Source organism: Martes martes (genome assembly GCF_963455335.1).
Source record: "Martes martes genome assembly, chromosome: 13".
NCBI lineage: Eukaryota > Metazoa > Chordata > Mammalia > Carnivora > Mustelidae > Martes > Martes martes.
Genome location: NC_137901.1, coordinates 92577651 through 92717681, shown reverse-complemented (window position 1 = coordinate 92717681; position 140031 = coordinate 92577651). Strand labels below are relative to the sequence as shown.

The 140031-nt window shown below is 60.7% G+C and overlaps 1 protein-coding gene across 1 annotated transcript; it reads left to right on the top strand.

Annotated features, from left to right (window-relative positions):
- Nucleotides 1-35473: 35473 nt before the first annotated feature.
- Nucleotides 35474-107081, top strand: GALNT9 (polypeptide N-acetylgalactosaminyltransferase 9; the record flags this gene model as incomplete). Its single annotated transcript, XM_080821244.1, has 11 exons — nt 35474-35714; nt 57929-58109; nt 72048-72214; nt 73489-73663; nt 77365-77562; nt 83181-83298; nt 98594-98779; nt 101584-101721; nt 102808-102903; nt 104911-105078; nt 106935-107081. The coding sequence occupies 11 exons, from the start codon at nt 35474-35476 to the stop codon at nt 107079-107081; spliced, it is 1815 nt and encodes a 604-aa protein (XP_080677370.1).
- Between the last annotated feature and the right edge of the window lie 32950 nt (nt 107082-140031).

Sequence of the window (140031 nt, the reverse complement as noted above, 5' to 3'; positions counted from 1 at the left end):
TGCCTCCACCTCCATCCTGGGGGTGGGGGAGCACGTGTCCCAGCGGGGAGCTGCTGGGGGTCCCACCCCCTCCGCCCGGCCTCCCCCTTACCCTCCCTGCACCCACGCGCTAACCTTTGATGGCATCTGGTGAGGCCAGTCTTGCAGATGATTTCTTCTGTGCTCCCTAAAGCCATCCTCTCTAGACGCTCTTGGTGTTAGAGGGTTAACTAAGATGGCTCACAGAGTTGGGTATTTCTTTTTTTTTCTTTTTTAAGATTTTTATTTATTTATTTATTTGACAGAGAGAGAGAGAGAGATCACAAGTAGGCAGAGAGGCAGGCAGAGAGAGAGGGGGCAGCAGGCTCCCTGCTGAGCAGAGAGCCCGAGGCGGGGCTCGATCCCAGGACCCTGAGATCATGACCCGAGCCGAAGGCAGAGGCTTTAACCCACTGAGCCACCCAGGTGCCCCGAGTTGGGTATTTCTTATCAGAGTTTCCTGGGAAACAGCCCCATCGTTAGATCTGCCAGCCCGATGCGGTTGATTGTCACTATTTCAGGGAAATTTCTCGAGTTCTACTGTTGAAGGCATTACGTGTCTCGGTCGCGGAGCCGGGGCCCTCGGGGAGATCGGGGTTCCTCGTGCTGGACTGTCCCGCGCGTCTCCCACGTTGATCAGTTTCTCTCTTGTCTTGTTCATCTGTGCTTTGCTTTGTTTCTTCCTTCAGTGGCAAAAACTTGACATGCAGTGGCATACATACGGAAACGAGAGAATTAGACAAACACAATTTAGCGCACGCTCACGAAGTTACGGTTCCAGGCCAGGACTAGAAAGTGCTGTTGAGACAGTTCAGAGAATGGTGGACGAGGAGCCACGGGTTCGTCACATCCCTTGATGAGGCCACAAAGATACCCTTGTGGGTGTGACCTTGAAGACACAAGGCCAGCGGAGAGATCAGATGGTCACTGCCTGAATCCAGGGCACTCCCTGGGACCCCCGCACATACAGTGTCCATCACGTGAGCCCCTCAGACTCCCCCCTGAGCACGTGAGGCCTCTGGCGTGCCTCCCAGACATGCAGGGGCGGCGGGTGACCACACACAACCTGCTGGGCCCCTTGTGGTCACGATGGTCGGACGGGGACCCTGCCTGGTCCGAGGACCCTCGAGGGACTTCACCCCTGATGCACCCGGGCCCTGGATATGGTTTCAACGGGCGGCAGCACGGGGCGACTCCAGGGCGGTTCAGGAAACGTGGACATGGTCTGGGGATGAAATGCGGCCAAAGGCAATGAAACGGGAAGATGAAAACCACCGACGGATGCAGGCAGGTAGTGGACGAAAACGTACAGTACGGTCTCGCTTTGTGCAGAAATGTGTGTACATACGCACACACACCGATCTGCATGAGGAAGGATCTGGAAAGATGTGCCGCCTGCGTAGGTGGCCAAGACCCCTGGGTGGTGGGAACTCGAAGGCGTGTTTTTAATTTTGTCTGTCTCCGGACACTCTGCAGGGCACCCCCGTCAGTCCTGTAAGGACGGCAGGGCTGGTTACGAATAGGTAGGGCACGGAGTCAGAAAATGTCCCTCTTCAGGGCGTCCCTGCCTTCCTTCTGCGCTGCGTGGTTTCTCAGACCCGTCCCCGCGCGAGTCTCTCCCATCTGCCCTCCCGCCCCTTGGATCACTTAGCAATTTCATCGTCTTGCCTTGCGCGTTTCTTGTTGAATTCATACCACGATCGTTTTACCGTGAAAAGTTATTAGAGCTTCCTTCAGTCCTAGAGGTCGCTTCTCCCCGGGCCGTGTCTGCTGCAGAGTCGCGCCGTCTCTTGGGGTCTCCCTGGGTGGGTGTTGGGGGGACCCTGGCCGGGACGGATTGGGCGTGTTTGTGGGCACTTGCTTGTCTCTGCTGTGATGTGAGGGATTCCTTACTCCGCCCCGGGGACCAGGGACAGACTTGCTGGCCCCTCCCCCTGGGGTCACCCTGGGACTCACACTTTTGAGGGGGGCTGTGCTCCAGGACGATGGGTGTGTATTTCAGATGCTGCCACTTCTTACAAAACCTGGGCTCTGTTCTGCACAGCGATGAGCACAGCTAAAGGCAATGGCCGTGATTCACAGGGTCGCCCGTGCTGCTGGCCTGGGGAGCCCAGTCTGAGCCCCACTCCAGGCCCGGCATCCCTCAGTCGGGCTTGCAGCCTCTCAGGGTCTCCTGAGAGTTTCCCTGGGAAGCCTGGAGCCTCCTTCCTTCCCACCCTCCCGCCTCTCCATGGGGCCACCAGCCTCGTCCCGAGGCATCCGCTGGAAGGAGGGAAAAATACAAAGACCCCCAGGTTCGCTCCCCTGGAGATGAGATGTTTAAGAGCACGTGTTGGACTTTGCTAACTCACCAGTCTTTCTCGGTAAAATCATTTATTTATTTATTTATTATTATTTTTAAAGATTTTATTTATTTATTTCATAGACAGAGATCACAAGTAGGCAGAGAGGCAGGCAGAGAGAGAGAGGAGGAAGCAGGCTCCCTGCTGAGCAGAGAGCCTGATGTGGGGCTTGATCCCAGGACCCTGAGATCATGACCTGAGCCGAAGGCAGAGGCTTTAACCCACTGAGCCACCCAGGAGCTCCTAAAATCATTTATTTTAGTATCAAAATGGCAATAATCACCTGGAGGGTGTTGCTCCTGACCTATTACAGCCAATAACTACCGTCCGCTTGTCTCTTGGAGCACATATAATTTGCCCACATCATTCGGCACCCAGCCCCCGGGCACAGGGGTCTCGGGCACAGCCCGCGGCGTCTGGAAGAAGCAGCGGCCGCTCTCAGACGGGACCAGGATGCCTGTCTCTGCTTTGCACAAATTCACAACCAGAGCTGGGGTAGGGGTAGAGGCCGGGAACTAGGAGATGGGGCTGGGACAGGGAGGAGGCTGGGGGAAGACTACAGGTCACCCCTAACTGCCCCTCCCCAGGGAAGGAGGAGGGAAGGGGCACTGGTGGCCCTGGACCCCTTTGCTGAGGATTAAACCCAAGACAGCGGACCCCTGATTTGTCACTCTGACCCGAGCGAGGCACGGGGCTCTGAGCTCTGATCATTCCGCCGGCCAGCGTCAGTGCTGCTGGCGGACAACTTGTGAGCTGGGGGACACTTGCTGACAACCGCTGAGTTTTGGGGTAACTTGTAACAAAGTATGTTTGGCAGAAGATGGCTGAGTCCCTGAGGCGGATGAAAAGGAGCCAAAGCCTGGAGGCCACCCCGTGAGGCCCATGGCAGGGGGGTCACGGAGAGGATTGGGAACACGGAGGCGTCTGGCTGCAGATGTGGTCCGTGCGCTTTGCCCTCTGCAGATAGCCATGGAGAGCCCCCATCCCCCGCCACACGGGAGGGCTCCGGGGACCCTGCTCCATGGGGAGTGGTCGGCGTGTGCACGCACGGGGAGCTCAGGGAGGCCAGGATCTTCGGGAGGGAACTCAGGGGCTTGGGTCACGGCACTAGCCAGCGGGAGGTGCCTCTGGGCGTGTCCTGCACGGGCTGTGGACCCAGCGCCGGGCTCCGGAGGAAAGGCCCCTCCATCGCTCGGCCTCCCGCAGGATGGGGTCGGCCACTCGGGCCTGCCCTCTCCCAGACTGAGAGATGATCTCGGGTTTTATCGTGGCAAAGACTCATTTGATTTCAGTGATTTTCAGCCTGGAAGTTAGTGGATTTTAGGAGGCTCTTAAATGCATTGCCTGGAAAGAGAGATGAGCTTCATCTGTCCTGACCGCAGCCCTCGCTGAGCGGGGCCGAAGCGAGCGTGCGCACCGGGGGCTGTTGGGGGCAGGGCGTGGGAAGGGGGGCTCAGTGAAGGCACGTGTGGGAGGTGCCCCCCTCGTGACATGTCTATTATTCTCTGTGTTTGGAGGTGTGTACAAGTGGGGCATCCTTTGTCCTGATCGTGTTGGGAGATTGCGTTTAAGGGAGAAACGCTGGGAGGCGGGGGCGTGCACGAGCGCGGCCCCCAGGCTGCTGCCCAGCGGAGTTCCCCGCTGTTGGGCTTCTGGAACAACCGTGCTCCTCGAGTCTGCCACGTGCAACGTGTCCCACACGTCGTATTTCTCTCCCTGATGGTAGTGACCTGAGAGTGTTCCCTCATGGAAATGGGTGCTCCATTGTCTCACTGTCGCACGTTTCCCCGTCCCAGAGGCTTTGGCGCACGGGTCACCAAGGCCAGGCGTCCCCACACAGAGCTGCCCCCCACGTCAGTGGCTTCCAACAAGGTCGGGTTATTCCAACGCGGGTCCTTTCTGGCTTTCCCTCCTGGACACAGGCCGAGCAGCGAGTCCTGACCGGGCCACCGGGGTCCGCGCAGGGACGGGAATGGGCTCTGCCACTCCCAGGCTCCGGAAGCTTCCGCTCACACCTTTGTCCCAAGTGGGACCCTGGCTGTGGCCGCCAGCACAGGGCCTCGCCTGCAGAGCCAGCAAATCCCTGTGATGTAAAACCATCTCCCGCATTAGTGATAACACCATGGTGAGCATCCTGGAAAGATACAATCCGACCACTTGCTGGTCTGGGCTGCGGGGGCTGCGGTGACAAGGCCCACGGAGCCGGGGGCTTAACCCACAGGCACACACGGACCTACAGTTCCAGAGCCCAGAGCCTGAAGTCCGGGTGTCCCCTCGTGGCCGCACGCCGGGGGAAGGTCCTTCCTGCTCCCTCGGCACCTGCTGGTGGCCAGCCGTCCGTGGCACCCCTCACGGTCACACGGCCTTCTCCCTGTGTCTCTGTGTCCCAATGTCCCCCTTGATAAGGACACAGTCAGATTGGGTCCCCCCCCTCCAGCATGACCTCATCGGAACTAACCGCAGCTGCAGGGACCCTCTGAGGGGCCGGGGGCTAGGACGGCAACCGGTCAGTTTTGAAGGGACACAGTCCGGCCCACGATGGACCACAGATGGAAAAGGAAAGTCTTGTCCCCCAGACTGTGAAGTGGGGGTCACAAGCCACTGTGCTCCGGGGCCCCTCTGACCAAGGAGCTATTTTCACCGAGGGTGGCGAACACGAGGGTAACGGGCACCCCGACCGGCAGCCGGCTCCGTGGGCCGTTACTCCCTCACACGGGTTTAGGGCTGGGACTTCAGGAGAGGCCTGGCAGGGGCCCCGGCCTGGGGTCTCCTGGGGTTGCCACGCGGCTGCTGGTGGGCCTGGAAAGCTGGACGGGGCCGGACCCGCCGCTCCCTGGGGCGGTCGGGGAGATGGGAGATTCCTTAGGCCCCGCACAGCTGGAGCTGTCACCCCCCCCCCAGGGAGGGGTCGCGCAGGATGTGGGAGATGGGGGAGGACACCACACACGGCTGGTCCCACAGGTCAGCCCCCCCCAGGGTGTGGGGCCACACGGCGAGTTGGGCTTCACCCCTACAGAGAACCAGGGGCCCAGGGCCCCAGCCGTGACACGGAAAACTGTCGGAGGAGCAGGCGGCCGTGGGCTCGCGGGTCCCACCCCTGCCGCTGGGTGTCGGCCCCGGAGCGAGGTCGGTGCTGGGGACGCCGGCTGACACCCCGGGCGCCCGCCTCCTGCGGTGACGCCCCGTTTCCTCACAGCGCCGCGCGTTCTCTTCTCCTGCCCAGATGGCCTGCTCCGTCGGGGCCGCGTCCTTCCCTCTTGTCCTGCCCTCCCGCCTCTCTCCCTGCACAGCCTCCCGCACTCTCCCCCTCCCTCCTCCACCTTCATCCTTCATTCTCTTCCCCTCCTCCCCCCCTCCCCTCCCTCACTCCCTCCCTTTCCCTGCTCCCCCTCCCTCCTCCTCCAGGCAGCAGCCGGAGCAGGCACTGGGGAAGTCAGAGTCTCCCCACAGCAAAGCCGCCAACAGCCTCTGGTGCTCCCGGCACACACCGCACGCCTCGCCCACGGTTGGGCCCACCGGTGCGTTTGCCGGGGTCCCCCGGAGGAACAGGACCAGGGGACAAGCTGCGAAGGTGCCAATCCTAGATCTGCAGGGAAGGAGGCAGGACGGAGACCTGGGGGAGAGACCTGCTGTGTCTTGAGTCTGTAGGCACAATCCCCGCCCCGCTGGGGACCGCAGTCCTTCCCCCAGCCCGGCAGCCTTCAACTGATCAGGCGAGGCTCACCCACATTCTGGAGGCCACTCTGCTTTACTCGCAGTCCACTGAGTGAAATGTTAGTCTTTTCCCTCCGAAAACAGAAAACTCTCTTCTACAATTCCTATGGAACCCCCGTGGGTCCTGAATGGGCGGAAAAACTCTTGATAAAGAAGAACAAAGCTGGGGTGTCTCACACTGATTTCAGAACTTTCTGCAAAGCTACAGTAATCCAGATGGTGCCTAAAGACCAACACAGAGGCCAGTGGAACAGAATAGAGAGCCCAGAAACAAATCCTCAGTTCGAGGTCAGAATGTGTCTGCCAAGGGTGCCGATCCCATTCCACGGGGACAGACGGTCTTTTCCACAAGGTGTGCCGGGCAGCTGGGTCTCCCCACGCAAAGGAGAGAAGTGGGGCCTGTGCCAGGCATCATGTACAAAACTTAGCCCTGAATAGATCAAAGACTTAAATGTAAGACTTAAAACTATAAAATCCTGAGAAGAAAACACAAGGGGAAAGCTTTGTGACATTGGATTTGCCAGGACACCAAACAGCAGAAAAGAGCACACAAATTGGACTTCACGAAGACAAAACCCCTCTGGGCGTCAGAGGACACCTTTGAGAGAGTGAAGAGGGAGCCCCCAGGGTGGGAGAGAATATTTGCCCATCACTCATCTGGTAAGGGTTTGACATCGGAGGATAGAAAGAATTCCTAAAACCCAACAACGGCAACATAAACCCCCCAACAATTTTGATTCAAAAATGGACATAGGACTTGACTAGACATTTCTCCGAAGAAGACATACAGTGAACGGTAAGGACTTGAGAAGATGCTCAGTGGCTTCTATTTGCACCCCCGTGACAGACGGAGGATGAACAGAATGTGGGGCGTACACGCAGCGGGCTGCCGCTCAGCCTCAGAAGGAAGCGACTTCGGACCCCGGCCTCAGGGTGGACGAAGCTCCGGGACTCGACGCTGAGGGCAATGAGCCGGTCATCATCAGATGCTGCGTGATCCCACCTACCCGGGGGCCCCAGAGCCCTCAGGCTCCTAGACACGGAGCGGATGGTGGGCGCCAGGGCCCGGGCGGGGTCCGTGTTTAGTGGGGACAGAGCGTCAGTTTGGGAAGATGAGAAAGTTCTGGAGGTGGACGCTGGCGGCGGCTGACAACGGTGTGAATGTGCTTAGTACCCCCGACTGTCCACTTAGATTGTAAGCTAAGATGCCGGTTTTCAGGTTATGTTTATTTTACCATGATTTAAAAAGGGTTCCTCGCATCTGGAAAGTACCCTGCAGCAACATTTACGCTGGTTTTGAGGCAACGCTGGGCACCATGGCCTCGCCAGGTCGAGACATAAGATGAACAACACAGAGATAGAGGCTGGGGGAGGCTGGGGTCCCGGGGGGAACGCGGGGGGGGGCTGCATCTGCAGAGGCCGCAGGGAGATGCCCGTGTGCGTGTGGCCCCAGCCTCCCGGACGGCGCTCATCCTGCTGTCTCCCAGGCGGGGGCTGGTGGCTCTGGGCACACGGCCCTGCACTGGTCCATCTGTGTGCTCAGAGGCTCACTCTGGCCGGGGGTGCCCTCCTGTCCCTGCACCCCCACAAAGCCCTAGGGGAGCCCGGGGGCCAGTGAAAGGGGCAGTGGGCAGTGGGGCAAAAGCACACCGGCTTGCCAGCCAGCCACCCCAGCCCTCCCGCCCCACAGAGGTGTGTCCTCATGGCCAGTGGCCACGAGTCTGCAGCCACAGAACGTGGTCCTGACTTCCTACTAGGGGTGATGCTCTAGGGGCGTCCTCAAGGCCAGCTCTGTGTTCCTGTGGCCAATGGGATGGCGTTGAAAGCCCAGAGGCCACCCATCGGCTCCTCCCCGACTCTCCCCCAACCTCACCTGAGCCCGGAAACGTGTCCTGACCTCTGCCGTACTGTGGGCCTGCCACGGGTCCGGCCCCTGGGGCCACGTGCCCGCGTGCTGGGCCTGACAGCCACGACTTCCCATCCTCTGAGATTTCTCCCCAAGGGGCTGGCCCCCGAGGACCTTGTCCTTCCCTGCGGCTCCATCGCACAGCCTCTAGGCCGACCGCCTCAGGGGTCCTGCTAAGAATGATCGCTTCTCTTTTATTTGAACGTGGAAACGCGTTCCGTCCAGCGGCACTGTTCTTGTTTGGGGTTGAATTTCAAGTAAAATAAGAATTAAAATTCTCGGCGCTGGCTCATCTGCAATCACGAATCTCATCTCTGTGTGCCACACGGCGAGTCACGCGTTCGAGAACAGTCATGCTAATGGATTCAGAAATGTAATTATACTGATAATTGGGAACATAAATTAGCTTCTTCTTCTGTGAGTCTGGATCTAAATGTTAGTGGCACGTGAGCACGCACGCGCGCATGTGTGATGTGTATGTGCATGTGTGTATACACGTACATGTGGTGTACCCGTGCACATGTGTAAGTGTGGGGGTGCATGTGTGTATGAGTGTGCGTGTGCGTGAGTGTGTGTGTTTGGCGTGTGTAATGTACGTGTGCATGTGTGTATGGGCTCGTGTGTATGATGTACGTGCATGTGTGTGTACGAGTTTGCATTTGGTGTGTGTACATGTGCATGCCTATGCACACACGTGTATGTGTGAGTGTGATGTACACATGCATCTGCACACATGCGTATGTGTGCATGTGCGTATGGGCGCGCATTTGGTGCGTTGATGTACATGTGCACGTGTGCATGGGCATGCATGTTTGGTGTTTGTGCACATGTGATGTGTGTGTGTGTGCATGTGGGCATGAGTGTGCATGTTTGGTGTGTGTGCGCATGTGTGGTGTACATATGCGCGTGTGTGCATGTTTGGTGTGCATGTATGTGTGTGTGCACCCGCCAGCCGGTATTTACTGAGGGAAACTTCTCTCACCGCACCCTGACGTAACCTAGGCAGATCAGAGTAAACAAGCAAGACTCCCTCCCTTGCTGGACGGGGCCCGGGGCCCAGCTTCATTCTTCTCGGCGGCAGAGAGTGGGACTCGGGAGGACCCACGCGCAGGGAAGACAGGAGCCCCCCCCAGGGATCCGATCGGGGAGCTTGTGCAGATTCTGCTGTTTGGGACAGAGTGACGAGTGATGGCCCCAGGCTGCATGAGCTTGGCCCTGGGCACCCAGGAGGGCGATCTCGGGAGTGGCCACCAGCTCTCCCAATGCAGCCCCTGGGGCGTCCTGGACTTGCCCGGGGCCCTGCCCTCCTACCCTGGCACCTCTGAGGCCGCGTCCGGCCGGGAGGACGGCAGTGAGCGAGAAGGTGGCTGGCGCTCTTGGTTGCCAGGCAACATTCTCCAGGGCGATCCAAACCCCAAGTCTGTTCAGGCGGCAGCACTGCGCTCAGGGAGGAAGGCCCTCCTCAGCCCCCAGCCGATTCTCAGTCCCGGGCAGCCGATCCTGCAATGCAGTCAGCTGTGCCGATGACCGGGGACCCCTGACCCCGGGGGTCAGCCGACCGGGGGTCAGCCGACCGGGGGTCAGCCATCAGTCATCACCCAGCCTGGCTGATGGGGCTCAGGCAGAGACCGCCAGGGGCTGCTGGGAGACTGTGCTCTCCAGAAGGGGCAGGAGGAAAGGAGGGGCTCCCCGAGGCTTTCTGACGGTGACACCCCTGGATGGCTGCAGGTCCCTGGAGAAATGCTCCCCAGCCTCCCCTCAGCCCACCCCCAGGCAGCTGCCTGCACAGGTATGGATGAGAGACCTTTAACTCCTCATCCTTCTAGCTGCTTTTCCGTTGGGTTCTGTTTTGGAGCGCGTTCGGATGGGTCCAGGCGCGGAGAGCGTTACCTCCAGAGTTAGGGCTTATCACCTGGAAAGCTACGTGGTTTTGTCATCTTGTCCATGTCACCATTGAGATGGCGCTGGCCTGGTCAGGTGGGCTGGGGAGATCTCCCTCCTCGTTTTCCGGGAAAGGCTCATGGATGGGAATTCCCTTCCTGACAGCCTCTCCACACAGCCAGGGGTGGGCCAGGAGCATTCAGCTGCCGCTTGCTCAGAACCTCGGGAAGCACTCCTCCCATCCCTGCTGCACGAGGGACGTGGGACGTCTACACCCTTCCTGCTGGCAGCACCTTCCGAGTCTAGTTCAAGGATGGCTTCTTGAAGTCGTTTCTGCAGAGCTCAAAGCCTCAAGGTCAGGCCCTCCACGAGCTGCTCTGAAAGAAGACATTTCTTCTGAGAAAGAGAGAGGGGGCTGTGCCCACGATGTTGCTGGGCGTCTGGGCCCGGCAGGGGGTCTTGGAGGCACAAATGTTCCCAGAAGATGCAAAACTTCCTTTTTGTTGAAATTAAGCTAATTAAGAAGTGGGTCTGTGTGTCTATCTGCTGGCACAGCCACACAGACCTGGTGTCACAGAAGGCTCTCTCTCATTTCTGTATCCCGTCCCGGTGCATCTACATGTCTCTCGGGCAGAGACCCACTCGCCAGCTCTGTCTTGGGCCTTCCTGGATGACCTAGAGGTGCTTGGCCAAGCATCTCCAGGCTGAGCGGGGGGCTTTCCAGGTCCAGCTGGAACGAGTGGCTCCCTCCCTTCCTGTATGGACTAACACCCGTCCCGAGGACCTGCTCGGGTAACTCCCTCACACCCCAGCTCCGTGGAGAACTCCCGCTGCAGAGAATCTTTTTCTTTTGTCCAGTCTTGATTACTCAGCAACCCCACTGCTTGGTTGAAAGCCCAAGTCATGGGGGTTCCTCGGCACTGACCTGGCTGCTGATCAGAGGCTGGGGCACTGAGGCCAAGGCACGGGCACAAGGGCATCTGGCTGTGTACCAGGCCGTGTAGACCCGAGGGGGCCAGCCCCAAAGGCAGTACACATTACTTGGGGTTATGTTCAACTGCATCTAACAAAAAGCTGACTATAGCAGGTTAAGCCAAGGAGGGCAAATGGGTAGCACAAGGTTCAAACAACTGCTTGAGGATGTCCCTGAGACCTCAGACTCACTTCCTGCCCCACCATCTTTAATGTATGTCTTTGTGACTTCACGGGCACAAAATGGCTGCTGTACCTCCGTGCATTACATCTATATTCCAAACAGGAAGAAGAGGCAACACTTAAGTTAGAGAAAAACAAAAAACAAAACAAGCAAAACAGCCTTCCCAGATATCCCCAGGAGATGTCCCCTTTGGCTTCACTGGCCCATATACACTGGGGAGAAACCAGGATGGGGCAGAGCATGGAACCAAGCTACCCACTAAAAGGGGCCAGGTGGGCAGGGGCCATGAGACAAAGTGGGGAGACCAGTGTGGGAGGAACTGCACTGAGTAAATGAAATTCACGTTTTTGGATTTATTTTAAAAATTAATAGATTTGGGATTTTTTTAGAGCAGTTTTAGGGTGACAGAAAATGGAGCAGAAGGTGCAGAGTTCCCCTATGCACCCCCCAACAGGTTCTCCTACAGTTAACGTCTCCCGTCGGCGCGGCATCTTTGCTGCAGCCGGTGGAACCGCATTAACACGTTGTGACCAGCGACCAGCTCTGCTCTGCTGTGCGCAGGCCGTGGGTCCGGACAAAGGGATGACTCTGCCAGGACGGCGGAGGAGCTCCGCTGCCTTACACATGGCCCATGCCCGTACCAACTCCGTGTTTACAAAGCCCCATGAGGAAGGGGGTGTTACGGAACCCACTTCACCAAAGAGGAAACTGGCACACAGAGGTGTGAACCAGGTCACCCCAGGGACACGCGGCCCCCAGGAGCAGAGACAGCATCGAGTCTGTGTCTGCCGGCTGGGGGCACAGCCTCTGCCCTGTGCTGCCTGGAGTCACAGCGGGGGGTCCCCTCCCTCCTGCACAGTGTCCCCCCACCCCCAGGCACCCGTCCTGCAGCACCCCGCCAGGAAGCCGCCCAGCCCTCCCTGATAGAGAGAAGGTGTCACAGCCCGATCTCTCTCCTGCAGAGGCGGGGCACAGAAATATTTCGGGTGCAATCTTATTGTTCTCTTCTGCGGCTCCAGCCGGCCTCCTCCTCCTCGGAGGCAGGGCGGGCTTTGCTGAGTAAACATTGTCCCTGACAGTTGCACCCACAGCGCTTCGTCTGTAATTATTACGCTTAGTCCAGGTGTAATTACCCATAATTCGAGGAGGGGAGGAATCCTGTATTTGCCTTGCAATTTGCAGAAGCATCCTAAACGGATGCACCAGCTCTTACCGCAGGGAGCCTCCGCAGGGAGCGTGGGGGAGCGAGTGCAGAATGGGGGGTGCGTGGGGGGCAGCGTTTCCCGGCTGCATCCTGCGGGGCACTCTCAGGGGGTGTCCGCAGTCTAGACTTGGGGGTTCTGCTGGAGCCGTCCCCAGGGCGATCTGGCCAAATGTCCTGCCCTCCCTGTCACAGCGGCTGCCTCCACCCGCGTGTTGTGCGACAGGACGTCTGCCTGAGGGGACTGTCCCACTTGCAATAAGAGACGCTTTCTGTGCAGTTGGACAGAACAGGCCAGCTCGGGGTAGGCCACCTCCGCGTAGGAGGCCCTGCTCCTGGCCTCTGGTTGTGAAGGGAGTAAACTTGCGGGCTCCCGAGGCCCGGCGGCGGGGGGCGGTAGGAGAGGATGGCCTCCAGGCAGTGTGCCCTCAAGGCACCTCCTTGGGAGGATGTGGCCGTGTGTGTGTGCGGAACCTGGGCCCTCCAGGATGGAGCCCTGGGTGGGGGGACGAGTGGGAGCTGTTCTGGGAGAACAGTCACCTCTGGGCCCATTTATCAGACGTGGAAGCTTTAGCAATTCGCACAGACAACCCGCCTTCAGAGCCTGGAATGAGAAGATGTGGGGAGAGCAGGGAGGGGGAGGCACCCCTGCCGTGGCCCGTCACCAGGCCTGGCACACTGGGAGGCTGAGGGCGTCTCCTAGTCGTCCTCCCGAAGGACAGTCTGGGGCCACTGGCTGGGCATGGGTGTCAGGGGGCCGTGCAGGGCCCACGTGCTACGGCGTCACCTCCGCCCTCCACCCGCTTCTGGAGCTGGGTCTGCCCTGTGAACGGACCTCTCTGCCCGCTGCGCTTTTGGGGGGCGGGAAAAGCCTCAGGCACCGTGAACCCTGTTTCTATCCTGAGAGCAGCTCAGCTCATACTGGGTCCCCAAAAGGGCTCAGGCCCCCGACACGTCTGACAGTCCGAGCTTCAGGCTCTGCGTTCTCCAGGCGTGGAGCCGTGCCGTCGGGGGGCTTCTCTCTGCCGCTCTCAGCCGGGCCCTCTCCTGGGCTGGCTCCCTCCACAGGCCTGGAAGCCTCCAAGCGTCTCTCTCCATAGAGGCTACAGAGACCATGATCACACCTGACCTCGCCTGGCCGGGTCCTGTCCCCTGTCCTGGTCGTCGCTCCACTCTGGGAGCAGAGAAGGGGACACTGAGGACGGGAGCCACCTCACAGAGGAAAGCTGTCTGCTGTCACGACAGGGACACTCACTGGGTTCTCATTGCCAAAAGGAGCAGGAGTCTGTTACACAAGGGACAAGGTCAGGCACATGAGTGAGGAGGTCAGGCGCCGGAAACAAGGGGAGGATGAGATTCCCGAGCTGAGAGACGGTCACTGCTGTGACCTGGGTCTGGCAGCTGCAGCCAGCCTCCACTCGCTGGACACCAGGGTCGGGGGGGAGCCTGCCCCGCCTCTCTGTTCTACTCCTTCCAGATGGTTCTACTCCTTCCCGATGCCCCCTGATGACAGTGTCCCTGGGGCAGCCCCAGGGGCTCCCTTCGCCTTCGTCCCTCTGCCAGCCAAGGACAGCAGAGGTCAGGAGCGGCAGGGAGATGGTGATTCTCCTTCCCGGCCACCGCGGCCACCCTGGCCGCCGGGGCTCCCTGGCTAAGCCAGGCCCGAGAGCGTATTCATTAAGACCAGGCAAGCCTCCTGGTCGCTTAATTATGGGCTTCATTAAATGGAAAGATCAATAGCCAGGATAATAAAAGCCCACAGATAATGGAAACCATTAAACCGCTTTGTCCTAGGTGACACGAGAGATGTCCTGTCTGATGAATCCTTCCTTGAAGCCGAGCTTCCTGGCTCCTCCATATGGGCAACTTGGGTTGAATTAAAAATGACTGTGTACCTGGTATAGAGTCAAGACCACCGACAGAAACTTCGCTCAGCTCCGACGGTGGCTCCGATCTGGGGGCGAATCCCTTGCTTTGGGACCACTCCCCGCGGGGGGGACCACAGAGAGCCAGTCTGCTTCGCCAGCATCTGAGTGGGCTGTCTGCCCGCACACCCCTCCTTCATTCATTCAACAAACACCGGTATCTGGAGATGTGGTGGTGGGTGGGGTGTACAGCTGGGTTTTCGTGGGCCTTCCAGTCCAGCAGGAAGGAAAGACACTCATTAAGTGGTCATAGGGTTACATTTCTTTTTTTTAAATTTAAAGGTTTTATTTATTTATTTGACGGAGAGAGAGAGATCACAAGTAGGCGGAGAGGCAGGCAGAGAGAGAGAGAAGCAGGCTCCACTGAGCAGGGAGCCCGATGCAGGGCTCGATCCCCGGACCCTGGGATCATGACCTGAGCCGAAGGCAGAGGCTTTAACCCACGGAGCCACCCAGGCGCCCCACTCAAGGTTACATTTCTACAGACTTTGTAAGAGACGCAGACCTAGGGAGACGGACGCGGAGGGAACTCTTTTCTGACTCATCTGTGTCCGGCTGGGACATTTCTCAGGTCAGCTGTGGCCTGAGCAAGATCTCTGATGGGGAGAGGTCTGCCCCACAACGTCCAGCTTCCTTTCTTGGCTGTGTTTTCTCCCTCTGCACCTGTGTGGTCCTAAGGATGGCTTCCCACCTGGGAAGGGAGAACATCGGACTGGCCATCTGGGAATCAACCTCACCACAGCTGATTGGCCAGGATGTGTCACATGGTTACACCTTGCTGCAAGGCAGTCTGGGGAATGTAGTCTTCATCTGGCAGCCATGGACCCTTGGGTTCTGTTGCCGGGTGAGGGACTGAGAGGGCCAGTCTAGAGCAGCACGGCCACAGAGACCAAGCCTTACGGAGTGTCGGTCTGGAAGCTTGGCATGGAGGAAGCCAGGGAGACAGGAAAGTCAAGGTGTGAGTTGGAGAGGGGGCTTGGCGAGACCCAACCAGAGGCTCACCTGCCATTTCACAACGTCAGATTTCGTGGGTTAATATTATGGCTTCTAAGAACTGAGTTCTAACTGGGTCACCACCACTTACCACCAAGAGCCTGGACAGATGTGGGCCCAGGGGGTCAGTGTGATGCTGAGACCCCACTGTCCCCTCTCATGACTCCCAGGGACTCGCCCTCGGCCGCCCCTCCCTCAGCCCCACATCTCAGAGCAGCACAGGCGGATCCGCGTGGGCTTCCTGCTGGCCGGGGCCTGCTGACCCCGTACAAATGTGACGTTGTCCCCTCTGGACGGTGCTCGCACATGATCGCACCAACCATGCCCCTGAAAAGCTCGCCTGCCGGCAGCCGTCTCCACCTTTCAGAACAGTTTCCGTTCTTCCAGAATCCCCAGGGTCTCTCCTCTAGGAGGAAAGCACTTGGCAAAGGCGCCTCTTTCCTTCTTTCCTTCTTTTTTTGGTTTGTGTTTTTTAAAAGACTGAAGGCAAGCTGTCATGTGTCACAGCAACATATGAAAGGAAGCACATATTTTCCACACACAGTTGCTCCCCATCTCAGGCCCCAGGAATGCAAAGTTTTAGAAAGTAAACACCAACGGATCGGAGTCAGAACATTCCAGATGGCTGGGCTGCACCGGCTCCCTCGGAAGCTGGAAACTGCTGTGCCAAACAGAGGCTGCGTGAAGGGCCGGAAACACGAGTCATCCGCATTTTTGTCTCCTTGTGGGCATGAAGTAGCGGTGCGGGCTGGTGCTCGTGCCTGGTGTCCTCACCCCTGCTCGAAGGGGGTGAAGGCGTGAGTGGGCCACGTAGGTCCCTAAGCGTTGGGCAGTGGTGGCTCTGGGTGGCCCAGAGGGGAGGGCGGGGGCTCCATCTGCGTTTGGGTAAGAGGGGAGACCAGATCACAGCATGCGGCTCTATTTTCACATAGTGACTGTGCGTCCGAGACCCCGAAAGCAGCCACCATTTCCAAAGCTCCGTTTCTATGCAATGGAGGAAATTCACGTGAGACTGGCAGCGCGTCCGCTGTTCGCGGCCGGAGAGTTGCCAGCGATATTTCTGATTGGGGGTAGGTTCGGAGCGCGTTGGGGAGGAAGGGGGGCTCCTGGGCAGGATCTCGAGGCCAAACTTCAGGGACTCCTTCAGGACAGGCCTGGTCCCATGCGCCCTTGAGGGGGTCTGTTCCCCAGCACGGGTCTGTGTCATGTAGGGTCACAACTTAATGAGATAAATCTGAAATCTGATCACAGCAGAGAAGGAAAAACGCTGTCTGTGGAACTAGCCTGTAGCGTTCACGGTCCATTGGCCTCGAGTGCAGGAAAAGCCACGCACCGGCAGGCAGAGGGGGGCTGTGCTGGAAGTGTCCAGGACAGGGGGGTCCTCCGGCCCCGGGGTCTGGGGTCTCAGCACTTAGCTTCCTCCTGCAGTGGGCCCTCCCACGGACATGCTCCCAGTGCCTGTCACTGGCCCGCCTTGCTCTCGTCCCCCGTCCCCTGTGCAGAACAGAAATCTCAGGGCAGATGCAGGCCACACGGGGTCGGCTGGTGGGGATGATCGTGGACGTGGAGGCCGCCGGCGTTTCCCAAAAGCATAGGGGTCCAGAGGAGGAGGGTCGTGTTCTGTGCCCACACCCCACAAGCCGTTCTTGCACAGTCCCTCCCACTGTGTCTGTGCCCTCTGGTCCCCGGGAACCAGCAGCAGCGTCCCCATGACTGTCCAGAGACTGGCCTTCAGCTGTTCCTCTGCGCCTCCCCGCCCCGTGACCCTGCACTGAGGGGGCGGTGCGCCTCAGCTGGGACAGCGGGAGCACGTGTCCCCCTGGATGTGCCACCCCTCCAGACACAAGGGGAACCCTGGGGATGGCCCCCGCTGGACGTGGCCAGGCGCCCCCGTGGCCCCCGTGGACAGGAGCTTCGCTGAGTCGGAGCCAGCCTGGAGGGCTACACCGAGACAGACACTTGCTCCCTGGGCTGCTTTGGAGCCCTGATCAAGCCGTGCCTGGACCCAGCCTGCCCCCCAATTCCCAGTTACAGGAGCTAACAGACCCTGTTTATTCTGCTCAAGCCCCTTTATGCTGGGTTTTCTGTTATTTGCCACAGATAAAGTCCTGACCAACCAGCAGATATTGACTTAGGGCACTATATTAACAAATGCAAAAGAGGCCCACTGTGCGGATAGCCACAACTATGAAATCTCCGGGGCTTAATACAGAAAATGTTTACTTTCAGCATTAAAATCTCATGCTGCTGTCCGGTGTAGGTCATCAGGGGCTGGTTGGCAGGAGCAGGGTGGACCTGTGCCTCTGTCCCTCCTCTCAGCCCCGAGAGCCTCTCCACGCAGCCGGGGCTGGGGACGGAGCTGGGACAGAGTGGGGATCAGGTCTGATCCTGGAAGGGAAACTCATCATTTTTGGTCAGAACTCGGTCACATGGCTACGCCCTGCCGCTGGGGAGTCTGGGAAACGTAGTTCAGCTGTGTGTCCAGGTGGAAGAGGGGAGAAGGTGGGCTCTGCCTAGCTCTGCAGTTCACCTGCACACATTGTGGGTTTGCCTCTTACCAGAGGCTGGGCTGATGCTCAGAGCTGGACCACAAGCCCTGGCCCCTTCTCCACCCTGGACGTGGGCTGGCTGGGCCCCAGGCTCGTCTCCGCACAGCCCTGATCATGCAGCATTGCACACCTGGGAGGCTTATCAGTTTCATAGGAGCAAGCGGCAGGTTCTGGGAACACCTGGGCAGGCTTTTAAGGAGACATTTAAGACGTGGCAAAGGGGAGCCGTGCCACCGGTGAGCTGATAGGTCCCCTATTTCCAAGTGCGGTGTTGGAGCAGCGTGTGGGCGCCGTCCGGGACCTTCGCGGCTGTCTGGAGAGGGGAGGCGAGCTTAGAAACTGAGCCTGGGCTGCTCCCTGGCCCCATTCAGGATCACCATCGGATCACCATCTAATCACCGTCTGTCAGCAGGGCCACAGACCCAGAGGAAGACCATCTCTCTCGGGGGAAGCCGGATTTCACGCTGTTTGCCGCAATCCTTCCTCCGTCTCCGGGGGAAGACAGTGTGGAAGGAGAACACAGGCTCCGAAGCCCCAAACCTGCTTTAGACTCACATTCTTCTCCCGTTTATTTTTTTTTTTCTCTTCCTGCCTCACCTCCTTCTTCCCTCCTGCCCTGGGGGGGGGAGGCCAGGAAGGAAGCGTTTGGACCCCTGGCATGGGAAATGCTGCGCCCCAAATACTGGCGGGGAGAGAGGATGTTTGCCTTCACCCACTTGACAAACGGTTTGGGAAGGAACGTGCGGCACTTGTTCAGTCAATGCCCCTCATCCCCTCCGGCGTTTCTCTTGCCGGGAGACTGAGTGGAGTGCTGGGGCCCCGGGGAGAAGCACGGGCAAGGGAGGAAGGGAAGAGGGAGCGGTCGTGCAGGGGTCCCTGTGGGATCTGTGGAAGGCCGGGGGCCCGCGGTTCTTGGCGTGGGCTTGGGGACTCAGACACGGCAGGCAGCTCAGGGCCGGGGGGTCTGGGTCACCGTGCGGCAGGAGGAGCCACGCGCAGAGGCAGAACATCCGGGCTCTCTTCCCTCCGGTTTCTAATTATCTGCAGGGTCTGCGATCGGGTCGGTCTTCGGGAATCAGTTTTATCTGCGAAATCCCTGCCCTCTCGGCCTTGCTCGCCACGGGGGCGATCTAGACCCGAAAGAGACCCGTGTGGGGGCCCTGGTCCTGCACACGTGTGTGTCCGCGCGCTCGTTGTGGCCCGTGTGTGGGGACTGTGCGAAGCAGGGCAAATTCTCTCTCCCTCTCTCAGATTTTCAGGCCCCTGTTGCAGATGCGAAAATCTGATGCTTGTCCAAGACCACCCGCTGGTGCGTGAGGACCTGATTCTTGTCCAAGACCACCCGCTGGTGCGTGAGGACCTGGGACCGGCACTTCTGAAGCAACAGGAAAGGCCGAAGCCGCCTGGAGAGGGTCTCCTGGTCGCTTGAGCTGAGGGGAGAGAGTGGTCAGGCTCCCTGGGAGAAGGGGCAGGAGGTGGAATGGGGCACAGACGTCTCGCCAAGCCCAGGCCCTCGGGAGTCGGCAGGAGCCTGGGGGACTCGCTCACCCACGGCTGTGGGGGTCTTTGCGTGACTCCCGGGACAGAGGGGCCGGGATGGTTCCTTGGGCGCTCCTGTCGCACCTGCCTCTAGGGCTGGGTCAGGAGGTCCGGCCTTAACTCTCAGGGAACGGGTACGCTTTGCAGTCTGTCCCCAGAGGGCATGGTTGTGCTTGGATGGGTGAGATGGACACTGGGGTGGGGAGAACGTGCTCGTCGTGGTGCCCAGGAACCCCAAGCAGAGGCCCCGGCATAGAGCTGGGAGGCTGGGCGGACGGCAGAACCGCACCCTGGGTGTCCACTGCCCGCAGGCACTGAGGAGGCCGCTGGTGGACAGTGTTTCCTCACGGACGTAGGTGCACTTACCTGACGTTTCTTGGAGAAGGACATTGAAGCTGAGAGGATTCAGTGACCTCTGAGCCCTGCAGAGGCCAGGCAGGGCTGGGACACGTCCAGAAACATCGTCCAGGAAAGGAAGTGAATATGAATGCGCCAAGACTGTTCTGGTTATAAGTGACAGAAACTCGGATGAGAGTGGCAGACAGAGCAGGTTCATGAAGGTTCAAGCAGGTCTTGAAGCTGGGTTCGGGCACAGCTGGGTTCAGGGGTTCACGTGCTTCCTGGGGTCCCTCTCTCTGCTGAGCTCTTTATTCTCTGCTGGGCCTTGGCGGCCAGGGCAGGTGAATCCCACGGGCTCCTTACCCGTGTCCCACAGGGGTGCGAGCATCGTGGGGAAAAACACCATTTGCCAGTCTTCCACAAAACAAAATTCTAAGAACTGAGTTTCGTTGTTGTGTGTTGGGCGATGCGTCCAACTCCAAACCAGTCCTTGGACTGGAGGCCTGGGAATATGCTGACTGGCCAGATGAATCATGGGCTATTTCTGAATCTGGGAGTGGGGGCTCCCCCACATCAATCAAGAGACTTAGAATAGGCGACTCCTCAAGGAAGCTTGGGGAACAGTTGTGTGAGGAGGAGAAATGGATGCGGGCCCAGCCAAGTAACAGACAGCTGTCACAGAAACAAACGGCGTGAGCATCCTTGCACAGCTAGCCATGAGCCCGGGTCACACCGCGTGAGCTCCTTTCACCAACACATCTTCTTCAGCTCTGTGCAAGGTGGACGTTCTTAACACAGGCTCCAACCTCACCACCACCCATGCCACGTTTAGCAGCTCTGACCCAGCTGCATGTACTTGTACCTGTAGAGGTAGTTAAAGAAGTGAATTAGGTTAAATGAATTGAATTAAATGAATTGAGTTAAAGAAATGAATCCGAAGAAAGAGAGAGAGAAAAATCTCTATGTGTGTATTTTACATATGTGTTGGGTGAAGTGACGGAGGTGGTGATGATGATGATGGTGGTGCTGGTGCTGGTGATGATGGTGATGATGATGGTGATGGTGGTGATGATGATGATGATGGTGGTGGTGGTGATGGTGATCATGGTGATGGTGGTGATGATCATGATAGTGATGGTGATAGCGATGGTGGTGCTGGTGATGGTGATGGTGGTGATCATGGTGGTAATGATGATGATGGTGGTGCTGGTGTTGGTGGTCTTGGTGATGATGATGGTGATGGTGATCATGGTGATGATGATGATAATGATGATGGTGATGATGGTGATGATGATGGTGATGGTGATGATGGTGGTGGTGATGGGGATGATGATGATGGTGATGGTGATGATGGTGATGATGATGGTGATGGTGATGATGGTGGTGGTGATGGGGATGATGGTGATGGTGATGGTGATGATGGTGGTGGTGATGGGGATGATGGTGATGGTGATGGTAATGATGGTGGTGATGGTGGTTGCACTTTGTTCCTGGCACAGAATACTTGAAGAGGAGTCAGGGGTCTAAAACAGTGATTCTAAACTTAAACGCACAGAGGCCAGGGAGGTAAAATAAATGCCTGATGTGGGCCAGACAGCGAATGTGGCAGACCGCATTGTGCACATCCTCCCGAAGGGAGCCTTTCTTGCCCAGGACCCTCCCCTTTCCATGAGGAAACAGTCTGGGGCCATATTTCTCTACACTTCTAGAGACATCACAGATCCTTTTAGATGTGAAATAATCTGGGGCACCTGGGTGGCTCCGTTGGTTGCGCACCCAACTCTTGGTCTCAGGGTAGCGAGCTTGGGCCCCACCTTGAGCTCTGCGCTGGGCAGGGATCCTCCTTAAAAAAAAAAAAAAATCTGACTTGTAAAACAGACAAATAACTCAGATTTTGGAAGAGAGTGTTGGTGGGCTAAAGAAAACAGATCTGCTGGAAATACTTGAAGCTCCTTTGCAGCGAAGTTGCAGTGGAGAATGGAAACAAAATCCGAGGGGGGGAGCAAGACGCATGGCCTCTGCCCCCGTCCAGGAAGGTGGGTCAAGGTCCCCACCAGGGCTCCTCCTCTCTCCCAGTCTGTCTGTCCTCCATCTCCAAGGCCTGGGCTTCCGGGGCCCGGGGGTCCGAGGGCACCCGGCTCTCCCTGTCTGGGGGGCGGGGGAGCACAGAGACCTGCCATGCAAAGTGTTGGATATTCAGAGGAAAATGGGGCTTGTTTGGGAAAGCTCAGCTCCACGGGACCTTGTGATTTCACCGTGGAGACATTCACGCTTACGGAGAATGAACGAAGACTTTCAGGAGAAATCTTGGAAATTCCACCGCGAGGTGTTCTGAGAGCCCCCGGGCCCTTGAAGGGATCATGAGGAGACAGAGCCCCGGAAAGGCAGGTGCTCTTCCCCCGTGGGCCTGGCCGGGAGTGATGCCACCTCCCCTGGCCTTGGCCACCAGGTGACCGGAGGGACAGGGGAGGGAGGTAGAGCCCAGACGTGCTGGGGTTTATCTGCAGGTGCTGGGAGCCGCGAGGCTGGTCCTCGAACCGACTGGAGACCGTGATGGCCAGCGGGCCCTGAGTTCCTCTGCCGGGCCCTACTGTTCTCCTTTAGGGGGGTTTATTCCCGAACCCCCCCCCGCCTCCGCTGGAACACTGGCGATGTTCCTCAGAGAAGGAGGGGGCCCCGGAGAGCTTACGTGATCTGCCCGACGCTCTCTTAGCTGGCTGTTACGGGTCCCGTTGAATCGTATGCTGATCCCAATCCCCCGCGACCTCAGAATGTGACCTCACTGTGAGTCCTCGCTGACGTAATCAGTCAAGTTAAAATGGGAGTGGGCCCAAATTCACAGGACTGTGTCCTTACGAAAAGGGGAGATTTGATCACAGACACACATGTAGGGAGAAGGCTGCATAAAGACAGGGCAGAAATTAGGGAGGCCTCTCCTTTGCGTCTAAAAGCCAGGAAGCCCGGGGGATTGCCAGCCGGCAGCTGCTGGAGGGGAGGAGGGCGCGGACTCTGCCCCCAACCTCAGACGTCCAGCGTTCAGCACGCATCGGTGTGCCCGCCGTCCGTGCGCGGCGCTGGCGAGGGCAGCCAGGCAGACGTGTGCCGTGGTGGTTCTAGCTGTCCCCGCCCCCCAGAATGGGGCTATGGGGTCTCCCAGGCAGGCACCTGCAGGCACAGCTGGGGGCTGGGCAGGAGGCACCTGATGGGGCTTCTCTCCCCTCCACGAAAACAACAGCCTTCTCTGCGTGCTGGAGGGACCCCGACGGTGTGCTCACCTGCGAACACATATGCACGAGACACAGACAATGAGGGGGTCTGGGCGGCTGGCGCCCACGGCTTCACATGGGGCTTTGTCGTTTGTGCGATGATACCCATTCCTCTGCTCCTGGGAACTGCACCCGTCCTCTCTGTCTCTGTGTCTGTCTGTCTCTAGCTCTGTCTCTCTGTCTCTGTCTCTGTTTGTGTCCCTCTCGGTCTCTCTCTTTCTCTCTGACTCTGTCTCTCTGTGTCTGTCTCTCTTTTCAATGACGTATCACTGATGTGCAATGCTACACCCTCTTCTCTTCTGGGGTCATCGCTTCCCAGGGTGTGAGGTCTTGGAGGGGCCGGTCGACACTGTTTCCTGCCCTCCACAGAGAAGCTGATCAGCCTCTTTCTTCTTAGGATCTGGCTCCTGTGCAGAGTACTTGGAGCCTGAAAAAGGTGATGCTTCTTCAACCGGAGGGGACAGCCTGAAGCCACTGTCCCTCCATCCCCGTTGTCTCCCCAACTCAGAGCGCAGATGCTCCTGGCTCTTGTCCAAGCTTGGTTCCTTACGCCCCCATCTACCTTGCTCAGGTCTTCCCAGTAACCCCCGTCCCCGCTCACGTCCTTCTGGATCGGTCTGCCGCCTGCCAGGGAACCTCGTGTGGATTGGTGGCCCCGGGGACGGAGGCATGGTCCCCGCACTCTAGGCCGTGGCCTGGCACATTGCGATTCCCCCCTCGGATGCAGGACCCCGGCGGCTGGGGCAGGAGCCACCTCGGTGCCAACAGAACTGGGAGCCCCGCGTGCGTCTCCGCACCTCCCTCGCTGTCCGCGAGCACCCTCAGGACACGCACCCGCTGCCGGGGAGCCGAGGCCGCAGACACGAGGGAGCAGCACCGACGACTGACCGCAGCCGACCGCAGCCTCGCCGGGAGCTCAGCCGAGGCCAGAACTGACCGGCCACCGGTGAGCACGTGGAAATAATTCCTGGGGGTCTGGGGTTCCGCCTAGCCTGGGAGATAGCCGGCAGATCCGTCATTCCACCAACCAGATCCCCACGCAATCGGGTGACCGACCCATCCCAGCACGTGACACCGAGAACGACCCAGGGGGACCACTGAGTGAGACCCACCGGAGGCTGCCTCCGCCCTGGGGGGTCACGACCTCTGCCCCGGGCCGTGAGTGCTGAGGACGGCCTGTTCCAGAAACCCGTGGGCCTCCGGGGAGATGGCGGTTTCCACAAGGCACCCGGCAAACCCCAGTGAGCAATTTCCTTCGGTAAAGTCGTTAAGAAAATTATATGTCGTGCTGAAATTATATAACTGTTAGTGCAGCTTGTTTAAAAATTATTCGGATTTAATTGATCAATTAGATTAAATTATACAGTCGTGAGGGCTGGCAAAGGCCCAGGCCAGAGCTCGCAGGATTTGAATAGCCCACGCTCTGGGCCCCAGAAGGCCTTGACGCCGGCACGGATTTATTTTTGAAAACGAGGTTGTTGCAGGTTATTCCAGTTGGTTTGTTTAAAACGGCGTGCAGGTGGCGTCCCTACACCCCAAGGCCTCACCGCCGTCCGGGGGCGGTGCACCGAGGAGGCGTGTGGTGTGTGTGATCGGCGAAGGCTCTCCCGGGCCCCGGCCCCCGTTTCCCCACCTCCTCGGGACCCCCTGTCTGCAGACAAGCCTAGAGACGCGGAGTGGCTCAGGGCAGCCCGAAGCCTCCTGCCTTCCTCTTTATTTACTGCTGAGAGCCTGTTCGCGGTTGGCCCGGAGGCACCCGGCTCTGTGCGAGACACACCGTGGCGCCAGTCCCCTTCGGAGCCTGGGACACGGGACCCGCGTTGGCAGGTCCAGGAACGGTCGCCTGAGGCTCCCCGGTGCCCCAGCAGGTGTGCCGGCTGTGGGGCGGGGACCAGGGGAGGCTGCTTTGGCCAAAACACATCCCATGGGGGAGGGGAGGGAAGAGCAGCAGAAATGTCTTCTTTGCCCGCACAGAAGAGCAGTGAGTCCCCCGAAAAACGAACTCGTGGAGGTGGGACAGCGCAGGAGGCCCGGTGTTCCCCGGAGCTCGGAGCCTGGCCGCTGCCCCCCCCGCCCGCACCCCCCGTCCGCCCCGCCGTCCTCCCCGGCGTGCCCTTCTCTGCCAACCCGGCCCCATCTGAGGCTTATTAGAGCCAGCGGGGCTCGCCTCGTCCCTCGGGAGCGCGCCCGGCCAGCGCCAGCCCCTGCTTTCTGGGTCTGCAGACACCCCGAACTCCGGCCGGGAAGGAGCCACTTCCCAGAGGTAAGCGTCCACCCTCGAAGTCCGCAGCGGCTGCGGGGACCTTGCTGGGGTCCGGTCTCTGCCGTCTGCACTCGGCGCAGGGGGTGCGCAGCCTCGCCCACCGGCTCCTCCGTGGAAGACGGCGCAGCTCCCCCGCCCTCCGGGCCCTGGAAACGCGAGGCACGTGTTTGTGTCACTTCCCCCAAGTGCAGGCGCCGTCCCCGCCCGGGAGGCCGTGTCAGAACTGAGGCAGGGCACCAGAGCCGAAACCCAGGAGCCCCACGGCGCCTGCTCTTGGGCGACGAGGACCGTCACGGGCTGGGCGTGGGGGGCCTCGGTCCGGCGTGTGCGCCCTGGGGGATGATGACATCAGAGCTGGGACGTGCGCAGTGGGGAGTGAGTTGTGTAAGAACCCGGCAGCGGTCCCTCGGATCTGAGACACCCCAGCAGGCAGGGGTGCGGATGGGGGTGCCCACTGGGTTTTGTTCCAGACATTCAGGTGTAAACGCTTCCCTCGTCGGGCAGAGATGGGTAGTGGGAGCTCGGTCCCGAGGAGCCCAGAGGCTGCACCTTTCCTTTCCTCCGTCTGCACACCCCTGGGGCCCACAGCGGGTTCTGGGATGCACCCCAGAGCAGGCGTGGAGCCCCGTGCTCTGCTCTGCACAGGGTCTCCCCATCCTGGTTCCCGGAGCCGCCCGTACCGGGAGGCACTCCACAAGGTCTGATTTACGAGGGATGTGTAAATGTGGTTCGGGAACAGCTTGCTCCTTCGTACTAAATAAAATGGGAAGGCAGTGGTGGGGCGCCTTGCCTGCAGGTACACTCGTGTGTACTGATGGCCGTCATAAATCTGTCCGCGTGGTGGCTTTGCTTCGTGACCTGTCTGGGGAGTTCAACGAGAAAGCCGGGGTGGGGGAGAGGAACGTCCGCTGTAGGTGTGGGGGTTGCCTGCACCCCGAGCCCCACTCCTGCTGCTCACTGCTCCCCAGCCTCCCCGACAGTGCTGAGCTTCCCTGCTGCCAGCTTGGAAAGAGTCCTTGGGAAGTCAACGTCCTTTTGTGACATCCACGGGGACCACAGCTTAGAATAAAAAAGCCACTTGCTGGGAGCACAGCCAATGGGGTTTTGGGCCATTAAGGGAGATTCTGTTAGCAAGCAGCAGAGACCCAGCCCACACAAGCTTAACCCAAACAGGAAGCATGTTGATTTCTGTAGTGGAGCTTGTGTGACGGATGCAGCCTCAGGCATAGCTGGATCCAGGGGCTTATGTGATGTCCTCGCAATCTGCCACTGTGTGTGTGTGTGTGGGGGGGTTAGTATCTTTATCCTCAGTAGCGATACTCTAAAGTCACTGCAAGTACTTATTCAGTGGATACTAAATTGTTGCTCCTAGGGGAAAAGCAGGATTAGATTCCTATTAGCTTTTGGTCACATCAATTTCCATCAATTTAATGGACACATAATTTTGTTTAATGTGTGTTTGTTTCAAGACACGTTTTTAAGCTACACTGTTGGTTCAGTAACACTGACCTCACAGCCGACAGCTCCACGGTCACAACTCAGCCCCTGAATCCCTCTGTCCTGTCACTCAAACGAAAATGATGGGTTAGCTCTGACCAGACCCCATAGCTCGGCCAGGGTCATGTGTAAGTGAATCGTAGCCGCCAGGGTAATGCTAATCTGATGGGCCGCCCGGTGCCAGCTGGAGCCTGGACCCTGGGGTGAGGCTGAATGAGGGGTGGTTCCCACAAACAGACACCCACTGTCCCCCTGCCCCACAGGCCTGCGTGAGCCATCAGACACATGTCCTTCACGATGAGTTTCTGTGTGTTCCTATGGAGTGGAAAAAACAAAACCGCATCACAAAGAACGTGTGTGGGGCGGACAGGGTACAGCATTGTTCGACTTTAACAAAGGAAGAAATGCTGTCCTCTGCCACCGCACGGGTCCACCGCGAGACGGGATGCTCGGTGGAATACGCCCGACCCAGACAGACCAGCCTGCAGGATGTGCCGTCCGAAAGGCCGAGCTCCCAGAAGCACGGAGGTGGGGCCGGGAGTTGGGGCTGGGGGCTGGGCGGGGCATGTTTCCCCAGAGATGTTCTGGGGACTTGAATTATTCTCACCACACGCACAAAACCGTAACCAGGGAGAAGCACGGCAACTTCAGTGACAGGGTCAAGAAGTGTCAAATCGTCACATCATGCGTCCTAAGTATCTACAATTTTTATTTGTCAGTTATGCCCCATAAAGCTGAAAAACACAGGTCTTATTGTGCGGATGTCCTGCGGCCGGTTGTCTCGGCAGAAACCACGCACCAGCGCGGGGCCAGAGCTACGGGCTGGTCCCCGGGAGAAGGAACCCGCCCAGTGCTCAGGCGTCGTCCGTCTGCTGGTGAAGGTACAGGCCGGGCGGTCTGTGGTGCGGGGACACCATCCGTGCGCTCCCCCGGGCCTGTTCTGTCCCGGGGACCGTGGTTGGCTGGCGGCCCGACGCCTGGAGCTCACGGGCGGCAGGGCTGCCCCAAGCGCTGTTTGCCCCCCGAAGGCGCGGGGTCTCGGTGAGCTGGACAGGACCTCACGGAGCCTGAGCAGTGAACCCGCGGGAACCACTGCCCCGGACCATGGTGGACCTTCAGGGCTGCTGGGACGCAGATGAGGGAGGCCAAGCCAGAGTCGGTGGGAATGAAAGCATTTTGATGACTATTTTTTCCTCTGACAGAGGGAAGAGCATCCAGTAGCCGCCTTTTTCCGGCCGAAATGTTCTCTGTGAGCTTTGAGCTAATTCTCCCTCTAGCAGAGAGGGAGATCAAAGATGTCTCTGCCGAGGTCGGTGATTTCAGGTCCCTGATGTGCTGCTTCCCCCTCAGAGGTGCCGGTGCTCTTTGATAACGCCCGGACCCAAGGTCATGTCCCTGCCCGGGTTGCCAGCCGCGGGGACCCTGCACAGAGACCTTCTGTTCCCCACCCCCACCCCGCCGGGCCTGAGACACGGGCAGGCCCCCACCGTCCTCACCCCTCCCCCAGCCATCAGCCACCTAGATGCACGCCCCCCAGGAGAGGTGAAGGTGGCAGCCTGGTCCCCCACAATGGAGGTCCCACGCTGGGGAGGCCCATGTTTGCTTCCTTCCCCTGGATGCAGGGGCGTGGCCCAGGGCCTTGCTGCCGGCATTGGGTCCTGGCCACACAGCCCGCCCGCCCTGCTCCTGGTCACTTATGGCTCTGAGGCACACACCCGCCCACCCACATACATACACATGCACACATGCATACACACACCCTCACACATGTAAGCACCCCCACAGCCACATGCACACATACGCACCTCCCACACACACCTCTCACACACTTACACACACACAACTGCACACAAACACGCACACATGCACACACACAAGCACCCCTTACACGCATGTGTGCATACACACCCCTCTCACATGCACACCCCACACATGCACACACACACACACCCCCACATGCACCCCTCACACACATGCACACGTACACATACACCCTCACACACATGCACACATGCACCACACACATGTAGATGCATGTGCACATGCACACGTCTCTTCACACACATGCACACAGGCAACGCACCCCTTCCACACCCCTCTCACACACGCACACAGGCACACACACCTCTCACACATGCACACGTGCACACTCACCCTCTGCCCCTCTCCCACGAGCACATTCTCATCCTGGCACTACCTCTTCTTTCCTTGACTCACTGGAACCTTCCTGGGGAGGGCAGCTGGTGGCTTGGCCTGCAGACTTGGACTCTCCTGACCCCCAACCCCCGATCTTCAGCGCACTGCGAACCCGCAACACCTGCAGGGATAATGGGCTGTGGGCCCAGCAGCTGTCACAGGGGGGCGTCGGTGAGGGGCGTCCTTGGCTAATGAATGGATTTCTGCGGCGCCACGAGAGGTCAGATTGGTGGCCCAAGTCGGGCGGGGGGATAGGATCGAAGCTGGGGTTCTGGGTATCGTCAGCACCCTAATTTGTCTTCAGAATGGGTCCAAGCCGCCAGTGGGTTTCCGGAGGCCAGTTATGGAGTGAGAATGTGGCCGGCACAGCCCCTGGCCGTGCCTCATGAGGCCTCCAAGAGGAAGCCTGCAGGAGGAGAAATGGTCGCCACGTAGGCGCTCGGCTTCACGCTCCTGGCTCAGGAACACGAAGCAGAGGCCTGAGACACAGCCTCGTCGCTGACTGGGTCAATCACAGATGACAGGGCACGCTATGTGGAAAACCCCAAAGACTCCACCCCAAAGCTTCTAGAACTCATCCAGGAATTCAGGAGAGTGTCAGGATATAAAATCAATGCACAGAAATCAGTTGCATTTCTATACACCAACAGCAAGACAGAAGAAAGAGAAATTAAGGAATCGGTCCCATTTACAATTGCACCAAAACCCATAAGATACCTAGGAATAAACCTAACCAAAGAGGAAAAGGATTTGTATCCTAAAAACTGTAGAATACTCATGAAAGAAACCGAGGAAGACACAAAGAAATGGAAAAACATTCCATGCTCATGGATTGGAAGAACAAATATTGTGAAAATGTCTGTGCTACCTACAGCAATCTACATGTTCAATGCAATCCCTATCAAAATCCCATCAACCTTTTTCACAGAACTGGAACAGATAATTCCAAAATTTGTATGGAAGCAGGAAAGACCCCAAATAGCCAGAGGAGTGTTGAAAAAGAAAACCAAAGTCAACGGCATCACAATTCCAGACTTCAAGCTCTATTACAAAGCTGTCATCGTCAAGAAGCATGGTACTGGCACAAAAACAGACACATAGATCCGTGGAACAGAATAGAGAGCCCAGAAATGAACCCTCAGCTCTATGGTCAACTAATCTTCAACAAAGCAGGAAAGACTGTCCAATGGAAAAAAGACAGTCTCTTCAATAAATGGTGCTGGGAAAATATGGACAGAAGAATGAAACTCGTCCATTCTCTTACACCACACACAAAGATAAACTCTAAATGGATGAAAGACCTCCATGTGAGACAGGAATCCATCAAAATACTAGAGTAGAACACAGGCAGCAACCTCTGTGACCTCGGCTTCAGGAAGTTCTTGCTAGACACATGTCCAAAGACAAGGCAAAAATGAATTATTAGGGTTTCACCAATATAAAAAGCTTTTGCACAGCAAAGGAAACAGTCAACAAAACCAAAAGACAACCGACAGAATGGGAGAGGATATTTGCAAATGACATATCAGAGAAAGGGCTAGTATCCAAAATCTATATGTAACTTATCAAACTCAACACCCCAAACCAAATAAGCTAGTTAAGAAATGGGCAGAAGACATGAACAGATATTTCTCCAAAGAAGATATATACAAATGGCCAACAGACACATGAAACAATGTTCAACGTCATTAGTCATCAGGGTATTTCAAATGAAAACCACAGTGAGATCCCACCTCACGCCAGTCAGCATGGCTAAAATTAATAAGTCAGGAAACGACAGATGTTGGCGAGGATGCGGAGAAAGGGGAGCCTCCTCCACTGTTGGTGGGAACGCAAGCTGGTGCAGCCACTCTGGAAACCAGTGTGGAGGTTCCTCAAAAAGTTGAAAATAGAGCTACCCTATGACCCAGCAACGCACTACTGGGTATTTACCCTAAAGATACAGATGTAATGATGTGAAGGGGCACGTGCACCTGAATGTTTATAGCAGCAATGTCCACAACAGCCAAACTATGGGAAGGACCTAGATGTCCATCAACAGATGAATGGATAAAGATGTTTTACACACACACACACACACACACACACACACTGGAATGCTATGCAGCTATCAAAAGTTGAAATCTTGCCATTTGCAACAATGTGGATGGAACTAGAGGGTATTATGCTGAGTGAAATAAATCAGAAAATTATCATATGATCTCACTGATATGAGGAATTTAAGAATCAAAACAGAGGATCATAAGGGAAGGGAGAGAAAAATAAGAAAAAAATCAGAGAGGGAGACAAACCATAAGACACTCCTAACTCTAGGAAACAAACTGAGGGTTGCTGGAGGGGAGGTGGCTGTGGGGACGGGGTAACTGGGTGCTGGGCATTAAGGAGGGCACGTGATATAATGATCACTGGGTGTTATACAAGACTGATGAATCACTGACCTCTACCTCTGAAACTAATAATACACTATATGTTAATTGAATTTAAATTAAAAGAGGAAATCAAAAAAATAAATTTGTAACAAAGCATAAAAAAATGACTATGTCTACATCAAGATTCATTGCAGTCATTGCTTGCTTTAGGGTTCCCTGCTGCGTGATGGTTGCATTAAGTTTTGATTCAACAATGATCCTGTATTGCTACTCTGGGTAGCCTGGTATCTGGGAGTTGGGGTGAATTTGGAGTAAAATCCTGACCATCTGGAGGGATGCTATGTGGTCATGAGTGCTTGTCTCCAAAGTACATGGTAGAATTTCACTTCCTACCCCTACTGTTGGTGTTGTGGAGGCTCACGTGACATCGTTCTGGGCTATAAGTCATGAGTGGAAATAGGTATCACTTCTAGGCTGGGCACTTAATGGCCAGTACGAGGCCTTCCTAGGCTCTCCTCCCTCTTTGGCAGAGCCTTGGAGATGCTGGTGCTACTCTCTGAAGGTTTGTCCCAGAGCGACTAGAAGGGGATATGGGGCAGGGGTGAGAAGTGGCCTCACACTGTTCAAGGGTCTGAGACTTGAGGATCGCTTGTCGCTGCCGCAGAACCTGACCTATCCTGACCGATGTGCTAGACAGTGAGCATGACGAGCCTCACTCATGGGCTGAACTGGGAAAAGGAAATGCCTGCTTTCCATGAGGTGGGAGGGAACTACTTTAGGTCCTGCCAAATTTCAGCTTATGGTCCAGTTTGGGGCCCAATTTGTGGCCCGGCTCAGAGGAAATTCTGTTCAGACCTGCGTGTGGTCTCAAGGCCAGACTCCCAGGGGAGTGTGATCTCTTTAACATCAGAGACCCTGGCATTTCTCTGAACTGGTGTCTCTTTACATTCCACTACCCCATCTTCCCGTCACCTGCACCAACACAGCGACTCCCCCAGGACCCATCGATGCCTTCACACGGGACGCTGGCAATACGAGGAGACCTTGTCCTACACCCACAGAGCAGCACTCTGGACCTCGGACATGCTTGGGGCTTCTGAAGGGCTGGCTGTCTACCCGAGGTCCCTGAGAGGCAGGGCTTTATGGTGGTGGAAGGGGTGCGTGTGCCCCGAGCAGGTGCGTGTTCTCAAACACTGGTGCCCCCCGGTGGGTCTGCCTCTCCTTCCATGGACATTGCCTCCTCCCACAGGATTGTGGCACACCTCATGGCAAGCATCAGTGTGGTTGAAAATCAAACCACTACCGGCTGGCTGTACTATAAGATTCATTCCCTCTTCACAGGGTCCCCCACATTATCTCTTTTTTAAAGATTTTATTTATTTATTTGACAGACAGAGATCACAAGTAGGCAGAGAGGCAGGCAGAGAGAGGAGGAAGCAGGCTCCCCTCTGAGCAGAGAGCCTGATGTGGGGCTCGATCCCAGGACCCGGGGATCATGACCCGAGCCAAAGGCAGAGGCTTTAACCCACTGAGCCACCCAGGCGCCCAAGGTCCCCCACATTTTCAAAGTGCTTGTATCTGGAATGAAATATTTAGCCGAACATCGATGCAGAGTTTGGATGTATTGTTTCCTGCTAAATTTCAGGATGCAGTACAATGTATTTACATGAGCGAAATAACGTTTTCTCCTGCAAAACCACTTTAAAATCACTTTCAATAAACATATAATGAAAAGTGCTTGATTTTTTTCTTGAGCGACAGTAGCTAATAAATTGGATTCTGGAGCCAAATTGTCTGGGCTGGAATCCCAGATCCATGCTCTGCCATCAGTGTGACCTTGGGCATGGCATTGGCCCCCTTGGTGACTCAGTTTCCACTTTTGTAGAATTAGAGGACATCAGGTTACATGGGAATGTGACTGCTGTCAGTCTCAGTCTGTTAACCGCCATGAAGGACCCAGAACGGCGCCTGGTACATCTTACCACTGTGTGAGTGTTAGCTTTTTGTATTATTATTCTCAAAGCTATCCTTGTAAAACTGGGAAGCATCTTACAACCTGGCACTTTATAAACAGAAAAAAAATATGGCATTTCCTGAGAAGGGACATGGGATTGGCTCTTTTTCAAAAACAGACCAGTGTTTATGAAACTAGCTGCATCGTAAGACTCTCCTGATAATTAGAAACAGAATTCCCAGGCTCCTCTCAGCACAAGTGCTTTACACGGTAAACGCTCTGGAGACAGCTGGCCCCGAGGCCCAGCAGCTGGTTCCCTCCTGCTGGTGGTCCTCCGACTTTCTTGAGACAAATGTCCTGAGAAAGAAGAGAAAGTGTTGATGAGGAGAAATGGGTGTTGCCGCTCTCACCAGAATCCACCAGGAGGCACAAATGTCCAAGCTGGGCAGGCCGGCCTGCCTGAGGTCACGAATGTGTGTTAGAGAAGACAGGAGGGGTCAAGAGTCAGAAGACCTGGGCGCCTGGGGGGCTCAGCGGGTTGAGCCTCTGCCTTCAGCTCAGGTCATGATCCGGGGATCCTGGGATCGAGTCCCGCATCGGGCTCTCTGCTCTGCGGGGAGCCTGCTTCCTCCTCTCTCTCTGCCTGCCTCTCTGCCTACTTGTGATCTCTCTCTCTGTCAAAAAAAAAAAAAAACCAAAAAAGGGTCAGAAGACCCTAACATCCCCTGACGCACAGATACAAGACAAACACCCGTACAAATGCATACACGGACACACAGACACAGGCACACACGCGTACATAGCCAGAGCTCCCTGAAGCCCGAGGTCCTTGTGGTACACATCCCTGTACACTGGGGACCCAGTACAAAGTTAGCTCTTAATAAATGCTCTATCATTTATTCATTCCACAAATCTTTGCCAAGCACCCACGAAGTGTCAGGTGTCAGCACCGGAATGCAGCCAGAAGCAGACAGACAGGAAGCCCTGCCTGGGGGTGCTCACCGCGCCCACTCTGTGGGATTTGTGCAGGTCTTTCCCCCCTCATGACCCAGCTGCCTCATCTGTAAAAGCCTGCAAGGGGCTAGATCCCCCCTCCCCCACCCAGGGAAGGGCGGTGGCTGGTGGGGGCAGCCAGGTTTGCTCTCCCCTGAGGTCTGAGCACGGGAGAACCTGACGCCCAGTGGTCTGAACCTTCTTTCTGTCCCAGTAGGTTGTCAGGTACAGGCTGGTGGGGCTCCTAGGTCCCCCTGAATCCCAGGCTCCCCGTCCACCTGTCCTTGAACTCAGCTTTTCTACCCTCTCAGCTCCATGACAGGTATGGAGGGGACAGGTAAGGGGTGCAGGGGTTGGGACTGGGGGGTGGAGGATGGGGGGAAGGAAGGGGGGAGTTGATTCCTTTTGGCCTAGGTGAGTGGGGAGACCACGGAGATGACTCTGACCCTGCTGCCCGCCCTCCTCCCCACAAAGGCAACCCCACCCCAGGCCCTTTCACACAGACAAGGCGGCCTTGACCAGGCACTGCCCTAGGCCTCACTTCCTGGGGTTAAGGTTCGGGCTTATTTGGGGAAAGGGGCCTGGGAAGGAGGGTCCGCGCGGCTTCCCCCACCCCCACGGCTTCCGCCCTGTTGCCCTTGGTCCGGGTCTCCAGAGCGTGGGGCCCCGCCCCGCCCCTCCCCTCCCGCCAGGCGGGCCGGGCCGGGGGCCGCCGGAGCTCGCCCGGGACCCTGCTCCCGGGAGGGGGCCGGGGCGGTCCGACAGGGGCCGTCCCGGCGGGGGGCGGGCGCGGAGGCCCCGCGTGCATGCTGATGAGCTGGGCGGCCGCGTCACTCCGCACCGGCGCCGTGGCTGCGGGGCGGGCAGGAGCCGCGCGGCAGCAGGAGCGCCCGCCCGGTCCGCGCCTCCCTCTCCCCTCCCGCCCGCAGGCCCGCCCGCCGCCCCCCGGGACGGGGCCGCGCCCCTCTGCGGAGGATGCCGGCTGCCCCCTGCGCGCGGCCCCGGGCAGCCCCTGCGCGCGGGGACCCCGGGCGGCGGCGGCCCGGAGCGCGGAGCGGGCGCGGGTGGTGCTGAAGGGACAGCTCCGGGGCGCGGGCGGCGGAGCGCGCAGCGAGCCCCAGACCCGGCCGAGCCCCCAGACTCCGGCCCCCGGCCCGCCCGCGGCCCCCCTGCCGCAGCCCGGTGCCCGCAGCCCCCGGGCCCCACCCCCGCCGCGCCCTTCCCCCACCCCGCCCGCAGCCCCCGCCGCCCCGCGGTCAGCCGGGCCGGCTCATGGTCTCCGAAGCGGCGGGCCGGGCGGAGGCTCCTGCGGCCGCTGGGCCCACGGGGATGCCCCGCGGGTGAGGCGGCCCCCCCGCTCCCAGCCGCGTTCATGGCGGTGGCCAGGAAGATCAAAACTTTGCTGACGGTCAACATCGTGGTGTTCGTGGGCATCATCCTCTTCTCCGTGTACTGCCGCCTGCAGGACCGCTCGGAGGGGCTGGTGCAGATCGTGCGCAGCGCCGACCGCCGGGTGCGAAGCCGGCACGCCAAGGTGGGCGCGCCGGTGGACCGCGAAGCCATCCTGCAGCGCCTGGACCACCTGGAGGAGGTGGTCTACAACCAGCTGAATGGTGAGCCGAGGCAGCGTCCCGCCGGGAACAAAGGGGCTGGACAGGGGGACTGGCACACAGCTCCGGGGACGCGGCTGTGTGTTCCAGCCACGGAAACCCTCGCTGACCCCAGGGCCTGACGGCCAGCAGGGGCTGGGATCAAACTCCTTCTGTGTTACTTTGGGTGGAGACTGGGTAAGAGGCAGATAAGGAAGAGAAGGGGTCCCTTTAGCAGAGAGCGTTGGCCTGGATGGCCACTCATTCATTCACTCCCCCAGTGGACCCTTGAGAACCAATCCCCCCAACCACACATGCAATGTCTCCAACTTATTGCCTGAGAGAACTTGAAAGAACTTCTCAAGAGGGTCTAGGACTTGCTTTAAGAGCAGGCAGTGCCCAGGTCCAAGAGTGAGGGGGCACGTTCCGCTTTCCTAGAAGCTGGGGGAGAGGAGGTCTTCGCCTGGAGCCACTCCTCTCCCTGCTGGAGGACGTGGAGACTGGAGGGAGGGCAGTGCTGCCCTCGGAGGTTGCTGATGTAGAGTCTTGAATGCTGGTGGGGAAAGGTGCCTCTCTGGGACCCCTGGGCCTGGTCCACTTCCTGTCCTGGGGATGTGCAGGGCTCCTTCCAGAAAGTGTTGCTGTGGGGCAAGCACAAGGCCAGGGTCTGGTGACTCCTGGACAGAGAGAGTCAGGGGTCCAGCAGGGGCTTGGCCAGTGTTCACCCCCTAGAGGGACGCTGGGCTGTGACGCATGGAACCCCGCAGCCCTCGGAGCTCCCACAGCAAGCCCAGCTCCTGGGATGGGCTCCTTACTTCTTCCCCATAGGTGTGAGCCCCTTGCAAGGGTCCACATCAATGTGACTGAGGGTCAGGCTGCGTCAGGCTGGGAGGAGCGGGTATTTTTCCTATTTGGGATGCAGCAGATGGAATAAAGTCCCTGCCACTTCCTGGGCTCTCTCTGTGCCGAGGTACAAGGAGGAAGGAGAAGAGTTCGCGTGTTTACCTCATTAGTGGGCTTTTCCCTTCTGTTCTGTGCTATTCTGGTTTCTGCACCGGCAGCCCCAGCAAAGCTCGTCGGAAGCGTGGGTTACAGGCTCTGGGCGGGGGTGCCTGGGAGCTGGACCGCACCCGTGGGGGGGTCTGCGTGCTTCCTGCCGGTATGGGGGTCTCCTTGAGGCTTCCTGTGGGAGGAAGCAGCAGCCGGAGACCCAGGGGCTCGGGGACACAGCGGAGGAGGGCACTGTCTGCATGCAGCCGATTGCCTGTCTGGGAGGGAGCAGAGCGTCCTCTGAGTCCCCAGGCTCCCTCCCGCCCCCCACCCCAGCCCCGGCTCCTGGTTCTCCTCCAGACGTGACTTCCCCTTTGGTGAGTGAGCTCCGTGGCTTTTCTGATCTCTCCTGTGCAGCCGAAGCCACGAGGGGAGAAAAGTTTAGCCCGACTGCCACTTGGCTGCTACGGCGGGGTGACGGATCTCTGGAAGTCGCGCGGCCCGCTGATAGCACCTAGCTTTACTGAAGTGTATTTGCCAGGGTGTTATGGTCTGTTTTATGGGGAGAACCGGAGGATTATATAAAAACATTGGCAGCATACTGGGTTGTGTAACATCCTGACGCCCAGCTCAGCGCTGCGAGCGGCTCCCCGCCTCGCCCTTCAAGGTGAGAGGGAGCCAGCTCCGCGTGGCGCAGGCCAGGACCTCGGACGGATGCTCCTGACAGTAGCAGGATGTCGCCAAGGGTTTCGGAAGAGCCCCTTGCCCACCCAGCCTCTCCCCTCTCTCCTTCCTTCACCCACCTCTCTCTCCAAGTGTGTCCCCGTCTCTCTGCCCCATCCCTCTGCCTGTCTCTCTCTGACTTTGTCTCTCAGTATGTGCCTGTCTGTCTGTGTCTCGGTCTCTGTGTTTCTCTCCCTCTCCCTCCTCCTCCCTGCTCCTCTCAAATGAGGTTACTGCTCCCCACTTCTAGGCCATGTCCCCAACACAATGTCCCCCCCACCCAGGAGTCACTCGGTATTTGTTCTTGGAGACAACGAGAGCCAGTCTCTCCCGCATCTGGGGTTGGTCCCTAAGGAGGGCCAGTGCAGGAATGAGTGGACATTTGCCCACAAGGGGCCGTTTGAAAGCAGGGCTTGGTCCTCCAGCCCCACGCCGGCTCCCGTGTGACAGGTACTGCGGGCCGGCCGCACTTCCTGTGACCGCCTGTCCCACCTAGAAATGACCCCGGGAGTCTCCACCGAGTGTGGAAAAGAGGGAAGACATCCAAACCAAGTGAACGTCACTTCTGTTTCCTCAGCCTTGAGTGCTTCCTGGAAACGTCTCTCCTGGCTTACGGGAGCTGGGGGGAGGCGAGGGCGTCTGGAAGCAGGAGGCGCTCCCCACGCCCTTTCTTCTCCGCGATGTCTGAATGCCCTCAACAAAGACCTGGCGACCGGGGTGTGCACACCCAGAGTCGCAGGACTGGGGAGAAAGTCCTCTTTTAGGAAATGCGATGCAGTCACATCCTGTGTGTACATGAGACTTTGCTTCTAAATTCAGCGCTCAAGGCAAGAAAAAAAATGTTTATAGCCAAAACTCATCCTTCTGGATATGTTGCGTCGCCCGTGAAGTACAGCTTCCACGGTCGTGTGTGCGTGCTGCGCGGGGCGTCTCGTGATCGCGGATTTGAGAGCCTCCAGCCCCACGAGGGGAACGGGGAGGGCATGTCCCTCTTCGGCTGCCCGGCCAGCAAGCCCTCTGCCCTCGGGACTGCGGCCGTCCTGGGGGCGGGGAGGGCAGGGGAGAACCCACGCCCACTTCTCTTTCGCGGTGAGCTGCCACCAAGCAAAGCGTGTGGCCCCGTGGCTCTGCCCCTGTGGTCATGGGCGTTACGCGGTGCAAGCGTCACCGGCTAACAGGCCTCGTGCCCAGCCAGGACGGGGCCTCCTCCCTGCGGGGGAGAAGGTACCTGCCACTTGGCCGCCCTGCTCCTTTCGTGCCTCCTGACACGCTCTTCTGACCTTTAGGGGCCGCGGGTCTGGCCGGTGTGGACCGTGGAGGGTGAGCTGTCCGTTGTGGGTGGCTGGCCCCTGTAGACGGAGGTACTGTCTACGATTCAGAGCGCACTCGCGTTCACCCCACCACCTCGACCCAGCCCTGCCCAAGCCTGCGCGGCTGGAGGACAAGGCCCGGGTCTGGTGTGCAGACAGAGCCCGCGGGAGAGCGCAGCTTGCCGTCGGTCAGCAGTGGCCGCGGCTGAGGGCAGCACTTATGTTAAAAATGATCTGCGTCTCTACTGCTGTCCAACGGTCAAGTTAAAACAACAGAGGGTCCAGTGGGTCTAAGGCCTCCAGGGTGTGGGCAGCCCCCACCCCAGCCACTCGCCCTCCTCTGGGAAAGCGATGATTCTGACTCTGCTTCCCCTCGAGGTTCCGAAACCCGCGTGTGACTGACGCCGTCTTCACCTTATTTGTGCACGACGCCCACCTGGAGTTCATCTGAGGGTTTGTCTGCTCTGTGTGCGGCTCGACCCCGGGTCCCAGGCCGGATCCTGCCTATTCTTGGTGCTCCGTAAATATTTGCCGAATGGGCGAGTGAACAGATCCTTCTCTGAACAATTCACTGCTGTGCTAGTGAATTTATTTAAAAAGCTGCAAATCGGCCCCACACCCACAAGCAGGCGGTGACCAGAATGAGGAAGACAAGACGTGGGCTCCGGTCCAGGCCAGCTGGGCCGCGCTGCTGCCCCGGGGCTCTGAGCCCAGTGCCGCGCTCGGGTGAAAGGCCCGTGTAGGGAGATACTAGCAGGAAACGCAGACTCTGTCCTTGCAGAGATCAGGAGATTGAGACAGACCCTAGAAGGGAGTATATCTCATGGTGAGAGTCAGTGTCACGCAAGCCTGTGTCCTTCTTTTGCCAAAAATCCTGTCCGGCGTGTGGCCCCTGCCTGGGTGGTGGCTCTGCCTTGGGAAGCCTGGTCTGTGGCAGACCATGTGCTGAGCAGACACCTGTCCCTGGAGGACAGGGATGGCGGGTGTTAAGGGGTCCCCGATTTCTGACCAGGAGGCCAAAATCCTACCGACGCTCTGAGCATGCTGAGTTTTGATCATGAAACCCTCGCTGAGCTGCAGAGGCGAGGCAGAGGCGGCGGACTGAGGTGGGACCGAGGCGGCGGACTGAGACTCTGACCCAGCGTTTGCCTTGCGCGTCTGGCCGCCGCCGAGCCACGTGTAGGTGTCCCGCATCTCCCGCCCTGCTGTGTGCCTCACCGACTGGCCACGTCACGGCTGGGAAGCGGACGTAGGGAGCCTGTCCGGAGACCCTCCACGCTGCGGTGAACCGTGCGTCGTGGGCGGAGGTCTCGGCCCGCCGCAGCCCTGACTGAGGGAACAGAGGCTGTGTGAGGACCACGAGGGGGTCTCACGCCCCCGGCGCGTTCTCTTTGCATCCTCCAATGATGAGTAAATCGGGCCCTGAGAGCCTGCAGAGGAGGGTCGCGGGGGTCTGAGAACACCCAAGGGTTCCTGGGGCCACCAGGGTCTAGGTGTCCCAGCCAGACATCCCTCACCCCCGCCGGGTGCCTGCCCACACACTGTCCCCTGGGAGCCCCGCGTGCGGAAAAGGTGCCGGTTTCTGGAGGGAGGTTCCGGGCTTTTCTGTGCACAGAAGCAGGTCCGCGTGGGAAATGCTCCAGGATACCCCCCGTGTTGGGGAGTGTGCATTCTGCCGGGAAGCTTTCCCGTTCGCTGCGTTTCAGTCCCACCGACGGCTTCCCGCTGGGTCCGGGGACCTCTCGAGCTTGAGCTCACCGGTCCTCATCTTCGCGAGCCCTGGGAGCCGTACTGTCCTGCACGCTGGCCTTGGCTGGCTGTGACCGGAGAGACGGCGCGGTGTGTCGGCGAGGCCTGGGGGGTCCTGGCAGGTCTGGCTTCACCACGGCGGCAACGGGAACTCGGCAGGCCCTTTGCCCCCAGGTCTGTGTCCCTCGTGTCCCTTGTGTCCCTCGCGTCCCTCCTGTTCTGCTGCTGTTGAGTTACTACGGCGAGTGAGAAACTAGGGCATCCGCCTGGAGCCGGGCCTCCCACAGACGCCAGGGCAGGGCTGCCTGCCGTTTGGTGGGACCTGTCCTTTCTGTCCCCCTCCGGCTGCCCCGTGTACAGCACGGGGACAGCCTCCCTCACTCCGAGAAGGTGGAGAACAGTTGGTTTTGCTTTCCCCTCCTCTTTGCCTCTGCTTCTCGGCCTGCTGGCCCTGTCCGGCCACGGATGAGGCAGGGCGGCCGAGGCCACTTCCTGGGCACAGGGTTCCGCTCTGGCGGACCGGGGCCTTATGTTTGGGAACAGCAGGTGGCAGGACGCTCCAGCCCGTGACAAACACCTCTCCTGGCTCTCGGGGTGTGAGGCGGACCCCCCAGCCCTGGTTCTGGGTGGAGACGTGTGCCTGCAAATCCGCAGCCACACTTCTAGGAATAATTCATGCCGGCGGTGACCCCGGGCTCGGAGGAGCGGACGAAGTGATTGCATTTACAATTCAGCTCCGCAATCTGCATATTTCAAAGGCCCTGCTTTCTGAAAGGACGGTTTATCCTTCGTTGCCTGAAACACGACGAAAATAAGTTCTTAGATATTTCCCTATCCGGTGTCCCGCGGAGGCATCCTAGGCTGGGATCCACGTCTTAGGACCACGGTTGTCTTCCCCGCCAAAGGGGCCAGTGCGCTCCCGGCAGCCCCGCCTCCCGGGCCCACCTGCCTGGTCCCCCGGGTCAGGTCAGTTCTGACTCGCTCCTGCCACCGTGGAGGGGGGCTCCCAGCGGCCTCGGCAGTTGGCGTGTTATTCCTCAGTGAATAAGCGAAGCGCTTTCCTTCCTTAAAATGCTGTCCCAGGGCCCGGCGCTGTGCCAGGGAAACAGCGTGGAGTGTGAGGCGTCAGGCCAGCGAGGGGTCCTCATGGGGCTGCGCCTGTGAGGTCCTGGTTAGAAGTGGGGCCTGGCTGCGGGGCCCGACCGGGTGAGGGGTGGGGGGACGCGAGGGGGAAGGCAGGGACATGGGGGGGCATGTAGTAGAAGTAGGACAGGGGGCGCATGGTAGAAGGTGGGGAATGGGGGGACGTGGGGTAGAAAATGGGGACATGGGGGTGCAGGGGTGATGCGGGGGACACAGGGGCACATGGTGGAGGGTGGGGACATGGGGAGCTGGGGGACACGGGATGCTGAGCACGGAGGACACGGAGTGGGGGATGCAGTGGTGGAAGGCGGGGACACGGGTGGCGGAGGGAGTTGTGGGGGATGCGGGGGCACGCTGTGGACACAGGGGACCGTGTGGCGGAAGGCGGGACACGGGTGGGGAGCGTGTGGCGGAAGGCGGAGACGTGGGGGTGCCGAGCACAGGGGATGAGTGTGGGGGCGGGGCCTTGGCCGTGCAGGCGGCTGCCTTGCCTGGCCGTGATGCCGGGGATGTCCGGAGGGGCTGTGGTCACGAGCAGTTTGTGACCTGCCAGGTGTATCAGAAGAGGGGAAAAGGGCTGACACGTCAAGGCCAGGCTCCCCAGACCACCATGATCTTTGATGTTTGCTGTGTCCTGCTGCTCCCGAGAAGATGGGGCATTCGCAGACACGTTTCTGCGGGACGGCGTCCAGGAGTTGGGGGCTGGAGAGTCGCCGAGCGGCGCCGTCCTTCAGGCCGTGAGGGCCTCTTCCATGCTGTGGACGAAGGCAGGCCAGGTCCTCCGCAGCCCTGCGAGGGCCCTGGGGTGGCAGTGGGGACGCTGCGCAGCGGCCCCCACCCTGGTGTTGGCCCGAGAGCGACGCACGAGTGGACAGTATTGACCTGACCGGCTCCAGAGGGTGGGGCGCCAGTCACACCCAGCGGCCCCCGGGCTTTCGGTGGTCGGCGGACGGGGGTACCACGGGTCCACGGCACCCAGCCCGGGCCCGGCCCCGGGCAGCACGAGCCGAAACCCAATTGTGTGTCGTGTAAACGCAAATAATGTCTTTCACAGTGTTAAACTCAAATACATCTTGAGAGTGTTCCTGGGAAGATCATAAGGTTTTCACCCAAGATGTACGAAGGGGTCAGTCACGCGTGTGTCCCCAGGTCCCCTGAGGCGGTGGTGCTGGGGCCCCCAGGGTGGCCCGCCTCTGGCCCCAGCCTGGCAGAGGCCTTCACTACGGCTCCCGAGGAGGTCCCCCGGGCGATCTCTGTGCTGATCCCTCCAGTGTGTTCCAGGCTGAACCAGAGGCAGCAACGCTGAGTGGCGAAGCGCCCCGTGGACCCCCCTCGCAGTTCCCGCGTCCGGTGAGGCGGCACGGGACACAGAAACACAGGCAGGTTTCTCCTCTTGCTGTAACCAGTGGGCACGGGTGTAGTGGCTCAACACGGCACATACGAATTCTCTCGGTTCCGGAGGTCGCCATCCACCACGGTTCTCCCTGCGCCGAAATCGGGGTGTCTCCGGGGCTGGCTCCTTGTGGAGGCGTGGGGGGAGGAGTCCCAGCGTCCAGGCCCCTGGGCCTCCCTGCCTCTCCCTCCTCGGCCTCCCTCTTCCACGTTGAAGGCCCCCGCGACTGCCCCAGCACCACCACCCCCGATGAGCCGGGGCCACCTCCCCAGCCCGGGGTCAGCTGACCAGCAGCCTATTCTCTTCACCCCGAGGCTGAGCCGTCCCCAGGCTCTGGAGCCGGAGGCTGCCCCCGGCCGACCACAGGAGGCGCACTATCCGCCATCCGGAGGACCGCTAAGGAGCGAACTAGGGTGGGGAAGGACAGCGACCCGGAGACACCGGCATCTTCGCTCAGTGCCCGACGAGGCCTTGGAGAGAGACGGGCTTGTAAACGGAAACTAAAGTGCAGGCAGGGCATGCGCGGGTGGTGGGAAATGCTCCAGGCCCAGCGGGTGTCAAGGTCCTGGGGCAGCGTGGGCTCAGTGCATTGGCAAGAGGGCTAGAAAGCTGGTTGGGGGCGTCTGTGCTGGAGACCCACCAGGGAGCTGTGGCCGTCGCTCAGGCTGCCGTCACGGACCAGGCGGCGTGCACGACAGAAGGTCATTGTCTCATGGCTCTGGAGGCTGGTAGTCCAGGGTCAAGGTGCTGGCAGCACCCGTCTTCGGAGGGAGCGCTCTTTCTGGCTTGCAGATGGCCTTTCCTCCGTGCGCATACGGTCCTGGTCTCTCCCTCTGTGAGGTCAGTCCTCGCACTGTCCTGCCGCCCTCTCGCAGGGTGCAGGTGACCCGACGGTCTGTTGAGTGGAAGGGTGGGGGGGGAGAAGTTAGACCCCGCAAATGTGCTGCTTTATGGGGAGGAGGAGCAGGTAGGTGGTTCTCCGCCCGTGTTGTCTCCCAGCTCGGGCCGCCGTGTGCACGGAGCAGGGTGCCCAATGGCACCCCTGGCCTCTACCTGTGATGCCAGAGACACCCCTCCCCACAGTGTCCAGTGTCCCCGGGGGACTCCCGCTCGCCTTGAACAGGGGTGACGCAGGTCAGCCTGAAGCGAGGGGTGGGTGGCATTTCTCAGACAGGAGGGGCATCTCGGTGCAGGGGAAGGAGCATGTCCCGAGAGCGCGATGGTGGTGAGACCCCAGCTCTCGGGGCCGGTTCTGGGGCGGCAGACAGGGCGGGAACTCTGGGGTTCTCTTCCGATTCTGCCGTTTTCTCAGGGAGGCAAGAAGCCAGGTCATCGGCCAGGGGTGGAGGTCCATACCACCCCTCTCTCCTCCTTCTTTCTAAGGTTGGGCCGCAGCCGTAAACAGATGTTTGAAAAACACGTGTGTGTTAGGTTGTGTGTTAGGTTGTGTTCAGTCTGCGCGATTCCTCTCAGAACAGCGGCGCGACAAGTGCATGTCGGGTGACGGGAACCCTGGGAGGCTGGGGGATGGCCCGGTCTGCGAGACGGAGATGGGTGGTAGGGATGGGGGGGAGGGGGATTGGGAGTGGGAGGAAGACTGGGAGAGGGCCCACAGGGAGCAGGGGGCGGGTGCTGCTCGGCCGCCTTGCCCCCCACCACATCTGGGGAGGAGTGTGTCTCCGGCCTCCACCCCCATCCGAGCGGCTCCATCCAGGTGTCTGCTGGGGGCACAGGTGGGAGGCTGGGGAACGATGCAGCAGGCTCCCAGGCTGGGGTGGGGCTCCCGGGGAACCTTCTCAGGGGAAGGTTGCCCTCCTCCCCATACCCGGCCCCTCCCAGCCTCCACGTTGCTAAGGGAGACCCCAGGATCGGGTCTGGTTGGACTCTGTCCCGCACACCTGGTGTTTACAGCAGCCGCAGAGCACCTACGGCCCCGACTACGCCGCCCCCAAGGCCACCTGGGGGGGAGGTGATCTCCCCATCACCTGGGCCCGGGCAGGTCAGGTGCTGGCCGAGGTGGGATTTGAGTCAGACATGTCTGGCTCTAGGAGCCCTGCCCTGGGCGCCTCGCGGGGGACGGGTGCAGACGTGAGCTTAGATCCGTGTTGTGTATTACAGCTCCTGCCTCTTGCAGCAGGAAAAGGGACTATTTTTATTTTTAACAGAAAGGTTCGGTCAGATCGGCTCTGCATGCAGCCCGGGTCTGAAACCAGCAAGCCTTGACTTTATTTCAGAGAAACGGCCTGGCTTATGCAGGGACTATTTTCACACCATTTCGAGCAGATTGTGGAAAATGCCTGTTAATATTCTGCGTGCTTGAGCACTCAGCGGTGGACACAGAAGCAAACACGCTTATCTTAATTGGTAGGAGGAGGCTGTTGTGGTAAGAACGTGGGCTGCGGCCACCCCGCCCCTCACCGCCTGGGTCAGTTTGCTTCCTTGCTTCCAGCTCCTTCCCCCACGAGGGGGTCACAGTCATGTCTGCAGAAGAGAGCGAGGGGTAAGCCCTTGGAGTGCCGCCCAGCTTGTGGGCTCCACTCAGTATGTTGAGAGGCTGCCGCTGCCACAGCTCAGCCAGCTCACCTCCAGGGCACCCATCTTCCCAGCCAACCCCAGGGACCAACCCGGGAGTTCCTCTCCTGATGCAGCCCACCGTGCATGGCGCCCGGGCTTCCCCCACCAGCTGGGGGGGGGCGCTCAGGGAGGGTCTTCATCCAGCTCACACTTCTTTCACAGAAAGCTGGCTCAGATACGGAGCCTTCCTCTGAGAGTTTACAGTCAGGTGGAAGGTAGTGAGTTACCAGTAGTGCAGAAATTCAGAGGCGCACAGGAGGGAGAGTGGGGGACATTGATGGGGTGGTCAGGGGGGCTTTATGGAAGGGTAGGTGTTTGAGCTGTACAAGGAGGCGGATCTGGGTCCAAAACCCAACTGGGTGGCCTTGAGCAGGTCACTTCCTCCCTCTGCCTTGGTTTCTATGTCAGTGAAATGGAAAGAATGATTATCCTCCCGCATTTAGATCTTGAGGAGATTAGATGAGAGAATGCATAGGAATGGGTCCCCTGGGTGGCTCGGGTCAGTAAAGCATCTGCCTTCAGCTCAGGTCATGATCTTGGGGGTCCTGGGATTGAGACCTGCCTGCTCAGCAGGGAGTCTGCACTGCCCTCTCCTTCACCCCTCCCCCTGCTTGTGCGCTCTCTTGCTCTCAAATAAATAATTTTTTAAAAAGATAAAGTGTTTAGCAAAGTGCCTGACACATAGTTGGTCTTCAGAAATATGAGCAAAGACAAAGGAAGAAAAATAGCTGAAATTGGGTGATGTTTGGACAGGTGGATAGCATGATGCCTGACACATAACCGGTTCTTAATAAATATTTGTTCACTGGATGGGTGAAAAGATGTTTGAGTGGTGGATGGGTGGATGGATGGGTGGGTGGATGAGTGGATGTGTGGGTGGATGGATGATGGTTGGATGGGTGGGTAGATGGGTAGGTGGATGGATGGATGTGTGGGTGGATGGATGATGGATGGATGAATGGATGGATGGGTGGATGGGTGGGTGGATGGGTGGATGGATGGGTGGGTGGATGGGTGGATGGATGGATGGATGGATTGGTGGATGGGTAGATGGATGGATGATGGTTGGATGGATAAGTGGGTGGATGGGTGGGTAGATGGGTAGGTGGATGGATGGACGTGTGGCTGGATGGATGGATGGACGTGTGGCTGGATGGATGGGTGGATGGGTGGGTGGATGTGTGGATGGATGGATGGATGGATGGGTGGATGGATGGATGGATGGATGGGTGGATGGATGGATGAGTGGGTGGGTAGATGGAAGGTAGATGGATGGATGATGATTGGATGAGTGAATGGATGGTTGAGTGGGTGGATGGATGGGTGGATGGATGGATGGATGGATGGGTGGATGGGTAGGTGGATGGATGATGGTTGGATGGATAAGTGGGTGGATGGGTGGGTAGATGGGTAGGTGGATGGATGGACGTGTGGGTGGATGGATGGATGGATGAATGGGTGGATGAATGGGTGGATGGATGGGTGGGTGGATGGGTGGATGGATGGATGGGTGGGTGGGTGGATGGATGGATGGATGGGTGGATGGATGGATGAGTGGGTGGGTAGATGGAAGGTAGATGGATGGATGATGATTGGATGAGTGAATGGATGGTTGAGTGGGTGGATAGATGGATGGGTGAATGGGTGGATGGATGGGTGGATGGATGGATGAGTGGGTGAGTGGATGATTGGGTGGGTGGATGGATAGATGCGGTGGATGGGTGGGCGGATGGATGATGGTTGGATGATTTGATGATGGTTGGATGGTTGGATGAGTGGGTGGATGGGTAGATGAGTGGATGAATGGATCGGTGGGTGGCTGGATGAGTGTGTGGGTGGATGGATGGGTGGGTGGATGAGTGGATGGATGGATGGATGGATGAGTGGGAGGGTGGATGGCTTTGGGAAGAGATCCTGCACAGTGAGAAAAGCCAAGCATTGAGAAAGGGAAACAAGTATCCCAAATGGCGGAGGATACTTGTCCAGGAGGAAGACAGAAGGCCAGGAAGGCAAGTCAGGCCCAGATGCTCCCATGTGCGAAGAGCCTGTCAGGCGCAAGTGGGTCTGATAGCCTCATGTCTAGTGTGGCCCTGGCAAAAGGCTGTTCCCAGTGGGGGCAGAGACATGGAACTGTAGGCACCACCCAGGGCTTCAGCTCCCCCTGAGAACAGGGGTGTGGGGAATGTTCTCTTTCCCAGAGCTGCAGAAGCTCAGATGAGAAGAGACAGCTGGGTGTTGGAGTCCTGCAGAGATCATGGGGCCAGACTCTAGACCTTCCCCATCTCCGCTCTCCTGAGGGTCCTGCCAGTCACTGGGAGGGCAGACACCCAGCTCCGGCCTCTTTGTCCCTGACGCGGGGCCTCTGGGGTCAGAGGGCACTCAGTGGGGGCTGGCTTAGACCAGGTATTGTTTGCTCTGTCCCCACCGCCAGACAGACAGCTCTTCTGGCCCAGGACTGCCCACCACTGAAGGCCCTGTGCCTGGATGGGGGCTCTGGGGACTAGAGGGGCGCCCCTGGGGGTGTGTGGGTCCCATGAGGGAGCTGTTGTCACCTTAACTCAGATGGGGAAGCCGACGCTCACAAAGCTTAAGTATTTTAAGCACAGTCAGGACGTGGGTGAAGGCGGGGTCACCGGGCAGAGCCAGCCCAGACGCCGGCCCGGCAGCCACGAGGGGCATCTGCGGCCCGGTGGGCTCCGGTCTGCGGAGGCGAGCGCGCCCATGCGGACTCAGACTTCCACTTCAGGCTGCAGAGCGGGTGCCGGGGTGACTGACATCTCGGGGAGTGCGCAGTGCGTGCACTTGGCCCGAGAGAAGCACGAGTTCCGGGGGGCAGAGGTGGACTCAAGAGACGGAGGTGGGCACCCCCAGACTCTGCCACGGGAGCCCTCCTCGCAGTGGGACGGCATTGAGGAGGCGGGTCTCTGAGAGGCGGGCGGGCTCGATGGGCCCTTGGAGCGTTCCCTGCGGGCGTCGGTGGCCTCTCGCTCTGAACGCACACACCAAGGACAGACTGTGGGGGACACGGCTAGAACTTCCAGCCGGGGAGCAGGCCCGGAAACAGGCTCTGACCGGGAGGCGCACTGGTGCCTTGCTGTGAACTCGCAGCCTTCAGAGCTGGGAGAAATAAGGGCGTGCAAGCACCCTGCGTCGTGTTTCCTACGGCAGCCTGGGCGGGCCGAGATGGAGACACTTTGTGCTTGCCCACCGTTCCCCTGGGTGGGGCCGTGGGAGCAGCACCCACGGCTCTGGCTCTGTGTCCTTCAAACTGGGAGCCCGCAGTTGCCCGCCCTCCAGTCACTCACTCACACGTGCCTGCATTCTCTCCCTGCGCCTGCTCAGCGAGCACCTGCTGCGAACCTGGTCCTGGGGCTGGGGCAGCCAGCGAGGCAGGCAGTCCCGCCGCCGGGGTGGGGAGGCCAGCTGCAGGAGGGGCCGGATCCTCTGTCCCCACCCGAAGGGGGTCCCGGCCAGAGCCAGCCAGATCCTCAGCTCCCTGGGGTTCGGCCCTACATCCCCACATCTGTCCCCAGAGCACGGGCCCTCGGTCTCCTCCTGTCCGCGGTATCCCCTGCGTTTCCCGGGACGTTCGGCAGTCGGGATCTGAGCAGAGAACCCAGCCTGGCGCAGCCAGAGCACATCTATCGTCAGAGGCCGGGGACCTGACCGTGCAGCCGCACCGGGAGCCAGGTGGCCGCTGAGGGACAGGACACCCAACTGTCCCTGTGCCCTCTCCCCAGCAATCAGGAGACCCAAACTGGAGCCAGGGGGAGCAGGCCACAGGGCACGCTTACAGGGAGGAGCCAGGAAACCCATGTTGCCGGATATTTGCAGCCCCTCCTTATTTCACCTGCTTTGGCCCCATAAATATTCCCATTACAAATGAAGATTTATCCAGCGCCCGGCGGGTCTCCGTGAGAATGTATCTCACAGGCTTTGCCATGTCCTGTAAGATATTCATGGCTCCACGGTTCCAGAAGACCGGTCCATCTTTGGCTGTTGACAGCTCAACACTAGTTCGGGTCCCCAGAGGTCCTTAACGCACGCCCCCCGGAGATGGAATTTGCTGCAGCGCGTGGGGAGAGCGGGTACGCAGAACCTGGGGCGCAGCCGGCGCCCGCAAAGCCACGCGGGGCCTGTTGCTTTGACTTTGCAATCGTCAAAATTAATAGCAGGCGTGTTGGATTGTCCTACATTTTTATAGGGCAAAGCGAGAGAGGGGCTGGGAGCTGGCGGGTGCCCCGCTCCCTGCCCTCCTGGTGAAGGCAGCCGCCGAGGTGGAGGGTGCGGGAGGGCACGGCCCGGGGCCCTGGCAGGTGACCGGCAGTCTGTCCTCCACGGGCCTCGGAGTCCCACCTGCCGGGCGACCCGAGACGCGGGAGACCGGGTGTGGTCAGTGTGGGCAGCCTGTCCTCTGCCTTAGCGTGGGGGCCCTGGCGTGTGTGACAGGTGTGGTGGCCGTCAGGGAAGGTCAGTCCTTGGACCCGCGGTGGACGGGAGTTTTGCCTCTGCCCTTCTGGGCTCCTGGGGCCGTGAGGGAGCCCTCCTGCCCCGTCCAAGGCTGCGTGCCCCACATCGGGGGCATCTGTGAACGCCACGTTCGTGGTATTGGGGACGATGCCCGCTGCTCCGAAAAAGCACTCGCCTCTCAGATTCCCATTTTTCCTCACGTCTGTCCTTGTCATTTCTTCCCACTTGCCAGAGATGTTTATTGCTTTTTAGCAATTGGTGGTGGTGGTGATTGAGATTCTTGGTGGACTCCGGGGAGGCCGGTGGTCCATCAGCTGGCCTGGCCCGCTGCCGCAGGGGTGCAGGGTGGGGGGACCTGGCTGCCGAGGGCGCGCCCGCCGGCCTCGCCCGTGAGGCCGTCCGCTCTGCCTTTGAGGCAGTGTCTGCAGTGGGACTGTCTCCTCCCGGAACACTGGCTGACGTCACTGTGACAGATGGAATCTGTGACTCAAGGAAGCCGCGAGCCCGAGAGCCACGCTTCCTCCCGCGCTGAAAACCCTCGCAGCCACCGGTGTGTGCTGGGCGCCCTGTCTGGAAGGCGTGGGTCGCAGGTGTGACGTGACTCCTCTGGGGAGGGGGGCTGGAAGGGGCCCCAGGATGGGGGGTAGGGGCGTCGCAGGGAGACAACCCCCCCGCCAACCACTGCAGGGCCCACTCCCCTGCGTCTCTGGGAGAGGGAATTCAGGGTCTGCTCGCAGCCCCAGCACACGGCCTGACGGGCCGTGGGGTCGGTTTCCCTCAGCCGACGTGCGCACGGGCCCAGCCCCGTTTGGCTCCAGCTTCTCCCTTCCTAGTGAGTGGCCTTTGGCCTCATGGTCACAGGGCGGCTTTCCAGCCCTGGGCACGGAGTCCTAGTTCCAGGCAGGAGAAAGCGGGAGGGACTGCAGGTGAGAGGCAAAACCCCACATACACCAGCTGAGGCTGTGCCTTTTAGACACGTTTCCCAGAAATCCCACCCAGCAAACTCCACTTAAATCTTATCGATCAGACCTTGGTGCCACGCCACCCCTGGCCGCAAGGTCGGCCCAGGGAGCCGAGCGTTTTAGCTGAATTCATTTCCACCCCAAATGAACTGTGCTGCTACCAACAAAAGGGACGAGAGGATAGATGCTGGCAGAGCCTGCCGAGTGTCTGCCGGGTCCCTTTCCCTAGAACTTCCCTCTGCTCCCCACCCCCGCCCCCTCCCCTCCCCTCCCCTCCCCTCCCTTCCCCTCCCCTCCTCCCACACCTCCCCCTCTGCCTCCCCACTCCCCCTCTTCTCCATCCCCTCCCCCTGCCCCGTGAGTGTCCTCTTGGCCGCGGTAACAAATGACCACAGACGGGGCAGCCTCAAACAGCAGGGATTTGTTCTCTCCCAGTCTGGAGGCCAGAAGCCTGAAATCAGTGCTGCCAGGTTGATTCCTCCCCGAGGCTCGGAGGGAGAATCGGTTCCAGGCGTCCCTCCAGCTTCTAGTGGCCCCTGGCAGTCCTTGGCGTTCCTTGGCTTGTGGACACCTGACTCCGTCTCTGTCTCCATCATCACGAGGCTTCTCCTCTGCGTGTGGCCCTCTGAGCCCCCTCTAAGTTACCAGGACACAGGTCCTTGAATTTTCGACCCACCCGAATCCCGGATGCTCTCATCCCCAAGTCCTAGTTACACCGGCAAACACCCTCTTCCCGGGAAGGCCACCCCACAGGCTCCAGCTTCTGGGGCCTCTATCCGAACCACCACCTCCCCATCCGGCTAAACCAGGGCACAACCTTTCAGCCTCCAGGCAGCCGTGAGAAACAGCCTGGGGGCAGGGAGCTGACCACCTGTGCCCAAGCGCGTGTGTGCCGTTGGGCGGCTGGAACCTTCCGCACGAGCTGGGAGCTCAGGCTTGCACCGGAAATCTCTCTCCTTGGGTAGTGCCCGGAGACTTGCTCTAAGCCCCAAGGCCCTCCCAGACCCTCTGCATCGGCTGCTCTTCTCTGAAACGTCCGGGCCGTCGGTAGGAACAGCTGTTGGGGTGACCGCTCCGTGGGTCCGCGGACTAATCCGGATCTGTCCTCCCGGCCCTGAATGTGGTCATGTGAGCCACCCCTGCACCTGCCTGGGGTCCTCCGCCTCTGGGAGCACAGGGCTCTGCCGCCTCTCTGCCTCCGGCTGGCATCCAGGTTTGGGGAAGCCGTTGGGGGACTGCAGGCTGTCCACAAGGTCGCTGTGCCACTGCCAGGAGCCCTGGGGCCAAGGCAGGTGGTGCAGTGGTTACACACCGCTCCAGAAGCCTGCTCCCGGCCTGGGCATGCCCGTGGGAGGCCGCACCAATGGCCTGCACTCTGCCTGGGTGCTCTGCCCTGTGCCGGGACTGCCGGGACCCATCATCGCATGCCGACGGGCTTAAAGCAGCCCAGAGTTATTCTCTTACCGTCCTGGAGCTCCGAAGCCCCAGATGGATGTCCCTGGGCTGGAACCACGGTGTGGGCAGGGCTGGGCTCTCTGGATGCTCTGGGGTGGATCCTTCCTGCCCCTCCAGCTTCGGGGGCCCAGGCGTCCCGTCCGTCCGGGGTCTGCCTTCAGATCTCACGGTCCCCTCGACTGTGTGCGTCAAACCTCCCACAGACTCTGTGCTTTAAGGGCTCCTGATGGAGCGTAGGTGCCTCCTGGACGGCCCCAGACGCTCTGCATCTCAGGGTCCGTACGGTGATCCCGTCTGCAAAGCCCCGATTACGGGGTATCTTTGAGAACTGTCCTGTAGCCTTCTGTGGCCTGCTACCCCGAGCTGGCAGATAAAGACCCTCTCTGTTAACTGAATGCTAATTTTTTTTTTTTAAATGTGGACAAGTTGCTAATATTCAGAGTCGTCTGTCTTGGAAAGTCTTGGTTTTAGCCCAGGGACACCCATTCAAACTCTCTGCCGCGAGGGGGTGTCCCTGCCTCTGCCCAGCGCAGCGTGAAATGGTGCTGAAAGTGACAAGCAGTTGTAATTAACAAGTCCTTGATGTCAAAATGCGAAGTTGGGGACCTTTCCTGGTTCCCTCTAAAGTCCTTCATTGAGGTGATTTGAAGTTGAAAGCGCGTGGGTTGGAGGCTGTGCCTCAGGGAGCCTAGTGGGGGGGGTGTCCTTCTGTGAAATGCGGAGATAGAAGCCCCAGGAGTAGGTCCCACGGCCTGGGGACCGATGTAATGACGGCCAGCTGTCTCGACCAGCCTGTGACCCCCCTTATCCGGCGTAACAAGCAGGAGTGGTTTCTGCTCCACTGTCAGAGATGTCAGCTGCGTGGACGTCCCAGAGGCTGCGCTGACTGACGCATGCAGATTTCCCATTGTTCTCAAAATCCCTTCTCATTCACGGAGAATGCGGAGTCTGGGGCTCTGATTCCCCCACAGGAGGGAGTGGGACATTGCAAACCAGAAACGCCGCCTCTCCCTCCCATTCTGGAGGCCCCAGGCCCCCTTTGTGATCTGGCCTGTCCCCGCGCTGCTCCCAGAGGGACTGAGGGCCGTCCCACACGACGGAACGGCTCGCACCCCTGTGTCCGGCTGTCGCAGTCTGGGGGCGGCAGGTCAGCCTGGGGTCTCCGGGACCGCCCGGACAAAGCAGGAGCTCTGGATGGCTGGAACCACAGCTGCTCATTCTTCCACTGCCTGGAGGCTCCAGGAGGCCGGGGCCCTGGGGGAGGGGCTCCCACTTCCTCGAGCTCCTGGCAGCCCGTTACATTCCTTGGCCGGTGGCCCCGGTCCCCCAGTCTCTGTCGGGGGTTGTCACGTGGCCATCTTCCCTTTGCAAGCGTCTGTGTCCAAACTTCCCTCTTCCTAAAAGGACCCCACCCCCATTCAGGATGACTCCGTCTTAGCTGGTGACCTCTGCAGGGACCCCGTTTCCGCAGGTCCTGAAGGCCAGGACCAGAGCTTGCCGCCGTTCAACCCACAGGCTGCAGAGCCTGCCTGTCCGCCATCTGGTGGCCTGACGGATGGGATGAGAGAGGAGCCCCTGGGGGCGGCAGCAGGACGGGGGACATTGTGACCCACCCCCACCCGGCACCAGGCCCGGCTGGGGAAGCCAGGACTTGGGGACGTGACGTGAGGACAAAAGCCGGTTCTGTAGGTGTCAGTGTCGACCCCAGGGGCCTTGGCGGCTCTCGGGCTGAGGACCCCCAGTAGCGGCCGGGCCACCTTCCGTCTTTACAAGTTTCTTGTGGTTCTGTCTGCCCTCCTCACCCGGGATCAAGCAGTCCTGCCTCTTCAGAAGGGAAGTCTTTGTGAAAGAGACGGGAGCCCACAAAGGGCATTCCAGAAAGGAGGGAAGATGAGGGTCCCCAGAGCCCCACGGGGAAGCGCTGATGGGCGGGACTCCAAGGGTTTTTAATCAGCGGAGCTGTAGGAGAGCTGGGGCAACCCAGGGGCGGCCCGGCCCTGGGGGACAGCCTCTCGGAGAGGCAGGAAGCCTGAAGCGGCCCGTGGGGACGAGGCCTGTTTGGGCCTCAGCGCTCCCAGCCGGGCCAGCCTCCGTTCAAGGTCTGCCGCGCCTCTTTCTCACCTGGTCGCGTTCTTGCTGGGGCTTCGCTGTTTTGAGACGGGTGTCCGCGAGCACGGACGCTGCGCCTTGCCGAGAACTCGCGGGCACCGTGAGCGCTTGGTTCCCACGTGAGCCACACGCCGCTGGCTAACGAGGTCGCAGAACGTGTTCAGGGAGGGGACGTTTACAGAAACACCCGTAAAACCAGGTGGCGTGTTGGCGGGTCGATGGAAATGTGGCGACCAGGGCCTCGCGGGAACCCGACACCGTGTGTCCCCGGGAGCAACGGCTCGGTGTCTGCGGGTTCCACGCTCGGGGCTTTATAGCTCGATCCCCACCGAGGAGAACCTGGGATGTCTCTCAGAGCCGATGAGGACCCCAGCAGCCCCCCACCCGCCCCGGGCACTCAGGACCAGCCGTGAGCCTCCAACCAGACCGGATGCCAGTCCAGCCCTCAGCCTCTGGCTATGAGGGTCCCCACCCCCAGGGGGCCCTGGGAACACTTGGGGCTCCCAGGGTCTTGCCATCTCTGCCTCCCTCCACGTCTGTGTTTGGGGGGCTCCCTCATGACGGGGACATCCATCTTTCTGTAAAAGCACCAAAAACGAGGAAACACCCATGTGCAAACTTCACAGATTTTCTGGAACACCGACGTCGTGGGCTGCCCTGTGTCACGGGCTTCCCGCCTCCCTTCCCCTTGGACTCGGCCGGCCTCCTCCGGGCACACGGCTCTTGTCTGGGGCCCGGGGCGTGGCGGCGCGTGGCTGCTGGCCACGGCCCCGTGTCCGAAGCCCGAGCTAGGTGAATATTGTTACTAATTATCCTCTCCGCCCGGAAAAGTGCACCGAAAGTCAAGATCCAAGCCTAACGCCGAAGAAAATGCACATAATTTGGGGGACTGAGTAGTGCCTGGAGCACAAGCGAGGCGGCCTGGACATTCCTCCGAGGGCGTGCGTGTGGTCAGGCTGGGCCGCGTGGCCTCCGTGGCTCGCTCGCCTGAGGCCCGCCCCGCAGCCGGCTCGGGTGGTGAAGGTGGGCTCGCTCCTCACCTTGGAAGCAACCTGCAGCCGTGGGGAGCTGGGTCGCGGCTGTGCAGCAAAATTAGCTGTTCTAAGTGACTTTGCCAGCGGCTGACAATGTGGAAGCCACGGCGAAGCTATTTCTGTCCCTCTGGGGGTAATTCAACAGCTTATTTTTAAAATTTTTATTATTGTAAGAACACTTACCGTGCCATCTACCTTCGTGACAAAATTTTAAGCGTCGCTAACTAGGCGCGGTGACGTACGGCAGACCTCTAGCTTACCCCTGGAGGTTCCGACGGCTCCGTAGCCGGAAAAAATCTATAAATGACAGCGACACCCGTCGAGGGGAAGGCCCGGGGGAATGCTAATGTTTCCTTTAGCCCACGAGGAAGTGGACAGACGCTGTCTGACGTGACACTTCCAGAAATAGAGCCGAAAGTGTTCCTTCTGAGGTCACAAAGTCACCCCCGGGATAAGGGAGGATAAAGGCGCAGCGGGGAAGAGCGGAGGAAGGAGGAGGGCGGGCGACCGGACCTCAGGCTCTGGGCAGCCCTGCAGGGGCGCTGTCCGCCCGCGGAGCACCCTGCGTGTGGGGACAGCCAGGAAAGTCCCATCTTTCGCAGGCTGGGGCTTGCCCAGGACACCCCAACTCCTCCTTTTAGTAGCTTTGTGCGCCGTTGGAGTTTCTCACATGTGCGTGTCTCACTGTTACAAGCGAAAAAGTGACATGAAGCAGCCCCGTGAGTTCCAGGGCCTGACCCTGCTCAAGCCGGTCCTCCCTCTCCTACAGCGCCCCCGTCTGACCCGGCCACGGCCCACCTCACTCGGGGGAGGGAGCCCCAACCCTCAGGCCCCAACCCCACCAGAACCCACCCCCAGGGCCTCCCCCCGGCCCCCACTGCAGGTCCCACCCGACTCCGGGTCCCCCCACCCCTGGGCTCCACCCCCCAGGTCCCCACCCTGGGCCCCAGAGCCCTCTGGGGGGGCCCAGCCGTAATCACGGACACTGCTGTCCCCTCAGGTCTGGAGGCACATCTGCCTTTGGGAGGTGGCTATTTACAGACTTTCCAAAGTAGAAAATGCAGCACAGATATTTAAAAGTAGCATGATTATATGTATATATATTTTTGGTATATTAAAATAAGAGGAAGTGATTTCTGTGTCATGCAATTTTTCAACTTTGTATGCAACGTGTGTCCTTCGGTCCTACATAAACACCAACACAGGTTTGCTGGTTCAAGACGGAATATTCCAGAAAACTGAGGTCCAGGTGCCGGGGCTCCCCTCCTGCTCCCAGACTCAGCGGGGCCCCGGCACAGGCCAGTGGGAAGGTGTGTGCGGCTCCCAGGCTGGGACACATGCTCTGCCAGCCTGGGCGGCTGGCGGGGGGCAGGGGCCGCCAGTCGGTGGGGTTCGTCGGGCAGCCTCGGCCCGGTACAGGTGCGGCCGTCCCATTTCAGTCACGTCACAAACCTAAGGGGGCGGTTGGCACAGAGAGGAGCCCCTGCCCGTGCACCAGGGAGCCTGCACATGGGGGGCTGACCAGCCGGCCGGCCCCATTCTGCCTTTCCGCCGGATGAAGGACAGTGCCCTGGGGCCGCCCTCCCAGAACCAGCATGTCCCAGTCACCCATCCCAGAGAGAACCAGGGCCCCGTGCACAGTGGGCACTCCGGCACATGCGACCATTCCAGGGAACCTTCCGGAACAACAAGCCCCAGGCCTGACCTTCCTAGCAGCCCATGTGCACACATGCCTCCTTTCCTGCCTGGTCTCCCAGGTCAGCTCCGTCCCTCTCCGCCCTCCGAGGCAGGGCCCCACGGTGCCAAGTCCTCTGTGTGGGGCCTCCTGGGGCTCCCGGAGGACCGTGGGCACACCAGGTCGAGTCCCACTATATGTGTGCAGTGACATCAGAAAGACCAACGGCATCAGGGATCTGGGAGGAGGTGGGCAACTGCTTTGCATTCTTTTTTTTTTTTTTTTAAAGATTTTTTTTATTTATTTGACAGACAGAGATCACAAGCAGGCAGAGAGGCAGGCAGAGAGAGAGAAGGAAACAGGCTCCCTGCTGAGCAGAGAGCCTGACTTGGGACTCGATCCCAGGACCCTGAAATCATGACCTGAGCCGAAGACAGAGGCTTTAACCCGCCGAACCTCCCAGGCGCCCCCCCCCCATTCTTAAAATTAACTTATTTTTATTGAAAAATCTTTTTTGAATTAATGGACTTTCCTTGAATTCCTAGAGTTGGGCCTGGAAGAAAAGTGGCAGCCCAAGGCTGGGGACGGGCTGGGGAGGGCAGGAGGGTCCAGGGACCTGCTTGACCGCCCTCCTTTCCCATTTCCCGCCAGGCCTCGCCAAGCCCATTGGCCTGGTGGAGGGGCCGGGGGGCCTGGGCCAGGGCGGCATGGCGGCCACGCTGCATGAGGACAGCCAGGAGACAGAGAGCAAGTACGAGGAGTACGGGTACAACGCGCAGCTCAGCGACCGCATCTCCCTGGACAGGACCATCCCGGACTACAGGCCAAAAAAGTGAGTATGTGGCGGCCTCCCGGGAGCCCCCGGCCCAGCCCCCGCGCACTGTGGGCTCCCGGAGCACGGACGTGCACGGACGCGCAGGCAGGCACCCCGGGCGCAGCGTGTCCACCCTGCCCGTGCTCTGCGCTCTGGGGTCTCCGCGGGCATCCAGCCCACACAGACGTGCGCAGGCCTGGGAGCTGGTGGAGACTGGCTGCCGCTCCGCACCGGACACTGGTGAAGCGCGGGGACCTCGGGGCTCAGTTGCTCACACGGCGCCCCCCAGCTAAAGCTGTCTGCGCTCTCCACCCTCGGGCCCCTGGCCCTCCTGCCCCCGGTCTGCCACTGGCTGTGGCCTTGCCTCGTGGTCTCTCAGGACACGGCCTCCTGTCTGAAAGCTCATTAGGGACCTTGGTGGGGATGACATTTGAACAAAATGTCGTATTAAGTGGACATGATTACTTGAAAAAAGTCCCTCAGGCTGGCACGTGGGCCCTGGAAAGGAAAGGCGAGCTTGGCCGTGCTCCTCGCTGTGGCTCTGTCTGTGGAAAGGCCTGGGGCAGCAGGGACCCTGGGGGCTAGCAGTGGGGGGGACGGGGCCGAGTGGGGGAGGCGGGGCCAGCCCTGGAGCAAAACCCAGCACCGCGGCTTGGGGGGCGTTTTCAGAGTGTGTTTGAGACTGTGTTTGGGAAGTGGTCCAGGGAGCTGGGTGGATGGTCTGTGCTGCCCCCCCACCCCGCCCCAGGGAGGAGAGAGCCTGAGCAGGTGCATCGTGGGGGCGGTACAGGTGGGGCGCAGTTGCAGGTGCGATGCCCCCCTCCCCCAGGCCAGGCTGCGGGAACTCACTGCAGACTCCCCAGACCGAGGACTGAGGTGCCCTGGGCCAGGTGTCCGAGTGAGAGCAGGTGCACGGAGCGGGCCTCCCCGCGGCCTGGCCCTGGGGGACCCCTTCACCCTGTGCTTTGGGAACAGACAGTAGGAGCGGCCTGCCCGCAGGTGAGAGGACACCGTCCACCTCTCCTGTTCCTCATGGGGCTTCATCCCAGAGGAATTCCTCTTTGTCCCGGCAGACCCCGAGCTCACGTGCCCCCGTGGCCTCCACGCCGCACGAGAGAACGCGGTTCTATTTCGTGGGTACCATCAAAGCATAAACAATGCTGGCTTTCCTTTCACGAGATGTTGTAAAGATTCCTTTTCTGGGTAAAAAATGCGGTTCTGTATGAAACAGGCCAGTTTGAAGAAACACGTTAAGTGAGTAATGCAGGTGACACCTGGATGTGACAAAGGCACCGACACGGGCTTGAGTGGCTCGGGTTCGGGACGTACCCAGTCTGTGCTCTAAGGGCGTGTGTGCGCACGTGTGTGTGTGGTGTGTGCGTGAATGTGTATGGTGTGTGCGCGTGTGTGGGTGTGGTGTGTGCATGCGTGTGACTGTGCGTGGCATTTTCTGAGCACTCCCCAGGGCGCCCTCACCTCTGGAGCGTGGCCTCAGTAAGGCTCACTCAGTGGCTGGAGCTGAGTTCTTGGCTCTGGGCTTCTGGGCGCACGGCACCCTCCGGAATCCCCCCAGGACCACCCAGGCTCAGTGACTCCGCCCTGGGCAGCGCCGTTTTACTCCCACTGTGCTTTGTGGAAGGACAGAATGACATCATGCAGAGGAGTGCGGAGGGCAGGGGTGGGGGATACAGGAGGCAGCTTCCAGCTGCCCCTCCCAGGGCAGTCACAGAGACGGCGCGGAGCCCCTCCCGCCCTGGCGAGTGACCGCCCCCATTAAGTATGACAATGGCCCTGCTGTCCAGGGTTTCAGTGGCCGACTGACCTTCGTCCCCAGCCCCCAGAGGTCAGGCTGACACTGTGGCTCGAGCTCCAGCATCGACGGCTCTGCAGCATAGACCACCCCACGTGGTAACCAATGACGTTCCACTGGTTATGTGGATGCTCGTAACAGTGACGCTCTGGTCATGCACAGTGTCCCAGACTTCTGTGCAGGGAGGGTATTTATGGGTAAGCCAGCCTGCTGTGTGAACCCCTTCCTGTGCATGCGGTAGTATTGACTTGGCAAGTGAATGGTACCCACCTCCCGTAATCTCACACGGTTTAGAGCACTGGCCCTTCCCTGTCCAGCCGTCGCCAGCCCTGGGCTGGGGCAGGGCTCTCCCGGCGGTCCTGCTGTGTCTTGAGCCACCAGAGCATAGAGCAGATGTGAGTGTGTGTCATGGATGCCATTGTTGGCTGCCCTGAAATGTGGTTCTCTTTCCTTGGGCTCCAGCTCCTCATTCCCACAGGGGAACCCGTGCAAACTTTCCGCTCCAGCCACAGGGCAGGTCGCGTGACTCAGGATTATGGCAATTAGAGCATTATGTCCACCGGCCACATCTACGGCTCAGTGGTGTCATGTGGTCTGGGCCAGTCCAATAAGAGTGCATGTTGGAATTACCTGAGGTCACTGGGGGAAAAAATCAGGCTTTTCAGTCAAAGTAAAACTGCAAAAATGGGAGCATGGGGAGCTGCACCATCTTACTGTTATGAGCAGAAAGCTTGGAGTTCCCACAGCCCACTTGTGGAACTTAAGGAAAAACCCAGTGCAGAGTGTGGCCAAGCTGGGAAATAGGGAGGAATCAGGTTCCAGGCCCATAGTTGGAGCACCTAGATCAAGCTGTTCCTGAAGCCAACATCACAATAAATTATAAATAAATGAAAACTTCTCTAGGCTCTGTAGTAAATTAGCACGCATATACACATATATTTTTAAATATTTTGCTCAAATATTTGGATTGTACTTCTTGCATTTTTTAAAAAAGATTTCCTTTATCTATTTGAGAGAGCATGAGAGAGGAGGTCAGAGGGAGAAGCAGACTTCCTATGGAGCTGGGATCCTGATAAGGGACTTGATCCTGGGACTCCAGGATCATGACCTGAGCCAAAGGCAGTCGCTCAACCAGCTGAGCCACCCAGGCGCCCTATTTCTTGCTTCTTAACGGGCTCTCCCTGCTCCGTCTAGCACAACCGTGCACACTCCTGAGTCCTCAAAGCACTTTCCTCTAGCACCTCACTGTGCTGGCATTTGCCTGAGGGCAGGTGTTCCTCTGGCTTTCCCTTTGAGGACTGAGGCCCACCTCCTTCCCTCCCCGGCAGAGTCTCCCTCTTTAGGAAGTCTCCATCTGCCGAAATAAAACCAGATGGGAGTGACCAGTTCCCTCTCAGCCTCATGTTACAGAAGAAGACATCAAGGCAAACTTCGAAAGCGCCGACATTTACGATATGCCTTAATTGATAGAGATCTGATTTACAGACCCCGATTGGAAGGGGTACAGCTCTCTGCCTCCTTGTAACAGAGAACATGGGGTCCATTTTCTTACATGTTTATTTATATCCATTGCTTTCCCAAAAAGAAATGGGGAGGCTTTGATGATTGTGACCTGCACAGACCCCCTGCCCCGTGCATGTGCGGATGACAAACTAGAAACCAGAGAGAAGCTCTTCTGAGCCCTTGCTCTCCCGCCAGGCTCCTGGGCCTGGGGTGTAGTCATGCGGTGACAGCCCGCATGTGACCTTGGCTTTGAACACGGCCCCAGCCATCCTGGGGGAGACCCACACCCTGTGCAGCTCAGTGAGTGGGGTGCCTGATCGTTGCCCCGGGGCTTATGTAAGACCAGTGTGCTGCAGAGCACTGCCTACAGACCAGGCACCGACTCACTCAACCCTGTAGCGAGGCTGTGAGGACAGACAGGGCCCACATTTTGCAGACGAGGAGACCGAGGCAGGAAGCGTCGAGTACCCGGATTGGGCCCATGGGCCATAGTTTGCATGAACCCCATGTGCATTTCCCCCCAGAATCTTACCTTCTCCACGTGAGCCAAACATGGAAGGGAACCGGTCTTCCAGAATCCGCTCTCTCTCCTGCCTCCGGGCTGGGGACGCTACGTCCCTCCCCTAGATGGGATGGGTTTTGTGGCTGGTCGTCCAATAGAGGAGGGCAGAGGTGAAGCCGTGGGGCTCCCCCGGCTTCCACCCTGCCCAGCCCAGCCCTGGCCTTGGCCTGTGAGCCGCCACAGAAGCGGTCTGCCTGTCCTGAAGCCGCCGTATTGGGAGGAAGCCCAGACGTGCCCGTTCAGAGTGTCCAGGGACAGGCCCGAGAGCACACAGGGAGAGCACGGCCGGTGGGGCCAGCCGCTGCCACCCCCAAGGCCCCATCCAGCCCACCTGACGGCCACGCACCGTCGCTGGTCCAGGACCCGCAGCGGAGGCCTTCCAGGAGCCGTGATGGGGAATCAGGTCACGGTTGCTGTGACCAGGAGGGTCTGGGCTGGAGGTAGTCATGCCGTTGTCGATGACAGGAGCCCGCGGGAGGAAGGCCGGGACGGGCCACTGCAGAATGCTGACCTCTCGGTTTGTGACGCTGGTGGCTGTTTGTGGGAGCCCTTGTGAGCTCAGGAGGCCCCCAGCGAACATCTGTGCGTGACCAACCGAACAGACACGTAAATGCAAGCTCATCTCTGCCCACCTTTAGCTTTCAGATTTCGACTCCCTAAACAGCCTCAGCCTCCGCAGAGCCCACCTGTCCAGTGAGAAATGGCCTCGTGCTGGATGCTGACCTTTGCCGCTACTAGAAACACACATGGGGTGTGGGTGTGCACGTGCGTGCATGTGTTAATGTCTGTGTGAGGTCCCTGTGATAATGCGTGTGCACCCATGTGTCTGCATGTGTGTGTGTGTGTGTGTATGTGTGTCCGCGTGCGTGCCTGCCCCGACCGACGGTTCTGTCTGCTCTCAAACTAAAGTTCTCACTCGCTTTCTTGTGTTAGGTAATTATCGATTCCCTTTGTCTGGAGTGGGTAGCTTTTCCAATTAGGCAGCAGCTTTAATTATGCCACAAAGCACATAACATAGATCTTGATTATTAAGACCGGCCCATGGGATAATAAAAGGGAGACTGGCAGATCCAAATTAACCAGGATCGTAAACGCGAGCGGCCGAGCCCGAGCCGTCCTCCATCATGTGCGGTAACGTGCCCCCTGCTGCCTGTTTGCAGAGTCTCCGTGTGTGTTAACCGTCTGCGCCGCGCACAGCTTGGCTGCCGGCGCTGGTGAGTCAGATGGAGTGCCCGGGCCGCGAGCGGAGTCGTCATAGGAGTGTGCGGGGTGAGGTGGGTCTTGTCTGTAGGGGAAGGCACCCGGTTCCCTTAGTGGCCAGGGAGCACAGAACTGCAGCCCTGGGGCGTCCTGACCGGGCGGGTGGTCAGTTAAGGCAGGCGACAGGCTTCCCTTCTGCCCGCCCTGGAGACTGGGGTCTGTGCCCAGGAGGGAGGTGCCTGTGGGGAGGGCAGGGGTCCCGAGTGAGGCTGGGCAGGGGGCGGCTGGAGCCCGCTGCGGCCAGATGGGGAGAGCGGAGGCTGCCCGTCCTGGGCTCCCTCGCAGCTGGGGATCTGTTGGGACGGGGGCAGGGCCCGCTTCACCCCAAGCTCTGGAGCTTGTCGGGGGCTGAGGGCTGCGTCCACCCTTAGAGGCCCCGTGGGGCCGCGGGGGCTGATGGCCGACAGAAGTCCTCCACACTGCGCTGGAGCCTGGCCCACGGTGGGTCTGTGACCCCAGGATGTCTGAGGGAGAGCCTGGAGGGGCTGGAGGTCACGGGCCCCACCGACGGCCCAGGGATCCATGGCGGCCTTGGGCACTCCCACAGCCTGCTCCCTCCACGGGGTGCGTGAAGGTGTCCAGGCTGCAGGATGTTGGCCCGGCCCGTCAGCACATGGGGCAGTGACCCCGCAGCCCCTGTGACTGTCCCGCTTGGTCCCGTGCCCTGGTTCTGACATGTGGGGGTTTGTGTGCGGATCTGCCCGGCTCCGCAGGCCTCTCTGGGGTCCGAGGATGGAGCGCCACCGGCCTGTGTGTCGGTGAGCCTGCGGCGCAGTGAGTCTGGGCCCTACAGCTGGGGATGCAGGCTGCGTCTCGGCTGTGGCCTTGTCTCTGTGAGGACAGGTGGGGACAGGTCAGCTGCGACTGCTTTGCCGTGCACGTCTGGGTCTGGGGGCACGCCAGTGACTTCGCAGTATGTGTGCTCCCTCAGCTCCGCACCACGAGAAAGTATGAGGCGTCGATGTCCTTCTGGGACCGTCTGTCTCTGCGGTGTGTCCCCGGATCTCTAGGTGAGATGCTGTGTGCGTGTGTGGTTGTGTGTACGTGTGCGCCCGTGCGTGAGCCAGCGAGTGTGTGTGTGCACGGCTGGGCACGCACCCCCGTGTTTCTGGGACGTCTTGCAGCCAGCTGCCTGGATGGACAGACGGACTCGGAAGGCTGGCCGCCCGGGTCTGCCCCATGCTGCTCGTGGTGGGGGCCGTTCCGCCCCTTGGCCCCCCGGGTCCTGCCTGCCTCGGCCCCCTCTGCTGCCTGGGCAGGGGAAGGCCTCGCAGAGGTGCGGCCTTGCCTGTCAAGGTCTCCGTGTTTGTGCGGACGCTCCTGTGAGGGTGGGAGCGTGTCCCCCACAGCAGGCGGGGGCCGCCCCAGGAAGGCGTCCCCAAGGAGGCAGAAACGCTCCCCGGGTGACATGCTTCTGAGAACCCGCCGGCAGCCGTTCCCAGAAACATCTGTCACGGCTCCAGAAGGCGCAGCCCCCCGACCGGCGCCCCTGACGCGAGATAGATGTGTGTCCTGCTGTCAGCCGGCGAAGCCCACCGTCCCCTGGGAGGGGCGCTGCCTCTCTGTCCTGCGCTCATTCCTCCGGCAGCGCAAAGGGCGTCCCCATAAATTTCCATTAGTGTCGCTGCCGTGGCCCTGTTTCCTGAGAGGCCAGCCGGGACGTGCCTGCCGCGCGCTCCGACCGAGACCTTGGAAGACGCTCTTAAGGGCCTCGTAACCAGCCCTGCTCCTCTGTGGGTTTATAAATCCTCTCAGAGCTGTCCCTGCGGTTGAGGATTTCCTGCGGCTCTGGCGGTGGGGGGGGACGCGGGGTCCGAGCCGGCGTCACCGTGCCCAAGCTCAGCTGCCCGGCCCGCCGGCACCTGCCGCACGCGCGTCCGCCCAGCGCACCTGCCGGAAGCACCCACCGTGTGCCAGCGCCTGCCTGCGGACCCCTCCCCCCGCCGCAGCTGCACGGACACCGGGTGTCACGGACGCGGAGGCGGGAGTCAGATGGGAACCTTCTGGACTCAGCTGGGGCTGTGATGTCAGGGGCCTCCATGGCTGGGAGCTCCGTGGCGGGACAGTGGCGGGGCTGGTGTCGTCCGGGGATGGTCACACGCATGGAGGCCGACCCTAGCTGTCCACCGGAGAACCCCTGTATGGTGGTCGGGTTGCCTCTGTGGTACCTCAGGGCCCCGAAAACAAAGGCATCTCGCTCTCCGTGACTCTGCCCAGAGGCACGTGGCCTCACCTCGCCGCGCTCTGCGGGTGGGAGCTGGCTGCGGTGGGAGGGTCCCCGCCAAGGCACGCAGGGGTGCGGCCTGCTGCTGTGGCCTCTTGGGGAAGCACGGTGGCCACTGCCCCTATTTGAGACTGTGCATCACAGTGTTTGATGTACGTGGGCCGGATGACACCCCAGGGAGGACTGGGGTGCCCCAGAGAGAGTGGATATTCTCTGTCAGTGACAATAATGTCACATGAAAATCCCACACCTCAGCTAGAAGTGGCCGCACAAGGAAGGGATTCCTGACCCCCCGTAACCAGCCGCTGCAGTCAGGGTCCAGAGGCGTTCAACTGGCAGTGGCTGGCAGCGTCAGGGCCCCGGCTCTCCCCAGTTCTCTGCTCTGCCACACCCATCCTCATGGTCACAACGTGGCTGCTGCAGCTCCCAGTGTCACATCCTCACACCTGCCCGAGGGGCTAGAAAAACATGTGTCTGCATCTTGTGTGTCGTAAGAACAGAGGACCCTCTCCCGGAAGGCTCTGCAGACCCCGCCTCGTGTGTCCTGGGCCGTCTGCCCGTCTGCCTGTGAGCTATGAGAGGCAGGGGTGCTTGTCTGCTTCCCCAGGTGCTTGTGCTGTTCGGTCCGCTCGCTCTCTGGCCTCTCGGATCCTGGGGGCTGGCTGAGAATTCAGCGGACGGGTTGGCGGGTGGCCCTCTCCCTGCCTCCACAGAGCTGAGGCCCCAAGCTGGGACTGTCTGTCCTGGCGGAGGGCAGGGTCAGGACAAAGCCCTGTTGCCAAGGGAACCCCAGCTCCCATGGACAGAACCTCCTTGAGACAAGGCAGCGGTCAGATGCGTGACCGTGAGCACCGTGCCGAGCCCGCTGGTCCCGGCCGTCCCGCCTGCTGAGGGAGAAGCTCACCGCATGTCCAGGCAGAGCCCTCCCGCCGCACGGCGAGCTCGGGGATGTGCGTTCCAGGGCCGGCGCCGAGTCAGGACCCCTTCGTCGCACGTGGCGGAAGATCATCTCAACCTGGCTTCGGGTGGAACGAGAGACGGGGCAGGGGTCTCGGGGGGCCACGATGGCCACCGTGGGGAGGGGGACGTGCAGGGGCTGCGTCCCTGTGCCGCGCAGTCCCGAGGGCAGCCACAGCCCCGCAGCGATGGGTACTTAGCACGTGGCAGAGGGAGCCGGATGGGAGGGCCGCCCACCTCAGGTGACGCGTGGCCACGTGCGGCCACTCCAAGCCCCAGCACCCACGGCCTGTCCCCCGGGGAGGCAGAAGGAAGGTGACGCAGGCAGGCTGGGAGGAATGCTGCCTTCGGTGATGCCTGGTTCTTATCTTTTCGTTAGTCACGGGCCTTCCCTGATAACAGCCCTTTCCGTCTGCCTGGATTGAGCACAAACTTTCTCTAATGGGATAAGGATTGCATTATGAGTAGAAGAGGGTTGTTTTTTTTTTTAACTTATTAACCTATACTGTATTGTTTGCTTCAGGGGTACAGGTCTGCCAGTCGTCAGGCTTACACAGTTCGCAGCACTCACCGTAGCACACACCGTCCCCAATGTCCATCACCAGCCGCCCCATCCCTACCCACCCCCCCCCCCACCAACTCTTAGTTTGTTTCCTGAGATTAAGAGTCTCTTATGGTTTGTCTCCCTCCCGATCCCATCTTGTTTCATTTTTTCTCTCCCTTCCCCTCATGAACCCCCCACCCTGCCTCTCAAATTCTTCATATCAGGGAGATCATATGATAATTGTCTTTCTCTGATTGACTTATTTCGCTCAGCATAATACCCTCTAGTTCCATCCACGTTGTTGCAAATGGCAAGATTTCATTTCTTTGGATGGCTGCATAGTATTCCATTGTATATATACCACATCTTCTTTATCCATTCATCTGTGGTTGGACATCTAGGCTCGTACTGTAGTTTGGCTATTGTTGACGTTGCTGCTGTGAACATTCGGGTACACGTGCCCTTTCGGATTCCTACATTTGCATCTTAAGGGTAAATACCCAGTAGTGCGATTGCTGGGTCATAGGGTAGTTCTATTTTCAGCTTTTTGAGGAACCTCTGTGCTGCTGTGCAGAGTGGCTGCCCCAGCTTGCGTTCCCACCAACGGTGTAGGAGGGTCCCCAAAAGAGGCTATTTTAATGCAGTATTGCACTGGGACAAAATGGACCGTATGCATTGTGCTGTTTCTAATTCCAGCAACTTAGAAAGTACACGCGCTCCCAGTGGGGAGACTGGTCAAGGCAGATGAACACTTCGGGCAAAGACGGCCTCTCCCTGCCCAGCAGGTGTGCCCGGGAAAGGCCGTGCTCTCAGAAGCACTAGTTTAAGCGTCCCACAGCAGGCGGACAGCCACACTCATCCGTACGATGCCTACAGGGATCGGCCCGTGGAACCGCGTGGCCGTGGACCGGGGAGCCCAAAGCCCAGGACTGTCTGTGCGCCCGCTCCCCACTGCCCGCTCGAGCCCCTGGGCAGGACAGCGGTCAGGCCCACGGTGACCTGCCTGTGGTCCTTGGGGGGCCAGCGTCTCTGCTACGTGATGGGGGCTCAGCCTGGGCTGCCTTGAGGGGGTGCTGTGGTGGGCAGGCAAGCACAGGGAGGGGCTGGCGAGGGCAGGCAGACTCTCATTGATGCGTGAGGTGCCCACGGGCCCCGGCGGCCCCAGGGCTCTGTACTGTGAGCGGGGCTCATGTGGGGAGCACCCCTGACCACCCCAGCTCCCCAGTGTGGAGATGGGAAGGAGCCCCGAGCCACGCTGACCTTCCTGCGCTGTATGGGGCTAAGGCTCACCCTCCGCTGCAGGGAGCCCACCGTTCCCACAGGGGCCGCGTCCTGGCCAGTGGCGCCACCCCTTTGGCCCCAGGCACCCCCCCATTTTTTCTCCCTTTCTTCCTCCTTAACTGAACCCCAGACGTGGCTGGGCGAAGCCCGTATGAAGGCTGATGTCTGCAAACCTCGCAGGGGGCCGAGCTGTGGCCAGTGGGACATATGTGGACGTGGGGAGCGCGTGCCGGGTGGGGAGGGCAGGACCTTTCCCTCCTTCCCTGCTTCCCGCTGCCGGTGCACGCGGGCTCGGGGACCACCCCACACTCAGCACAGTGACGGAGCAGAAGGGCCCGGCTGCCAGCATCCCGGCCTCCGGCTGCCCCAGACCACAGCTGCACAGTGCGCCGACACAGAAACCAGCATCTGCTTCGTTATTATCACACCTGTGACCCCAGACTGTCCTTCAGTCATGCCCCCCAGGCCTTTCCCCCACCGTGTCCCACAGCCGTGCCCTCCTGGACTGTCCCCACAGCTGCCCCATCCCCCCAGGGTGTCCCCACAGCTGTGCCCTCCCAGGCTGTCCCCCCACTGTGCTCCCTCCAGACTGCCCCCCCACAGCCGCACCCAGACACACTTGGGTGTTACTAGGCTCAGGGAGGGGACAGCCCAGGCACCGGGTTGGAGTCAGCTTACTCGGTCACTTCGAGGTTACGTGTGTCTGTCTGCCAAGCTCCAAGGTAATCGGTCCCGTGCTTTACAATCACCGAGACCACAGTCACGCTGGTTTTACAAAGGCTGTCTGGACAGCACCAGGTCCCATCATAGACATGACCCTGTGGATTTTCTAGACTCGTTCTTGCTGGAGGAACTAAGTGAGAAAAACCTCAAGAAGCAACATCACTTTGTGTGAAGAATTCCTTCCCGGCGCGGCTTCTAAGGCAGGGACGGAAAGGCGGAGAGGTTATCCGGGGACCGCCACGGCACAGAGGGCCCAGCCCGAATCCGGGCTCTCGGACCTAAATTCGTGGCATAGACTGGGCCTGCACGATTCCGGGAACCGACCTACCCCAGTGAGCCGGGGGTCCAGGCTGCAGAGAGCTGAGCTGGGAAGACCAGCCTGCTGTGCCAGTTAGAAACTCGGGGCGCGTCGTCTGAGCCTGGGAGTGGTGCCCCGACATGAGTTCCCTGCAGACTCCCGGCCTGGGTCCCGCCGCTCCTGTGAGTTCCATATGGGTGGGACTCAAGAAGTGACGTAATCCAAATGTAAGCCAATCAGAGCGTCCTGTCTCCTCGGCCACGGTGATGGTCCAAGGCAGCGCGTGCCGCCCAGTCAGAGCCAAGGAGTCCGAGGGGGCTTTCCCACCTGTGCTGGGAACCGGACTGTGCTCCCCAGAGCACCTCCCAGCCCCACAAAGCTGTGGAGCGAGAAGAGCCTGTGGTCCTGCCCACGTCCTCTGAGCCTCCGGGCCAGCGGCCCGAAGTCGCAGCCTGGCCGTCTCCCAGAGGCCAGCCGGTGACTCCCCCGCAGCCCTTGCCTTGTTGCCGCCTGACGGACCTGCAGAGCAGGGGACGGAGAGTGTGTCTGGAGGGCTCCCTGGCCCTGCATCCCCGGGGGTCTTGTGCTCTCCCCGGAGTGTCTGTGTCGGGAACCCGCAGGGGCGTGAGCCTGCACAAAGAGCATTTTCCGTTCGGTGAGGGCGGCGTGTCCTAAGGTGAGCGGCGGCCATGACCCCCAGGGTGAAGTGCAGGTGGTCTGGCAGGAACGTCTACACCCCGTGGAAGGTCGTGAGAACAGCCGCCTCGCAGGGGCCCCGTGTCCTGCTGCTGCCTCCTCCAACGCCGTAATAAATCCTGGGACTCACGGCCGGAGCTGCGGGGGGAGGCCAGCGGTGCGTGTGTGCACGGTGTGGAGGGCGGAAAGGGGCACTGAGTGTCCCCCGGGGCAGGGGCACGCTGCCCTCCACAGCCCGCCTCGCCAGCGCAGCCCGTTTCTCATCACACCCAGTGCACCCCACCTGCTGGTTCCTCCCTGTCCCCCCACTCCACACCTTGGTTCCTCCCTGTCAGGTCTGTTACTGGCTGAACTGTGTCCCTCAAGTTCATACCTGGGAGCCCTGACCCCCAGCACCTCAGGATGTGACTCTGTGGAGGCAGGGCCTTACAGAGGTGACAAGTGAAGTGGGGTCTCCCAGGTGGGCCTATCCCCTACGGCTGAGTCCCCATGGAGAGCAGAGCAGGGCGCAGACACACACAGGGCACAGCCACTGAGACACGGTGGGAAGGTGGGAAGACCGCGTCTGCCCGCTGAGGGGAAGCCTCAGGAGGCGCCGGCCCCACTGCCCTGGATCCGGACTCCAGACCGTGAGCACATGTATGTGGCTTAGGCCGCTGTGTCTGTGGTGTTTGTTCTGCAGCCAAGCTGAGCAGGCCAGGGCTCACCTCACTGCCCGGCTCCTCATGGCTTCTCCCTGGCTGCCTGGTCTAGAGACAGCCCCAGGATCCCCACCCATGACCCTGTGTGGTCACTGCCTCTGCCCCTTCCTCTGCAAAGTCACGCTGCCATGTCCACTGTTCTTGTCTGTGTGCCACACTGAGGGCAGAGATGCTAGCATGCTATGGGCTAGGAGGGGTCACCGGGGCTCTCCTGCTGGCGCTAGGGTGGCCCCTGGCCCTGGGGATGGCTGCTGGCTCAGGTTCAAACCCCAGCTGTACTCACTCCATAGGAGGGAAGTTGGCCCTTTTGAACAGGGCTGTGTGTGAGTATGAGTCAGTGTGAGAACATGTGTGTGAGTCAGTGTGAGAACGTGTGTGAGTGTATGAGTGTGTGTGTCAGTGTGAGAATGTGTGAGTGTGAGTCAGTGTGAGAACGTGTGTGAGTGTATGAGTGTGTGAGTCAGTGTGAGAACATGTGTCAATGTGGTCAGTGTGAGAATGTGTGAGTGTGAGTCCGTGTGAAAGCATGTGAGTGTGTGAGTGCTTGTGTCTAGCTGAGTGGCCTCTGCCATCTTAAGGAAAGATTTGGTGCCTTTATGTTTATTGTGGCAGCAAATGTACATGACTGGGCTCCTCCACGTGTATCTTTCTATTTCCTTTGCTCTTGTTTCCTCTTTTTTCCATCACGTTATTTTTGACCATTTGCTAAGTTAGTTCCTGTCTGTCTCCCTTGGCCCCTAGTGAATTCATTCCACCACATTATTACCCCAATAGCCCGTTGCCTTCTGTAGGCTCCTTAGCAAATGTGTATCATTTAATCAGATCGAGGAACCAGATGTCCCTCGCCCCGCGCCCAGCCCCTGCATCGAGACCCCTGGGAAAACCACACGTCCCCCCCTTGTGCCCCTCATTCCTTAGGTTTGGCCGAGGCTGTTACCTTCAGCCCTGATGATGAGGCCGTCCCTGCAGACTTCACGTCCACTTCAGTGGCCCTCCACTGACGTTGGCCTGGCCCCCCTCAGCCCATCGCCGGCTACCCGGGTTTCACTTTCCGCACCACACTCAAGGTGCAGGGTTCACTGTGGATGCTGCTCCCACAGCCCCCCACTGCACACCCCCTGCAGTTGGAACCAGGGGTCGATGGCACTGGGCTCAGGGCTGGGCCCCACCCACCACTGGGCCACAACCTGACGTGACTGCCATTCCCTGACTTTCAGCATGGACACAGCGGGCTGAGGCTCAGAGCACTGGAGCCCATGGCTTTGGACGGACGTCCTCACTGAGTCTGGGCGTTCCCCCACGGCCTTGCTGCCATTGGGTATCAGATCAAGAAGCGGCTGAGTGGGCACGCCCCACGCTGACCGCTCACCGCTGACCACAGACCGTGTCTCCCGCAGGTGCAGACAGATGACCCATGCCACTGACCTGCCCCAGATCTCCGTGGTCTTCATCTTTGTCAACGAGGCCCTCTCCGTCATCCTGCGCTCCGTGCACAGTGTGGTGAACCGCACGCCCTCGCGGCTCCTCAAGGAGGTCATCCTGGTGGACGACAACAGTGACAGCGGTGAGTGGGGGCCAGTGGGGGACCCCAACAGCACAAGCAGCCTGGAGCTGGGGGCCGGAAGCCTGGAGTCAGGGTGGGCCGGGCTGTACGCCCGGGGGCTCCAGGACCCAGTCCTCCCTGCCTCTCTTGGCTCTGGGGACGGCTGGTGTCCTTCGTGCTCCGGCTGGAGCTGCATCCCCCACCCCCGCCTCATCTTCACGCAGCCTCCCCCCCCATGTCTCCTCTTGTACCGACACCTGTTGTTGGACAAGGCCCACCCGAAGTCCAGGAGGATTTCGACTCAAGATCCTTAACCAGTTACACCCACAAAGACCCTACGTTGAAACTCGTCCCGTTCTGAGGCTGTGGATGACCTTGAAGTGGGGGCCCTGTTCATGCCCCACAGATGTTGCCCAGAAGAGCCCAGGCAGCCTGAGTTCCCTATCTGTTGATCACACCTCCTGCCTCTTGCCTGTGAGGGGGGTGTGGGCTCCAGTGAGGGTCTGCTGGCGGGGGAGCTGGGCCGGCACTCACAGCGGGGACCCCACAAGCATCCCATGCCCACCAGCGCAGAGGGCTCAAAGCCCCTGCCGGGGGTCCAGAGACGCCTGGGCACCAACTGAGCCGGGAGCCTGAACCCACCATGGGCGGCCCCGAGACTGAGTCCCATGGGCTCATCGTGAGGGGCTCTCCTCTGCACCTCTGGAGGGAGGGAAGTGGAGGAAATTTGGGGGACACCTTTGGAGTCCTCCAAGGGCAGGAGGTGCTGCATCCAACCCAGGGCCGGCTACTTGTCTACACTGCGGGGCCCCAAGCGGACCCTGTGAAAGGAGTCAGGATCGGCCATCTCTCGGAAGGTGGCGCCTGTCGGGGCCTCGGGGAACTGGGGTCCCACGGTGTGTGTCCTCAGGGCTCATGAGTATAGTAGCGGGCGTCACGGCTGAATACTGCCCAGCGTGGGCCGACCCCGTGTGCTCGCCCATGCGTCCATGCGTGGCCTGCCTTCCTCCTCATGGGGGAGGAACCCAGCCCCCGGGGGCGCCTGTCTCCGGGACACACACCTCAGTCCGATCAGTCCCTTTTGGCTGGTCTTTGCCTGTTGTGCCCGCACGGGAGGGCGAGCCCCACAGTATCCCCAGCCCCCCGAAGCACGTCTGGCCGCCGCGGGTGCCCTTCGGCGGCCGTGGAGGACGGGCCTGGGGCACACAGCGCCCCAGCCTGCCCACACTGACCTGGGGCGACCTCGGGGCCCTCCTGGGGTGTGCGTTGCTGAGGCCATTCTGTGTCCCCTGCAGTGGAGCTCAAGGCCAGCCTGGACCAGTACGTCAACAGGCGGTACCCGGGCCTGGTGAAGATCGTGCGCAACAGCCGGCGGGAAGGCCTGATCCGGGCGCGGCTGCAGGGCTGGAAGGCGGCCACGGCCCCCGTGGTGGGCTTCTTTGATGCCCACGTGGAGTTCGGCACGGGCTGGTGAGAGCGGGGTGCGGGGGGCAGGGCCGGGGGCCGGCTGAGGGCTCTCCCTGGGAGGCCGGTAGAACATGAGCCTGGGGGCCGGGGCGTCCGAGTCCGGCTCCCGGGCCGGAAGCCGCTCGTGAGGTGCAGACGGCAGGACACCATGCGTCCGGCAGGTCACCGCGCACAGAGAGCACAGGCACACACACAGCTGTGTGCTCGCGCCGCCCGCGGGGTCCCGGCGCGCTGTCAGCAGCCCAAGCCCCGAGCACCAGTTGGAAGCAGTTTCTTGTCCTGGGGAGCCCTCTTGTGCACCATGCAGGTGGGCAGAGGGCCTCTAACGGACACCCGCAGGGCCACGTGGCCAGGGAGTGGTGGGGCCAGCGAGGCTGGGACGCTCTCCCTGGGCTCGTGCTTGCCCTGCCGGCCTGGTGCTCCGTGAGGCCTCCCGGCCAGCAGCCCCAGCGGCCCCTGAGGGGCGGCCGGAAGCACAGGTCTGTGCGGCCTCGGGTCTGCAGCGTGGGGCCCTGGGGTCGTCGTAGGTGCCACGGGTACAGCCTGGGCCACCTGGAAGCCTGGTGCAGCTCTGCAACAGCCTTGAGAATGGTGTCTGCTGCACGTCATCCCCAGTCCAGGGGGAGGCCGGGTCCCCAGGGAGTGTCGGACCCAGGGCTGCTCCTGCCACCTCGGTCCAGACCCCACTGTCCCGAGGCAGGGGGTGTGCTGATGTCCTCAGAGCAGGGGTCCGAGGACGTCTTGAGCAAAGAGCAGGACGTGCTTCAGAGTTTTCTGGACAGCGGCAAGCTGGTCCCTTAACCTCTCCGATGACTGCATGTGGGGGGTGCTCTGTGCAGATGGGAGAGGGCTTTGCGTGGCTGGGGTAGGGAGCGGGGGCAGCGATCCTGCGGGGAAACTCTAGGTAGGGGACAGTCACGGTGGGATGTCCAGCGCGTCAGCACAACGAGCCAGCACGTGTCAGCATGGCGCAGGCTGGGGAGGCGGGGGGCGGGCGGGGGAGGTGCGCCCATCTCCCCGTGTTCAGGTGGGATGCTGGACGTGTGCCCGGGGTGGGGGCTGCTGCCAAGACTGTGAGTGCCGTCCAGGAGCCCCCCCGCGGGCACCTGCTCCGGGACTCAGGGTCAGATCAGAACTTCCCTGGGATGGCAGACCAGCCCCCAGGGGCCGGCCTGGTTTGAGGTGACCTGGGAGCCGAGGGGACGCTTTGGACACAGGATGCGCCCACGGGAGTGGCCCATGGGCAGAGGGAGGTTTGACCATGCGTGTCGGTGTCCTGGGGCTCTGAGCCACACAAGCCAGGAGGCTTTAAACAACAGAAACTACTCTCTCCATTCTGGGGCCTGAAGTCCACTGAGGGGACACAGGTGTCAGCCAAGGCGCCGGGGGAGGAGGGGTCCTTCCTTGTCTCCTCCAGCCTCCAGGGTCCAGGGTGTCCTTGGGCTGTGGCCGCAGCCCCATGGCCTCTGTCCTCCCACGGCTTCTCCCCCGTGTGTCCATGACTTTCCTCTTCTGCTTCTCAAGAAGGTCCTTGTTGTTGGATTTAGGGTGACGTGATCGAGGTTAAACCTTCAGTGGGGGTTCTGCAGGGGCAGCCGCGAACAGGGGCTGCCCGAGGTGCCCACCCGCTGAGCCGCAGGGAGAAGTCGGCCACGGTGGCGGCTTGCCCTATTTCAGTAGAAACTAAAACTCACGGTTTATGTATCACATCTCCCCACGCATATTTTCCAACACTGCGAAGCCTAACGTAAGACGTTCCCTGGGATACCAGCCATGGAAATGAGGGATCGGTGGTGGCCGTGCTGACTGGGGACCCGTAGGCTGGGCGCAGTCCTGAGTCTGCGCGGCTGGGCTGGACCAGTGCTGTGCGTGGCTCTGGTGTCCCCGGCTGGTCTGCGAGGGTCTGGCGTCCCGGGGTCTCCAAGGTCGTGGTTTCCCGCCAGCTGCCACTGGCTCCAGCAGGGGCTTGGCATCTCCTAGGCCAGTGGAGCCTTCTCCTTCCCCTCTCCCGTAGCGTCTCAGCTGCCCCAGGACCATGCTTTTGTCACGAGGGTTGGTTCTGTTCCCGCACGTTTGGCAGAGATGCGAGTTTCTTCTGCTTGACTTCCCCTCCGAGGGCCCCTTTTCTCTCCACTCTGCTGCGCTCATGAGACAGCCCTTCTTCTCCTGCAATGTGTATCACCTTCTATCGTTCATTACGGATCACTGCCTGCCCCCACCAGGGTCACTCCATGGGGTTGTGTAGGTTGCACACTGCACAACCATACTCGGTAGTTGTTCCTCCTTCTACTGTATCAGGAGCTCCCTGGGGCATTTGGAAGCCATCTGGGAGAGCTACAAGTCAGTCACTTCAAATGCAATTTTAAACCAGTGTAACTTTAATTTTCACAACTGAAAACCCAGTTATCCGTCTGCAAATAGCGTCCCCCCTCCCCCGGGAGTGGCCTCCACAAAGATGCTGCCTTGTTAGCAGATGTGGCATTTGCAGAGGGTTCTTCGTCTCTGGGCGCTTTGCTAACAGTAATTAATTAATCCTCGTCGCAAAGCTGGAAGGCAGGTAAGTACCAGGCTGTCGCTCAGCAGGATGGGAAAGAGGACAGGCCGTGTGGCCGGTGTCGCCAGGTGGGACCAGAGGACCTGTCCCCACAAGCGGCCCCACCTGGGGCTGGCGCCTTGGCCCTTCCAGCCCTCCCTGCGGCCACCGCCCCTGGTCCCCAGGCAGTGGGCCGCCATGGCCACAGCTGAACTCCAGCTCAGAGCCCCGGCTTCTGGCGCTGTCTCATGCTTGTCCCTGCAGGAGAAGCGGCACGTCCAAGTCCCTGTTTCCCCAGGGACTCCCCACAGTCTGCAACTCACGCTGCTGGCCAGAGAGGTCACCCAAGAGCCCAGGTCCTCGGGTCCCTCTGCTCTCTGGCTTTACTGCATACGCTGCCCCACTTCTCCACTCCAGGCTCACATCCCAGGGCCTCAGTGCTGCCCGTGCCCTCACCCATCCCTCCGACACCCATCACGCCCCTCCCGCTCCTAGCCCAGGGCAACCTACACTGACTCCCTATTTTAAACTGCAACCCCCAAGTCAGCCTTACCTTGTTCTCTTTCCTGCACAATACCTGTCGCCTTCTTGTACCTTCCCTTATATGTTGATGTCTGCCCCCTGCCCTCTCAGGACCACTGTGTACTGTTGTGTCGGTTGCACATGGCACGACAGTGGCCAATAGCCTGTCTCATCCTTGCAGCAGACCATAAGCTCTCGGAGGCACGGATGTATTCCAGTTTGTTAGACCAGGGTGTGGCACATAATCGGTCCCCAGATTAGGGCTTGTGCGTGTACCTCTCACAGGAGCAGAGCAGAAGGAGCAGGGAGTGGGATCTGGAGCCGTGAACCAGGCCAGTGGCAGAGTCTGCAGGCTGCCTTTCAGGGGGTGTCACGGACCGGAGCCCAGGTGGTCTTCATGTCCTTGGGGTCAGACAGGCGTTGGTGGGGTCAGGGCAGGAAGGTGAGGTCGAGGCCCCAGACAGGGCAGGTCTGCGGCCAGACGCCCCTGGGCTCCTGGGGCCGACGCCCTTGCCCCGCAGCGGGCTGCGGTCTAGCGGGCCAGTGGGCCTGACCACGTCACCCTGCCTGTGGGTGGCGGACCCGTCCTCAGGGGCAAGCTGGGGGTCCCTGCGCCGTGGCCCTCCTCACAGCACGCGCCTTCCTGCAGGGCTGAGCCGGCGCTCGCGCGCATCCAGGAGGACCGGCGGCGCATCGTCCTGCCAGCCATCGACAACATCAAGTATGACACATTCGAGGTGCAGCAGTACGCCAGCGCGGCCCACGGCTACAACTGGGGCCTCTGGTGCATGTACATCATCCCACCCCAGGACTGGCTGGACCGCGGCGACGAGGCCGCACCCATCAGGTGAGCCCACCGTGGCGGGGGGGGGGGGGGGTGAGGCTGCCACGGGGGCGGTGAGGGGGGCAGGAGCCGGGACTGGTCGGGGGGTGGGCACAGGGGCTGCTGGGGGAGGGGGAGGGGGGCAGGAGCCGGGACTGGGAGGGGGGCTGCCACGAGGGGGGTGTGCAGGGGCTGCCTGCCGCGGGGGCGGGGTGGGGGGGGGCACAGGGGCTGCTGTGGGCGGGGTGGGAGGAGGGCGGGAACCCAGAGAGGGAGGGAGGAGAGTGGGAGGGAGATGCAGCTGGGCGGAGAGGCCGTGAGAGCCAGGCATGGGGCGGGAGGCACAGGCGCCAGCAGCAGGCCGAGAGGCCAACAGGGTTGCGGACAGGGACCCCATAGCTGTCCTCAAACGTGTGTATTTATTTAAATCGATTCCAACATGAAAACAGAGTTTTCCATGTTGAAAATACACAGATCCCACACTTTCGGGAGGTGGGAAGGCCCGCACTCTCACAAGGCGGCCATGGGCCGGAGCTGAGCAGGGCCGCGTCTGAGCAGGCTCGGGCCTCCAACGGCCGCAGCCCCCACTGCTCCCCGTCGCCCCCAGAGCCGCTGCCACCTGCTGAGCTGTGTCCATCAGCAGCTCCGCTCTGCCCTCGGCAGCCCCTTCCCCATCGCCGGAGCCCTGGGAATCCAGGCTTCCTAACTCCGTCCTGGGGGTGCCTGTCACCCGCTGACCTCTGGGGGCCCCCCACAGGGGCTTGAGACTTCTGGGGCTGGGAGTCACCCGCCCCCCACTCTGTTCAAACTGGCATGTCCCTGCCCCAACCCCGCTGGAACGGCCCACTGTGCCCGGGAGCCACCGAGGCCTTTGAAACCCTCTCCCCCGGGGGGGTCTTGAGGGGGCTTCCAAGCAGCAGCCCCTGCCGGCCGAGAGCAGCCGGGTCATCCCACTGTGAGGGCCGCGGACCCTGGGGATGAACAGCTCGGCCAGAGCCCGGCATCGCGCGGATTTTGAGGAAAATAGTGTTGTCGACACAGAGAGCTGCCCGGAGCCGTGGTTCCCAAGGCCTGGAGAGCAGCCCCCCCGGGTCCCGGCCCTGCCCCAGCGGCCACGTCCTCAGAGACGGCCCCGATGCTCCCGAGAGCCACAGGGGGCAGGATCTGGAGCTCCGGGGCCTCCGCAGGGGACGCGGGACACAGAGCCACCCGCGCCCAGAAGCGGGCCACCGGGTCCCCAGGCTCGCTCGGAGCAAGGAGCAGCAGTTTGAAAGGAATTCTTCTTCATTCAAGATGCACTCGATCCCTCGTTCACAAAACCGGGGCCCAGCGTTTCCCGTCGTAGGACTCAGTGAAGTCAGAGAGCCTGAGGGGACGCACCTGAAATTTTGGGCAAACTCTGGACGCCCCGAGCCGCCCGGGAAGCAGGATTTTCTGGCCAGACTGGGTCCTGTCTCACACTTCCCTCGTCAGTGGCCCTACCGGAGAGCTTCTGAAAACCCCGAGGCCAAAACTCCAAATCAAACACGGGCGAAGCCTTTAGACAGACGCGCTGCCAGAGGAGATGGGGAGGCCCGCAGGTCACGGAGACGCCGGCCTCCGCCGGGAGGGACGCGCGGACGGACCGCAGGGAGGGGCCCGGGGCCATGGGGAGGGCCGCGCTGGGCGCTGCTGAGCTCCCCCCGAGCCCCGAGGCAGAACTGGCAATACCGCTTCGGAAGACGGGTTTGGCCGTTTCTCCTAAAGGTGCAGCCACATCCCGCTTGGCGTGCCGTCCCCGCGGCTGTCGGCCTGGAAGCTCGGGGAGCCTGTGTCCGCGCAGAGACCCCCACGGACACTCACCGTGGCCGCCCTGTTCCCAGTCTTGGAAACGCCACACACGTCCAGCAGGTGTGAACGGGAGGCTGAGCGGCCTCGGCCCCGCTGCCAGCGCCCTTCGTGGAGCCGAAGGGACCAACCGTCGTCCATGTAACGACACGGGTGAGACTCGGGACGGTCGGGCTGGGCCGGCGAGGGGCACAGGAAGGAGACATGACCGGCTCTCAGGGCGCTGGACGCCAGCTTCGAGCTGCCACTAATTCCTGGGGACCCCATGTCCCGCGGGACTCCCGGCAGATGTCGGGGAACGGGGGCTTCGCTCAGGCCCGTGGTGGTGGGGCCAGTGGGTCCCTGGGCTGTTCCCTCGGTTCTCGCGTGGCTGGAGACACGTGCTGGACACTGAGCCCTCGGCTGACCCAGGCCGGGGAGCAGCTTTGAAGCCCGTTGCCCTCATCCTTGTCCTCACCGAGAGGATCCCCTCAGGGCCCCCCCGACAGGGCTTCCTACCGCTGCCCACTTGGCAGAGCCCGGCTGTGCCTGGCTCCCGGCAGAAGGCGCTCTTGGAGGTCGTCCGACCCACCCCGACTGGACGGATCGCTTCCCTGAGCCCGGCAGAGGGTGCGTGCGCGTCCACGCGGGTCTCTTCTGGAAAGCGGTCTGAGAACTGTCCTCCCACCCGCGTCGCTGATGGGAAGAGCCGCTGGCCTTCCCGAGGACACGTCTGCACGTCAGAGCCAGGCCCGAGAGGCAGGCGTGTGAAGATTTACTCGAGGAAATTTTCTTGCTGTTCCTCGTACTTGAAGCTCAAGGAAGAGGGAGACTGGATGTGGGGGGGCGTCGGCCCGGCTGCCGCCTCACGTCCAGGGGGCGGCGTGTGGGGCCGCGCGCAGGAGCCCGCGTGCGTCCCGCGGCCATGAGCCCGTGACCAGGGCTGGAGCTCCCATCCCCAGGACCAGGGCAGAGTCCCACCTATGCACGCAGGGGACGGTGAGGGCCCTGTGGGCATGAACTGGCTTCCCGCAAGCCCGGGGGTCCCCAGGACAGGCCTGGAGGAAGGGAGACCTCCGGGTCCGGCTGACGGGCCCCTCCCAGCACGCAGCCCATCCCACAGCCAGGGTGTGCGTCCAAGGGCCCGAATCTCACACACACACACACTCTGCACACAGACACACTCACAGCTGCACACACAAACCACACACAGACACGGGCACGTAAAGCTGCTTGCACACACAGACACACTTGCACACACACACCACACACACGTGTGCAGACACACATCCGTGCACAGACACGGACACACTCCCGGGCGCACACAGGACGCTTCTCCAACTCTGAGGAAGAACAGTGACCGTTTACACTCTGACCTTCTCGCTTGTCTTCTGAGAGGTGCTCGCGGGGGTGCTGGGTGGTCCCTGCTGCCGCAGGCTGGGTGGCTGCTCCCAGTTCCCCCGAGTTCATGCCGGCGTCCGTGCGGTGGCCTCCAAGCTGACCTCCTCCCTGCTGCAGCTTCCCGCAGACTGCGCCGGCTTAGTGCCCAGGACAGATGCCCGTGGCGGGGTGGGCGACAGCAGTCCTCGCCGAGGCTCCCGGGCTCCAGACACCTTCTACAGTCGGGGTTGGCGGGCGGGGGGCTGGAGGGAGGCGGCATCCGGCCCGCCGGGTGCAGGCAGAGGAGCCGAGCACCGGGAAGGTCACATGGCCCGTGGGCTCAGAGCCGCCGGGCCCCCCTGCTCTCGACACCTCTCGGGGCGCACGGGGTGCTTCTGGCCTTTCAGCCGTGGCTTCAGACCTTCCCGAGAGGGCCGATCCCACCCACACCGGTTCCTCCACACACTCGCCTAGAACACGTGCAGACCGGCCCCTCGTGCTCCGCGTGCCCGCGCGCCGTGCGTTGCCCTGGGTGCCGTCCCCGTGCTCACTCACCGAGCATGTGGCCGGCCGCACCCCCAAGCATGTGTTCCTCTCGATGCCTGAGCGGGCTCACCCCGACCCTTGTTGGTCTCCCAGAGGCCAAAGGGCACGTTTGGGGGCCTTCGTTTCACCCCCACATAGGGCACCGGAGTCCTGTGGCTTGGGAGCATGTGTCTGCGCGTCTGTGCATGTCTGCGTGTCTGCTACAAGGCAGGAGCCTCAGTGGGGCCCCGGCCGTGGGCCGTGCGTGTCACGCAACAGCCCATGGAAGGGTGCCCCCCGAAGACATCTCCCCCGGAACCCAGAAACCCCTCAGCCAAAGCCGCCCAAGGCTTGCTGCGTTCCGCGATCACCGCACGATCTCCTCATGCCGGCAAACACCGCGGCCGCTGTTCCACACCCATCATCTCGTGCATTTATTTTAAGTTTATTTTGGAATTCTGAGCAATAATAAAAAAATCATTACCAGCTACGACAGACTTGGCGGGGAATCTGGCACTCTAATTCACTAGAGACCGCCCGGAGATTTTCTTTGCCGTGAAGAAAACGAGAGAAGTGTCTGTGATACGTCGGTGAATTATACCTTAACCCGTCAAACCCTTGCTATTAAAAGTCAAAAGCAGCATTAAAATTTCATTACCGTTAGATTTGTGACCAAAATCTAATAACAGAACAAGTCGAATCTTCGCACAAATAAAAGGATAATCGTTTTTTAACGCCTCTGTTGTTCTTGGAGGACTGACGGGCGCTCACTTCCGACTTGCTGCTCGCTGAGCAGAAACGCTTCTCCTGAGTCGTGGTGGAGACCCACCTTCCCTGTTGTTTTCAGTGAGGAGGGATGTCTCTGCAGAAGCAGCGGCAAGAGGAGGGAGCAGCTTAGCTCTGGAGCGGCCCCAGGGCCTTTGTAGACACCGGAAGGCCTGTGCTGCCTCCTCGCAGGGCCTGGAAGACGCCAGCGCCTCAGCCTACAAGCTGATGGGCCTTGGCTTTGTTTCGAGGCAAAAATCTTTCATCAAAGCCCAGAGACCCTGCTTCCTTGCACCATCTAGACTGTGCCTCCTTCTCGCCGGAGACAGCTTACACTCTCTTTTTATCCTTACCGCCTGGGGGACGCCCTCTGTTCCCTCACTTCGTGATTGAGTGAAGACGGAATGACTGCGTGAGAGCAGACACGGTGATGCCGGCTCCCCGTGCCCCGCTTCACTCACGGTACTCTGCAAGACCACTTCCCCGGGACCCACGACCCGGGAGATCTGTGAGGGTTACTAGAGAAAATGTAACTAGCACAGGGATGCTTGGTTCCACGGATAGAATTTCTGCAGACGAGGCAAGATTGACAGTTTTTAAACGTGTGGGTGTGGATAATTATAGAAATAATAGAACAGATAGCAGTCTGTGGTCTACAGCTGCACGGGTTGTGCACTCTACAACTTCAAGGTGTGTCATTCAGAAAGAGCCTGGTATCAGTGAGGTTCCTTAGCACGTAGCAGTGCACAACCTATGCCACGGCCCAGTGCTGTCCTGAGTCCTGGCGTAGAGAACGGACAAAATGATGAAGGAGGAAAGCAAGTGACTCAGGCTTGGGAAATGATGTTCAGGGCAAACAACTCTTTAAGTAAACTAGTGTCCGTAAAATCCCCTACGCTAACTTGCCCGAGTCGAGTGCTGGTTTTCATCGTCTGCTGATGCTCTTTAGTTAGCCTTTGGACTTGGCCTGTGCTGGGAGCGTTCCTGGGCTCTGAAGGGGACAAGCATGACCCCGAGGGGGGCCCGCCTGGGTCTGGGAGGTGAGAAGCCGCTATCCTGAGTCCCGGGCTCTCCAGCTGCCGGCCTGGTCTGTGTCCAGCACCGCAGCAGATCGGGCTCGGGGCCGCGTGCCTGTCACCTGCTCACAGCTGTCCTGCCCCCGCCAGGACCCCCGCCATGATCGGCTGCTCGTTCGTGGTGGACCGGGAGTACTTCGCAGACATCGGGCTGCTGGACCCGGGTATGGAGGTGTATGGCGGCGAGAACATCGAGCTGGGCATGAGGGTAAGTGGCACCGCACGGGGCCCCCGGACCCATCCGGAGAACGGGTGTGCAGACCAGTTGGGGCAGCCCGTGGAGTCGGTGTGAGGAACCACACTGCGTGGGACACCAGGCTGTGTTTGTTCCATTGCGGACGCCACTCGCTCTCAGGCGCGCACGGCGCTGCAGGGAGGTTGGAAACATTCAAAGCTGCTCCTTCGGCTCGGGGATCCGAGTGTCTGCAGTGGGACAACTGCCCTCGAGCTGTCCCACCTGCCGTGCACGGGGTCTAGGTTCATCTCATTTGGACGTGGAAAGCAGGGGTGCAGGTGGGGGTCGTGGGCACTGGAGGCCCCATGGCTGCTCCCGGTGGGCGTGGAGGCAGCTCATGCAAAGGCCCCAGCAGGACTGGGCCACTGGGGTCCCACGGGGGAGGGCATGGGGCTGCATGGCCAGGGGCACCTCCGAGGGAGGCCGCAAGCTCGCCCCCACCCCTCCCACCCTCTTCTCTGCACCCCAGGGGCCCCTCCTGGTTTCAAACTTCCTCACCTGGCAACTTGGAGAACTAATAGAACGTTCTGGAAGAATCTTGGTTTCAAATCAGGGTCTCTGGGGTGGCAGAGCTCCTTCTCTCTTGGGTGTCTGAAGCTGAGGTCCGACCTAGCTCCCCAGGGAGGGCACTTTGTCGCTCAGGCCTTTGGGAATGTCGGTGGCGGGAACACAGGTCCCCTGCAGGGGCAGCGGCCCGGACAGCCCTCAGAACCAGCACTTGACAGATCTGAGCAGGCGGCTTTGGAGATCCAAAGCGCTCAGAGAGCCAGCTCCCTGCCAGCGCTGGGCGAGACCCTCCTCCCCGGAGCCCACGTTGCCTGCAGGGAGCTGAGCCTCATTTACCAGCTCTGTGAGCGCCGGCTGCGCGCCCGCCTCCGGCTACGGAGGGAACAGATGGTGTAGATCCTGTTTCCCTGCAGCTCACCTTCCAGCGAGGAGGTGAGAAGAGAAAGTGTGTCATTTAGTGAGAAGCACCAAACGGAGAAAGGAGGCAGTGAGGGGCAGGAGTGCAGAGGAGGGGGCAGTTTGGGAGGTGGCAGTCAGGGACGCCTCCCCCCGAGAAGGGACATCTACAGAGAGATCTCCAGGTGCCATGAGGGAGCTGTGGATGATCAGGGGAAGGGAAGGGTGTTCCCGGCAGATGGAATGGTTGGTGCAAAGGCCCTGGGGCAGGAGCATGCCTGATGCGCTCCAGAAGCAAACACGTGTGCAGCTGGAGCTGAGGGTAAGGGGAGAGGAGGAGAGGGTCAGCTTCTGCTCTGAGGAAGCCAGGAGGCATTGGCGGCTCTGAGCACAGGCTTGGCTTCCGTGTTTCTGGGGTCCCTCTGGCCCCTGGGATTCCAGGGTGGAGGGAGTGGGGGCTTCTGGAGCGATGCGGAGAGGTGAGGTGGTGGGGACCAGGGAGGGGGTGGTGAGATCCTGCGTGGTCTGGTGCATTCTTGAGGAAGTGACCCCTGGGTTTGCTTGGGGGTGGGGTGGGTGCTCAGGGAGGCCAGAGCTGCCTTGCTAGTAGTTGGCCTGAGCAGCTGGGCAGGCGGAGAGGTCCCTGTGGTGATGGAGACACCGGCCGTCCCCCGGAGCCCAGTGCTTGCAGAGGCCGGGTCCCTCCCCACCACGGGGCCCGGCGTGGGCTCTGACTCTCCTCTGCTTTAAGAAAAAATGGTTCAGTGCTGCGTTTCAGTCTGAAAGTAATGAAATCAGGTTTTAATTTGGAGTGCACAGCGCGCTCGAAGGCTGGTGTTCCCAGCGAGGCCAGGTGGCTGGCTTTCCACAGCCGTGGCACCTGCAGCGGCCAGGCCGTCACTCCTGAAAACCAGCTCGGCTTCTGGGGACGGGCTGGGCCCTCAGTGACCCAGCCTCCAACCCCCGCCCCTGCCCCCCACTTCCCACCCCACCGCTCTCCCCAAGGGCGCAGACCCCTTCCTCGGCGCTGCTGGTTAACTCGGTCGCGGGTCCGGACAGTGGAGTGGCTCCGTTCGTGGGGCTTGGGAACCGGGTCCCTCTCACGGGCCACGGTGTCTGTCTCGGGAACCGCCGTGCTTGGTGCCGTGAAGCCACAGCCCGGCGGCCGCGCTTCTCTAAACTTCACTTGGGGCCTAGCCGGGACAGGAGGTCCTCGGGGGTCTGCGACTCTGACTCGGGGACCGGACGACTGGACGGCTGTCGGTGGGCAGGGGCGGGGGCCCGGGCTGCACCTCCAGCCGCCAGAGGCTTCCTTAAAACGCCGACCCCGGGCTCCACCCCAGAGGGTCACACCCAGTGGGGAGCGGGGCGCCGGCACCCTGCCAATGCCCAGGAGCAGAGCCGGGGTGGGAGGCCTGGCTGGGGCTGGGTGGGCTGCACTCTGGCTGGTTTGGGCTTCTGGGAGGCGCCGTTTGCCTTTGCTTCTGGAGTCTTTACTCGCGGAGACAAGGCTGGGCTCGAAAACTTGCCACCCAGTCTGTACCAGTCACACGTTTCTAAACCTATTTGCTCTAAGCTTTTAAGTTAAACCTCGGCCGATGATTACAGTTATAAATCTAATCCGGTAAGAACACTCACCTCCCCTTTCCCTCTGATTAATGTTTGATTAACTCGGGTTGAACAGATTAAATGCCGTTAAACAACAATCAGTTCCATTTCTGCCTCGAGTTAATTAAATTCCCTTGAATCTTTTAAAATGACACTTACAGATATAATCTGTTTACTCTCCTGCTTGAGCCCTTTGAAGGTCTGATATCACAGCAGAACCCCCCACCCCACCCCAGGTGCTTGGAAAGTTCTAGCGTATCTGATCCCTGGAACGTCTACCAAACCTCAGATTCTCCGAAGCATTTCAGAAATGTTTGCCATTCTCTTTAATTCTCTGACACAGACTAATTTTAAATAGAAAATTTAGAGTCAACCTTCAATCATGCATGTTAGAAACAGAAGCAGGAGGCTACGCCGGCAGGTTCCTCAGTGCGCTGACTTTTCTCGACTGCGCTGGTCATCGAACACGCATCCTTCACTAATGACCCCCATCCTCGCATGAGGGGCGAGCTCAGTGTGGGCCGTGCTCCGGGCTGGGAGCCCCGGGGAGGCCGCCGCGGGTCTGCATGTGCACACGGGGGTCCTAGGAGCTGTCGGCACGCGCAGCAGACTCCAAGGGGGCCGGGGAGCTGGGCTGCGGCTGTCCCCTGCGGCTCCGGCTGGGTAGGGGGAGTGGGAGCCTGGGGAGAGGCAGGGCGGGGGACAGCGCTGGGGAGACCCCATCCAGCTAGCGTTGCAGGGACCGCAAGTTTTCCATGCAGGGCCGGCGGGAAGCTCCTAGTACTTCCTGCTCCCCTCTCTCCTTCCAAGGCAAGCCCAGCTGGGCTGAGGGCAGGAGGGTCTGTGCAACCCTGAGGACCCCCTTCTGCTCAGAACAGAGCCCCCTCCAGGGTCCTCCCCGGGGGGTAGAGGGGGGTCAAGCCAGCCCAGTGGGCCAGGCAGGGAATATCAGTCTGTGGTGGGAGGAGGCCGGGCAGGGGCTGTGGCTTCAGAGGGGCCTGTGGGGTCGGTCAGAAGCTGGCCTGGGGGACAGGACAGGAAGGGAGAAACAGAGCAGAGAGGTCCAGGCGTGAGGACACACAGGGGCGGGGGAGGTGGACAAACCCATCCCCAGAGGAAGCAGGGAGGGCAGGCTGAGCTCCCCACACTGGTGTGATGTGGTTCTCCCAAGACCAGGGGTCCACGATGCCAGGAACCAGGTCCTGCACGGATAACGACCCCTGGGAGACCGACAGAGCTGAGCAGAGCCTGGCCGGAGGGCGGGGAGGAGCTGTCCCTGGATGTCACCGAGACAGCACGTCCTCCCTGAGAATCCGGCAGGTCAGAGAACGGGGAAGGAGCTGCGTCCCATGAGGGAGGGTCTCCCGGAGGACAGGCGAAGTGCTGCGTGTCGGGGAACCATGGCACGGGGACACCCCGCTGGGAAGGTGGCACCCAGCAGAGGCTACATGTGGTGACCGCGGGGAGGGGCGTCTGCACTGTGACGTCCAGAAGTGGGGTTGATGCGTGGAAATGCAAGGACATGGGGGTGACAGAGAAGGGCGGAGTACCCCCGGCCCTTAGGTGACAGCCAGCAGCCGCTGCTGGTTTTGGTGTTGGGAGGTGGGGGAAGGACGGGTCTCACCTGGGTGGCCGACGGGGCATGGGAGGCGGGCGTTAGCAGAGACAGGAGCCCTGTGGGATGTTTGAAGAGGGGTGTCAGCACGAGGAGACCCCCGTGCCCGGCTGTGCTCGGACCCCGGCGCTGTGACCTCGGGTGGGACCGGGACATCCCCCACCTCGGTGTCCACTTTGCACGGTGGGCTCTGGACTCGGGGCCGTGCAGGTCCTGTGGGTGTGGGGAGGGCTCTGGGGCCGGCACTGCCAGGGGTCCTCGGTCCGGTTTGCAGAGGGAGGCGGCGTGGCGTGGACGCGATGCGGATACAGATACGAGTACAGTGTAGACGCACGAGCAGGCGCCGGTGTAGATGCTAGAGGTGGACGCGCTCACACAGCACTGCTTCACGTGTGTTAAGTCGTTTACACATAGAAACCACGTGGACGGGTGCGTTCATACATGTTCCTCTTTACCTCTGTTGCTGTGGGGTTCGAGGTAGCTTCCCAGGGAACCGGATCATCCCAGCAGGACGCGGTAGATTATAAGTATGACGTGAGCCAGCGGGGAAGACGCGGGTGCGGGCAGGCCTGCCGCAGGGGCCCGCAGTCACGCCCGCCGCAGCACCTCCCCAGCTGGGACGCAGCAGATGCCATCGGCTGGTGGTGGTGTCAGGACACCAGTGTGTCCTGGTGGTGTCAGGTGTCAGGACAGCCGCTCACCTGCACCCGCCACCAGCCCGAGGCCCCGGCCCTGTCCCCAGGTTTAGAGCAAGGTCTGCTCACAAACCACCCACCATGGGCCTGAGACGGGCACAGAGGGGCGAGGGCAGGGTGACCAGCACACTCCCTCTGTGTCCCCAGAGCAGGAACCTGCCACTGTCCCCGTAGACATGCCGACGGCTGGGAGCGGGGGTCTGTGAAAGCCTCACCCCGTCCCCCTTATCTGCTCCCTGCACAAGCCCTCAGAGCCCCAGGGCTCCCCACGCCCCGAGAACGGAGCCCAAACTCCCCCTCATGATCCGTGGGACCCACAGCCTCCCCACCCGACACCCGCCCGCCTCGGCGCACGGTCACCTGCCTGGCCTCCTCTCCTGCAGCCAAGCCCGGCCGGCCCTTCTCTGGCGGGTTCCCTTCCAGCCCTGCTGCTTCCAAACCCAGCTCTCGGCCCCACAGCGTGTTCCTCCCACGACATAGCTCTCTCCGTGGCCCCTCGCTGACACCTCCCCCGGCCCGCCCCGCTGGACTAGGACTAAGTCCGGGAAGGCCAGGCTGCGCCTGTCTCGTTCGCTGCCTATTGGCTGCTGCGGGTGACCCTGTAAGTCCGTGTCCCATGCCCTTGTGAGTGAACACAGGAATCACTTGGGAGGGAGAGGGCCTCTCTGTGACCTGAAGGACGCCAGAGCCTGGGGTGGGGACACGTCGAGGGAAAGCGAGCTGTCCTTCAGTGGAACGATTTCTTATGGGTGTCTCCCACGCAGTCCCAGGTGCTAGGGATTCCGCAGGGTCTCTGCTCGCCTGAGGCCTGTGTATCCAGTGCATGCCATGCTGCGTGTGGCACCTGTGGAAAAACACAGGCAGGGGAGGGACGGCCAGTCGTTGGTTTACATGGGATAGTCCGGGCAGGAACGCCACATCTGAGCAGGTGTGAAGGAGGAGAGGAAGCAAGCCAGGCAGCTAAGGGGAAAGGCGTTCCCAACTGAGGGATGGCATGTGCAAAGGCCCTGAGGCAGGAGCGTGCCTGGCAGGCACGTGGCCCTCATGGCAGAGACCTCAGGCAGCCCCACGACCCCGTGGTCTTTCTCCTGCCTTCCCGCGCAGAGGCACCTTGCAGCCACGCTGCTTCTGGTCCGTCCTTGGCAAGGTGGCCATGGAGCACAGCCCACTCGGAGTAATTCTGTGGTCCTAGGGCCACGTTCCCCTTCTGTGATTGTAGAAATGCCAGCAGTTCCTCCCCTAACGTGAGAGTCCACGAGGCCATTAGGGGAGATGAATCCATAGCCTCCATTAGGCTAATAAAGTTCAAGCCAAAACCAAGTGGTGTGTGTCCCGGCTGGGAGAGCCATCGGCAGAAGGCAAGCTGGAAATCGTTGCCTATTTGGAGACTCCTGGACTCGCTGCTTCTCCGAGTGTTACGGGAAAGTCTTCACAGTGCTGGGGGCGTCACCGCGCCTTCAGACCCGGCCTTTTCAGTGGGACATGGGCGTCAAACCCCTGGGGGCTGGGTGGCAGGCCTTTCCTTGTCATCCCAGAGGGGAGTTAGATGTGCTCCTGTCTCGCCAGAGCGGCGGAGTGGTGCGGTCACTCCAGGAGGGCTCAGGGGATGTGTGACCACACTGCCAATGGATGTCAGAGGGGTGCAGGGAGCGCTTGGGGCCAGTCCTGGATGCCCCTCCGTGGGCAGCGGGCACAGGGGAGTGTGGGGAGCTGACGGTGAAGTCCTGCTCTAGCGGCTTTCAGGAAGGGCTTGCTCTAGTTGCAAGTGGTGGGTCTGCCTAGCACAGCGAGGGTGCCTTCCTGCTCCCCACAGTCCACGGGACACGGTCCACGGTCCACTCCCCGCTGCCTGCCTGGTCCCCCTGAGCAGAGGGTCAGACCTCTGGGCCAGGGGAGCACCTCCATCCACTTGGACGTCTCGGTGGAAAAACCCTTCAGAGAGCCCTCTGCCGGCCAGCCAGCCGCCCTCTCTCTGAGCTTCGTTTCTCCATCTGTCGCAGGCAGGTGCGCCGCCCTCCAGGGCTGGCACGGATTTGGTGAAACGGAAGCTCACAGCGCCTGAATGAGGACTCACAGTAACTGTAACAATGATGACATACGGTGTATTTCTTTTTTTTTTTTAATTAATGTATTTATTTGACAGATAGAGATCACAAGTAGGCAGAGAGGCAGGCAGAGAGAGAGAGAGGAGGAAGCAGGCTCCCCGCTGAGCAGAGAGCCCGATGTGGGACTCGATCCCAGAACCCTGGGATCACGACCTGAGCCAAAGGCAGAGGCTTTAAGCCACTGAGCCACCCAGGTGCCCCACACGGCGCATTTCTGAACACCAGTTCCCTCTCCTTCAGAAAACCAGCTCTAGTTAGAAAAACCCTGAAGTAAGCAAACCAGGACAGAAGGAAAGTCACGGTAGTTCCCTGCCAGCGCCCAGAGGCACGTCCTTTGAGATGGTTTACGTATGTGGGAGTGTTGCCTGTGGGTGCGCGCGCGCACGTGGGAACGTAGCCCCCCCGATGCGCGTGCACACACAGGAACGCCGCCCCTCGATGCGCGTGCACACGCGGGAATGCCGCCCCCGGACGCCGTCGTAGCTGCAGGCCTGGGACAGCGCCGGGCTCACCACCCAGGGCCCCCGGGCTTCACGCGCGCTCTCCAGACTGTCCGCGGGCTCTGCTACCTTGTGCCGCACAGAAGTCAGTGCCCGGTGTCCGCTTCACGGCTCAGCTGCTCCCCCAGGACGGACGTGTGGAGACGGGATCACTGCCGGACGGAATGCCCATTTTCAGGGCATTTGATAGCTCTTCCCAAATCCCCGTCCTGTCGCCACTGCCCTGTGTGTGGGCCCGTGAGTGTGTGTCTGTGTGGTCTCTGTACACGTCTTCTCAGCCATGGCGCGTGAGGGAGAGAGTCTCCAGGCCTGAATAGGACGCGGCTCTAATGAATTAAATATTGTTCCTTTTTTTGCCAAGATGGCAGCCACAGAGGAAACGTCTTTGTTCGCTTAATTTGTATTTTTCACTAGCTAATGAGCACGGACATTTTTCATACGTGTGTTGACCGTATGTTTTTCTTCCTTTGCCAGTGGGTTCTGATGGCGTTCCTTGTTTCCAGTTGATTTTAGGGACACTGGCCCCGTGCGGGGTGATGCAGGTGCTGTCCCGTTTGTCCCTTGTGCCGCTGGCCTCTCGCAGACAGAGACCATGTTGGCACGCGTGTCCCCCATCCTCAGCGCCTTCGCCGTCCCACTCAGAGAGGCCTGTCTGAGCAGCCGCTCGGCCGCAGCTCCTTCTGATACCTGCTGTCCCTTCTGCACAGTAAAGGCTTGAATCCACGTGGGATGGACGTTCTATCCAAGCAAGGTTGTGATCTTTCCTTCTGTTGTTTGAAAATAGCAGCCCCGGGCTTCTCGCTGCACTAATCAAATACGCCACCCTTCCCCGCCGCCGGGCAGGGCCACCTTTGCACAACCCCAGTGCCATCGGGGCACGCACACCTGTCCCCTCGCTCCCGCATCGTGGGTCAGGTGGTACCGGCGAGTACGTCCTTCCCTGTCATCGCCGCAGAGTTTTCGTGGCTCTGCTCTTATGTTCTCTCTTTCACGTGGGCGTTACCAACGCCGGGCCTCCGTGGCTCTCTCTGTGGACCCCTCGAGCTTGCCGGCAGTCAGCACACCACCAGGAGTGGCCAGGGGACCGTCTGGGTCCCCGACCCCCTCGCGCCCGTGCATTCCTTGCCCTGTCTTCTCCTCGGGTCCTGGTAGACGCCGTTAACCACAGCCGATGTCTTTTCACAAATCCGGAGAACGTCGGGGTTCCTGGCACGTGACCTCGTGGCCCGGGGGTCCAGCCGCATAGCTGGCGGGCCGTCCCCGCCCTGTTGGGTCCCGCGTCCAGGGTGTTCGCCTCGGCCCCACGTCCAGGGAACAAGAGATCTCTTCAGCCGCGTCCAGATGACTGCGCAAGCCCCCCGTTTCCGTTGCACTGAGGCGTGTTTCATGTGTGCGGCACGTGCGTCCCTGTTGGTCACCTGCGGCCGCTCGTAGACTGTGTGTTTTGACTCATGCTCTCCTCTCTCCATAGCTGCTTCTCCCCCCTTCCACCCTCTCTGGACGTCCTCACGGTCTGCGCACGTCCCCCTCTGCCAGTTCCCTCTCCTCCGTGAGCCCCATCTGGGGTTGGGGGCTGACTCCTCTGGGCTTGGGCTCTCCTTGTGCGTTCGGCACGTCTGTGAGATCCCGGCGCTCGAGGGCATCGCGACCCCATCCTTGCGTGGAAGTCTTGGATTACTGGTGCCGGCTTCCCGGCTCGAAGCCGAGTAGCTTGGCTTTCGCCCCGAGACCCGCGGCCGGCTGTCGCACGAGTCTGCTGGTTCCCGGGGCCGTGCGTCTCTGCTTCCTCTTGTCTCACCGTGTCTGGCTGCGGCCGGGGAGCAGCGTGTGGTCACGGTCGGGGCGCCCAGCCCAGCCCCAGGCCTCACGCGGGGCCCCGCACTCGGTCCCTGGCCGTCTGGGAGGCTCAGGCGCCCGCACCCCACAGCCCCAGCCCCCGCTCACCAGCCATCCTCGCTCCTTCCGCGGGGCGGGGAGCCGTATGTGCTTTTAACTTTTAAATAATGTGGCCACCGTTTCCGTGTGTTCGGGAGAGGCAGGGAAGAGCTCCACATCCGCGGGGTTCTCCCTACCTCCTCCATTGTTTCATCCAGCTCCAGGGGGCTCGGACTTGGGCCGGTGCGGGGGCGTGACCCGGGAGGCACGGCCTCACCCCCGCTGGAGGACAGAACGTGCGAGGACACGCAGCCCCATCCTAGGAAGTGTCCGTGGGACAGAGGACCGTGCCCAACACTCAGGGTGCCCAGAGGGCAGACAGAGGGGAGGGAGGCACTTAGCGCAGCTGCCCCCAAACTCCACGAACATCAGAATCCCCCGGAGGCCTTGTTAAGACGCAGCCCGCCGGCCCGGGCCCACCCCAGAGTGTCCGATTCGGAGGTCTGCAGCGGCGACCACCCCCATCTCCAGAGCGCCCCAGGCAAGGCTGCTCCTGCCGGCCTGGGGGTCACGCTTTAAGAGCCACCCATTTGGAAGCGAAGCAACCATTTTTTTTTTAAACTTCTTGTTTGTTTGGGGTGTTGGACACGTCGGGGAAACAAGTGGCGGGAGCTTGGAATGAAGACCCAGCTCGGAAGCTTCTGGGGTCTGGCGCCGGGATCGGGACTCGGGAGCGCCTGTGTTGGGCATGTGTGTGTATGCACAGATCAACCCGAGAGAGGCGTTTTCTTGTCAAAAATGGGTGGATTGAGCCCAGCTGGGCCCTGGGAGATGGGACTTGTCCATCGTCCCTGAAGCTGGATTGCTCCTGCAGACTCAGGGTCCTGGTGACGAGGGGCAGGCATCAGCCCGTGGCTGGGTTGGGCCCACGCTGTAAGGACATCGAGCAGATTGTAAATTTTTAGAATTAGAGTCAGATGCAAAATCTGCAGAAATCATACACACAGTTTTCTCCTGAGTATGAGGCCACGGTTGGTTGTTGGAGGGGAAGTTTCCACACGACCAAAAGGAAGATGGCGGCCGGGCATCTGGTGGCTTTGCACCGGTGAGATGTCCTGTGGGGCCGGATGCCTTGTTCCTCCCACTTCCAGCCTTTGGCCGGGAGGTCTGGGCTGGGAGGCGGAGCTTGCTTACCTCTCTGCTTGGTAGTGCCGTCTTCATGCACAGCCGTGCACCATACCCAGATACCCGGCCTGGTTGTTTGGACCAGTGCAGATGGATGGGTGGGTGGTAAATGGTGGGTAGATAATGGATGAATGGACGGACAGGTGGACGGACGGATGGACGGATGGGTAGATGGATAGATGGGGGGTACTGGGAGGACGGGAAGTGGATGGATGGATGGGTGGGTGATTGGGGGAGGGACAGGTGGGGGAAGAACGTGGGGAAAGACGTGTCCTTAGGAGGGTTTATGGCACGCTCTCAGTCAAGGCAGCTACCAAAGAAACAGTGTCACCAGAGCTGAGGGCTCGCAAAGGGCTTCCTACCTGAGCTCACATCAGGGCGTACGGAGACGCACTCCGCCCAGGTTTGGTTTGGACGCTGAGTGTATCTGCACACACTATGATGCAGCCCAGAGCAAGGGACGGGTTTTCTCCCTGAAAGCCCCTTCTGTGTCACCTGCACATCCTCTGAGAAAGAGGTGAGGCTCTTGGGCAGGTCGCGGATGAGGCCTAATGACTTCCGTTCTGTCACAGAGGCTGGGGAGGTGCTGGGCCCACCTGGGTCTATAAACCCCAGTGCCGTTGTGTGGCATTTCCTCCCAAGCGCCATCGCCATGGGCTGGACCGCTGCCTGCTGCTCTCTGCACGGTCACAGTGCAGATTCTGATGGAGGAGACCCGGGGGCCTGACCGACTGTGCTGCTCTCAGGCCCAGGCTGCTCTGAGTATCCAGGAGCTGCTCTGCCCCCCGACCCGGCTTCAACACCAACTGCTCTTCCCAGGGACCCCCCTCCCGTGGACTCCCCCTCCCACGGACCCCCTCCCACTGTACCCCTAGGAGTTCAGTCTGGCCAGCGCTGGTTGCCTGTGACCAGCATTTCCAACCAGGTCTTCCTGGAGAGGTGGTGAGGCCTGTGGGGGCCACTGTCAGTCATGGGAGGGGCCGTCGGGACCCCTACCGCCTTGCCCCCTGCTGAGACCACAGCGATGCTGCACAGGGCCAGCTCGGGAGGCCTCGAGAGTCACAGGTCTCCAAGGAGGCCCCGATCTCCTAACTCGGGCCTCCCCCCTGCCGCCGTGCTGTTATATGGGGTGGCCTCTGTTCCCGGAGGCAAGTGCACTGGGCCAGGGCTCCCATGCCGCCCGGAGAATGCAGAGGCCCTGGTGGCCCCCTGAGTGTCCACTCTGCGGGGCAGAAGGGCTGCTCCCGCTGGGGCTGAGACAGACACAGGAAGGACCGGGAGGGGTGAGTGTGCACCTGTGTGCATGTGAGTGCGTGTGTGAGTGTGGGTGTGCCTGATGCGGTCGATCAGCTGTGAGGCTTGGACTACAGGATTCTGAATTCCTCCCACAGATTCTGATGGCTAGCAACGTCTGGGGCTCCTGTCCCTGGCTGGCCGACAGCAGCTCTCCGGAGGCCCCGCTCTTTGAGCTTGGGCCGAGGTGTCCCTTCTCGGGTCAGCTCAGGGCAGGTGAGGACGGACAGGGCTCCCTGAGAAGTACAGGATCACTGAGGGGCGGGTGCCACGCTCCTGGCTGTGGGGCGGCCGAGTGCAAATTAAATGAAGTCAGGGTCCAGAAATCATCTCCATAAAGAAGACGGCGGGCACAGCCTCCTCCCGGCGCCCTACAGGCCAGAGCAGAGCCACGCCGCGGTCCCCATCCTCCCTCTCCGCGCCGGCGCAGGAAGCCCTGGCCTTCGGATAGCGGCGGCCTCCACAAGTGTCATTTTGATCACAGGGGCGCGGAGAGAACAGAGAACCAAGCAGGAGACAAGGCCCCTTGCTTCCGGTGCTGCATGTGTCCCGAGGCGCGGACACTGCGACGGCCAGGCCCCCGTGGGGCTCCGTCCCAGCCCTGCAGGCTCACGCCACCCGACGGTGGCAGCGGGGCCCATCTGAGCCCCGTTCCCTGGTATCTGTGCTTCACAGTTTCCGGGCTTTTAAGCAGTAGGTCTCGCCTGCAAGGGCGGAGGACAGCTCTGGAACCTTCCATCAGACGCGGGCTCGACGTCAGAGGAGCTCTGATCTGGGGGTGCCGAGGGCGTCCCCCGCCCCCGAGCAGCTGCCGGCAGGCCTGACACCTGGTCCTCCCCTCGTGTTTGCTGTTTCTGTTTGGGTGCCAATTAAGCAAGCTGATTGAGGTAATTAGCGGCTGAGGCGCGAGATGGGTGTGACGGTCACATCCAGCCCCTGCGACTCTGCCCCTCCGTTCTGGGTGAAGAGGCAGCTTTGGGGGTCACACAACAATTCCTGCTCCCTGTCCCCCCTCCGCTCATGAAGCTGCCGTGTGACCTAGGACCTGTCTCATGACCGCACAGTACCTCGGTAATGAGAACGACATCAACCCCCATGGCACCTCCCAGCAGCACGTCCTAGTCCAGCTTCCTGCGTTGGGAACGTAGGGACAGAAAACCCGCTGTGGGAGGCTGGACCGGGTGGGGATCCAGGCCTCTCACAAAGCTCACAGCTGATAGGCTCTAACTTTCCATTGGCCACCCTTGGTGTATAGACCTCGAGCCTCGTGTGGGCTGCCTCATGGCCACGAGACGGCTGCCACCCCCTGGACCTCTCGTCCACAAACCATAGCCTCCCTAAAAGCCCTGCCTCATCTCAAAGGCCAGAACGGTCTGGCAGGTCCCCTCTAGCCGCAGGGGGACGGGAACATGCAACTTGAGTCAGGGTCTGGAGCTGTGATCCCACACCTCCACATAGAAATGCCCCCACCGACCCTACCTCCTCCTGTCCCCCACAGAAGTTGCCCACGGGGTCATGCCCAGAATCCCCAGACTGAGCTCGCCTGCTCACTTCCTGCACACTGTGTCCTGGCTTGGGGGCCACACAGTGCCCTGCCACGGCACCCTTCCCTCCCTCCGAGACCAGTTTCACCCAACAAAGTCGTGGGGAGCTGAAGGGCCCTGAACTCCCCCAAAAAGCCCACACGAGCCGTCCTCACATGACTAAAGCTTAAAGCCACTGAGCCAGATGCGGCAAGGTCCTTCCAGCCATCCCGTCCCATGGCTGCGCTAGCCGCATGCGGCTGCGTAAAACAATTCCAAATTGATTAACATCTGATAAAATAAAGACACCGGCTCCTCGGCCACGCCAGCCACGTGGGCGCAGTGGCCACGTATGGCTGTGGCTACCATACCTGACCGCCCAGGTCCTGTGGGATTCTGTTGGGCAGCACAGGGCTGGCAGTTGCTAGCCAATTCCTAAGAGGGAATGCATTCATTCATTGAACAACCATTCCCTGAGCCCCGGCCGTGGTACAAGTTGTTTTCTGAGAGTGGCAGGTGGGGCGGTGGTCCTGGAGCTCACACATTAGTGGGAAGGACAGACCAGGGGAGCCAGGAGCCCCGAGGGGCTGCAGCTTCAGACGGGAGGGTGAGGAGGGCACCATGAAGGTTGGCATCTGAGCAAAGGCTTGTGGGCAGCCTGGCACAGAAATCAGGGAGGGCATGCCCCCAGAGGGCAGAGCAGGTGCACAGGCCCTGGGGCCATGGGGGGGGAGAGAGAGCGGTGAGGCTGGAGAGCCCTGGGAGCCATGGGAGCACAGGGCCAGCGGCAGGAACAGCAGCTGGGGCGTGGTGGTCCCTCCAGAGATGGAGGGAGGCCGCGGCCGCCGTAGGAGTGTGCAGGAAGCACGGCACTGTCCCTACACCTCCATGCTGGACTTCTGGACGATTCCTGGCTCACCGCATGTGCACCTGTGTTCCCAGCATCCTGGCAGTCCAGCCGGAGGCTTGTGAGCGGAAGTGGTGTAAGTGCCCCCCTCCACGTCCTCCCGGCACCAGGCCGTGGAAGCGGGACCCAGTGCCTCTCAGCCCGTCGCTCAACACAAAGAAGCAAAGTTGAGCCCGCGCCCTTGTCCCAGGGGCAGGGTCTGCACCAGCATCATGAAGGAGCTGTGCCCTGGGCTCTTCACGGGCTGCAGAGGGGCGGTGCGGGCAGGCTGGCGGCCCAGCAGGGAGAGACGGTGGTGACTGCGTGCTGGGAATTCGTGTCTCTGCAAGCCCAGACCGTGAGGACCCCATAGCCTGCCCCCGACATGTGGGCATCCGACCTGCCCAGACGTGACACGTTCCGGCTGTGGGTGACATCAGGAGGGGCCCCAGTCCTCAGCTGTGGGGTTCCCCCTCTTTCCTCCACTTCCTGAAGGCGACGTCAGGCGAGGGAGGAGGCAGGGATCTGCTGTCATTGTGCCTGAGCAAGGACCGGGCTCTGTAGTGAGGAGAGGCAGCCTGGAAAGGCGTCAGGGAGGTCGGGCAGCGCGCTGAGACAAGACAGACGAGGGCCCGTGTCAAGGGCATCATGGGTGAGGCTCTTTAGGGGGTTTTGTGGTCAAGGAAGCAGCTGTAAGGGTGCTCGAGGCAGGGTTCTGTGTGGTGAGAGCTGCATTGAGGTGTGCGGCGAGTTTGGCGCGCTCCTTTCAAACTAGACTGCGGGTTTGTCCCCCCCCCCCCGCCCCCGGCAGGGGGCAGCTGCTGGTGTGTAAGCCCCCTGGGACCAGGCCCCCTGCACCTAGCAGGCCTGGGGCTGGGGTGGGGGATGGAACTGGGTAGGAAACCCAGCGGGGTGGCAGCCCTGTGCCCAGGCTCTGGGGCACCCAGCCTGAGGCCCCGGACAGCTCCTCTTGGGCCGTCTTCCTTGGAACAAGCCCAGGCTGGCGCCTTCTGGAACCCGTGTCCTGGGGCCTGTGAGCAGGGACGCGGGCCACCCAGCCGCCCTGGTCTCCCCCCACAGGTGTGGCAGTGTGGCGGGAGTATGGAGGTGCTGCCCTGCTCCCGCGTGGCCCACATCGAGCGCACCAAGAAGCCCTACAACAATGACATCGACTACTACGCCAAGCGCAACGCCCTGCGCGCAGCCGAGGTGTGGATGGACAGCTTCAAGTCCCACGTGTACATGGCCTGGAACATCCCTATGACAGTACGCCTGGCAGGAGAGGGCGGGGCCGAGGGGGAGAGGGGCGGGGTTAGGGGGAGAGAGGGTGGGGCCTAGGGCAGAGGGGCGGGGCCTATGGGGAGAGGGCGGGGCCTAGGGCAGAGAGGGCGGGGCCTAGGGGAGAGGGGCAGGGTTAGGGGGAGAGAGGGTGGGGCCTAGGGCAGAGGGGCGGGGCTAGGGGAGAGGGCGGGGCCTAGGGCAGAGGGGCGGGGCTAGGGGAGAGAGGGCGGGGCCCAGGCGCGGAGCGGCTGGGAGAGCTGGAAGGCTTGGGGCCTGGGCACAGCTGAGCCGGCCAGAGAGCAGGCGCATGGCAGGCAGCCTGGGGTCCCCGCTGCCCCTGCCCGAGTGGGGCCGGTCTAGGACAGGGCTCCCAGAACGCGGGCCCAGCCGGTTAGGTGCCCCGCGCTGTTTGCTGGATGCTTTCCCCGGTACAAGGCACTGCCGATGCTGGAGGTGAGTGTTGGCTCTTCCCCGCTCGCTGCGCTTGGTGCCGACCCCACCACCTAGAAACGCACCCACAGACTTGAGCGCGAGGCAGCGCGCCCGCCACGCAGCCCCAGCGCCCCGCCGGTCAGCCCGCACGTGGTGCGGGGTCTCCTTGGGTTTTGCGGCCGATACACGTGATGGAAGGTCTGCCCCGTGGGCCTTTTCAAAGCACGCGGTTCCTGGCACTGAGCAGGGTGAGCCGGACAGCCGTGGACACTACCTGGTTCCAAAGACCACCCCAGGAAGAGCCGCTGTGCGCAAGGAGCGGCTAGCTCCCTGTTGGCCCGCTCCCAGGCCTCAGCAGCCAGCAGCCTGCTCTGTCTTCGGATGTGCCCGTTCTGGACGCGTCCCATAGACGGATCCCTACAGCGTCGCCCCTGTTGTGTCCGGCGTCTTTGCTGAGCCCTGGGTTCTCAGGGTCGGTCTGTGTGCGACCTCGCTTCTTTCGTTCTGTGGCCCACGTGCGTTCCGGGGTGTGCATGGCCACCGCTGGTGGACCCCCCACCCGCCGCAGACGCCAGGGGTGCTCCCTGTGCCTTTGGTTTTGGCTATGCAGTTTCGAGCCACACCTAGTTAGGGGTTGCTGTTTGGGCTTTTGATTTACTTGGTGATCAACTAATTTCCCAAAGATAGCCCATATTCTGGTTTTTCTTGGGAACCTAAAAGATGGGCTCCCCGCCCCCGTGACAGTAATGAGGGCAGGTGCTGAGAGAGGCGGCCCCTTGCGTGGGGTGCCCCCCGCCCCCCGCACCCGCTCCGCCACCAGCCCTCACTCCCATGCTGCTTCCCGGGGACGGGCGGGTGCCAGGCTCCACCCGGCCCGCTGTGCCCGTGCTGGAAATGACTTCTGGGTCAGCCCCAGTAAGAACTCGCCTTGTCAGACCCTGTGCACAGGCGTGCACCTGTGTCCGTGCGCTCACCTGTCAACATGCAGAGCCTCAGACACGTACAGAAGTCACAGAAACAGCCCTCACGTCTGTTCTGTGCATTTCTCTCTGTGCCTCCTAAGCCAGCCCACCACACCCCCGGCGGGGCGTGCCCAGCATTTGGCTGAGGCTGCCAGGGCGCCAGGCTGAGCCACCGGCTCACACTGTCCCTCTGAGGAGGGACCAGCGGGCCCCTCATGCGGCAGTTTCTAGCCGATGAGGACTGGATGGAAACACGCACACACATATCAGACACAGAAGGAGGGCTCACCATCTCTCGTAAAGCCTCATTGTCCACCAAGGGGACTGATTCCGAAATGTGCCCATTACTACTCGAAAGGGAGCCCGGGTGCAGGCCACATGCAGGGAGGGGCCACCGGCTCTGAGCCAGAACCCAGCAGATGCCCTCCCACATCACATCCTCAGGGCCGTCTGGGGGCCCTCCACACCCATGGCTCACCCGATACTCAAGGGAAGGCTGGGAGGGGCTCCTCTGTGGCCACGCCGACCACACGGGTGAGGGAGAGGGGCCCCCGAGGGCAGCACGCCTTCCACGGCAGATAGGGGAGCCCTTGGCCCACTGGCCGGGGGAAGGCGCTTGCTCAAGCCCACTCGCACCCGCCAAGGGCTTGGTGCCTGCTGCAGCCTCAGGGGCCCCAAGGCCACCTCAGGTTCAGTATTGGGCTAGAAGGACCCAGAACTCAGCAAAGCTCTTGTGCTCAGGGTTGCGTTGAGTGAGGGATACAGACTCCCGGGGGTCGGACAGACAGCACGTACCACTCACGGTGATGCCGTGTGACACTGCGCACGGCATGTCGCCAACCAGGGACGCCCACCGAGACTCTATTTCTCCATGCACACACGGCCAGCCTCCCGCAGGGCTGACCTTAGTCTCTAGCCCCTGCAGAAGTCAAGCTGAGAGCCCACCACGGCCCAAAGCCCCCCATACATCACCCTGCAGCCGTGACTCTCTGACTCAGACCCCAGGTAAACAACCACACTCTAACCATGCGGGACGTTCCAAGACTTTGGAGGTCACCACCTCCCCTGCCCTGGGGTGGGCCAAGGGCGAGTCTTTTGTTTGGTGTGTGCAGGCTGTGGACGAGCCAGCCCACAGCCAGGGACAATCCGTCCAGGCCGGGGCACAGCGGGCAGGCTGGAGAGGCAGGCCCTTCCCCCCCGGAGCACCCGGAGCAGCTTGCCCGGACCTCCAAGGGTCCCTGGAGCGAGGAGGCGGGAGGTCACCCCTAGTCACACCCTGAGGGGTGGGGCTGCTCCCAGGGCCTGCCTCCCCCCCACCCGCCGTCTTGGGCAGAGACCTAGATCATGCGCACTTCTCCACACCAGCTCCCTTCCTGCCTCGCTTTCCCCTCACAGAACCCAGGGGTGGACTTCGGGGACGTGTCTGAGCGGCTGGCCCTGCGCCAGCGGCTGAAATGCCGCAGCTTCAAGTGGTACCTGGAGAACGTGTACCCGGAAATGAGGACCTACAACGACACCCTCACGTACGGAGAGGTACCGCCTCCGCCGGGAGGGCCCCACGGCCCGCACCCTCACCTGCACCCACATGAGGGCTCCCGGGCATAGACGGCAACGGGCACGGGCACATTCATGCGTACCTGGCGCCTAGCAGAGGACGAGCCCAGACCCACCCGTGTATGTGCATACAGAAGCACACGCTAGTAGATGCAGAGACACGTACATGCATTTGCACACGGGTGTGCACAAATACACGCACGAGTGTGCCCATGTATTCACATGCGTGCATGTGGATCCATACAAATACATTAGAGTCTGTACACACGTGTGTACAAGTGCACGTTCACATGAAATTCTACGTGTGCACACAGTTTCTGATAGAGCTCACTCGTGTGCACAAACCCAAAGGTGCCTGCCTGTGCACACAGAGACGTGCAGACACCCTCGTCCAGACCAGCTGCCCCGTGAGCAGGTGCTGCTTTACCAGACACACTGACACACTCACATAAACCGTTGTGTTCAGAAGGCACAGTGCATGCGTGTAAGTGCAAACAGCACGCACATGCAGATGTGGAGACAGCAGCTGCACAGACACACGCACGTCACACCAGCCCTCGCGTGATGACTATACACACAGGTCTCTTTGAAGCTGGCAAGAGGGTGCTGTGCCCCCCACACACACTGTCACCCTGGTCTGTGCTGGGGGGGGCGGCCTCCCTTCCCTCGGGGCTCCAGCTGTCTGGGGAGCCCAGCCCCGCCGCGAGCACGTCGGCCCTGGACTAGCGCTCAGCAGGACGCTGCGCGAAGGGGTGCCCAGGGCGGACAGTCCTGGCTGGCTGGGACTACAGCGCACACCTTCCTGAGGTGCTGGCCACCCAGCTGGGCCCTCTGCCCTGAGTGGGGACCCCCCACCATGGGGTTTCTCCCTCGGTTTCTGGCTGTAGGTGAGAAACAGCAAAGCCACCCAGCTGGGCCCTCTGCCCTGAGTGGGGACCCCCCACCATGGGGTTTCTCCCTCGGTTTCTGGCTGTAGGTGAGAAACAGCAAAGCCACCCAGCTGGGCCCTCTGCCCTGAGTGGGGACCCCCCACCATGGGGTTTCTCCCTCGGTTTCTGGCTGTAGGTGAGAAACAGCAAAGCCAGCGGCTACTGCCTGGACCAGGGAGCAGAAGACGATGATCGCGCAATCCTCTACCCCTGCCACGGGATGTCCTCCCAGGTAGGGGGGTGGCAGGCCCTGAGTGGGCTTTTGGGGTGGCGTGGGGACCCTCGGGCAGGCCCCGCCCCGGGGGTACTAAGAGCAGGGCGTCTGGGGCCCAGCAGGCCCTGGGCAGGCACGGCACATTGCTTGCCTCTGTCCCTGTCCAGCAGCTGGGGTGAAAACCCGTCAGGGCCGTCGTGTGGGCCAAGGTGGGTCGCGTGGGAAGAACGCGTTTGCCACCGTGTGGACGGAACCAGAAGCGCCGCCTAGAAGAAGGGTCAGCCCTGGTTCTTACTGGCTCCTCCCCAGGGATGGGGGCTTTAAAAAGGTCTACACCCACATCCAGGCGCCAGGCCTCCCGGGGAACCAGATGGCCCAGGGGCAGGTGTGTTTTCCGAGAGCTCTGGGTTAGGACTCTGGTCCCCGTGAATCCCGGCTGGTAAAGACAACACTTCTCCAGAAGGAGCGTTGGTGTCACTTAAATTAAGCCCTGAAGGGCTTTCCCCCAAGTGATCTTCGCTCCACTCCAAGCACTCTGCGGGTCTGAGCCTCACTCACGCACGTCCCTCCAGTGGAAACCCGCGGGGACCTGTGCCAGGCCGGGGCATCGAGAAGCTGCCCCAGCCACACCGCCCGCCCGGCGGTGCATCTCGGGCGTGAGCACCCAGCCTGTGAGGCTGGGGCGGAGGGTGTGCCCCCCACCTCCCGCGCCTCGTCCCAGGACCCCCGCCGGGCGGCTTCCACATTGACAGAGAAGACAGAATCACCCATCACCCATCGCAGTCACACGTGGCCTCCGGGAGGAAATCCACCGGGCTTGTCAGAGGCCATGGACGATTCTGGGGCCGCAGCCCACATGAGAGGCCCCGTCCCGTCGGGCCCTCTGAACACACCCAGCGAGCAGTCACGCGAGGTGACCAGGCAGACTGCGGTTCCCCCAGAGTCCCGCAGTGCGAGGGGAGATGCCGCACACCACGTGCCCTGGGAGACCCCTCTGGACGGGGCTCACACGTGCAGTCTCGGCTCGAGCAGCCCCGGCCTGCGCTCCCCCGGCCGGCGAGTCGTGCTGGCCCTCAGCTCAGGGGGCCTCGGACCCTCCCCACGTGGCCTCCGCGCAGGCCGCCCGGTTCTGAGGGCAGGCACCCCGGGAGACCCAGACGCGCAGCCTCGGGAGTCGGCGGCACTTCGCTGCTCCCACGCTCCCCACAGAGATCCAGGGGAGACTGCGGACCCCCAGCCTTCCTGGAGGCCCCAAGTCCCCGCTGCGGGGCGTGCAGGGCGGGAGGCAGCGTGGCGGCTTGTGCCCAGCCTTCGGTGGGGATCCACCGTGCACACACTGGCCGCACGCGCGTGTGTGCACGCATGTGCACGCACACGTGCTCGAACAGAGGGAAGAGGAGGGACGGGAGGGGGAGGGGTGCGGCAACACCCGCTGTGGACGAGCCTGCGCTACTCTTGAGCACCTCTGGGTCGTGTCCCCTGGATCCCCACCGTCACCCCCGGGCAGGTGCCCTCGGGACCGCCTGCTTCCAGACGAGCATCCCAGGCAGGGAGGGGTCACGTGACTTGCCCCAGGCCGCGCAGCTGGAGTGGCAGGACCTCTAGGGCCCGTTTTCCTCCCGAGCATTTGCTTGTTCTTTCCGTGGTGTTTTGCGAACAATGTGAAGGAGGATCCGGGCTTGCGTGGACTTGGGGCTGCTCTCCTTGTGGAAATAAGTGCTCGCCTCTTGGCTGTGTGAGGGGGCACCCGAAGGGGGTGTGTGAAATTCTCTCTCCAGCAATTGGGGTCCGAGGAAAATTCTGGAAAGGAGATTAAGGCAGTGCTGCTAGGGGACCCTGGGGGACGGTAGGGGCCGGGGGAGCAGGGCGGTCGGGGGGGCGTCTGCAGGTGGGCTCCCTGTGCACCCTCCCCCCTCCCCCTGGGCACAGCCCTCCCCGAGGAAGCTCCAGAGCCCGGGCTGGCGGCCGGGGGTGCCCCAGCCCCTCCGGTCCCTAACCCCGGGCCTGCGCATGGTCCTCTCTCAGCTGGTGCGGTACAGCGCGGAGGGGCTGCTGCAGCTGGGCCCCCTGGGCTCCACCGCCTTCCTGCCCGACTCCAAGTGCCTGGTGGACGACGGCAGGACCCGCGCGCCCTCCCTGAAGAAGTGCGAGGACGTGGCCCGGCCCGCGCAGCGGCTGTGGGACTTCACCCAGGTCAGCGGGGCCGCGGGGCCAGTCGTGGGGGGGGGCCTGCCGGTCTGGTCACAGCGCTGCGGCGGCCCCGCGCTCCTGCCTCCTCGGGCCCCCGGGGACGGGGTTTAGATGGAAGGCGCAGGGCGTGGGCGACCCCCAGACGGCCTTGTCGCGGCTGCCGGCTGAGCTCTGCTGGAACCAGTCCCTGCCGGGCCCTGGGGCTGCGGGCACGAGGGGTGAGCAGTTCCGGCCCCAGAGCAAACGCTCGGGCGGCCTCCGTGGCGGGTGGGCGGCGTCTGGGTGGGAACCGCACGCTGATCCCTAGGGTGCCGCCCGTGCCCGGGGAGGGGCCCTCCAGCGCCTCCCAGCCCCGCTGGCTCCGGGCCGCCAGTGGGCGGCCGCCTGCTTGTCCTTCTGTGCGGCTGGCCTTCCTGCCGGCGGCCCCCTCCCCAGCCCCTCCTGCCCTCTGTCCTCCCTCAGCTCCCCCCCACCACACCGCGCCCATCCCGGTACCACACACCCTTCTCTGGGCGACCGGACATTGCCTCCACCGGCTCATGCTCCGTGGTATGGCCTCCCGTGTGTCCCCCCGGGTTAGCCAAGGACGCGTCCTCGCATGACCTCGCCTGGAGCCCCCACCTCCCTCCAGCCCTGAGCAGCACCCGACCCCTCTCCCTAAAACCCACTTGGGTCCGAAATCCCCCGCTGTCTCGCGGGGCTGCTGCAGCAAATGACCACAGACATGCACGCTCTCACCGTCTTCATGCGGTGGGAATTCCGTGTGAAACCCGGTGTCTGCAGGGCAGTGCTCCGGCTGCGGGCTCTGGGGGCGGGGGGATCCTTTCTGCCTCTCTAGCCTCCCCAGGCCCCGTCCCTCCTCCCGCCACCTGCTGTGTCCCCTCCCTGTCTCCACATCTCTCCCCTGGTGAGGACAACCGCAGGGGAGGAGGGCCACCTGCTCCGTCCGATGTGACCTCATCGTCCAGTCACAGCTGCTCAGTCCCTGAGGTCACATTGCCGCGTTTGGGGTGTGGACTCTGTGTGTCTGACCTGCTTGTCTAGAACTCTCCGCCCGTGGTACTCTGTCGCAAGGCTCTTGGGACTCTGAGACCCGGGGAGCCGCTTCCAGCCTCCCCCGACCATCCAGCCCACGCCCTGAGCTCCTCCCCTCCCCGCCATGGGCCGCGGGCGTCTCCCGGGAGACGTGTCTGTCTCCGTCCCCCAATTTCATCCCCCCACGCTCTCTGCCATTGGTCCCACCAAGCAGACTCATGACAGGTAAACGCTGTCGGGCGACCCAGCCCTCCGCGCTGCGGTCTGGGGATTTCTGGTTGCAGGAGAGGCTGTGGAACGAGCTGTCACGGACGCAGGCATGGCCTGTAAGGGTCAGAGGTCCCCAGGAGGCCCGGGTGGGGTCGAGACAGCAAGAAGGACCTGTTTGGAAAAGAACAGAGAATGTTCAGTGTACCGTCCCGGGGCTCTCAGGCTTGGGCCAGAGTCTGGGGGACCAGAGGGTCTGCAGGGGTGACCAGTGGGCAAACTGGACATGACAGGAGGTGGGAAGCACCCGGGGGAGCCCTCCGAGGGGCCCCGTCTCCCTTGTGTTAGTCACTCCCCAGAAACAAGGCAGGCGGGTGACATGGGTGATAGGATAGAGATGCCTGAGGACAGAGGACCAGGAGGGGACAGAGGGACAGGAGGCAGAGGAACTGGGGAGAGCAGAAGAACCAGAAGTGGGCAGAGGGATGGGGACCATGCCCCGAGTCTCGGGTGGTCGTGCAGTGACCTGCGTGGGACTTGTCATCACCCCCACTCCCGAGATGCTCTCAGGACGGGAGCCGTGGGCGTCCATGCTGACTTGGGGCACCTCCCCGCAGAGCGGCCCCATCGTGAGCCGGGACACCGGCAGGTGCCTGGAGGTGGAAATGTCCAAGGACGCCAACTTCGGGCTGCGGCTGGTGGTGCAGAGGTGTTCGGGGCAGAAGTGGACCATCAGGAACTGGATCAAGCACGGGCGGCACTGACCCCTAGCCCCCCACCCACACCCCTCCCTGACGCAGACCCTGAGCACCTGGGGAAGGCGGCGGGCTCCCCGGCTGGGCCGGGTGCTGGGACTCAGGCCCCTCCCACCTACCGCGCCACTGGAACCCAAAGGGCCCCGGCCGTGCCCTGCGCCATCCCCGGCCAGGACCTCGCCTCGGCTGCCCGCAGGCCATGACCCTGGGACAGCGGGGGCCTCCCTGTGCACTCCGGAGGCAGAGGCCAGGGACTGGCCACTCCTCCAGGAGCACAGACCCTGAAGCCAACTCCAGCTCCAAATCACGTGCCTTTTCTACGGTATTCCTGTCCAGGCCGCCGGGACGGCCAACTGTGCATGTGCTGAAGCCCCCTGTCCATTCCCCCCTCACGGAAATGACCCCCGTGAACTCAGAGGGCGGCCGAGCTCCCGTCCGCTCCAGGCAGAACTGTGGCCCCTTCCCTCTCCTGGTCATCTAGGGCAAAACCCAGGAGAGCAGAGCAATGCCCTCGCCGAGGCTGGGGAGCGGGAGCCGGGAGCCGTGGCGCAGTGATCCCCACGACGCCCCCGGCCGGGGAGACAAGGAGACTGTGCTGCTTCGGTCCAGCGCAGCACGGAGCTGATGGGACAGAGCTCGTCCCGTCCGTAGGAGTCCCAGCTGCTGGGTCATCCAGGGTCGGGGCCCCTGTTCCAGTGTCTCACCCGGGGCCAGGAGCCTTCCCTCGCTGCTCTGAGGCAGGGCTCAGCCAATGATGACCCACGGCCCTGCGCCTGTTTTTATAAATAAAGTTTTATTGGCACATAGGCACACACATGTGTCCATGCGTTGGCAGGCACAGCCTTCTTGCTCCGGCGCGGGAGCGCAGAGGCTGTCCCAGGGGCTCCAAGATGACAGGACCGTCATCTCCGGGCAGGACCATGCTCCGTGATTGCAGCGGACACTGCAGGGCCCTGGGAGGGAAGCTGGACACAGTTGCGCCTGTCCCCGTCCCCCATCAGACTCCGTGCGCGCCGACACTAGCTGCTCCCTGGTAGGACCAGCACCTCCTACTGGCTGCACCCCGAGGCCAGCGGCACCTCGCTGCTCCCTAACTCTGGGTGGAAGGCCTGGGCTGTCCAGCAGCAGGACCTCCAGGCTGGCCTGGCTCACCCAGACAGATGCCAAGCTTCCGCAAACCAAACTGCCCAGTCCAGTCCCCCCAGTGTGGGTTCCCGATGCCCTTCAGGGGTCTCCCAGGGGCAGAACTTGTGGCCCCGTCTGTGACTCCCCATTCTTGTCGAGTCGTCTGGAGCCGGCTGCCAGGGTTACTGGACAAGAGGGCTTCACGCCGAGGGCATGTGGGACTTACCTCTCGTCGTCCTGCTGGTGCCAGCAGCCCACCTTCCGGGGGGACAGGGCACCTGGCTGCCCCGCCCAGGGGAAAACATCACAACCGTCACCCCCTCCGTGGCTCTTTCCGAAGACGAGGGCATTCTGGGAGGGCTGGGGGTCTCAGCCCTGAGACCGCAGCTGTCCTTCCTCTCTCAGGGTCAGAGTCTCTGGGGAAGGCTGTGACCCACGCTTGGGGTCAGAGAGGTGCGTGGGTCATGCATTCGCCGTTCTCTGGCCTCGCAGAGACACAGTCTGCGCCTCACGCTCCCTCATCTCAGACCCCTCCCCCTGTGCCCTGCCCCCTGGGCACCCCCCCAGCCCCTCCTCCCCTGCTTCTTCCTGGGGTCCAGTCCCCTGCTTCCCGCTGCCGGGGAATCCCTGGCCAGTCCCAGCTTCTCCCCAGAGAACTCTACCAGCTCCAACCCAAGTCCCCAGAAGCCCTGCTCTATTTCACATCTCCCCCCAATTTTAAGACCCTCGTGGAGGCAAACAGCGGGCCGGAGTCCATCTCTCACCGAAGACCCGAGAACACGACAATCCAGGAGTTTCCAAGTGAAGGTGAGACACGTCACAGCCATTGGCACGTGAAGTGGGTTGCCCGAGGTTTAAAATGGGACACGTCGCCGCTCAAAGTGTAAAACTCACGGTGTTACGATTCGTTAGGCAAACGGACAGTCCCATCAAAGCCGCCGGTCGTGGCCCTGCAGCGTCACAGAAGACGGGGGCCTCTCGACAAACCTCCCGTCCTTCTGGGAGGCAAGCACGTTCTGGAAGCCTGGTGGCTGTCGGGTCCTGGCCGGCACCCAGCTCTGGGGACGCGGGTCCCTGGGGGGTGGGGGGGGAGGGGAGGGCTCTGTCTGCCACGACGGACACAGCCGCCTTCTTCACGGGGCACGGCCGGGTCACGGAGCTCATCCAGCCCTGACTGCCTTGGGAGCAGCCCTTTTCCGGAAGACCCACCCGGGGATCCAGGGCCGTAACGCAATCCGGAGCCCCACCCTGCCGAAGCGGCTCCCGCCGGGCAGCACTGTGGACACGGTCGTGCCCAGCTTTGTGGTCACCGCATGGCGGGGCCGTGGCAGGTGGGCGTCCCCATCGGTGCAGGTCCCTGTCTGTTCGAACTCACGGCGACACGCACGCCGCGGGGGCCCCACCACCGTCGTCCGTGGGTCTCTCAAGCCCTCTGACCTCCCTGTCCCCTCCAGGGGTGTCTGCAAGCTGGACCAGACCCATCTGCCAGAGGCAATTTTTACATTTTCAGGAGTTTTGTGAACCAGTGGTGAAATGCAGCTATTACCAAAAGTAAATGATATGAACCTACCGTTCAATAAATTCCATGGAAAACAAAGATGAGCAACACTCAGAACTCATCGTTGCCTTCCCTCTTGTCGTGATTTGCGTCGGTCCCGAGGCGGAGGTGAGGGCGCGCCCCAGGTGGCGGGCTGGGGGCTGGCAAGGGTCGACGGCGGAAACAGTCATCAGTGGGAGCGGTCAGCGCCACAAAGCAGGCCGTGATTGCGGGGAGCCGCTGCCGGACGGCCACCCGCACCCCTCTGTTGACGTCCCCGTCCCATGACACAGGCCGTTCTCTTCAGACGGAGAAGGCCTCCGGCCAGGCAGTCTCCTCTCCCAACCTGCCTGGGAAAGTGCCGGCGAGCATTCTGGGAAGAAGGCGGAGGGAGAGGGGAGGAGGAGGGAGAGAGGGAGAAATATGTTTAAAATTGCAATCCTACTTCCTCCTTGAAATAACCCTAAGTAGTGCTGAGAACTCCTGTGTCCATTTTACAGGCGGGGAGCAGAGGCTCGGAGGACCGAGCTGACCGGGCGGCAGGCCCGCCCTCTCCCCGGGGAGGTCCAGGGGCGCGTCTCAGTTCCGCGGCATCCCACACCTGCGCCCCTGCACCCTGCCTGGCTGCCCAGCATGGTTTTCTCTCTCTCTTTCTTTTTTTTCTTTAAGATTTTATTTATTTATCTGACAGGCAGAGATCACAAGTGGGCAGAGAGGCAGGCAGAGAGAGAGGGGGAAGCAGGCTCCCCACAGAGCAGAGAGCCCGATGCGGGGCTCGAGCCCAGGACCCTGGGATCATGACCCGAGCCGAAGGCAGAGGCTTTAACCCACGGAGCCACCCAGGCGCCCCAGTTTTCTCTCTTTCTGAGCAACAGTCATGTTCAAACTGCAAAGATACAAGCAAGTAGAACTTAATGATACTTCATAGCAGGCCCTCGTCTTCCGCCAAAGCGATTACAAACGGGCTCTGCCACGAATTCAGAAAAATCCATGTTTTCATTTAGAACGGTTCATTGGTGACCGGCCCTGATGACCAGCGGGCTCGGGCCGGGCTGCGGATGGGCAGCAGCTTCTGAGGAGAGGCCGGAGCGCGCAGACTTGTCTGTCTCCCTGCTCTTGACGCAGATGATGTGCATCAGAACTTAATTTTGTCTCATGAAAATGCTCATGGCTCCCATGAGTCTCCATTTACGGTTGAGACCCACGGAGCGAGCGGACTCCCTGGGAAGCAGGGGTGTGGCCCAAGGGTGGGGTCCCCAAGAGAAGGTCAGGGGAGTGGGCGGGGGAGCAGGTTGCGGGGAGCACGCAGCAGGGCAAGGGAGTGGAGGGGAGGGTGCTGGGGAGCGGGAGGAGCAGGACAGAGGGGCGGGGCGGCGGGGGGGCACAGGGGGAGAAGGGGGAGGGGGAGTGGAGGGGAGAGCCTGGCTGGGGCTGGCCCCGAACCCTAGATTCACTGGGATGAAGAAGACTCTGCTTGGAACCCCGGATGCTCCCCACCAACCACCGTCGCAGTGGCCTCAGGACAAAGAAATGGAGGCAGGTGCACTGGGCTTTGTAGCCTCCTCCGTAGGCCCCCTGGCGCCCAGGCAGTGCTGGGGTCCCTGACCCAGCTCCAGGTGCAGGGAGGGACCTGGGACGTGTGGGTCCTGCCTCCAGCGTGCTCTGGGCACTGGCGGACAGCAGGGCTGAACCGTCCCCCCCTGCACACCCCAGAAGCATGCCGGGGGCGGGGCAGGGGGAGGCAGCGGCCGGGAGAGCTTAGCTGTCGGCGGCACCACCGCCCCCACAGGCCGGTTCCAGGGCAGAGACCCGCTCTGCAGCCCGGAAGGACCCCTGCTGGCATGAATGGGCGCTGAGACCCATCACCCGGCGGAGCCCTGCAGGCGGGTCCTGCCCACGGGCCCCACCGCTCCTTCCCGAACCCGGTCGGAAATTCGGCTCCCAGGGGCTGAGTACAGGGGGGCTGGGCCACGCGTGCACCTGGCTCACAGGGGGCGTTCTCAAAGGGTCCGGCCGCGACCACTAGGGACCCAGCCAGGCCCAGGCCGCTCCCTGAAGGCTCGCGCGGCCAGTAGGGAGTTTGCGGGGGTTTTCCGGCCAATTCTCCCAAGCTTCCTGCCCAAATCCATAACGATTTAGGCAGAGAGCTCGCCAGAATTGGCCGGTGTTCTGCAACGATTCGGACCGCACTCAGGTCTGCTGTTCACAGCGCTTTCTGGCTCGGTGCGTGTCGCGGTCATCCAGGAACTCGGCCGGGGACACACGGTTCCCGTGAGGGCCGCCGCACAGGGGAGCTTTCCGGGGGCAGAGTCGAGGGAGGGGGTCCGGCTGACCATCAGCCTCTGAGTTCCGGCCCGGTGTGGCGCTGGAGGTGGGGGAGGCCTCGGGGGTGGGGGGCACGCGGGTGTCTCCCCTCTGAGGGTTCTGCGCGGCTCCGAACGGCCCGGCTTCCTCCTGAGTGGCAGGCGGAGTTCTGAGGTGCGGCTCAGGGGTCCCCAATCTGGAGGGCTTGGGGCCAGTTCTCTGGGGACAGAAGCCTGAAAACCCAGCCTAGAGTTAGGGCCTCGGGGCATGGCAGGCCCGATCCGTCGGTCGCTGGGGCGGGCTCCCCGGGCCTGCTCACGGACTCCGGAAGCACGTCTGAGCACCCGGCGCGGAGCAGCGAGTCCTGAAGGCGGCGGGAGCCCCCCAGCTGGCAGGGCCTGCCCCACGCCCGCCGCCCCAGCGCGAGCCCAGAGGACGCCCAAGATCGCTGGCCCATCCGACGTGGCCCTGAACATGACCTGTGACCTGTGACGTGGAACCTGAGGCCCCTCCGGACCTGCGCCGGGTTCTCAGGCAGCGGCCAGTGCCCTGCGGCCCAGGGGCGGCCCTGGTGGGAGCGGGGTCTGGTGGTCAGCTCTGGCCATGACTGGCCCCAGGGGAGCCTGGCTGGTCCCTGCATTTGCCCCACGGGGCTGTTGTTTCCTGGATGGCTCGTTCTCTAAAAGGAAGGAAGAGAGCCCCACTGAGTGGCTTTCTCACGTGACTCCAGGCAGCCGGTGGCCGTCACCCACGGGATGGCCCGTCGCATCATCCCGCGGCTGGTGAAGTTTGCCTGGGATGGGTCCTGGAGCCTCCCGGAGACTCAGAAAAGGGACGTCCCCCCACCTCCCAGACCATCCGAACTTTGTTTCAGAAGCCGCTGCTCTGTGCCCCGAGCCCCCGGGGCCGTGCCGCCTCGGGACAGCTGGCCGAGTGGCCGCGCAGAACGGGAGCCGGCAGTCAGGGACTCCTGCTGTGGCTGGGCGCGGAGAACCAGAAACGGGAGGGACCTCTTTCAGTCCCCGGAACCTCAGGCTGCGGCGTCCCCACATTGCCTCGGGGTGTGCCTCGTCCCAGGGCTCCAAGGCAACATGGGGAAGGGCCCTCCTCAGAGCCCGGGGCGGCAATTTCAGCAGCTTCCGGAAAGCCTCGGGTGTCCCGAAGAGGAAGGGACTCCAGGCCACACATCAGGCACAGGGCAGGCCTCGTGGCAGGGCGTCGCGCTCCTTCCCGGTCCCACTGGCCCAGGGCTCTGAGCTCCTAGAGCTCCCAGGGCTTAGTGCTGGTCCCGGGACCCTCAGACAGCGAGGTCCGCAAGAGGTCAGGGAGACCGAGGCCCGTATGGGCATCAGGAACGCGGACATCCCACAGTGGGCACTCTGGGGGCATGGAGTGAGTTTGCAGGGGACATGCTGAGACATCCCTCAAAATGATGAGTGAAGATGGCTCTGGCGCCAGGCCCCCTTTCCTCCTGGAGGCCTCCCGCAGGCTGGAGTGGGGCTCACCTCCGAAGTCAGAAACCGTCCTTGGGAAGCAGGACTTACGCCTGAACCACACTGGCTTGACCCTCTCCCGCCAAGGCCCCGAGCCCAAAGAATCCTGGTGGACGCAGACTTCCAGAAGCTCCCCACCCTCCCCCCTGCCCCTGAGTGCCCACCCCACGCCCCCCCCACCGAACCCACAGAGAATAGGCTGTCCCAGAGAGCCAAGGACGAGACTGGGGTCACTTGCGAGAATGGCCGGAAGGCCATCGAAGCGGCTCCTCTCCGCGGCGGGAAGGGCCCCACAGAGCCACGGCGCATCCTGCCAGGACGCCCAAAGCCAGCAGGCGGCAGGCGCTGCCCCCGTGGGTGGAGACGGAACCAGGCAAGGGGCAGAGGGCTAGTGAGCCGCAGCGATAACTCGCTCAGCAGTGCCTCCCGTGGACGTGGACAGGCCCGTGAGGAGGCCTCCCCTGCGCCGGGATCCGTGGGGCCCCCAAGACTGTGTCCACCTGGACCCTCAGCAGGTGACCTTGTTGGGAATAGGGTCGTCGCAGGTGTAAGGAGTTCAGATGAGATTGGCTGCGGGTCAGGTGGGTCCTGACCTGTGACTGGGGTCCTTGTAGGGGGAGGTTAGGATGCAGACGCACGCGGAGGGAGGAAGCCCAGGAGAGACGGAAGCGGAAACGGGAGGGACGCAGCCCCGAGCCCGGGAACGCCCAGGACATCGGCGGCCCCAGAGCTGGAAGAGACCGGGAATGGCGTCTCCCTCGAGCCTCAGAACCGGCCCGCTGACGCCCTGACCGCAGACCTCCGGGGCCCAGACAGACAGGCTGCTTTCGGCCACCCGGCTGCGGTCCTTCGGCTCAGCAGCCCCGGCGCGGGCTCCCATCTTGGCCACGCGTGGGGTGATGTGTTCCGGCCCCGCGGGGACACAGCGGGCGCTGCAGCCCAGCCGCTCAGCGCCCGGCCCTTGCTGGTGGGACCCATCTGCACGGGGCTGACCTTGCGTTTGTCCCCCCGGCACTTCTCCCCTCCCAGACGCCCGTGACCTCCCGCAAGGGAAACACACGTGTGGCATTCGCGCGTCAAGTGTCGAGACCCATGAGCGGGGGCCATGGCGGGGGGACGCCAGAGTCACGCTGAGGACCCACCACCCGGACTCCTCCCGTGACGGCAGTGATGGACAGCACCTGTGGTCTCCACCCTGAAAAACCAGGGTCCAGGTGCCGCTGACGAGACCGAAGCCCGTCCCTCCTCCCGGCTCCCCGTGCTGTGCCGGCACCCACGCCCACCCTGCTTCGTCGCCGCGCCGCGCAGGCAGGGGCCGGAGCTCCCGCCGTCCCGCGCACATACGGGGCGCCGGGTCCCCTCCCACCAGGGCTGAGCGGGGCGGGGCGTGGCCGTCTCTCCCGGGGTTGCCAGTGAGCGTGTCCTCACGGGCTGTGGAGTGCCCCTTCTCACATTTCTGTGGCTTGTGTTGGTGAGCTCACCGTTGAAAGGGGCCCCCAGCGGGGAGGGGAAGTGTGCACTCCTAAGCCCAAGAAGGCGGCCGTGGGCCAGCGGGGAAAATGCGTGGGTCTCCTGGGCTTTGTTCAGGGGGAGCTATAGCCGTTGGCGGAGGTCGATGGCGCTGAGTTGACAGCGTAGATTACATAAGGCGTCTTCCCGCAGAAACACACCAAACAAAGCCATCTATTGGTCAGCGAACAGAAGTGTGACCCGAGGCCCTCAGGAACGTCATCGCGTGCCCAGGGAGCCACGGCCCAGCGTCCGCCGATGGGCACTCACAGGGACTGCACAGAGCACGGAGGCCACAATGAGGACTGCGTGTGTTTGTGTGCACAGCGAGAGGAAGTGCCACTCTGCTCTAGAGGTCAGTGAAGGTCAAGGTGTGACTCCTGGCTCGGGGCCCGGCCACGCGCCGCTGTGCTTGGACTGTCCCGTCTGGCACAGCCAGGATGGGGGGGGGGTGTCTTGTCCGTCACGCCCACGAGGCGGTGAACTCAGGCCTGGGAGGGTGACAAGGAGGCCCCCTGACATCGCGAGCTGAGTTTCCACCGCCAGAGGAAGGGGCCTCAGAAATTCAGGAGTTGAGAGCCGCGGGGACCCTTCTGGCGCACGGACGCCCGGGTGTGCACTGGGGCGGCGCGGAGCTCGGGGTCTGAGAGCAGAGGGGGCGGGACGAGGTGATGAGGGGCCCCAGAGAGCGGGCAGCCCGGCGGCCAAGGGCCCCCCAAGGCTGCCGTGGCCTGAGCTAGACCCGTGGGCCCGTGCTGCTTCCCCTGCTGAGACGACCCGCCCCTGCGCCGGCGGCCAACGCTAATTACGCTGACAACCTTGATAACCGCATCGTTGGCGGCTCGGGGACAGAAAGGATGAGGAGGCTTGTTCGTGGTTTCTTCTGCTCTTTTAAGCACCCGATAGTCATTTTAAAATGAAATTAAGCGGCTTATCGGTGTCGATTCCCGTCGACAGGGCCATCTTTCTTCAGGGACTACTTGATGGCAGGTAGCCTGCGGCCCTCTGACGTGGCTCGTCGGGCGCTGTGGAGCCTGGCGCTGCTGGGGGGCTTTGAAGTGACCCCTTTCAACCTGGGTTCGTTTGTCCCCCAGAGTACCAGTCGCCTGCGCTCCAAGCCTTGTCCTTCAGACCCTCAGAACTCGCCTTGACGCTGGTGTCCATCGCATGGGGCCGAGTCCTCCCCGGTGGGCTCGCCTTTGGGTGTCCTCGGCAGGGAGAGTTGGGGGGCTCACCGCAGAGACCGCCCCCCATGCCGCTCAGAGGACAGACACAAGCCTTCCCTCACACCTGCCCCACTGCAGAAGCCACACGTCCACGCCTGCACAAGATAAGAAGAAACAGCACAGCGACGCTCAGCACACGTGTGCAAAGACAGACCCAAAACCTTCTGGGATAGGGACGCCTGGGTGGCTCAGTTGGTTAAGCAGCTGCCTTCAGCTCAGGTCATGATCCCAGCGTCCTGGGATCAAGTCCCACATCGGGCTCCTTGCTCGGCGGGGAGCCTGCTTCTCCCTCTGCCTCTGCCTACCACTCTGTCTGCCTGTGCTCGCTCGCTCTCTCTCTAACAAATAAATAAATTTAAAAAAAAAAAAAAAAAAAAAAACCTTCTGGGATAGAATAACCCTAAGAATAGAAGAAAATCCCCAAAAGTGCTCCACCTGGGAAGAACTCAAGAAGACAACGTGTTTTAAACTTTTTTTTATTTATTTATTTTACGCATTTAAGAAGAGCTTAGAGATTAGAAGGCAGGACTTAAGAATGAGGTGAAAACTACAGATTTCAGAGTTGAAGAAACAAAACAAGGCTCAGGACTGCGGAGCGGGAAGCTGGGCCAGGAAGCCCACGGAGCAGAAGCCGGGACCGGCCGGGCCGGACTCGCGCCTCTGATGGGGGAGGAAAGCAGAAGGCGGGCGCGCCGATGACAGATTTGCTTCTCAACCCCTAAAAGGAAGCAACAGAAAGAGCTGCCAGGTTTCCAGAAGACCCAGGAAGGGGCCCTGCACAAGGACGGCGGTTGTCGCCAGTAGGACAGGAGAACTAGCCACAGGTGTGCCAGAGGTGTCCCCCGACATGAGTGAGGGCCCGCTGCCCGGCACGTGGACTGGGACACGGTCCTGGACTTCACGCCCACATGCCTGCCGCAGGACCCCACATCGGAGGCCACCCACGCTGGGCACAGGGCCCTGGGGGACCCCTCCTGTGGCTGACGGACAGAAGCTGTGGGTGGGACGCCCCAGCATGCACCCGCCCAGGACAGCCAGAGAGCGGACCCCGAACAGCAGAGGAGAGAACTGAGGTCTACGGGCAGTGCCCCGGGACAAAGAGACCCATGCAAGCCGGAGCCCATCCTGGGAGGGGACCGGGGAAGCCTGTACGACGTCCCTCCTGAGCATGCCGGAGAGAAAAGCCACAGCCCCCGTGGAGTGCGGACGCCGGGGGCAGCTCTGCTCGGGATGAGACAACACCAGCTAAACGGACCCACTCCCAGAAGAGCACAGACCACCACAGCCCACCCTGTATGGAGTCCTCGGGTTATCCCGCGGCCCCTGGGAGCCCGCATCAGCACAGCGCCGCTGCGGAATGAGCCAGCCCAGAGCGGAGGGTGCAGAAACCTCCCCTTGTCCCTCACTACAGCACTTGAGGAAGGGGCCGGTATTAACCCCCACTTTACAGATGGGGAAACTGAGGCATGGAGCGCGGCTGTAACTCATCTGAAGTTACATTGTCAGGGCCAGGTTGTATTGGTCAGGGTTCTCCAGAGAAGCAGAACCAAGGGGAGGGAGGCATGGAGAGATGGGTGGGTGGGTGGGTGGGTGGGTGACAGGCATAACAGGAAACTTACTATGAGGAATTTGCTCATGGAGGCAGCAGCCTGGTGGGCAGGGGAGGGACGGGTATTTGGCCCAGAGGAGGGCGATGAACAGAGCAGTGGTCCACTAGGGGATGGGGTGGACCTGGTGGGCGGGGCAGGGGCCGGCAGTGGGGGAGGGGGTCCTTTCATCCTCTGGCACCTGTCCTGTCTACACGGCCTGCCCACTCTGCTGTGCCTGGCGTCACCCTCTGAAGCAGCCCCGCCACGTGCGGGACTTGCCCGTGTTGTGTCTGCCACCTGGCTCTTTTTCATCAAGCCCGACATCTGCCCCCTCTCCAGGTCACCCGTGCCTGGCCTGTGCCCATGCCGCGGGGTCTGCACTCCCACCTGTCACCGTGGCCTCAGCTCCCGGCCCCTCACACGACAGACCCTTCTGTGCCCGTGGGAGGATTCGCCCGGCGCTGGAGCCCGGTGTCGAAGCTGTGTGTCCACGTGGCCGGCAAAGTGATCGTCCCACTTTTAAAGCTTTCAAAGCCCAAACCAATCGGGATGTGGAAACAGGTGCTGGGCCAGGCAGCAGCGGGGTGGGGGGAGGGGAGGTACAGGAGCTGCATCCTAGAAATAGTGCGTCTGTCCCCCGTCCCCCGGCCAAGAAGGAAGAGCACCCTCTGGAAGCCAAGGACACCAAGGCAAGGACACCAGGGACTGGGGGAGGCAGGAAGGACCCCCTCCCAGAGCCTCAGGGGCCGTGCGGGCCAGCCACACCCTGACTTTGGACTTGTGGCCTGATCTTTGGAGACATCAAGTTGTGGTGGCTTGTGACATCCCTGGGATCAGGTACATGCAGTGTGGCCATCTGTGGGGGGTCCAGGGGATGGCCTCATGGAGTTCGGGGTCCACCCGGGACCCTGTCCCCTCCCTGTTTCACAGAGCAATTTTGCCACCGTCTTTGACTTGTCCCCGTCTGGGGAGGCCTGGCTCCAGGGACCCACCAAGGCATTTCCTCCCGAAACGCCCAGTTTCTCCCGGAGATGGATTCTGAACATATTTTCTCTTTTCCTAACATCTGCCTCAAACAACACTCCATCAGATGACACCTTGTGTTTCCTGTTGTTTAATGTGCTCACGGCACTTGGTATTTTGTCCCCGTTTGAAGAAACTAAACCAGACGTGTTTCCACCAATGGACCCGGGAGTTCTCATCAGCCCCAGATGGAAGAAAACGCAAGATCGAAAAACCAGGTCCTCCGGCCTCTGCATTCCTGCACCAGACTGCCCTTTTCTAACAAATCCCTTTTGTACAAAACCCTATCTCTCAGTCGTTTGTTTGAGAACTCAGGAATCTGGTCTTATTTGTGGAAGAATGGAAGTGTCTTTGCTCAGGAAGGCAGAGACCCAGTCTGGGAGAGGGCACCGGTTAAGGGTCACACTCAGCTGGTAGAAATAGGTGCTTTGCTATTTGCTTATTTTTCTCACTGCCAAGTCCCTTGGGAAGCATTACAGAGCCTCCAGGAGATCAGACTCTCTCATGGTGATCTCACGATGGCTGCTGCAGCTCCGGCCATCACCTGCACTTTCTAGGCAATGAAAATGAGGAAGGGGATAGGAGAAGAGCGTGGAAGCCTGGATCAGAAGGACCCAGGCTTTCCCAGGAGGCCTCGGGAGACTTCTGCTTTTGTCTCCTGGGTTAGATTCACGCGGCCACCTCCAGCTGATGGGAACCTGATAAGCTCATTGACTTAATTAGAGAAAAGGAAACAGGGCTGGATGGATGCCAGGTAAGCCAGTCGACAGCGTGGTCACTCCGTGGTTCTGAGCAGGGGGTGGGGGGCAAACCCTCGCTGCCGCCCACCGTTGCCCTACCTGCTGCCTTTCCGGAAGGCCCCGGAAGTTTCTGGATTGTGGAGAGTGGGCCCTGGGGTCACAGGGTATACATTTCAGGAACAGAGGGTTTGGCACAGGCCCCTTGGAGGCCCCAGACACCCTAGGCAGCCCCCTCCTTGGCTCGCCCAGGCTCCCTGCCCCCAAACACGTCTTCCTTGGCAGGGATGGCTGGGTCTGCACCCAGGAGGCTACCAAAGGAGGATGAGGCTGCTTGTGCACAGTAGGACAGCATCAGGCCTGGCTGCTCTTTCTCGAGGTGGGGACACACGGTTTTAAAAATGTTCAGAGGAGCCTGGGCGGGCTGACGTCCTTGTGGGCTGGCAGCCTTTCCCAGCAGTGGCCTGGCCCCGTCTAGCATGCTTGCCACAGCAGCCCCTGTCCCTTGAGGTCTCAGCTTCACCCTGGAGGGACCCCACTTGTCCCTGGTATAGGGTCGTTTCCCTCCAGACCCCCCTTGTCCCTTTTGCTATCAGGTACCCCCCCCAGGCCACCCTGTGCCCCTGGCAAAGAGACCCCACCTGCATGTGCCACCATGCCACATGGCTTTCGTGGCACATGGCTTTCGTGGCACCGACTTCCCCTCCCCAGCCCCCGGTATTTCCCGGTCATCGTGGTGTGTTCCGTTCTCGGCCTGTGGGGGAAGAGCAGCTGCCTTCCTCGGGGGCTCCTCCAGCACCCGCACGCGGGAGACGCTCGCTGGTGTGTCTAGTGGGCGATGGAATGTCTGCCACCTCACTTCGGGGCGGGCTCCCCGACCCACCCCCCAGCCTCTCTGCTCTGAGTTCAGGCAGTTCCTCCAGGAGCCAGGGTCGCAGGGCTCACCAGGATCCAGGTCTGCCAGGGGCTTCCCAGCACTCGGCAGTAAAACGACCTGCCTGGGTTGTGTCGGGATCGGGGTCCTGATGGGGTGGGGGGTGGGGGGACGCAGACTCAAGGGGCCCCGGGAGGGCTCTGCCGACCTGAGGACGAGGCAGCCCCCAGGCTCCCCTCTGAGCAGGAGGCCGCGGGGCGGAGGGAAGCAGATGTCAGGGAAGCAGATGTCAGGGAATCCGAACCACGATCCTTCCGCCAAGCTGTCGACTGCCCGGACCTCCAGCTGCCTGTTGCCTCGCGAGCTCTTAGATCTTTAAAGGAAATCCAATTTCTTATCGTTCCCCCCGCTGACCATGGGTGCAGCTTGAGGTCTGACCGTGAGGGGCAGAGAACTTACCCAGCGCCCAGAAACCCAGGAAAATAAATGTGTAATTAAGAATCCCTGTAGCCATCCAAAAGGCTGATTAATGGGCACTTTTGGCAGTGCAGGGAGAGGGTTTCAATCTGTAAATGTACGAAATTGAACTCCGAGTCCAATCTCCGGAGCAAAGACCTGCCCACGGAGCGATGGCCAAGAAACACTCCTCAGCTCAGACTTTGTCCCAGGTACGGACTGGGACCAAAGAAACAAAACGTCACTCGAAATCAATCCAGAGCAGGGGTTTCTGAGGAAAGGGGCTTCGGCTGTCTGCTCATCAAACGCCGGCTGGCCTGTAAATTCTCCATCCGGGCAGGGCAGTGGGGGGATATGGAGAGTGAGGCTCAGGTGCCAGCAACCCCAGCCCCCAACAAGCCAGGGGCTGCCCGCATCCCCCCACCCAGCTAGCGGAGGGCTCCAAGCCTCAGAGATCCAAAGGTCCTGCTGCCCTGGGTCTCCTTTTGTACAGAGACCCGGGGGAGGGCAGGAGGTGGGGACATGCTATTGGGAAGCCTACTGTCCTTCCACCCACAGTGCCCCCTTCAAGCCCAGTCCCGCCCCACATGGCTCCCACCCCCTAGAGATGGCCCAGAAGCACAGCCCTGCATCAGACAGACCCGAGGTCTGGCCCCAGATGCGCTGGTCAGTGTCTTAGCTTGAGGGCCATGCCGCGAAGGTGCCTGGGACTCCTGGTGCCTGGGACTGCAGACGCATAGTTCCTGGAACAGCCTAGCCCCCCGGCTCCTGGCAGCAGCACCCCCTGTTCCCCAGCTCAGCGCAGGACAGGACTGGAGGCGGTGGAGCCCCAGGGAGCCCCGATAAAGTCCTCGTCTGCACCCTTAGAATCAGCAGGCAGGGGAACCCCATGAGCCTGAGTGTCTGCATTTCTAACCAGCCCCATGCGGCGGGTCCCAAGACCCTGCTCTGAGACACAATGCCGAAGCCCAGAAGGAAAACCACATCACTGGGCCAGCCCCTTTCAATGGGAAAGCAGGTGTCTTGTCCCCCAGCTCCTTGATCCTTGCCTGCTGCCACCCCACTCACAGGGACATGAAATGCCCTTCCCAGGGGACGCAGGAAAGACGTTAGGGGTTGAAGCTGCCGGCCAAGAAAGAACCCGTGAGACGGGCACAGGCGGAGGCGTCTCCGGTCCTGGAATCGGCCCCATCCAAGCCGATGACACGAGGCACCTGTGCCCCCGAAGGCCCACCTGGACGCAGCTGCACTGACTTTCCGGCATGGGTGGACGCCGGCGGGCCGGTGACCCCGCCGCAAACGACCCCGGGAGCCGAGGAGGCCGGGGAAGCCGGGACCCGTCGGCAGACAGGCCGAGCCCAGATGGGCGCCGCCACCTGCCCGCCGTCAGCTCGGACGGTCTCGGGCCCGGAGGCTCTGCGGCTGCGTCTGGATGGGCCGAGGCCCACGCGTGCACACACGCCCGCTTCCCCGCACAGGTGAGCATGTGCCTAGCGCGCATGCGTGAGCCGCGCAGGTGCAGGTGCGGGGAGCCCGGGACTCCGAAGAGGGCGAGCGCGCAGGGCGGCTGGGGGAGGCGGGCGGCCGCCGGTCCGGTCCTCCGCCTGGTTCCCGGCCCCGGGCGACAGTCCTGTGCCTGCTTGTCCCCCGGAGGTAAGGCTGGAGGGGCGGGGGCTGCCTTGGTCGCCGGGGCGGGGTCGGGGGGAGGCTGGCGGGGTGTTTCCCAGCAGCAGACACCGGGGAGCCTGGACGCCTGATGGCCCGGGAGCCGTCCGGGCAGGCAGCCGGTTGCAGGGGCGCGGACTGCGCCGTCGCCAGCTGTCCCCCGACCAAGGGCTGGGGGTGCCTGTTTTATCCCGGAGGCCGCTGGGGTGAGCCCGGCGACCCCGAATCCCCACGGGCTCCCAGGCCCTCGGCTGGCTGTCGTGGGGCTCCCTGGTCCGGCCGCCGGGGTGCCTGGAGCCCAGGATCTGGTGCGGGCGGGGGGTGGGGGGCAGGGGCTGCCTCGCGGGAGTGGCCTGGCGGGGTCGGTGGCATCGGCCTGTTCCCGAGCGCGAGTGCACACAAACACGCGTGTTCCCCCTGCAGAGAGAGTCTGGAAGTCTCCCGAGGCCGGACTCCGGCGGCGGCGACCTCGGCGGCTGCATGAGACGCACCTGGAGCCTTGTTTGCGGCGGAAGCCCGGGCCTTGCGCGCAGTGAGTGCACCTGCGGCTGGACTGGCCCGTGCCCGGGGCTGCCTCCAGGGGACTTTCAGGGCTGGGCTCCCTCCACGGTGGACACAAGGCAGACGGGCTGGAGACGGGCCTGGGCTCCCGGGACAGTGACAGGGTGAGCGTCAGGCAGCCATGAGCCCCCCAGGTCAGAGGAGCCCCGGGGCCTGGAACAGGGGCGTCGGGCGAGGTCGGGACAAGGAGCAGACCCGTGTGCCCCCGCGTCTGCCCAAGTCCAAGCCCAAACCCACACAGACGCACGGGTGTCCCCCTGAGGCCTGTGGGGTTTCGGGGCCGGGAACGCTCCGACGACGGTCTGTGTCATGCTGGCTTTTGCGGCTGCCGCTGTGTGCCTGATCCATTTTTTCGGATCGGATTCCGGCGTGGCCGCCCCGCAGCGTGGTGCCGGTGTCGGGCGTGCGGTGGCGGGACTCAGCCCTTCCACACACGGCCCGTGCTCCTCGCGGGAGGTGCTCGCCTCCTCCCCTGGCCCTGGTTCCCTCCCCACCCCCACCCCTGCTGAGCACCCCTCCGCGCTCTCTCCTTCCTTCCGCGTCTGTCCTGCAGCTCCGCACGCGCGGGAGGGCCTGTGGCATTCGTCTTTCTCTGGCTGACTTCCCTCCGCGCAACACCCTCTAGGTCCATCCACGTCGTCGCCGATGCCAAGATGCCCTCCTCTCTGGGGCGGGCAACGTCCCGTCGCCCGTGCACACCGCGCGCCTCCGTCCGCTCGTCCGTCTGCGGGCGCGCGGGCCGCGTCCGTGTCCTGGCTGCTGCCGATAACGCGGCTGTAGCAGGGCTGCGTGTGTCCCTTCGAGTCACCGATTCGTATCTTTGGGTCAATGCCCGGCAGTGCGCTTGCTGGGTCGCAGGGTAACTCTCAGTGCAGCTTTTTAAAGAAAAGATTGTATTTATTTATTTGACAGAGACACAGCGAGAGAGGGAACACAGCAGGGGGAGTGGGAGAGGGAAAAGCGCGTTTCCCGCAGAGCGGGGAGCCTGATGTTGGAGGGACTTGATCCCCGGACCCTGGGATCCCGACCTGAGCTGAAGGCAGATGCTTAACGGCTGAGCCACCCGGGCGCCCTCTTTTCAGCTTTTTGAAGACCCCCCGCGCTCTTTTCCAGAGTGCAAGCCGGGGCAGCCATTCCCACCAGCAGTGCGGGAGGGGTCCCCTTTCTCCACATCCTCGCAACACCTGTTGTTTCCTGTGTCGTTGATTGTAGCCATTCCGACCGGTGGGAGATGGTACCTGATTGTGGTTCTGGTTTGCATTTCCTGATGGTGAGCGATGTTGAGCATCTTCTCGTGTCTGTTGGCCAGCCGGAGGGCTTCTCTGGAAAAGCGTCTATTCATATCTTCCGCCCATTTTTAAAATGGATTATATGGGGTTTTGGGGTGTTGAGTTGTATCAGTTCTTTTTTTTTTTTTTTAAGATTTTATTTATTCATTTGACACAGAGAGAGAGATCACAAGCAGGCGGAGAGAGAGGGAGAAACAGACTCCCTGCAGAGCAGAGAGCCCGACGCGGGGCTCAATCCCAGGACCCTGACACCATGACCCGAGCCGAAGGCAGAGGCGTAACCCTCTGGGCCACCCAGGCGCCCCGAATTGTATCAGTTCTTAACGTATATTTTGGATAATAAGCTTTTATCAGATATGTCATTTGCAGATTTCCCACCAATTTGGTAGGTTGTCTGCTAGTTTTGCTGACTGTTTCTTCCTCTGTGCAGAAGCTTTCTATCTTGAGGAAGCGCCAATAGTTCATTTTTGCTTTTGTTTCTCTCGCCTTTAGAGACGTGTCTTGAAAGAATTTGCTGTCGCAGTATAGAAGAGGTAACTGCCCGTGTTCTCCTCTAGGCTTTCGATAGCTTCCTGTCTCACATTGTGGTCTTTTCATGCATCTTAAGTCTATTTTCGTGTGTGCTGTAAGGACATGGTCCAGTTTCATTCTTCTGCATGTGGCCGTCCCAGCACCATTTTCCCAGCACCATTTGTGGAAGAGACTGTCTTTTCCCATTGAATATTCATTCCTGCTTTGTCGGAGATTAGTTGACCACAGAGTTGAGGGTCCATTTCTGGGCTCTCTGTTCTGTTCCGTGGATCTGTGTGTCTGTTTTTGTGCCAGGACCATGCTGTCTCAATGATAACAGCTTTGTAATAGAGCTTGAAGTCTGGAATTGTGATGCCGCCGACTTTGGTTTTCTTTTTCAACACTCCTCTGGCTATTTGGGGTCTTTTCTGGTTCCATAGGAATTTGGGGATTCTTTGTTCCACTTCTTTGAAAAAGGTTGATGGTATTAAAAAGGGATTGCGTTGAATGTATAGAGTGCTCTAGGTAGCACAGACATTTTCACTATATTTGTTCTCCCAATCCAGGAGCATGGAACGTTTTCCCATTTCTTTGTGTCTTCCTCAATTTCTTTCATGAGTACTTTTTAGTTTTCTGAGTACAGATTCTTTGCCTCTTTGGTTAGGTTTATTCCTAGGCATCTTATGGTTTTGGGTGCAATTGTAAATGGGATTGACTCCTTAATTTCTCTTTCTTCTGTCTTGCTGTTGGCGTGTAGAAATGCAATTGATTTCTGTCATTGATTTTATATCCTGACACTTTACTGAATTCCTGTATGAGATCTAGCAGTTTTGGGGTGGAGTCTTTTGGGTTTTCCACATGAAGTTTCATATCATCTGCAAAGAGTGAGAGTTTGACGACTTCTTTGCCGATTTGGATGCCTTCAATTTCTTTTTGTTGTCTGATTGCTGAGGCCGGGACTCTAGTACTATGTTGAATAGCAGTGGTGATAGCGGACATCCCTGCCGTGTTCCTGAACTTAGAGGAAAAGCTCTGTTTTTCTCCATTGAAGATGATATTCGCTGTGGGGTTTTCATAGATGGCTTTGATGATATTGAGGTATGTACCCTCTATCCCTACACTGTGAAGGGTTTTGATCAGGAAAGGATGCTGTACTTTGTCAAACGCTTTTTCAGCGTCTATTGAGAGTTTCATATGGTTCTTGTTCTTTCTTTTATAAATGTATTGTATCACATTGACTGATTTGCAGATGCTGAACCAACCTTGCAGCCCAGGAATAAATCCCACTTGGTCGTGGTGAATAATCCTTTTAATGTACTGTTGGACCCCGTTGGCTAGTATGTTGGTGAGAATTTCGCATCCATGTTCGTCAGAGATATTAGTCTGTAATTCTTTTAATGGGGTCTTTGTCTGGTTTTGGGATCAAAACTGGCCTCCTAAAGTGACTTGGGAAGTTTTCCTTCAAGTTCTATTTTTTGGAAAATTTTCAGGAGAATAGGCTAATTCTTTAAATGTTTGGTAGAATCCAGTCGCCTGGCCCTAGGCTCTTTGTTGGGAGATTTTTGATGACTGCTTCAATTTTCTTGCTGGTTATGGGTCTGTTCAGGTTTTCTACTTCTTGGTTCAGTTTTGGTCATTTCTATGTTTCTGGGAATGCATCCCTTCTCTTTTCGTTTTGATAAGTCTGGCCAGAGGTTTATCAATCTTATTAATTCTTTCAAATAACCAGTTCCTAGTTTTGTTGATCTGTTCCACTGTCCTGTTGGTTTCTATTTCATTGATTTCTGCTCTGATCTTTATTATTTCTCTTGTCCTGATGGTTTTAGGCTTTCTTTGCTGTTCTTTCTCCAGCTCCTTTAGGTGTAGGGTTAGGTTGTGTACTTGAGACCTTTCTTGGTTCGAGAAAGGCTTGTATCGCTATATATTTTCCTCTCAGGACCGCCTTTGCTGCGTCCCAAAGCTTTTGAGCAGTTGTATTTTCATTTTCATTTGTTTACATGAATTTGTTAATTTTTCTTTACTTTCCTGGTTGACCCATTCATTCTTTAGTAGGATGCTCTTTAGCCTCCGTGTATTTGGGTTTTTCCAAATTTCCTCTTGTGATTGAGTTCTAGCTTCAGAGCATTGTGGTCTGACAACATGCAGGAGGGAATGATCCCATCTTTTGGTACCAGTTGAGGCGTGATCTGTGACCCAGGATGTGATCTATTCTGGAGAATGTTCCATATGCACTCGAGAAGAATGTGTATTCTGTTGCTTTGGGATAGAATGTTCTATATATATCTGTGATGACCATCTGGTCCAGTGGGACATTTAAAGCCCTTATATCCTTGCTGCTCTTTTGCTTAGATGATCTGTCCCATTTCGGTGAGGGCGGAGTTAAAGTCCCCTACGACTATTGTATTATTGTTGATGTGTTTCTTTATTTTTTTTTATTATTAACTGGCTTGTTAAACTGGCTTCTCCCATGTTAGGGGCATAAATATTTACAATTTTGAGATCTTCTTGTTGGACAGACCCTTTAATTATGATATAGTGTCCTTCCTCATCTCTTATAACAGTCTTTGGTTTAAAATCTGGTAAATGGTTTTCCACCTATCACTTTAAATCTGGAGGTGTCTTGGGTCTCAAATGAGTCTCTTGCAGACAGCATATCAATGGGTCTTGCTTTTTTTATCCATTCTGATACGCTGTGTCTTTCGATTGGGGCATTTAGCCCATATACATTCAGGGTAACTTTTGAAAGATATGAATTTAGTGCCATTGTAGTGCCTGGAAGGTGACTGTTACTATATATTGTCTGTTCCTTTCTGGTCTGTGTTACTTTTGGGCTCTCTCTTTGCTTACAGGACCCTTTTCAATATTTCTTGTAGGGATGCTTGGTAATCAAATTTTTTGTTTCTGTTTGTCCTAGAAACTTTTTATCACTCCTTCTATTTTCAGTGACCGCCTAGCTGGATAAAGTATTCTTAGCTCCTCGTTTTATTTGTTTAGGACCCTGAATATATCATGTCAGTCCTTTCTGGCCCACCAGCTGACTGTGATAGGTGTGCTGCCAATCTAATGTTTTTTAAATTATTGTAGGTTACACACCTCTAGGAAGGACATTTTAACAATATTTTTTTTTTCTAACTCATGAGCCTGGAAGGTCTTTCTACTTGATTGTGTTGTCTTGAGTTTCTTTCATCAGTGTTTCATGCTTTTCACAGTACAGGTTTTTCATCTCTTTGGTTAAACGTATTTGTGGATATTTTACTGCTTTTTGTTTTATTGTAAATGGTGCTGTTTCTTAATTTCATTTTCTGCTCCTTCGTTATTGGTCTATAGGAAAGCAACAGGTTTATCTATATTGATTTTGTATCGTGCGGCTTCTCTGAACTCCTGTGTCAGTTCGAGTCACTTTTTGGTGGAGTCTAAGGTGTCCCCTATCTGTCAAAGTCTGGACATAGCGTCCATGATCAATGGTTAATGATCTAATCAGTGGCCCTTGGTCGGCAAGCTCCTTGGGAGCCTCCCAGAGGTGATGTGAACCTCCCAGATGTGATGTGAACCTGGCCGCTGCTCTGAGGACAAGGAGAGACCAAGGAAAGGGACAGGCCACTGCACATGGGTGGGTGGCAGTTTGAGAAGCAGGGAACTCCCATCCGTGGCTTGTCCTGGGCAACAGTGAGAGGAGAAAATCCCCACACCCGCCTGCCCCCTCTTAGACACTTGTACCGAGGTCGTACCTGGGCTCAGTCACCTAGACCGTCCAGACGGTCTCAACGTCACATCACTGTCTCAAGGCCACATCCTGGGAGCAGCCTCTGGGAGCGGGGACGGCAGGGGAAACCCACATTCCAAGGACAGGGCAGGGGTGGGGAGCCCCTGCCTGGGTCCGGGTCACGGCCTCTCCTTGACCTTTCCCGGCACCCACCCCTCGTGCCGGCTCTTACAAGCTCCCATGAACCTCCATTCTGCCTGCGTCCTGAGGGGTCAGGAAGGGGTTTCCCGAGCCCGGCGGTGGCCCTGTGACGGCTGTCCCGCTGTGCTGGAGGCAGAGGCCACAGCAACGACACAGGTGCAGACAAGACAAAGCACAGAATAAGACAACCGTTCCCCAAATGAGCAGCAACGTTCCCCACCTAGAGGCCCGTGACCCCAACCACTGATTTCTGAAGGCCCCGAGGCTGGGTCGGACTGCTCAGGGCGCTCCCCGCGTCCTCGTGAGACCCGAGAAATGTGACGCAGCAGCAGGCACGTCAGGGACGAACACACCGCGTTCTGCCTGGATCACGACACCGGTGCCTCCTTGCGAGGCAGCAGGTGTCCGAGGCCGTCGTGGTCTGGGGCACAGCGGTTCTCACTGGAGACCCACGGGTGTTCGGTAGGACAGACTGTTGGGCCATCGCTCGAGGCTCACGGGGTGAGTCCGGTCAGGGCTGCGAGGTCTGCAAACGACGGAGGGAACAGAGGCCGCAGCCAGACGACGGCGCCGTCACAGGCCGCGCGTGTCCACCCGGCCTCCAGGACAGGGAGCTTGTCGGCCGCCGTTCCCACGGGGCAGGTTCTCTCCTGGGGCCCAGGGCAACCCCAGGGCACAGCGGCCCAACCACCCAGCTGGGAGCCACGACCAAAGGTTTGTGCCACAAAACCTGGATTCCCATGGGGGCCGCCCACTGAAGACTGGGGTGGTGGGACCAGTCCCTGCTAACCAGTGACTCTCCCTGCATATGACAGGACGGCTGCAGTCCCCCTGGTGTCCGTCTCACATTGCTGGTATAACTGGGCTGGTTTTGTTTGGAGTGACTTTTCTGTCCCCAGCGTAGGGGTGACAGGGTGTGCAAATGTCCTTAACCCAGAGTAAGCCTCATAAACCCTTCCAGTTCTGAGCATAGCCACCATGACTCTGATGGAGTTCTTTCTAGAACCTTCCAGTGAGCGATTTGAGGGGCTGCCTTTATAGTGTGTTTGACAGAAAAACAATGGCCGTGGCCGGTGTTAGGGACAGGCTGTGGGTCATATCAGATGAACAGGGAGCTGTCCTCACTGAATGCCTTCCCCCTTCCCCCTGGGGGGCGAGACCCTCCATCACCATCCTGAGCGGCTAGAGGGCAGCTGCCCCCATACCCAGCAGTAGGACTGGTTTCCTCGCCGGGCACGGGATGGGGCCCCAGTGGGAAGGTACGACCTCCGGGTGCCCGTGCTGTGACGGGTCACCACAGGATCGGCAGAGGCTCAGGTCAGGCGGACAGACAGGAGGAGGAACTCGCATGGGGAGGTCGTCGCCTCCTACGGGAATGACCCTCGAGCCCCGAACTCTAGATGGAAATGTGGCCGCATGTTTAGGAATCTGACGGGTTGTGCCCAGCAACCATGTTGGCCCGGGAGGCAGCCCCGTCAGGCGTGAGGAGGGGACCGTGGTGGGAGATGGCGGGTCGGGACCCCCACCCGCTCCCCTCTTTCCACGGTGTGTGTGCCGTGCGGGTGTGGCGTGTTTCACGGGTCCGAGGTCCCCGGGCCGGTGGGATCCCAGCACAGCCTGCGTAGTTTCCCGTCACCTGGGGCTGGGACGTGACTCGTGTACCCTGGTGGGACTCCCCAGTGCCAATTCCAGTCCCTCACTCCTGTCCCGGGTGTGCCGGGGCTCGCTGTCCTCAGCAGCAGAGCACGGTGACCCTCGGCGGGAGTCAGGGCGTCGACTGTGTCCTGCCACTTCCATGGGTTACAGACCCGGGCACCTACGGGGGGGTCCCGTCTGGCTTACGGTCCCAGGGCCCCACGGGCTGAGCGTTCAGACGCATCCAAGCCCGCACAGGACTGCGGTCACCCGGCCAGGGTGGCTGGACCTGCTCGTGGTCGGGTCTGCTGCCTCGGGTCTGCCCTTCCCGTCTCCCGGCCCTGCTGCCGTGGGTCTAGGCGAGCTGGAGGCTGATCGCACCCACGTCCCTGCCCACCCTCGCCCAGGATGATCTTTGGGGTGTGCACCCCCAATACAGTGTGTGAAGGGGGGTCCCCATCCGTGGTCCTCAGCTGCCCTAGCGGTGGCTGCCCGGCTTGCACGGTGACAGGGGGCGCTTGGGTTGGGCCAGCTGCAGGGTCCACGCAAACCAAGGCACACTTAGAGCCCTGACCCGGAGGGGTGGGCGGAGAGTATCCGTGTGCTGATCCCGCCCTGGGTGGGAACCTCACGGAGGGGCCCGGATTCCCTTGCCACTGGCTTGGGGCCGTTGAGAACACACAGGACGTGGTGATACTGCCCCAGCCCGGTCGCTGTGCTTGTCCACAGGCCGTCTGCCTCTGTGGCTCTAGGCCACCCCATCCAGCCACCGAGGTGGCCTCTCTGTGCATCCGATCTGCTGTCCCCCACTCTTGTCTGCACTGGGGAGTCTGCCTCTCCCTCTGACCCTCCTCCCTCACATGCGCGCGCTCTCTCTCTCTCTCATTCTGTGACTCAAATAAATAAATCTTAAAAAAATAATTTATTGGAAAGAGTGAGAGAGAGCATGAGTGGGGGCAGGAGCAGAGGGAGAGGGAGAAGCAGATTCCCCGCTGATCAGGGAGCCCGATGTGGGGCTCGATCCCAGGACCCCAGGGTCATGACCTGAGGCAAAGGCGGATGCTTCAGTGACTGAGCCACTCTGGCGCCCCTCATGTCACTACTTTAAAGCTGTTGTCTCGGTGAGACACCGTGAGTGGGCTCCGTTCTTCCCGGGGGGATTCAGAGCGACTGGCGACTGGCCCGCGTTCTCCAGGCCTGGATGTCCCACGTGCTCCAGAGCGGCTGAAAGGCTGTGCGCTGAGTGCGTGTGGGTCGGGAAGCCGGGCACCTCGGACAGGCCGTGTGTCTGGAGTCCAGGGGTCACGGTGGGCTTTCGGGGGTCCATGGCATCCATTAAATGTGAGCCCTCAGTGACACAAACGTGCGTGTCCCTCCTGGAGGCACAGCTGGCGGGATCTGTGGTCGTGCGGGGCTGCTCTTCATCAGGCGACGCCTAGGAGCCTTGGCTACTGGTTCAGGGGAGGAAAACATTGTCTCTGTCTTTCAAGGTTCTTCTAGCTGGTTGAAGAGTTAACTTGACAGGATTCACACGAGAAAAAACCCAGAGTTTTATTGCATGTGCACAGAGATCCGGTGATGAAATTGAGACACAAAGAACGACCAAGGCAGGCAGCTTTTGTACATTTTATTTTATTTTATTTTATTTTAAAGATTTTATTTATTTATAGATAGAGATCAGAGGCAGGCAGAGAGGCAGACAGAGAGAAAGGGGGAAGCAGGCTCCCTACCGAGCAGAGAGCCTGATGGGGGGCTCGATCCCAGGACCCTGGGATCATGACCTGAGCCGAAGGCAGAGGCTTTTAACCCACTGAGCCACCCAGGTGCCCCAGCTTTTGTACATTTTAGACAAGCATAAATCTGTGAGGAATTTGCAGCATAATTCGTCAAGTGACCCGGCATTAAATATGAGGTATTTCTATGGGAACAAAAACAGTGAAGCAAACGATACACCGGCTTCTGAGCTCTGACTGTGGCCATGGAGAGGATTTCTAGCCATCGGGTGGAAGCATCTGCAGGTGGAGGGAAGGCAGGCGGTGGCAGTTGGAGGATTTTCTCGGTTTGCAGCTGGAACGTCTCCGGTGATCCCTGCGAGTGGCCCGCACGGCAACAGGCTTGGAGGTGGTCCGTGTGTGAGCTATGAAGTGGGTTTTCTGAAGTTTCCATCAAGTCATTCATATCCAGTTGGCGAGGCTTCAGGACCTTGCGGTCTCAGTGTCCCATGATTTCAAGTCTACAAGATGGAAGAAAACGGGGAATGTTAGTTTGGAGAGTTGGGTCTGACGCTGGAGGAACCCGGCGGGATTCAGGATCCAGAGCCGCTCATAGGTAGAAATCAAAACCTCAAAACAATGAACAGAACCGGAATCTGACACCCAAAATTCTGTATTATGGTTACAGTGGAAGTGTAATTTTTCTCTAAACAGCTACCCCCATTTCGGTGAACCACAGTAAGACTCATTTGTTTGCAAATTAGATCAAGTTTCAGTAAACTTTGCTTCATTATTTATGTCAGCACAGCAAGAGAAGTGATTGATCGTAGAGACTGTTAAATTTGCTTTGCTGGAACTTTTCATAGTCTCTTTTTAAATTTTTTAAATAAAACAAGTTTTTATTTTTTTTTAACAAGCAACATTTTTTAAAAAGATTTTTATTTATTTATTGGACAGATCACAAGTAGGCAGAGAGGCAGGCAGAGAGAGAGGAGGAAGCAGGCTCCTGCTGGGCAGAGAGCCCGATGCGGGGATCGATCCCAAGACCCTGAGATCATGACCTGAGCCGAAGGCAGAGGCTTTAACCCACTGAGCCACCCAGGTGCCCCTCAAGTTTTTAATTTTTTAAAAATTATTTGTTGTAGTTGATCTACAATGTTATCTTACATTTGGGTGTACAACGTAGCGCTTCGAAGTTCTGTACATCCCTTGGTGCCCACCGTGACAGCTGTAGTTCTCATCTGCCACCAAAAGCGACACTACAGTATCGTCAGCTACATTCCCTCTGCTGTCCTTCTCACCCTTGTGACTTGTTTGTGACTGGATGTTTGCGCGTCTCGTCCTTTCCCCCTAGTGTTCCCTTCCCTCCAGTTCCCCCTCCTTTGGCTGCCACAAGTTTCCTGTCTGTATTCACGAGTGTGTTTCTGGTGTTTTGTTTGTTTGATTCCAGAATAAGAGAAATCATGTGACATTTGTCTTTCCCTCTCTGACTTACTTCAGTTAACACCTTCCAGTTCCAACCCTGTTACAAATGACAAGATTTCATTCATTGTTAAGACTGTGTAATATTCCATATTGTATGTGCGTGCGCGCGCGTGTGTGCGCGCATGTGTGTGCGTGTGTGTGTGCGTGTGTGTGTGTGCACGTGTGTGTACGCCCCACTTCTTCTTCAGCTCCTCTGTCGGGACACGTGGGCTGCTTCAGTGACCGGCCTCTTGTACATCAGGTAATAAACCCGGGGGCCGTGGATCTCCTCCAATTCCTGTTTTCATTTTCTTCGGGAAGTACCGGCGGCGCAGCTTCTGGGTCCTACGGTAATTGTGTTTTGTTTTTTGGAGGCGCCTCCGTAGTGTCTCCACGGTGGCCGCCCCGGTGTGCGTTCCTACCGACAGCGCACGCGGCTCCCCTCTCTCCGCATCCGCTCCGGCGTGGGCGGTTGCGTGTCTCTCTGATGCCGGCCACGCCGGCGGGCGTGCGGGGTCCCCCGCTGCGGTTCCGACGGGCATTTCCTGACGCGGAGCGACGCTGAGCGTCTTCTCCTGCGGTGCTGGCGTCTGGGTGTCTTCTCTGGGAAAGTGTCTTCCTGGCGTCTGCCCATTTTTAAACTGGACTATTTGGTTTTGGGCTGTTGAGTGTTATGAGTTCCGCACGTATTTTGGATACCGGCCCTTGTAGGCTCTGTCATTTGCAAATGTCGTCTCAGGTTCTCCTTTCCTTCTGTCGACGCTTTCCTTTCCTCGGCAGAAGCTCGTTCCCCGGTGCGGTCCCGAGAGGTTCGTTTCCCGTGTTTTCCGTGTTTGAAGACACGTCTCTGAGAAACAGCGCCGGGAAATTACTGCCCACGTTTTCTCTGAGGGTCGGACGGTGTCCGGCTCACACTCAGACCCCAGTGGACGGAAGACCTACCTCGGCGGACGGCGTGAGACGGTGTTGCACTTGGAGTCCTTTGCACGTGGCTGTGCCCGTCTCCCGGCACCAGGTCTGGAAGACACTGTCCCCTCCCCACTGCGCTGTCTTGCCTCCTTTGTCGCAGATAAACGGACCCACAGGCGCGGGTGTATTTCTGGGATTGTCTGTCCCGCTGCGTCAATCCGGCTCTGCTTCCGTGCCAGCCCCGGGCTGCGACGATCACGACAGCTTTGCGGTGTGTGTCGAGATCTGGGGTAGCGACGCCTGCGGCTTCGGTCTTCCTTCTCAAGATCGCTTTGGCTCTGGGGGGTCTCCGTGGTTCCACACACGTTTTAGGATTATTCCTTGTTCTAGTTCTGTGAAAAATTCTACTGGTATTTTCATAGGGATTTTTAAAAAAAGGTTTTATTTATTTGACAGAGGGAGAGAGAGCAGAAAGAGGGGGCGTGGCAGGCAGAGGGAGGGGGAGAAGCCCGTTCCCCGTTGAGCAGGGAGCCTGATGCGGGGCTGGATCCCAGGACCCTGGGCAGACGCTTCACTGCCTGAATGACCCAGGTGTCCCTCCAGACCCATTTTTGATACCGGTCTGAAGTTAGGCACAGAGAAACATGGGTCACACTGGGCACCACCCGGGGACCTACATCAGGGCTGAAAGTCCCGTGTGTGAAACTCCGAGGCACGGCCCGTGTTGTAGGTTCCAGTATGTCTGTGGGGCTTTATTAACATAGGATCCCTTGTTCTTGGGGTGGAAATCGGGGGCGTGAGACTGAAGCCTGAGGCACCCCGATGGGGGTGGAGATGGGTGCTGTGGGCTACGTTTCCGTGTGTCCTCTCTGCACCTGACAAGGTGTCCCTGTTCTTTTAAGTCGGACTTCGTGTCCATGGATCTATTATGAGGGTTGTAATTGGTGACTGTGGTTTACATATGGCAAGCTGGGGTGTAATACGTGATGATTTCCCCATTTCTGTTGAAAGGTCTGCGTGTCCGTTCGCGGATTCAGCAGCTGCTGTCCACGACGAAATGCTAGGGCACGGCGCGGTCAGGGATGAAGCCGGGGCTGCTCGCAGGCTCTGCCCTGTGCCCACGGCCGCGCTGAACTTGGCCGGATAAGCTCGGGGAGACGTACGGGGGTCGGAACCTGCTCGTCTCGGCGCGTGTGCTGGTCCAAGTCCCACGTGCCCATTCGTGGCTCAGGCCAGTCCTCTCCCGCAGGTCCGTGTGGACGAGAGCACCGTTCCAGGGCTTCCCTGGTCCTGGTGGGGGGTCGCAGGGAGGTGTCCCTGATGCACCCCTACACGGCCCATTTCTCCAGTGATGGGCAGTCCCCCAGGCAGCGGGTGGTCCCCAGGCACCAGGCGGTCCCCCAGGTAGCAGGCAGTACTCATGACGGATGCTCGAGCATGGACAGGCCCCTGCGGGTGACTTCCCGCACCCCACTCTCGGCACAGCGGGGACTCCCCCCGCGGATGCAGAGGGCCGACCCCCCATCTCTGTGTCCTGCTCAGACACATGCCATTTCCCGGCGAGGACGTCTGGGGGGAGGTCGTTCCCTCCCTCGGTCGGGTCTCTGCCCTGCTCGCTCCAGACGGGGCCCCTGGAGTGCACGATCCGGGGCTGATTTTCCGCCCGTGGCCCCGCTGTCTGTCAGGCCTCAGAGCACCCAGCCGAGCCTTCCGGGCAGCTGGCTCGGTGGGGTCTGCGTAGGTCCTGGAGTCTGGAAGGCGGGCGGCTCCGTTGCTCTACCAGGCTGAGCGGTTTCCGGGGCGTCTCTCCGGGTTCCGTGGTTAACCTTCGTGCGCACGCTGGGGGTCTGGACGGCTCGGGCGGCAGCAAGGCCGCGTCCAGTGGGGGGTCCGGGCTCCGCTGGGATCGGGTCCACTTCAGCAGGTGCCGGCCCGTGGTGGCTTCTGCGTGAGGGTCGTCGGAGCCTTTCCGCAGCAGCTCTCGGCTCGTCAGCCAGCTCTCCCGGGTCCCGTCACCTGCGGACCCCGGGCGGAATGCCGGTCCGTGCGTGGGGGCGCGGCTTTGCGGTGACCGTCGGACTGTCGGTGGCTTCTGCGTGGACCCGCGAGGGTGTCCGTCCCCAGGACAGGGGACAGGGTGGCGCCCGCTGCTTGAGCGCCCCCTGCTGGTGTCCGTGGAGCTGCTTCTCGGGGCCCCCCTGAGCCCCGGGGCCTTCTGGGCGTCCAGGCTGCGGCCCGGCGGGCAGACAGACAGACAGACAGATGCTGGTCTGGCAGAAGAATGTTCTCCACGTGCTGGGAGGGTCTGGCCAAGCTGAAGCGGTCACGGACCCGAGCCGCGCCGTGGCCGCTCCCGGAGGACCAGATGTGCTCCTCCTCCGGTCCGTCCATCTAACGGCCACTGCGTTTCTGTGGTTTTCTCCTTTTACACTTTATTTGTTGATAAACTGTCCGTTACCATGCGCTGTGCAGCTCGTGCGGTACCAGAGAGCGGGGCTGGGAGGAGTGGCCGACGAGCGACCGAGGCAAACGGTTATTTTGGGAAGAGGACGAGTTGGGGGCGGGGAAAGACCCCTAGTTCGAGGAGTATTTGTTCTCCTGGAAATACCCTCGTTGCCTCGGGTCCGAAATGTGCAATTCGGGTTCCACATTCACGTGGAAAGGCTGCTGGGCCTTTCCTGACCACGTTCTGTGGGACTGGACGGACTGCGAACGGCCCTTCCAGAAGCTCAGTGGGGAGGACGGGGAAGAGAGGAGCGAGGGAGTTGGGGGGGGGTTAACCCCTCCCCTGCCCGACGCGCGAAGGGCTGTGCCCCTGGGTCTGTGTGTCCGAGTCCGTTTGTCAGACGTCTGGTCCCTTTGTCCCTTCTGTTCCGGCGTCCGCTCCCCCTTCAGGGACAGGCTGTTCCCTGTGGGAGTAATGTCCCCAGCGGCCTTGGTGTCACGGGGTTGCCCGAAACCTCCACCGTGTGGAAACGCGGCATCTGCGGAGCAGACCACACGCACACGCCCGCTCTGTGTATCGGTAGGTCTGCGTTCCCGTTAGAGCGAATTCTGTCAACGGGGTGAGGTCTCTGTCTAGATGGTTTTTCGCCCGTGGACGTCCCGTTGTCCCAGCGCCATGAATGCGAGAGCCCGGCTTCACTCTGCCGTCACCGCTCTGGTGGCGACAGCGGACCGTGTGGACGTGGGTCATTTTCTGCCCCGTGACCCGTGCGTGCAGCAGGACCTCGCGGCCTCCATCCCCGCCGCTCCCCAGCGGGTCTGGACGTCGGGTGGGTCACAGGGCGCGTCCCCTCGCCTCGTTCTCGTCCTTCAAAGCTGAGCCGGCTGTCCCGGAGCCCCCGCTCGCCACGTAAGCTGGAGAACCCGCTGCTATCCACAAAGTGACCTGCTGACAATCGGGGATTTTCTGGTCTCGTTGCAGCAGCTGGGGGTCCCCTCCTCGGAGTCAGTCATCACCCTGCCCGCTCTCCCTCTTCAGAAACGTCATCGTCTGTCCTTACGATGCTGGAAAGCAGGGGCGAGAGGGGACGTCTTTGCCCGGGTCCTGATCAGAGCGAGACGACGTTGAGTTTCTCACCCTTAAGTATAAGGTTAGCTACTCCTGATTAAGTTGGGGGAGTTTCCTCCTTTTCGCAGATTGCTGGGTTTTTATCATGAATTGGTGTTGAATTTTTTCTCGTGTTTTGCCAGCATCTCCTGCCCTGGAATGGGGCACGTGCGGGGAGAGGCTGCGTCATGGGTCCGCGTGGCTGGGGTGGGAGACGTCTGCGTCTCCCAAGCTCTATCCCCGACAGGTGCACGTCGAGGGGAGGAGCCTGGGCTGCCGAGGCAGGAAGGGGCCTGTCTGGCCACTGGGGTCCCCTCCTGAAGGGACACCCGGTGGTCTGATGAGTGTGACACCCAGGACCCGTCAAACAGCCACCTGAAAGGGTGGCTGACTTTTCCCGGTTCAGAGCTCACGCCTCAGAAAGCTTTGGGGGCCGTGCCCCCCCTTTGGGCACGCGTATCCCAGTTGCCCATGGTTGGCCGACGCTTGCTTGGACCCTCGGGATGGCCAGGGACCCGCGACACTGGGAGCCTGGTCACGGGGGCCGGCTGTTGGCCTCCCGAGGCCTCTGCCTATTTCCAGCCCGAACCCCACAAACGTCCGTGTTCCCCATGGAGGCAGAGCTGGAGGACACGGTCCTGGAGGCCACCGTCCACAGAGACCCCCGGGAACCGTGGCTGCTGGAGAGGCCGGGGAACCAGGGACCCCGCAGGCGGTCCGTCCCCGTGGGGAATGACGGACGTCCGCTTAAGGCTGCCGTGTCGGGAGGGTTTTCCGGGCGTCTCCCCAACTGTGGAGGCTACGCCGTTGGTGGGGACTGGCCTGGGCTCCGCAGGCTGGGCTGTCCAGGCTGCCGAGGGGGGCGGCACGGGCACGGGCCTCGCCGATTCGTTTAGTCAGAGACCCGACACGGGCCGGGGTCCAGAGAGACTGGGACCGGAAAGGGCCATCGTGGGTCCAAGGAATCCGGATGATTCCAGGCTGTCAGCTACACCAGTGCCTATGGGGGGCAGGGCCCCCCAAAACGTGCCACACTGGGTATTGATTACCTTCAATTAACCCGACTCACGACGCAGCCGGGGCGAGCATCCTTCCGGGTGGGCCTCGGGGTCGGATGGAGTAAGAGGGGGCGAGTCCCTTTTCTCTCACTTTCCAGACTCAGATCCGCAGGAGGAAATCCTGCAGAACCGGTTCTGCGGGCGGAGTGACTCCGGGGGAGCCGGTCCGTTCTCGGGGCTGACTCACCCCGTCCTCCCAGAGGCGGCCACCGTCTTGTCCTCCGTGTGTTTGTCCTCAAGAGGATTTGCTGCAGGTTCCGGCCTGGTCGGGCGTGGTCACACTGGGCTGGTCCCCGCGTGGGAAGCGGGGGTGGCGTTTGCTTTCACGTTCTGCTGCAGCCCGAGCGCCTGGCTTTGTGAGTGGTGACAGTGTTCCCTGCTTCGGGGGTGGTCCTTGGTGGCCTGGCGCACAGAACACGTGGACCAGGGTCCTGTGACACGCGGTGGCATGCAGTTCGCAGGGGCTCTCTGTCCTCTCCGGCCTGGCTGGGGGTTAGCGCAGGAAGGGTCCGTCCTGGGAGCGCCTGCCCCGTGTCGCGGGCGAGCAGGACTCGGGTGGGAGGCTGCGCACTCTATGGGAGACTGGAGACCCCACGCTCGGCACCCCGGCCTCACGCCCCGAGGACGAAGGCCTTGGCTGGCTCAGACGGTTCCGGGACTGAACGTTCGGGTCATGGGGCGGCCTCCTGTGTCCACGGGGAGCTGGAACGTTGCCTCAGGCCTGTGAGTCCCCGTTGAGGTGGATGACATCCTTCTCGTCACTGGCCCCGTGAGGGATTCTGTAACTGGGCTGTGTGGGAGCGAACCGCTTTCCTGGGGAGCGTTC